At 38.4% G+C, this 113,785-nt stretch overlaps 3 protein-coding genes and 1 pseudogene across 3 annotated transcripts; all 4 read right to left on the bottom strand.

Moving 5' to 3' along the window:
• Window positions 1-15,961: 15,961 nt before the first annotated feature.
• LOC141491174 (collagen alpha-1(XX) chain-like) lies at window positions 15,962-36,707 on the bottom strand. Its single transcript, XM_074191882.1, has 15 exons — window positions 36,464-36,707; window positions 36,219-36,296; window positions 35,555-35,641; window positions 32,253-32,306; window positions 29,113-29,208; window positions 28,898-28,951; window positions 28,663-28,716; window positions 28,374-28,427; window positions 25,363-25,434; window positions 22,735-22,770; window positions 22,052-22,118; window positions 21,015-21,287; window positions 18,356-18,433; window positions 17,725-17,880; window positions 15,962-16,388 (listed from the first exon to the last, which is right to left on the bottom strand). The coding sequence occupies exons 1-15, from the start codon at window positions 36,512-36,514 to the stop codon at window positions 16,369-16,371; spliced, it is 1,230 nt and encodes a 409-aa protein (XP_074047983.1). The 5' UTR covers window positions 36,515-36,707; the 3' UTR covers window positions 15,962-16,368.
• Window positions 36,708-39,386: 2,679 nt separating this feature from the next.
• COL20A1 (collagen type XX alpha 1 chain) lies at window positions 39,387-75,174 on the bottom strand. Its single transcript, XM_074191767.1, has 17 exons — window positions 75,171-75,174; window positions 73,165-73,329; window positions 67,466-67,630; window positions 67,029-67,186; window positions 66,233-66,362; window positions 65,385-65,551; window positions 64,947-65,070; window positions 64,075-64,214; window positions 62,471-62,600; window positions 61,448-61,590; window positions 60,851-60,983; window positions 56,064-56,206; window positions 55,455-55,584; window positions 42,758-42,796; window positions 40,980-41,118; window positions 40,338-40,480; window positions 39,387-39,544 (listed from the first exon to the last, which is right to left on the bottom strand). The coding sequence occupies exons 1-17, from the start codon at window positions 75,172-75,174 to the stop codon at window positions 39,387-39,389; spliced, it is 2,211 nt and encodes a 736-aa protein (XP_074047868.1).
• A 145-nt stretch (window positions 75,175-75,319) lies between these two features.
• LOC141505006 (collagen alpha-1(XX) chain-like) lies at window positions 75,320-95,318 on the bottom strand. Its single transcript, XM_074210464.1, has 7 exons — window positions 95,188-95,318; window positions 93,351-93,438; window positions 80,969-81,079; window positions 79,646-79,789; window positions 78,646-78,804; window positions 76,468-76,647; window positions 75,320-75,538 (listed from the first exon to the last, which is right to left on the bottom strand). Exons 2-7 carry the CDS (start codon window positions 93,424-93,426, stop codon window positions 75,384-75,386), a joined length of 825 nt encoding a protein of 274 aa, XP_074066565.1. The 5' UTR covers window positions 93,427-93,438; window positions 95,188-95,318; the 3' UTR covers window positions 75,320-75,383.
• On the bottom strand, window positions 88,104-88,685 carry LOC141516244 (large ribosomal subunit protein mL54 pseudogene; annotated as a pseudogene).
• Window positions 95,319-113,785: the final 18,467 nt, after the last annotated feature.

Genomic DNA, 113,785 nt, shown 5'->3' with positions numbered 1-113,785 from the left:
ACTATTACCTGAGATTTTATAGCTGTGCAGTAGTTCGTGTGAAAAAGATATGGGGTTTTTAATGAATGGAAGTTCAATGTGAGCCATAAAATGGCATGGAAGCCAACAAAGTTATGTGATCTCTTTGTTGTTGCTCAGTCTTTTTTAAATCATCTCTGACTTTTTATGAGCCCATTTTGAGGATTTCTTGGCAAAGATACTAGAGTGGTTTGCCATTTCCTTCTGCAACTCATTTTATAGATGAGGAAACTGAAGTAAAGAGGATTAAGTGAGTTGCTGGGATCAGACAGCCAGTAAATATCTGAGGCTAGATTTGAAATCAGGAAGATTAATCTTCCTGATTCCAGACCTGGCACTCTATATACTGTGCCACCTAACTAAAGTGACCCACTATATAGAGTTCCAGGCCTGGAGTCAGGAAGACTTAATTTCCTAAGTTCAAATCTGACTTTAAGCATTTATTGACTTTGTAACTCTGGGTAAGTCATTTAAACCTGTTTGCCTCCATTTTTTCATCTGTAAAATGAACTGGAGTGACAGACCACTCCATCATCTTTATCAAGAAAACTCAAACTGGGATCACAAAGTGTTAACAAATGACAGAAACTATACAACTGCGAGTTTCATTAATAGAAATATAGAATACAAAAAGAAGACAGTAATGATGTATCACTGTTGTCTTCCACTATAGTCGGATCATATCTTGAGTTGGTTCAGTTGCTCAGTTTTGGGTACCATGAATGCACACTTGTAGTTCACTCCAAGATAAAGAATCTTGGTTGATTATAAAACTGGAAATCATGCCACATGAAAAATGGTAGAAGGAGCTTGTGATATTTATATTTAATCAATAAGCACTTATTAGGCACCTACTCTGTGCCAGAAACTTGTGATAAAGTTTTAAGATATTAAGAAAGGCAAAAGACAGTCTCTTCCCTGGGGAAGATCACAAACTAATCATATTCTGGAGAAGGAAAAAACTTAGCAGGGGTGTGTGTGTGTGTGTGTGTGTGTGTGTGTGTGTGTGTGTGTGTGTGTGTGTGTGTGTGTTGGGAAATATGGAATCAAAATTAACTTCAAATATTTAAATGCTTGTCATAAGAAATAGGAATTAAAATTATCTTTTTTGGAGGGCAGCTAGGTGGCGCAGTGGACAGAGCACTGGCCCTGGAGTCAGGAGTACCTGAGTTCAAATCTGGCCTCAGACACTTACTAATTACCTAGCTGTGTGGCCTTGGGCAACCCACTTAACCCCATTTGCCTTGCAAAACCCTAAAATATATATATATATATATATATATATATATATATATATATATATATATATATATAGAGAGAGAGAGAGAGAGAGAGAGAGAGAGAGAGAGGAAGTGGCTCAGAGAGTAAATAACATATAGACTCAATTGGGTATAGAAAATTATCTTTTTTTTTCATTCCAGAGAGCAAAACTAGGAATAATGGGGCTTGTTACAGAAAAACAGGTTTCAGTTCAATATTGAGTTTAATAATAAGTGGAATGGGTTGTCTTAGAAGGCAATAAGTTCTCCATCACTGAAGGTCTTCAAATAGAAGCTGGATAACCTACTCTTATGAGAATGCCAAAGAAAGGATTCTTATTCAGGTATGAGTTATTCTAGATTTCTTCTGAGGCCTCTTCCAACCCTGAAAAAAATGTTTTTTCTATGATTTATTAGTGACAATAGTAGTAGACTGAGAGATAGCAAGAAAATTGAGATCAGAATAGATTAAAGTTAATCAAATAAACATTCATTAAACATAGTATATTCAACTATCTATAGGGAGTGAGGAAACTGAGTAAGGATAAAAAGAAGAAAAAATGCCCTACCCAGTTCCTGCCTTCAAGGAGTCTATTAAGTAATATAGGGCTGTCTTATCTTACTTTTAAAATTTTTTTATTGAAACAATAGACAATATACTTTGATTTGCCATTTTAGTGAGAGTTCTGTGGTAAGTCAGTTTTGTTTACTAAAGCATTTAGTAAACCCACAGGGGGATGCATAAAATCATACTTCAGGGCTGCATTTTGGAGAGCCCTGATCTAATAGAAGATAAAGTCATATACCTTACTAAATAAGATACCAGGCAGAATGTGGTAGGAGAAAGACAGACCGATAGACAGACACATAGAGAAAGAGAGACAGAGGGAGAATGTATAGAGTAAAAGGCAAAAGTGTTTAAAGGGAGAGAGGCCAAGGATAATGAAGATTGGGAATAAGTCATTAGATTTAGCAGCTTGGACATCATAGGGGATCTTGGAGAGTGATTTTAGTAGGGCGCTGAGTATGGAAGGGCAACTAGGTAGTACATTGAGTAGAACTCTGAACCTAGAGTCAGGAAGACTTTTCTTCCTAAGTTCAAATCTGGCCCCAACATTTAACTAGCTGTGACTGTGGGCAAGACACTTGACCTGGTTTGTCTCAGTTTCTCATCTGTAAATTGAGTTGGAAAAGAAAATGGCAAACCACTCCAGTATCTTGGCCAAGAAAACCTCAAATGGGGCCAATGAAGTATTAGACATGACTGAACAAAATGATTTAATGACAACGATAGCAAGAGTGTAGAAGAAATTCTGGAAGGCTTTGGAGAATTATGGATTATTATCATTAGATTTCTGATAACTTTTCATAATTCCTGGTTCTCTTTTTATTCTGGGGGTGCTAGGGCTATGGGAGAAAGGAATATATTATTAAGAAGATGGGGTGGGAGAAAGTTGAGAGAAATCACAACTTCAAGGTCTTCCAATTTCCTGAGGACTTTCAACCAAATCTTTCTTGTATATGAAACAAATGATAATTATTCTTAAAGATAATGAAATAAAACATCTCCAATTTTCCTGTGTCTTGTCCTTCTTAACAATGATGCTGGAATCATATGGGGAAAAGGGAGAAAATTCAAAGGCCTTCCTACCTCCGGAAGCCAATCCTCAAATGCTTAATGTGAAAACTTATCCACACTGATTCCAAGCATGCCTAGTCTGACTATTATTTCTTGCCTTATGAATCTTTTTTTTTTTGCAAGGCAATGGAGTTAAGTGGCTTGCCGAAGGCCACACATCTAGGTAATTATTAAGTGTCTGACACCGGATTTGAACCCAGGTACTCCTGACTCCAGGGCCGGTGCTCTATCCACTGCACCACCTAACCACCCCTGCCTTATGAATCTTAAGAACCAACAGGGACATGTTAAGGACATGGAACATGCCCCCAAGCACTCTCAACAATCCCTATTCTTCCCTTAAGGACACAAAAATCATCCTTACTATATATCCCTCCCAAATGACCTGACATAGTCCCATCATTAGAGTCCTGAGGCATTAGATCAATGGGGGCAAAAGAACTGTCACCAGATCATTGCCAAAATGCTCAGATATTGATTTGAAAGGGGTATTCTTCCATTTGAGCTGGATCAAATTAACTCTTTACCTTGCAAGGGGTTAAACTATCTAGTAGTAGGAGAGAACACAATGGGAATACTTGTGGAATAGGAGTGAATGGGTAAGGTAGTTGTGTTCATAAATGGTGGTAGTATCACAAAAGGAAGGGTGAATGGAATATTTCTTGACTAAAGCAAAAGATTCCTCTCCATGGAATTCCCACATTCTGTCACACATAAGATAGACATAAAGGAGTATAAATCAACACTATCATTATCATAGATTACTTAGTATTTTAGTGGATACAGCCCTGTGGGTGAATTTTTCTTAAACTAAACCTGATACAAGAGAACTCAGACTCACAAATGAAGAAAAAATGCCAAGGTTAGGAAAAGGGCAAATTCTTGGAATTTTACATCAAAAGTTTTTAACTTGTAGTCCATGTCCTACCAAGTGATTCCATGAAAAGATTTCAGTGTCTCTGAACTTAGAAAAATACTACATCTTCATTTTCATTAATCTCTCATTGAAATCTCGCATTTCCTTTAATTATGAATATAGTATTAAAACCCTACTTTTAAAAAAGAGAACATAGACTTTACTAGACTGCCAAAGGGGTTTAAAGAGGTTCAAAAACAAAATTGATTAATTTCTGCCATAAATAATTAATTCCCCAAGTGTATTTAAAATAGTTTGATTTGTTATTATTCCATCTACACTCATGTTTTCATTTTCATATCTAGCTGTTAGTTGAGGACCACTTATTCCCATCATTTTAGGAAAGTGAGAAGAATCACTGACCTCACAAGCTTTACAAATTCAACTAGAGGATAAGATATACTGATGAATATGGAAGAGGAGGTATGGGAATGAATGACAGGGATCCACTACACAAAGCCTGGAGTCACTTATGCAATCTGGAAATGAGAGAAGATAAGAGGCTAGATTTCAGAGATTTAAGCCTCACAATTCTGATTCTATAATGCCATCAACTTTGCCAGATATATGCAGCAGCTGAGAGTTTCCTAAAGAGACCCCTGTACTCCTTTAAGATTGTTCCTTTGGGAAGCAGAAAAAAGTTTTCAACTGAGCTAATGTTACTGCCTCTGACTGACAGCTCTTACTCACCTGTATAGTTCCCTGATTATATTGGAAACTGAGAGAAAGGGCAAGGGAGTGTTCTCATTTGATTGAAACTATTCCTGTTCCAGGAATATTGAAATATCATTCTATGTTTGATATCTAATGTGTCCTTTGCAATAACTAATTTTTTCACAGGTTAATTGCTTCCAAGAATGGAAGAAGAATGAAATTATATCTTCACCATCTCCTTTGCCCTGGCTTCATTTCCAACTGAAATCTTGAAAGATAGTCTTGGCATGGTGCTGTCATCCTCCATTAGGAGTTGGCTTGGAGTTTGGGCTGTTAAGCCCAGGATGGTCAGTGCTGCCATTAGCTTTGATTTCAACTCTTCAAGGTCAGATTTCTCCCTCTCACAGGCTCATAGCAAATTCTTCTTGGATGAAAGGGGTCAGAATGCCATATTTGTAGTAAGATTATCAATAACCTAGAGAATTGTTAAGGGGGCAGGACTGTGATAGTGATAAACATAAAGATCATTCTATACGAGTGGAAATGACTGGAAATGTTTATCCCAAAGAAGAGAAGACTTTTCACAGGACATGAAAGCTTTCTCTAAGCATTTGGATAGCTGTCATTTGGAAGAGAAATCAGACTTATTTTGCTTAACCCTAGTAAAGCATAAAAGCATAAGGTAGAAGCTGTAGAGAGGCAATATATCTAAAAGCAGAAGGACTTGTTTTCAAGTTGAGTCACTTAGTGAATAAACATTTATTAAATACCTAACTACATGTACTTGCAAGCAGTCTGAAAAGCTCTAGGGTACAAATTCAAATGAGAAGGACAATCCTTGCCCTCAAAGAGTTTAACTTCTAATGAAAGGAGAGACAATACTCAAAAGAAAGAAAGCTGAAATGGGAAAGGATAGGTGCCCATGTAAGGGGTATGATGAAGAAATCCAAAGGAATACAGTCTGTATCTAAGTAGAAAATGAAGAAATGACTGGTATGGATCCCCTCTTAAATGGAGTTTTGGGGATGAGTTTCTTTATTCTGCTCTCCATTCAGAGAGGCAGAGGGTCCAGAGGGTGCTCATGAGGTTTGAGTACCAAAGCTGATGCAATGTGGCAGGATGATAAAATTTAGTGATGAAGATAAGGTTTGAAGGCCACAGAGTGTGATGAAGAAATCTATAGAAAGGCAATTTGCAGTCAGGTAGGAAGTGAGTGGAGACTAGATAGTCAATTGTTGGAGATTCGATTCAATTCATTTCCACAAATAAATATCTGCAAAGTGTATGTTATGTTCTAACACTGCATAAGGAAAAAATCTCTGCTTTCACTGAACTTAATTCTACTTGTATGCAGATGTGTATACAAATAAATATGATACAAGGTAATTAGAGGAGAGATCAAACATTCACACTTGGTAGCTTCATCAAAGACTCATATTTAGGAGACATTTGGGCCTTGAGCAAAGACAGAGATACTGAGAGTCAAAGCTGGGGAAATTCTTGCTCAGTGTGGTCAGGATTAGATTGGACTAGATTACCCTTCCAATTCTGAGACTTGTGTGGTTCTGAGGGACAGATACTCCTCTAAAATGGAGTTTGAATTATAGAAAAAAAATTAAGAATTTAGAACTCTGATCAACTTCATGACAAGCTATGAACCCAAATAATTATGATGATGATAATAATAATAATATTTGTCCTTGTCTTGAATAAGACTGTGACATCAGAGAAATGATACCATGACAAGCACTTGATTTGGATTTGAGTTGAGGGGGGATGCTGTCACCAGCTTCACTTTCTACTTCAGAGTCATCTGAGTCCAATGGACAGAAATGAATTAGGTTGACTGGAGATGACCCTGGATGCAAGGCAATCAGGGCTAAATGACTTGCCCAAGGTCACACAGCTAGTTAGTGTCAAGTATCTGAGACTGAATTTGAACTCCTGCCCTCCTGCCTCCAAGGGCTCAATTCACTGTGCTCCCTAGCTACCCTTATAAAAGAATCTAAAAGAATGAAGATGAAAAACCCCACTAGTCTCTTGACAGAGATAAAGAACTTAAAATGCAGAAAGGTAAAGGTAGATAGATAGATTTTTGGATGTGGCTAATGGGGGAATTTGTTTTGGGAATCAGTAGAATTAATTTTGTCCAATAAGTTCCTGTAAGAAGGCAGACTTTTATATATTCATTTATATATCCATTTAACAAACATTTTTGAAGAGCTATACTGAATGTTTATGATATAAAGGTAGAATAGACCCTGTCTTCAAGGAACTTTGATCATGTTTTCAATAGCAAAAGAGTAGTCCTGGTAGAGAGGTAGTTCAGAGGATCTGGGAGAGAGAAATGGTGTTGAAGTCATGGTGTTAGGGACTACACTTTGCCTTCTCCCTTCAATTGTCCTGGAAAAGGACAAGATCACACAGCAAGTTCATAAGATAACCAGGACTGAAATTCAGTTCTCTAGTCTAGTTGATAAGAAAAAAATATTCCTGACAATAGAGCTCCCTGTTGTTTCTACTATTCCACACTCTATTGTCTGGAATATTTTATTCTAATCAACTAAACAGTTATGGGATTGATTAGCTGAAACAAATTACCTAGTATTTCTGTAGGTTGTCTGTTTTTTTTTATTTTCTCATTGATTCATGAGTGAGAATCTTGGCTTCAAGTATTGAATATGAGACTGCCAAGAGGAGGGATTGTGTCTTATTCATCCTTCTCTCTCCCACAGTACCTAACACAAGATCTTGCTCATATTGGGTGTTTGATAAATGCTCATTGATTGCCTTTTCACTTACCACAGACAAATCTTCCAACACCAGGGACACAGCCTAGACAGCGTTAAAAAATGAAGGAGAGAGGGCATAGTGAGTTGAAAGAGTACTGGATTTTGTTTCAGAACACCATTTTGTTACTTGATCTCCCTCCTTATCCATCTGTGAAATGGAAATAACCAGAGCCACCAACTTCACAAAAACTGACTAAGGGATTAGGAACATGAATGGATTGAGAAAAAGTTCTTTGACAGATTCTAATAGAAGCAGGTTAAGTCAGAGGAATGTGGCCAGGATGGTGAGGAGCCTTGGAATTATTTCAAGTTGAGGAATGGACAGAACTAAGAATTTTTAGTTAAAGTCTATGTATCATGATCATTGACTTCAAGTATATGAAGAGTTGTCATAAAATAAAGAAAAGAAATTGATTCTGCTTGGCCCCAGATGACAGAATTCTGGACAATGAATAGAACTCAAAATTTCCCTAACAATTAGGACTTTCAAAAGTGGAATGACCTACTCTAGGAAGGAAGAAATTTCTATTATAGGAGCTTCTCCTTAACTCACATAGGTTAAAAGTATAGCAGCTCCTCACCGCTCCCAATATTTAATTTTTACCTGCTCCATTTTTCTGACTTAGACTGGTAAGGCTGGTGGCCCTCTACTCCAGGGGTTCACCATATTGGTGTTGAACTTAATGCCAACACCTGAGGCTTTAGCCCTACTTCAGCTTAAAGTTTCTAAACAAATGCCATTCACCCGGTCAGCCTCTCTAGGAGCAGGGGCTATAGGAATGCACCATTTCTTGGTTTGTTGTTATTTTTGGTTTGAGTTATTTCACCTATACATAAATTGGATTTAAATTAGAAAGTTGCCTCACTCTCCTTTCCAGAGTCATTGCAATCCAGTGGCAGGAAAGAGTCAAAACAACTGGTGATGGTTCATGATGTAGTAGATGACCTTGGCATCTTTGCTGTCTAACCAAGGTCTAAGCACTTCAAAATGTCCACTTCAGGTGTCTTCATGGCTGATAGAACAAATTGTTCTTATTCACCCATTCCAGCAGGGGAAGTCTTCACATGCTTGGTGTAGACACCTGATGTCACTGTGGGGTTTGAGGACCCCCTCAATCTCATTTAGCTTGTCTACTGAAACAGTTCACTGGGGGTGTGGGCATTTTGCATGCTATAGCTTCTGTAGTTATAGGTGAGAGTTAGGTGGCTCAAGTAGACATCAAAAATGAAAAGGGTCGGGGCAGCTAGGTGGCATAGTGGATAAAGCACTGGCCTTGGAGTCAGGAGTACCTGGGTTCAAATCCGGTCTCAGACACTTAATAATTACCTAGCTGTGTGGCCTTGGGCAAGCCACTTAACCCCATTTGCCTTGCAAAAACCTAAAAAAATGAAAAGGGTCCTCACATCAGGGGTACTTGTCTTCTCTGAACATACCTTGCACCCTTATCTGTGGGGCAAGCTGCATTTTCTTGATTTGTAAAACAAGAAGATTGAACTAGATGTCTCAGATCCTTTCTAGTTTTAATTTATTAAATTGCAGGGTCTTCAAGGATGCATGAACACGACTCAAGGATGTCTTAGGGAGGATTCCTGCTCAGGTATGCATTGTACTTCTGATGGCAATTATCATTCCATAATTATGTAAAGCTTAATTCATCTTCAGAAATGGCCAGAAGTGCAAGTCAATGGGAATGAATGGGAGTCTCCTGATCAATCTTAGTTCTGTGACAAATGCTACAGGAGCAAACAGAATTGGAGCTGTTCCTATGTTGCTGCCAACAGCTCATCAGCAAACCCAGACTGCATTGCTGTTCCATCTCTTTTGCATTTCAAATGAATTGATGAAATATTCATAGCAGAGGGATGGGATTCCATTTTGTGGTGGGGTGATTGGAGGGGAAGGGGGGAAGAGTCTGTTAGCCAAGCCAGTACCTCCCAGCATTATCTTTCCAGCTAGGAAATATATTCACTTGGTATTCAAGGCAGCTAGATTCCTGAATCATGACTAGAGTAGACATTGTGTGAAGTTGTGCAGAGCCTTGCTCTGAATACAGCTCTGGCTCACTCTCCATTCCTATCCCTCTTCATCTTAAGCCTCATCCCTGATCACCCTCTCAGCCCCCAACAGCTCCTCCTTCATTATGAAAAGTTGCTGCCTGTTCATTGGGCAACTTTGAGAAAAAGTTAAATATTATAAGAAGAGCTTAAATGTCTTCAGTCTAGTGAGGCTTAAAAACACTCTTTCCACAAAATCCTTATCCCCATTTAAAAGAAGAGAAAATTTAAGCTTAGAGATCTTATGGGATTTTTCCTAAGGTCATAATAAATGACTAACCAATAATGTGGTCTTCTGACATTAAGTTCCATGGCCTTTCCATTATATTGTCAATTCCATAGAGACTCATCTAGAGAAGTTCTCACTTCTTTACTCATATTAATAAGTTTGCAAAGCACTTTTAATCTCATTTTATTTTCACAAGAACTCTGTAAGAAGGTGCTAGTCATATTCCCATTTTATAGATGAGACTGATTCAGACAGAAGTTATATGTTTGAGGAAGCATGTGAACTGGAAAATTCCTGATGATTCCAAGTTCAACAATTCATCCACTGCACTATACAGTTTCCCCCTCTGATGGCTTTCAAAGAATGAGTTTAGACTGGTTTCCCAAAGGTGCATTCATTTCAAAATCTTTCCAAAGCAGGAAAAACATAGAAAGTGGGAGAATGTTCAAAACTGAAGTTAAGGTGTCACATTCTTGAGAAAAATGACCAGAAATAAGGCAAGAAAGAAATTAATAACTGCTATAAAATAGAATTTTAGACCTAAAGTCAGCTGGGATCTTGGAGGTCATCTTGGAGTCCCCCATTTTACAGGCACGAAAGCTGGCCTGATGAATTTAAGAGAATTAATGCCATAGGAATTAAAATCCAGGTTTATTCATCTTTACAATGTAGACAACTAGTTCTGAGGCCAAGGATCAGGTCACATTCCTCTGACTTCAAATCCAAATTCATGGGATTGTGTCTCTAAAGTTGGGAGAGGTTGAGGAAACTATTTAGTCCAAGTTCCTTATTTTCCAGATGAGGAAATTAAGGCCCAGAGAAGGTAAGGAACTTACCTGACTTTTCATAAGTAGCAAGCATTAGAGATGGAATTTGAACCCAGGACTTCTGTCTTTACATTCAATGCTCTTTCTGTTATTCCAGGTTATATTCATTCAATAATAAACATTTATTAAAAACCCACTATGTGCTAGACCTTGTATTGAGAGATCTATAAAAATAGAGGCAAAGTCTCTGCCCTCAAGGAACTTTAAAAATCTAATGGGGGAGACAACATGCAAATATACACAAAACAAACTATATTCAGATAAATGGGAAATAATTAATGGAAGAAAGACTCTAAAATGAATAGGGGTTAGGGAAGGTGCCCTGTGGAGAAGGTGAGATTGTAATTGAGGTTTAAAGGAATTCAAGGAGGTCAGTATTCAAAGAAGTAGAGGGAGAACATCTAGGTATAGGGAAAAGCAAGAGAAAATAACCAAGAGATGGAACAGGCAATGAGACCAGTATCAACAGATCAGACAGTATTTGTCAGAAAGTAAAAAGACTAGAAATGTTGGAGGGATCTGGGGGCTTTGAAGGCCAGAAAGAACATTTTGATTTGATCCTAGAGGCAATTGGGTGTGTTTAATGAGTAGCGGTGTAAAACGATCAGAGCCCTACTTTAGGAAAATCATTTTAGTGACTGACTGGAGGATGGAGTAGAATGGGAGGCAGACTCATCAGCAGAGTTTTGTAATAATCCATATATGAATTGATGAAGACCTGTGTTGCTATAACCACTATCACCACTACCACTACCACCATTTATATAGCATTTAGTATGGGCCAGGTTCTGTATTAAACACTATAAATTTTTGTTTGATCCTCACAACAACCCTGAGAGATACGTGTTATTATGATATGGTATATGATTGTGATGAAACACTATTATGCTATAAGAAAAAATAAAATGAATAGTTTCAGAATTACCTGGAAAGATTTATGTAATTATGCAAAGTAATGTGAACAGAACTAGGAAAACATTTTACACAGTAACAGCAATGTTGTAATGATAATCAACTGTGGAATACCTAGCTACTCTTAATTAATACAGTGATCCACAAAAATTCTAAAGGACTCATGAAGAAAAATACGAAAGAGAACTGATGAACTCAATTCAGTACAGATTGAAACATCTTTCACATTTTTCCTTTCATAACATGGCTACTGGGGAAATTTGTTTTGTAGGACTTCACATATATAATTTGCATCATATTTCTTGCCTTCTGTGGGTAGGGAATGAGCAGGAGGAAGAGAAGTAGAACTGAAAATAATTTTTTTAATGTCAAAACCTGAAGAAAGATCAAAGAGAATGAAAAATTTTAAAAAGGCCATTGGATTTGACAATGAAGGGATCATTAGTAACTTTAGAAAGAGAGGAGTTTTGAAGGAATGATAAGGTTGGAAGCCAGATTTTAAGGGGTTAAGAGGGAGAGAAGGGGCAGCTAGGTGGTGAAGTGGCTAGAGCACTGGCCCTGGAGTCAGGAATACTGGAGTTCTAATCCTGCCTCAGACACTTAATGGTTACCTAGCTGTGTGGCCTTGGGCAAGCCACTTAACCCCATTTGCCGTTCAAAAACCTAAAAAAAAAAAAAAAAGTGAGAGGAGAGAGAATGGAAGCATCTCTTGACAGCTTTTTTTTGAAAAAAGACAAACTATATAGAATGATAGTAGGGATGGAAGGACCAAGGGAGGTTTTAGCAAGAGAGGACCTTAAGGGATTTTTGTGGCTGTTATCAAAGAAGAAGATAGACTTGAGATTCCTCCAAAGATCCTTAGGCTTTCCTTGGCTGTCAGAGACAGAACCTATTCATAGAAGGACCTTGGTGCTGTTTTACAGGGTGACTCTGGATGGTTTTTGTCTTATATACTTCATTTTTCTTTGGTTCACTCTTCTGCTTATGCTCATACTAAGTGCCTTGTTCCCCTAAGGATGACTACTTTGAGGAATCTTAGATGAGTGACTGGCTGATATTTCTTGTTCAGCCTGAGGCAGGATCCTGCTCTGGTCTGCTCCAGCTCCACATATGTATCCTCCTCCTCACTCTCCCTACCTTTTCAATTCCACATTGTCTTCTCCTATTAGAATGTAAGCACCTTGAGAAGAGGACCTGAATTATCTATCTTCTTGGTTTTGTATTCTCAGTGCTTAGAACAGCAACTATATTTGGTATATAGTAAATGTTTAATTACTTCTCTATCCTCTATCTTAATAAGATTGAGGAAGGGTGGGAAAAGGGAACAAAGAAAGAAGCCTTTTCCTCCAAGGGAAGGGGGACAATGGACAGAACTACTGGCCTTTCAGACCCTGGCCTGGACTCTAGGAGATATTTTCTCCTTCCTTTCCCTTACCCCAGTTGCTCCTGAAATCATTCTGCTCCCTAGATCTCTCCTTCTGGAGCCACAGGTCTTTGGAAAGGGAGCTCATTAGTGCCAGGTGCCTGCATGAGGGAGAGCGGCTTCCCACACACCATCAAACATGTCATGACAACTCATTGAGGCCCAGCATCCTCAATTACTCTACTTGAGCACTGTTCCTTCAAGCATGGAGGAGCTCTGAGAAGTCAGTGTGTTATCTGGGAAATGGAAGCCTTCACATATGGCTGCTGGCTCCAACCTCCCGCTCATTCTTTGAGAGGCAGTCCCTGAGTTGCAGCATTCCTACTGGATACTTAACTGGTTATTTAACCAACTTGTGAGAAGGGGGGGTGCAGTCACAACTCTGGGCAAATTGAGGGAGAACCCCAACACTCTGGTGAATCTGCTGCAGAGGGTGGACTTGCAACTGCAGTCAGAGCTGCCCCCGGCTGGGAGGAGGGGGTGGCAGAAAACCTGGCAGACTGGATGAGTAGGGCTTGCTCTTGATTTAACAAGGCCACCAAGAAGCAGATGCACACAGCTTCTCTGCTGATCCCGACCTGGGCTTGTATAATAACCCAGAAATCTGTGCCTGCCTTCACATCCCTCTAAAAAATGATTTTTTTTCTCCTCCCTGTCCTCATTTTGCCTGCTGAGCCTCCCTTCTCCTGGAAGCTAGTTTATCTTCCAGGACATGAAGAGAATAACAATAGATTTTTTTTTTTACATTGCTGGGTGTTGCTCCTTTATCAAAGAGTTTTAGTGGGAAAACTGAGCCTTCCTTCCAAGTCACTGCAGCCTCTCTCCCTTTGGACACTACCCTGGGGAAGAGAGGGAGAGTGTAGTGAGAGATCACTACACAAGCATGAATTAAAATCCAAATTATTTGACTTTCTACAATGTAAAGAGTCTAGGGAAAGAGAGAATAGAAGGGCAGTACCTAAGACAGGACCTGCCACAAAGTAAACACCCACTGAATACTTGCTGATGATTGGTTAAAAGAGGAAACTAAGGAGAAACAGACACTTGTTGAAAGCATGAATGACTATGCATGTGAGGCAATTTGGTAACCTTATAGATAAACACTATCAAATCCAAAAACCCTGAATTTAAATCTAGCCTCAGACACTTACAAGTTGTGTGACCCTGGGCAAGTCACTTAACTGTATCCCAGTTTTCTGAATGGTAAAAAGGAGATCACAAGAGTACCTCCCTCCCAGGGTTGTTTTGAGGATCAAAAATCATTTTTGTAAAGTTGAACATAGTATCTTGTTCCCCAAACCCATGTCTATAAATACTTATTAAGCTCCTACTCTGTGCACCTTAAGGGCATGTAACATTTATTCTGTCATCTCCATAGCACTAAAATGGGGAATGTAAGACAGGGATTTTTCCCATATTAAAAAGAGAATTTTCTCTTCATACCTCTGGATAAGAAAGTTTAGAACTAGAAGGAACCTTAGAAGTCATCCAGTTCAGTCTCTCTACTTTACAGATGAGGAAACTGAAGTTCAGAGAGGTTGTAACTTGTCCAGGGTCACACTGTTATAGGAATAAGAGATTGGATTTGAATCGAGGTCTTCTAAACTTCAAAGTCCAAAACTGTATCCGCTACGCCACACAGACTCTAATGTTGTTGATAATGATGATGATGGTGTTTGTTCTTTGTTCTCCAGGATGAGAAAGAACTGGTGAACCTCTTAAACTTTTAACCCCTTAAAATCTCCAATTTTATCATTCCTCTATCTTGCTTCTCCATGTGTCTGGGGTCACATTTGAACTCAGGTCCTCCTAACTCCAGTGCCGGTGCTCTATCCATTGAGTCAGCTGCCCTGTCCTTTGTTCTCAAGACATAACATGACATATGGGAGATGATGCCATGACAAACGCATGAATGGGATTTGAGTGAGATGGGGGCTGTCTTAAGTCACCAGCCTCACTTTCTCCTCCAGAGCCATCTGAGTCCAGCAACCAGATATGAGTCAGGACAACTGGAAATAGCCCTGGATGTGGGGCAATCAGGTTAAGTGACTTGCCAAGTATCAAGTGTCTGAGGCACACACACACAAACACACTGCATTTTCCCAAGACCTGACAACTGGCCTTGAAGCTTCACATTGGAGGTTATAGAATCATGGGGTTTTTAGAACTGGAATTACTTTTAATGTTTATTTAGAGCATAGTTGTCAAACACACATCTGCTCCCTGCAGTACTCCTGAACTAGGATAAACTCCCTGCTATCTGAATCAGAATAAATTGTAATTGGAAAATATTTACATAACTAAATGAAAATACAATAGAGCATAGATAATGTGAATGTGTGATTTTTGAAGTCCATATGCAGTCCACGTGTATCCTTATGTGTGATGTGTGAGATCTTTATGGATATAAGCAGATATTAGAAATTCTTATATACATTTTGACTTGAGTATGGATACCACACATTTAGGATACTTGCCCTTCATGTTAGAGGTGAAGAAAATGAGGCCCTCTGAGAAAGAATGGTTCACCTGAGACCACATAGCATATTAGTAGAAGAGTTAATATTAAAATCTTACAGCTCTCTTCCTAGATCAATGCCCTCTCTGTTAGATCAGAGCCATCTCTCCATTAAAATCATTTATGTGAGGACTAAAGTACCAGGTAGACCTGGGTCAGGCTGAAGGTCCATTTCAAAGATTGATCCTTATAAGAGAGAGAAGAGAGGAAAGGAGTTTACAGATAAAAGCAACTGTGGAAAAGAGATGGAACCATCAGAGGTCACATAGTGGTTCAGTTAGGGGTCAAATATAAAGGTATTTTCTTGCTGACTTGAAACCATATAGTTTTTAATATATAATTCTTCATACATAGAATATTCCTTAAGTTCCTACATAACAATGAATCCAAATAAACCAATTACACATGTTGAGGTGCTTGACCTGCTAACCTTACCCAAACATCCCAGTAAAGTGTCCCACACTCCCCGTATCCTGACTCCTTCCTTTTCTCTATGGTCATTCAATCATTTCAATGGAGCCCAGTCATGTTACTGGTGATAAGATGTGTAATACAAGGCAGTGAAGCTTTTTAAAGAAAATAACTGAAACTAAACTTAATTAAGTAACAGAGGCCCAGCCCCAGAGCCAACAGAAGCTAAGGACAGACTTCAGCAGACAGTCTCTGAGAGCAAGGGATGCTGATCCTATATTAGACAGAAGTAGGATATAATTGCCAGGTAAGTTGTAAGGCTGTCATAGAAGGTTAACTTGGGGCAGGCTCTCTCCACTCCAATTCCTTCTCCTTTTCAATAATTAGTACTAGGAACCCTACTTAAAGTTTCAGGGCTTAGGAGAGGGAAAATTTTTTTTCTGGTTGACTGTGTAACCTTCTATCCATCCCTTCATCTTCAGGTTCCTCATGACTTATTCTCCCAACCTCTCCAGATTCCCCCACAACAACTATCATCAAACCATCAAATACCCCATTCATATCTACATTCATCAAACAGCTGTGGAGAAAAATGTACAGTGTGGCATAGCCTGCATAGCTGAGAAGGGACAAAGGTAGATGGATCAAGCAGGTCAAGTAGGAGTCAAATTGTGGGTCACTGAGAACCTGCTCAGGGTCTAGCCTTCTTCCAGAATCAGGGAATCAAGTCAACATCTGGAAACAAGAAGAAGCAGGATTATTATTGGCAGATGTATTAATTCTGAGCAGTAGATCTGAGCATTATTCTACCTCCCTACAATATCTTTTCCTACTAATTCCTGAAAATCTTCATTAATGTTTTATTCTTATATTAACTACATTCCCCTATCTTTTTCTAATAAGCCACCCTTTATTAAAAAAAAAGAATATAAAAGAAGAGGGAAAGGTCAATACAAGTAACCAACATATGAACCAAGTGCAATATTGTATGCAGTAGTAAGGAAAGAGGAACTAAATTTTATTGTTCTTTTTTACTCATGCCCAACTCTTCCTGATCCTACTTAGATCTTTTTTGGAGTTCCCATGATAAAGACTGGAATGATTTGACATTTCCTTTTCCTGTTAATTTCACAGATGAGGAAACTGAGGCAAACATGGATAAATGATTTGCCCAGTGTCACACAGTTCATACTGTCTAAGGCCAGATTTGAACTCAAGAAGATGAGTCTTCCTGACTCCAAGTCTGGAACTCTATCCACAGCACCACCTAGCTGCTCATATTCCCATGAATGAATTAAGGGACTTTCAGTTTTTATTATAAGTGAAGAGAATAGAACTGAGAAATTTATAGCAGAAAGTAGATAGCAATAATGATAATGACAATCATAATAGCTTAAATTTCTAAAGGAATCATGCATGTAGAACTGGAAAGGACCTTAGAAGTAATCCAGTCCAACCCCCTAATTTTCAGATAACACCAAGAAAGATTTAATAACCTGACTAAACTCACTTAGATAGTGACAGAGCCAGGATTTGAATCCAAGGAACCTGTCACTTCATTCCTTCCAGTATACAAAATATTTTCTTTACAGTAGTCCTAAGAGGTAAGCAGTATAAATTTTATCTCTCTTTTTCAGAAGAGAAAACCAAAGCCTAGAGGGGTAAAATAACTTGTTTGAGGTCACACAGCTATAAAGTTAAAAAAAAAAGTTTAAGTGTCTCCATCACACTTTTTTCCACTATTCCTTTTCTTCAAGTTTGATCACTCTTCAAAATTACAAGGACTCCCTTTAATCTCTCCCAAGAGCTTTCTTCCTTGAAAGTCAGATATCTACTTTCTCAATAGTCTTTGTTAGTAGAAGGGAAGTTAGGTGGATTGCAGGTGCCCAAAGGCTAGAAGGCCTGACAGTTCAGCTCAATTCCCCAGCCAGGGATTCTCCTGGGACCACCAAGCTGAAAGCTTATACAGATGGGGATGTTGGATAAAAGGCTGAATTTAGGATTCTCTGAGATAAAAGTCAGAAGTTAAACTGTTCAGTCTCCACTCCTCTAAGCAGATGATTAAACTCACCTCTTGTCCTCTCTGGGAGACATCCTGAGGGTTCACAGTCACCTGAGGAGCCAGACTTTCCAGCTTGACCCACAACTCCTGAAAACCTCGAGAATTCACCTGGTCCTGAAGAACCCTGAGATCCCATTTTTTCCAGTAAATTTTCTCCTGATTGATCTAGAATAAGGTAGTATCAGAAAGTTCAGAAATCCATTGGTTTCTTCATTCATCAATAGACTAAGCCCTTTTATTTGCTAAGTGTCCAGGAGATATCTGGCACTCAAGAGAAAAAAAATAACAGAAACAAGGGAAGAGGCAGTTTATAGTCCCATATTGATGAATTGATTGCAGAAATAATTAGGCCTACCAGATTGAATCCTCTTGCATTTATATGTATATCTGAACTAAGGAAGAATAATTTAAAACCTTTTCCAGATCAACTTAGGAAAGATTTTTGTAGGAGGATGAGATCAAAAACCTAGCTTAAAGGATGAAGTCAAGGTTGGTGAGACAGACAACTTCTGGATTAGGAGAGAGAGAGAACAGAAGACCTGGCAATTGCAGTATAAGTGAGCCAGTCAGAGCTGTTCATTCCTCTTGTCTTTTGAAGGAATCTACCATAATAATTGTCCCAGGGAAGAAGCATTTTCACCTGTGATTCCATGGAGTCCAAGAGGTCCTTGTACTGATAGATCTGCACTGTTCTTCTGCCATTTGACTCCCAGTCCAACTTTTAGGAAAGAATCAATTGGAAACAAATGGGAATTTTGTTCTGAATGCATGGAGATACCTAGGCTGGGATTTTCTACCCACCTGTCTCTCCTCCTCCCCCCTAACACACACACACACACACACACACACACACACACACACACACACACATACAGTCTCTAAGGATTTCAGGTTCTGATGGGGGAGTCATGGCTCATATCCTCAATGAACTTTGAGGATGAAGAGAGCCTTGTTATTGAGAGTGTTTTGGACTTAAGTGGAGGTGAGGAGACATAGTCACTTTTTTCTGAGACCTTTTAATAAAAGAAGTCACAGACTATGATATTAGGAAACTTATGGTCTAACTAGTGTGATAAGAAGTTGGATAGTGGGTTACGATTGAGACCAGAGAGCATCAAGGTGCCCCAGGGTCCCTATCTACATTAAAACTGACTTTAATTAAAACTACTGGTTGGCAAGGGGTGGGTGCTCAGAAATCTCTGTAGCTTATGCTCCCCTTGTATCTCAACAGAGAGAAAGGAACAGACCCCAGTGCTAAGAATCACTCCTATCAGATAAAGTTTGAGAAAACTGGATTTTGGACCCCTTGACTAAAAATACTATCTATGGCCCTTAGCCCTGTCATATAACTGGACTCCAATTCACAGGAAGGTCTTGAAAAGCATAGATATGGAGGTTCATGGGAATCTTGGGGAGAGATTCAGGTATCAAAATACATGTCACCCTGAACTCATAGATTTGCCAATTCGCTATTTAAAAGCTGTGGAAATCTAATTTGCGTAATTAAATCCTATTTTATATATACCAAGGGAATTCTGGAGTGAATAATTTTATAAATCTAATGATTATTTTCTTGCTGAGCTGTTTTATTTCAGAATATGAGCCACTGAGTTTGCTTAAAGTGAGGGGCACCTTATCCTGAACTAGCTAGCCTAGCCTCCTGTCGCTTCTTAATGGTACAAGCTAGTGACAGGGATGAAAATCCCCTGGGGTCTATAGTCATCTCAGCTCTTGATCAAATACTCTTCACTGCATTGATTTCTATCTGATGCCAGGCCTTCTCTCCCCACCCCCAGACTCCTGTCAAGCACCAAGACTGAGGGGGTTGCTGCTTTCTCCCACCTTCGTATAGGCAGAGACCTAATGCCTCCCCCCTCCAGGTGTTTTCTTCAAGAACAGGTGAGAACAGCTGGAAGAAGTGGAGGTGGGGGCAGGAGAGAGGCCATCAGTGATAATGCAAGTAGCAAAAGGCAGGGATGCTTTAACAGTGTTTTTCCCCAGGGAAGATGACAGATCTTAGTTGCCCTGTGATGTCTAAGCTGAATCCTGCCAATTAAACTACAGAACTGGACTCCTGCATAAGACAGAGGGAGAGAAAAAAATAACAGCTTTCCCTGAAAATTGTCATATAGAAAGAGATTCAGATTCAAAGTCTGTCCTTGGCTAGCTTTATACCTTTTTTTCTCATCTTCTTTGTTTTCCCTTTCCCCACCCCCTCCAAATTTTCCAGCCCTAATCTCATTGCTTGTGTCTCTTGGAATCGGCATCTCTATCCATCTCGGCATCTGATCTCCGACCCTCCGTCTGCATTGAAAGCTGGCTGCCGTGGCCACCAGCCAATCAGGAGGACGGACACCTGCCAAGGTCATTTCCACCAAACCTCCTTGGTGGGGCTCCCTCTTTCCTCCCTCCTCCTAGAAATGCAGCTGCCTCCAAGGTCTGGCCCAGAGTCAGAAAGGAACTTGGCTCTCTAAGGGACTGTATAGCAATCTGAATGAAGAGGCAGCAGCCAGATGTGACAATTTCTGCATTATTCCAAGGCAGGGGAAGCCCTGTTTGTCAATGGTACTAGTTGGAGGATTGGTGAAGATTTACTGAGGGGATTAGTGGCAGGCAAGTTCAGATTTGCCAATAATTTGTTTTTCCTCATCAATTCCCCATTCTCCCCCCTCTAATTCTTCAATCAGGACTGAATAAAAGGTACTATGGCATGAAATTGTAGAGTGAGTGCACCAAACTGGTATTAAAAGATGCTTAATCTCTGCTACCATTTAGTTGTGCGGCCTGGGGTAAACAAGTTCCTTCTCTGGGCTTCAATTTCTTCAGCTAGGTTTGTTGGTCTCTAAGGTCCCTTTCTACCCTAATATGTCATGATTTTTTATTTCCTTTTGCATGCTCCCAGGGAAAGAAACCCTACCATGTCCCATTCCAATTCTGATATCAACCCTGATAGAAGCACACTGGGGGCAGGAATTAAATCCTGAAGATCCTGATGTGCAGTGTGTCACTAACTCACAGAATGCCAGAATTGAAGGGATGCCCAGGATAACATAATCGAACTGGCATAATTAGTAATCTCCAATCTTTGCTCAAAGACCTCTAGTAAAGTATAATCCACTATCTACAGAGATGACCCATTACAATTCATGGTCCATTCTAACTGATAAGGAAGTTTTTCTACTCATAAGCAGATTTAACTTCTATAATTTCTACCCAAATCAACTCCTTAATCCTCTGAGCAGATGTATAACCCATAAACTCTCTGACCTCTTCCATAAAAAATATACAAGCCAAAATACCTGGGTGGCCTTCTCTCCCAGGTTCTCTGGAAAATCCATCTTCTCCTTTGTCTCTTTTCTGGCCAAGAAGACTAGAAAAATCAGGTAAGCCTGGCTCTCCTGATTTCACCTCCTCCTCCCAGACAGGCACTGGGGGCCTGGTGTTCTCTTGAAGGAAAGGATCAAATTTTAACACATGGGCTAGGGAAGGAGAAGAGAAAGGCACTTGGTCACCTTCATTTTTAAGAGAAGACTGGAATAAAGAGAGCCTATAGACAGGGATCCCAGACAAAGCTGTTGGGGAATAAGGTTATAGAATACGGATATCTAGGAATGAGATAGGAGGGATGGGAATGAGGATCTCTGGGTTCCAATTCTACCACTATAAGCAAATCATTCAAATTCTTCTGAGTCTCAGTTTCCATATATTATATATATATATATATATATATATATATATATATATATATATATATATAGAGAGAGAGAGAGAGAGAGAGAGAGAGAGAGAGAGAGAGAGAGAGGGAACAATTTTCTCTGAATCCCTTTTGTTTTCTCATTAGATAGGAGAATCTTTTTATTCATTTGTAGAGAGGTGATACCTAAAGGCAAAATGTGTTGAGAATTGGATAAAAGTATGACTCTTTGGCTTGGGTGATTATGGGGTAGAATGCTATGAGGCAAGGAGATTAAGGACACAGATCAGGAAAAAGAGGAGTATCATAGGGTTTCATTTCATTCTTTGGTCATCCTCCAACCTTGGGTAGGAGAAAGCTTTAGGCCCCACTTGTTCAAAGAATGTGATTTCACCAAGGAAGTAGCCCTGACCCAGCCAGCCCCAAAACATTTGGGACTTTGAGAAGAAGATCAAATTACTTGATATGTGATCCCTGGGCAAATCATAAGGTGTTTCTATCTCAGTTTCCCAAACTATAAAATGTGGATAACATCTTCTTCATAGGGTGGATGTAAGAATCAAATAATATTACCTAAGAGCTTTGCAAAACTTAAAGCAGGATATGTATGTGATTTGTAGTTGTTTTGTTATTACTACTCACTCTGAATCAACTGCTCACAAGCCTGGCTGACCAACTGGTAAATGGTGGCAAGGGACTGAGGTTCTCCCTAAGAAGCAAACATCATTATTTTTGTTCAGCACAACAATGTGATAAGAATTTAATCTGCAGAGAATTTGAAAGTTAGGCTAAATTAGTGAGCCACAAAAATTTAAAATGGGCAGTGCTACAAGCTGTGTTAGGAATAGCAGAAACAGCCAGATAGTAACTACCTCTCTATTATTGCAAGCTGTACATTACACATGAATATCTAAGGTGAGTGACAGAAAAGTCTAGGAACACTGGACATGAAGTCAAAAGGCTAGTTTTTATTCTTATTATCATATGACTCTTATCAAATCACTAGTCCCTTCTAGACTTTAGTTTCTTCATTCATAAAATGGGCAAAAGGATACTATCACTGCCTGTCTCATAGGCCTCTGGTACCTTCTGTCTGGTAGATATGAACAAGATGATGTATGTAAAGTGCTTTGCAAATTGTAACGTGTTTTTGAACTGCTCTGTAAATTAAACAGTGCTTTATTATTGTTGTTATGATTACTACTACTACTAATGATAATAATAATAACTGACATTACATAACTCAGCATCTGGATTACAAGAAAAGGCAAAACTTGTGCAGGATTGCTGTTCCAGAAATGGAACAAGAGAGTGATAGACCTCACCTTCTCTCCTCGCTCTCCTTTGGGTCCAGGAAGTCCCTAATTAGGAAGAAGGAAAGAAAGATATATATCATTATCAAAATTCTCAGGAATCTGAAAGAAAAAAAAGGAAAACTCAACTGAGAGTGTCTGGGGGTCTCAATCTCAATCAAGGTAACTCCAGCTATGACCCCATGGCCTGGTTAGCCCTGAGACATTCTAGATGCACCCCAACTTCCACTCTTTGGAAGATGTGAAAGTCCCCTACCAAGGACCCCTTATCCTGGCATCTTTAATCCAGTCCTTTTTCTGTCTGAAGTTCAATCTAATGATTCCTTGGGTGGGAATGGGGAGAAACAGACAGACAGACAGAAACAGATAGAATGAGAATGAGAATGTAAGGAAGCACAAAGTAAAAGGCTTGGAGAATATGAGCTTTGCTCATAACCATCCTGTGTTTGCTCTTGTGAGTATACAAACAGAGAGATACTCAGAATGTGCCTTATGTTTGGATATGGGCTTTATAGATATATATGAGGATATGACCACAGGTTTATAGCTTTCAAGTAAGGGGACAGCTGGGTGGTTTTATATTTGAGCACAGATATACAGAGAGAGGTTTAGAGTTCTGCAATACAGTACACTCTTTCTGGAAATTGTCCCTGCCTTATAGTCTGAATAAGCCACTCTTCTGGTCTAAATGAAGATTTTAGAAAATTTTTGGTAGAAGATAGTTGAATTTTCTTTGGGGGGTGTGACAGGTAAAGAGAATCTTGAAAGATAAGACCTTATTCAGGGTGGAAAGAGAGAGGCTGAGTGAAGATATGGAAGGGTGATCATAGCCCTGTGCCTTCAATTCCATAGAGCAAAATGAAGGGGCCTCAAAGGACAATAAAAATGTGCATACCCTTTGATCCAGCAATACCTCTACTGGGTCTACCCTGAAGAGATCATGGAAAAAAGGGTAAAAATATCACTTATACAAAAATATTCATAGCAATTCTGTTTGTGGTGGCAAAGAATTGGAAATTGAGTGACTGTCCATCAATTGGGGAATGGCTGAACAAATTGTGGTATATGTATGTTATAAAACACTATTGTTCTATTAGAAACCAGGAGGGATGTGAATACAGAGAAGCCTGGAGGGATTTGCATGAACTGATGCTGAGTGAGATGAGCAGAACCAGAACATTGTACACCCTAACAACAACATGGGGTTGATGATCAATCTTAATGGACTTGCTCATTACATCAGGGCAACAATCTGGGACAATTTGGTGGTATCTGTGATAGAGAATACCATCTGTATTCAGAAAAAGAATTGTGGAGTTCAAACAAAGACCAAAGACTATTACCTTTAATTTAAAAAAATCCCTGTTATCTTATTATGCAATTTTGCTATCTCTTATATTTTATTTTTTTTCCTGAAGGATATGATTTCTTTCTCAACAATTCAATTTAAATTAATGTATAGCATGGAAACAATGTAAAGGTTATCAGACTGGCTTCTGTGGGAGTGGGGGACAGGAAGCGAGATTGGGGGGAAATTTTTTAAATGAGGAGCCTTTTTTGAATTTGAAAGAAAACGACTTAGGACAAATAAAAGGCAGACCTACTTCAAGTCATTGGGAATCAACTTAGGGACTCAAGGCTTCTTCATTGTACAGGTCGGAAATACAAACAACTTCAAATATAATTTACAAACATTCATGCCTGTCTTACATCTCCCAAAGACCTATACACAAAACATTTAAAATACATTTATTGAGTGAATGGACTGGTTATGAAGGGTGGTCAGGAGTATTTATTGACATTGCTAACTTTCAGAAAGAACAGTGAGGATAGCACAACCTCCTCAGATTATTTGGCCTCCTCCCTCAGTTATAAATCAAAGTTTTAGAGGTCTTAGGGGCCAGCTGATATTCTGACATTTGCTGTTTTTTTCATTGGGTCTTCAATGTCAGAGTTTTCCCATGGGCACAAGACAGTGGTTCTTGTAAACCCTTGACCCAAGAGTTCATATCTGTGCAAACTACCCTCTGCCTCATCTGGGACATTCAGAGAGAAGCCAGGCTCCTTGGGAAGAAGAGCACTTTGCCAGTATTGGAAAAGCTATTGATTCCAGACAAAATCTCCCCTCCCTGCTGGGCATTTACTCCACAAGCTAGGGGTCTCTGGTGCCAGCACAGCCTGGGTAACTGGAGACTGCTATAGGATACTAGGAGCTATAATTCCAGTCTAAGAGACAAAGCCAAAGATCCCATTTCTCTGAGTCCTGTGTCTGACCATGAGATACAGAACATATCATTGCTGACATATCATTTCCCTCTAAACCCAAGAACCAAGCTCAATCTATCCAGATCTGTTCCTCTTTAAATAAATTTAGTATATACAATTTCAAGCTTTTGTTAACAGCTACATTGGGGATGGGGTGCTGATGTTTTTCATTATCAAAAAAATTCTTTTAAAGAGTAATAGCCTAGGATCATAAAATTAGGATTGTTTTTCCAAAAATGGCTTTACATATCTTTTTTCTGCAATTCACAAAAGGAGACAAATCTATGAAATTTCAGCAACATCAACATCATTCTACTCTCTCAAACCCCAGCTTCCTGCCTCAGAAGCCTGGTGGTTCATCAGATGTATACTCACCGTGGGTCCAACATCTCCAGGAGGGCCTTTCTCCCCATTGATGCCTCTGGTGCCAGCTATTCCCTGAAAGCCCTGCAAATAGCAACAGACATCACAACCTCTCACCCCACACTTCCAGCAAACACAGGAATCAGTCAAGTTGACTTCAAGTCTAACACTCTAAACTACTGTGCCCTTAGGGGGATTATTACTGTCTAAGGCAACTTTCTAGAGCTTCAGTCTTGTATGGGGTTCCCCTTCCTAGCTTACAAATATAAGAATTCCCTACAGTCTACAGCATGAAGTCTGGGTTTTGTAGCTTGATATTCAAGGCTCTCTATCATCTCACCCTACCCTGTCTATGTACTGCTCTCTTACACGAACCTTTTGTTCCATCCAGGTTTACTGTCACTGGGATATAAACTTCAGTTTCCTTATCTGTAATTTGGACAGGGAGGTATGGTAGGTGGATGCTCTCTTCTGATCCCTGCAGGTTCTAACATGGGAAACCAGTACCATGCCCTTTCTTAAACTGCTTTTCCAACCTGTGATGCTTTCCTCTCCTCTTCAAATTGACCCATTATTCAAGACCTATCTCAATTGTGGCCTCCTGCATGAAAGTTTATTCATCTGGAGAACTCATTCTTTATGTCACAGTATCACTAAATCAAGATATATATGCTTGGGAAAAAAGAATGTGGAGAGATTGTGTAGTGGGAATAGAAGATGGCAGATGAGCAGCTCAACTCTTAAGGGAAGTTGAGTTCTATAATAGACAAAGCACTGGACCAGAGTCAGAAAGACCTGCGTTCATATCTTGTCTCAGACACTCATTAGCTCTCTGATCTTTGGCAAATCACTCAGTTGTAAAATGGGGATAATAATGGCACTTACCTCCCAGTGTTGTTGTGAAAATCAAATGAATTACCATACATAAAGTGTATTGCAAACTTTAAAAGACAAGAATGGCTAGCTCTGAACTACCAATTTACCCCTCAGATAGTAAAAGGATAAGAGGAAAAACTCCAGATCATTAAGCTGACTATCCACATGGAATTCATGGGACCATGGATGGACAAGAATTATGCAAAATGAAAAAGCATTGTTGTTCAATTGTTTTTCAGTCATTTCTGATTTTCTAGGATCCCACTTGGGGTTTTCTTGGCAGAGATACTGGTAGAACATATTCTTTGACATTTCAAGATGAAGAAATTGAGACAAACAGGGATAAGTGAGTTGCTCAGGGTCACATAGTTAGTAAGTATCTGAAGTCACAATCGAACTCAGGACTCCAGAGCTAGCACTCTATCCAGTGGCTCCTAAATGTCCAAAAAAAGCATGAAGGGGGCTTCCTTTTTCTCCAGCAAAGGAAATACTCATATTGTTGTAAAGTCTATTAAAGCAATGAAGTGAGTTTTTTGCTAATTAGAGAAACAGCATAGTGTAATAGAAAGGGTATTGGCTCTAGGTAATTAAAGTCCTGAGTTCAAATCCTACCTCTGATGTTTATTCTTACTCCCTGTATGGTCTTGGATATATCACTTGACCTCACTTGACCTCAGTTTCTTTATCTGTGAAATGAGAGTGGTTCCACAGTGGTGCAACTGTGAGCCTATTCCATGTTGAAGAATCTTGCATTTGCAGGCATACTGAGAGACCTGAAAGCAGGGTTTGCCTGGGTCTTCTCTTCCTTAGTGTCCTCTAAATGAGAGAGTTTATGAGCTCCATAAGGCCAAGATCCTTATTAGCTCCACTCACCCACAGTATAGCCAAGCTCAAAACTGGTGCATGGCAGGCATCAAAAAAGCCTGGTTGGGTTGATTCTTAGGGCCTTATATGAAGATTGTTCCCTCCTCTTCCTATCTTCCTCTGTTCTTTCTCCCATCCCTCCCCTTCATCTCTTCCCTTTCCCTCATGGCCCCTTGGACTGGTGAAATATCTACAATTACTTCAATGCTAGTAAATTGCCTAATAATGAACAGCAACAAAAATTCTGATTAGATTTTTAAAGGTCCCAAATTACTTAGATTGCTAAAGGAAATTAAAAGTGAAGATGTCATCAAGTTACCTTTCTTTTCCTGAAATCCTCTGCCACATCCCCCTTTCCTCCTAAAAAAGGCTAGATCCTGGCCTGGAGGAGCTATGGGGATAAGGGATTCAGTGGGAAGAAGCGAGATTTTGTTATGTTCCAATGTTCTATTCTTCTGTTCTTGTTTCAAAGTTCCCTACGTTCTGCCTCCAGCATCCCGGAGGCAAGGAGCCAGAGAAATCCAATAGAGGGGAAAAAAATATGGAAGGTGTGGTGCTTGGGGCAGGAGGAGGGGAAGGGGGAAGAAGAAAGGGGAAAGGGCATATGCAAAAACCAATAGTCTGTCCACCAAAGTTCTCCAAAATGAGGAGTGACAGACTGCAAATTCACTGAGCAGGGTTTTATCTCCACCTTCCCCCAGTGCTGTGATCTTTATGACAGGAGCATGGAAAGTATTTGGTTCAAGTACCCTGGGGAGTTGGGTCTCAATCTTTATTTTTTTTCCTCTGCTTGCTCACCACCACACTCTGCTTCCCATCTCAATTACATTATACATACAACGAGGGAAGGGATATGGAAAGATTCAGAGGAAGAAGTGAGAGGGAAAGGGGAAAGAAAGAGAGAGAGAGAAGGGGAACAGACAGAGGAAGGGAAGGGCAATGGAAAGGGGGAAGAAGGGATGGAGAGAATAGGAAAAGGAAGAGAAGAGAAATAAAGATGTGAGGGAAAAGGAAGTAGGGGAAAACAGGAAGGTCAGGAGAATGGTGAGGAGGAGATGGAAAAAGGAAAAGGGAAGATAGGAAGAAGAGCAGCAGGGGAAAAGGAGGGGGAGGGGGAGGGGGAGGAGGAGGAGGAGGAGGAGAGAGGAGAGGAGAGGAGAGGAGAGGAGAGGAGAGGAGAGGAGAGGAGAGGAGAGGAGAGGAGAGGAGAGGAGAGGAGAGGAGAGGAGAGGAGAGGAGAGGAGAGGAGAGGAGAGGAGAGGAGAGGAGAGGATTTTTCTTACCCTCGGGCCAGGAGGTCCTGGAAAGCCAGCTGTACCTTCAAATCCCCTCATTCCCTAGAAATAAAAATCAGAGTTTAAGGATGGCCTGATTGAGTAGATAAACTGTGAAAAAGAGCCAGGTCAAGGTCCTTGTACACACACACACACACACACACACACACACACACACACACACACACATATTCACCCATTCAGATACACATGCACTTACATAATACATTCGTTGACACTTATGTTTCTGGTCTTGGGGGACCATTTGGGAATCATTCTGTGTCAAAAGCATTTTTACCTTTGGACCTTGGAGGCCGTGTCTCCCAGGTGGTCCTTGGTGGCCAGGGTGGCCCTGTAGGAGATAACACTCAGAATGTGAGTACAGAGGAAGAAAGGTCAGGGCCTCTGGACTCTTTAAGGGTCAAATGCTCTGAAAGTTTTAACTTTCTGAGCAATTATTTAATAGGAATAAGAAAGGTTCCCATTTTCCCTAGTCTAGTGCCCAGACTAAGCATCCATTCTGCATATAGTACCTGTAAACCTGGATGTCCAATGTCACCTTTCTCACCTTTGATCCCTGGTGGACCCTGTATATGAGGGGGAAAAAATTGGTCTCCTTACTACAATTGCTGTAACATTCATTTTGTATACATTTAAAAAAATGTCAATAGGTTGGGAAAAAGGAAGAGACCACATAGGTAGTTTTGTAAAAGAGTTGAAGAGGAAGGGAAAAAGAAGGATTACCTACCACAGGTCCCTGAACAGTGAGACCCCGAGTCCCTGGTGATCCTTGCTGGCCTCCAGGGCCCTTTGGTCCAGTCTGTCCAGGTGGACCTGGATCTCCCTAAGGACAGAAAGGAGATAAAAAATGATACCACACCTTTTTTTCATTGATTCTGCCATTGAGTCTCAAATGCCTCCACCCTGTGATCCAAACAAAGTCAAACTCTTTAGTTAAGTGCTTCAAAACTAATATGTCCATAATAGTCTGACTTTATATTCTACCGCAATCCAAAGTGAAACTTTACTAGAAACTTTCCTAGTTAAGTGATGCAATGGATAGAGTGCCAGACCTGGAGTCAAGAATTCCTAAGTTCAGATATAACCTCAGATATTTGCACTAGCGGTGTGACCCAGAGCAAGTCACCCTGTTTGCTTCAGTTTTCTCATCTGAAAATGGATGTAAACCCTGTCTTAAAGTTCATTTCTATCTGTCTCTTTCCTTATTAATGAAGATAAAGAGCCCTACATGAGAGGAAGAACAGAGGTTTGGTTTTTTTTGTTTGTTTGGTTGGTTTTTTAGGTTTTTGCAAGGCAATGGGGTTAAGTGGCTTGCCCAAGGCCACACAGCTAGGTAATTATTAAGTGTCTGAAGCCGGATTTGAACTCAGGTACTCCTGACTCCAGGGCTGGTGCTCTATCCACTGCACCACAGCCGTCCAGGACAGAGTTTTTAAGAGAAGAAAATATCTCTTCTTTAGGTGGTCCCTCTTGGGGACTCATCCTCCAGGTGCTCCTTGCTTCCAGCTTCAGTAAAGAAGGTGGAAGAGGCCAACCCCACTTCAGTTTGCCAAAGAAAAAGACTCTGGGGAGACATGAGAGCAACTGACAGTCTTCATCATGTCCTTATTCTCATCTCACTACTCTTTGGGGAATTTCCCCTTGAGTGAGATCAAGGACACTCTTGGTTGAGCTGAGTTGTCTCATTTCCAATGGGAGGGTTCCTTCATCTTTTATTGTTTTGCTATGAACTTTGGGACAGAGATTACATGGGAGTGATAATAATTGTACCCATTTTGCAAGATAATCCAGCACCTACCATGTTGTAAGGATAAAATGAGATAATAATTATAAAGCTCCAACACATGGGGAGTGCTATGTAAATCTTTTTCCTCCTTCTCCTCATCATCACCCTCTCATCCTCATCACCATTATTTATACCCCTCACTAGACACAACTAAATGATGCAATGAATAGAGTGCTGGGTCTAAACTCAGGAAGAACTGAATTTAAATTCTTTCCACACTTACCAGCTGTGTGACTCCATACCAGTCACTGATTCTGTCAGCCTCAGCTTTCCCAACTGTTAAATGGGGGTAATAATAGTCCCTCCCTCATTTGGTGGTTGTGAAGATCAGTCTTTAGCCCAGTGTCTGACATGCTTAATAAATTAATAAGTAATTAATAAATGCTTATTTTCTTTTTCATAATTTTAAACAAAAAGATTAGGCTCTGGGGGTCCTAGATGACTTAGGGTTCCATTGTTTTACAAGTAAGGACAAAAGGCAGAAAAAGCTTTGACTGCCACTTGCCACCTATGTGACCTTGAGTGAGTCACTGAACTTCTCTATGTTTCAGCATTCTCATCTCTAAAACTAGGAGGTTAGAATATAGTCTATAAACTCCTTTCCAGCTCTACATCTATGATCATTTAAACCTATAAGCCTAGGCAGCCATAGTCTACTGAGCTCCAGGGAGCCAGCTGAAGCTGCTAGGGCTCCTTAACCCTCACTGTCATTTTTCTACTTCACTCTCAACAAGGAATTGACAGGAAATGGAATTGGTTCTGAAGAGTACAACCGGGGGGGCGGGGGAAGGAGAATTGGCATTTTGCAGCAAGAGCTTATTTTCTAGAGGGAGGAGCAGGGCCTGGCAAGAGACCAGAGCATGAGGAACTTACCCATTTTTCACAGTAAACTCACTGGACACTTAGTAGATGCTAAATGGGTGTTGGCTTCAATTTACAAAAGTTCTCAAGCTTTGGTTGACCTAGGAAAACTTAATGGATAAGAAATATTGTCCCACCCCAGGGATGTTTGTGTAGGCAGGGACAATTCCTGAAGAGGTCTTAGGATTATAATGGAAAGCCATCTTAGGGATCATGGTCATATTAGAGGGAACAAAGATTTCACACTGGAATATTATTTAAAAGTCTCATATCACAAATGAAGAAACTAAGAACAGAGAAGGCAAATTCCTGACATCCATAATAAAAGATTCAGGATTGGAATTTTACCTCTTTTCTCATTGAACAATGAGTTACAAGGTATCTTATGGGATGGGAGCTGTTCCCTGAGGGATGCAGAGCCCTGGGGAAAATCAATCACTCCTTGTCATGCCCTCTCCCCTTCCCTGTCTTTACAGACAGAGATGGTTTCTGTCACAATGACCATAAAAGGAAACCTTAGAGCAAGGGATTCTTCATATTTTTTTGGCAATCTGATAAAATTCAATAGACCTCCTATCAGGAGAATAACATGGAATCAGGGCATTATTGCCAGCAACTAACCCCAGTATCTCAGTAGCCCTTTTTTCCTCCTCTCCTTGCCTTCTTCCTTCCTGAAGCTGCTATTTCTAAACTCCTTGTCCTCCCATACGTGAGCTATTTTCCTTTCTGGTATATCAGAGTGGGTGGGGGAATCACCCCATTCACCATTAGGAGGGGGTTTGAGGATGGAGGAATTTACTCTGGCACTGTGTCTGCCCTAGCCATGAAAATTAGTATTCATGGAAGCTTTGAAGTTTGGATTGGTTTTCTACAGACTTGAGAATTCACTAGAGGGGAGGGCATGATCATGAGGTGAGGAGCACAGCATTTCCCCAACAGACAGATTGATCTTTCTTTAATTCCTTATCCCTTAAGCTCGGCTGTCTTGCATCCCTGGGTGTTGGGAGTAATGTTATCGTCAAAGTTAATTAGTGCAATGGAACTGTGTCTCCTTCCCCTCCCCTCCCTCCTTCTCCCAAGAGAGGCTTCCCCACCCCCATCCCAGCCCCTGCAGCAGCACATTCTGCTGACTGCTGCTTCCCTGATGGTCTGGCACTAGGTAGAAGCTCTACAAGAAGGTTCTGGGGATCCCAGCAGCCAGAATTTAATGACTTACTTACTCTAGGTCCTGGAGTCCCTTGTTCCCCTTGGATGCCTCTCCTCCCTGGGGTGCCCTGGAGAAGTACAAAAATCAACTTTGCCAGCAAATATAGAACCCATGTGTGTTACCCATTCTTCCTTGGGGACCAAGATAAATCATATCTCATCCTCTTTCTTTTCTGTATAATCAACCCCTCCAGCATAAATCACCCCTTCTGATAAAAACCACCCAAGTCCCAACAGACCCCAACTAGAAGTCTGGAGGGAGTGGGGCAGGCCAGGGCAAGGCAAGCAAAGGCTTCTCATTTCTGGAATGGGAGAGTACGGAAGGGATAGTAATATATATTTATCATGTTTGGCCCAGTCAGTCCATTAATTGGAGTTAAATATTCCAAGACAAGAGGAAGCAAAGGGAAGGAGAAAGAGTCCTGGCCTGAATTCAAAAGAGCTGCGTTCTAGTTGTAGTCCTGTCAAAGCCTCGCTTGTGCAACCTTGGACAAGTCCTCTTACAAGTCCTGTTTTTATTCTCTGTAAAAGGCAGGTGGTTGGAGTTGTTGATCTCCAAGGGAAGATCTGCCATTCTATGCATTTTATAGGTATGTCAGGCTTCATAAATTATTTCTGTATCATGATTCTTGGAAACATGTATTTCAGTTAAAGAACAATGCCTAAAAGGAACCTAGATTCTAGAGGGTTCTAGGTCAGAGTGGTATTGGATTTCAGATGAGATCAATTTCATCAGAACCATCTCCCAACAATCTCCCAGGCAAGGCAAGATGGGATATATAGTCCATTAATCTGAGCTCTGGCCAGGAGAATCCAATCTAAGAATGGAAGCTCACCCTTGTCCAAGTACTACAGAAATCCTTAAGATTTTATTCTGTGGGTTATTACAAAACAGAGGTTGGTCCTAGGATTTGAATTGAGGGGCACTCTCCTCATTAGACATGAGGTCAATTCTAGCCAAGGAGTTGCCCTGATCACTAGAGTCATTTTTTTTTTTAGGCTTTTGCAAGGCAGACAGGGTTAAGTGGCTTGCCCAAGGCCACACAGCTAGGTAATTATCAAGTGTCTGAGGTCACATTTGAACTCAGGTATTCCTGACTCTAGGGCCAGTGCTCTATCCACTACACCACCTAGCCATCCAGCCGCTCCCACTAGAGTCACTTCTACCTAGCTCCTTCATTTTCTTTCTCTCCTAGCAGCCTTTCCTTTTTTTCCCTTGAGGTTAACAAAAAATCTCTGGTGACTTTTCACTAGACAGGTTAAGTGGGATTGAATCTAGAGAAGTATAGTTGGCTGTCATTGTTAATTTACCCACAAATCTAGAATTTTTCTTTCATTTTCTATGTCCCTGAGAGATGATTAAGGATAGAGATGGCTTTAAAGTGAGGATGACCCAGATTCAAGTACTGACTTTGAGACCTTAGTCAAGTCACTTATCTCTGTACTTTAGGTGGCTCTCTAAGTCAATAAACTGTATAGGTGATGGAAATTTCCTTACCTTATAAGTAAGGTAATCCTTATAGTGAATTCTCAATAACAATGAATTCCCAGACCTAATCTCCATCCCTACCCCTTATCTGCATTCCAATTATCCACAGAGCCAGGCCTAGAGAGGGAATCCCAGAATCTGCTGGAATAGAGAGAGAAGGAAAAACTAAGGAAGGGTTTTAATTTCCCCTAATATGAACCTTTATATGAAGGAAGCTTAGGGAAAACAGTGCCTTGGCAACGCTGCCCAGTCCCCCCCCCCCCGCCCCAGGCTTCTAGGTAATAAATATTATACTACTAAAAATAATCTTCCACTTCCCTTACTCCAAGCCCACTAAATGCCCAATTCCAAGGCCTTGATCTGTGCAAAGACAATCAGATAATACACGTTTTTCCGCTGTGACCAGTGTGGGAATTTGTTTTGCTTGATTATGTGTATGTGTTACAGGGGGGGTTGTTTTTCTTTTCTTTTTTCAATTTGGAAAGGGAGATGTGAGAGAAAGAAAACAAAAGTTATTAATTTAAAAAATTAATCAAAAAATGAATAAAAAATAAATCAAAACTTTAAAAAATCTACAGATAGAAGTGAATCTGGAGAATAATATTCTCAAAGAAGTCAGGGCAGGCAAGCGTCTTAGCATGTGGTAGATATTGCTAATGGGGTCACTACAAAGCCATTATGTAGCAGAACATGCTTTCAGAGATTGAGCTGTTTGGTCACAAGGTAGGTATTTCAGTCTGGCAAATAGATGGGTCTTGTATTAAAACCTGACCTGGGTCCATTTTAAAGGCTGAAATATTGAAACTTTGGAATAAATGTGATTTTATACCTGATAAGGGGTCAAAGTAGCTCCACAATAAAAATTCTTCCTGGTTAAATCTCAGCATGATGAAGTGTCCAGGATTCTTTGTTGTATCAGCAGTTATTTGACTGTCCCATATCATAGAATTGAAGACTATTAGAACTGGGATGGGTCCTCAGAGGTGATGGTGTTCAACTTCTTCATGTAACAGTTGAGTATACTGAGACCCAGTAGACTAAAATGACATTTTCTGTCATTGGCAGATTCTATGCCAGAATCTAGGTTTCTGACTCCCAATTCTGTGCTCTTTCCTCTGGTGGGTCATTGGACAAGGGTTTGGAAATTTCAAATCTCATTGAACTAATTTTGCAAGTTTTTACCATGACAGAACAGACTCATATTTCTAAGCTTTATAGGAAGGATAGAATCACTCTTTTGCCCTTGATTTGAAATCCTCAGTGATCACAAGCCCATATGACCTGAGAGAGCAGAGAGATAGGGGAGAGGGTCTAATAACTACTAGATGGTCAAACCTATCTCTGGGATCAGGGTCATGTTCTGGAAAAGCAGCCAGATGCTTATAGGGTTAAAGGGAATCCTTTCTAAATGTTCTCATTGCTTGGCAAAGAGTATGGTTTCCCCCATAATTATCCTTTTAGTCACTCAGATGGTTGGATAATAAAGAAGTCAGCTAGATGGCATAGTAGAGCATTGACCTTTGATTCAGGAGGATGGGAGTTTGAATCCAGACTCAGACACTTGCCACTTACTATCTGTGTGACCTTGGGCAAGTCACTTAACCCTGATTGCCTCATATCCAGGGCCACCTCTAGTCATCCTGATTCATATCTGGCCACTGGATCCAGATGGCTCTAGAGCAGAAAATGAGGCTTGTGACTTAGCATAGCACCCCCTCACTCAAATCCAGTTTCTGTGCTTGTCATGGCATCACTTCCCTGATGCCATGGTCTTCTTTTAAAATGAAGGACAAAGATTATTAATAAGGAAGAAAAAGGTGAGCTTACAGGAGGCCCTGGAGGCCCTGGAGGCCCAGGCTGATCTGAAGAGCAAGTGCAGGCAGAAATCAGGGCAGGGCAGGTTTCTGCATCTCTCTGAAAAGAAAAAAAAAGGAAATATATTTGTCCATTTAAACATATTTGCCTAGAAACTTACATTTTAAAGCCATCATATATGCAAGCAGGTAAATTGAGGGATGCAAAAGAACTCTTTCAAGGCCAGCACCTTGTTCCATTAGTGCTAGTTGGGTGCCTGCTTGTATTGGAGCAATCATCCTGACAAATGTAGGAGATTGTAAGTGAATATGTAAATATGTATTCTCAAGATCTATTATTCTCAAACACAATCTTATTCCTTCTTTAGCTCAAATGCAACTTCCTTTTTAAAGCCTTCTCTTGATTCCTACCATTCCACTCAACTGGATATGACCTCTTTTATCTGTGAGTTCCTATAACATTTTATTTGTACCTTTCTTATGGTCTTTACCAAATTTTGTTATTTTTGCATTTGACTTTTTTTTGTAGTTGACTATAAAGACTTCTTGGGGAAAGGTATCTTGGCTTATTTATTGTTTACATATTATATTATGTTAAATGACTAAACAATTGGAGAGATGAATAAATGAATGTGTCAATGAATGGAGCAGTTAATGAAGGCATGTTATCATCTTACCAATGCAGGGATCTCACAGCATCTGTCCTCTTCTGCCCAGGTATCACTGCAAACAATCTGCAGGGCCTGGAGTTGAAACTGGAAATATAGCAAAAATGACAGTGTGATCTGTACAACACGGGACAGATGGTCAACCTACACTTAACCTGGATGAGCTTTTAGGCAAAAACATAAAGTTTTAGGCAAAGCCATGGAGTCAGCCACTGATCAAACCCCAACTAGAAAGGGAATGCCCCTGAGCTTACAGTTGCTGAGCCACTCCTAGGGCCTCTGATCTTGGTTAGTTTCCCCAGCATAACAAATCCTGCAGTTGATGGGCTCCCTGCCTCATTGATCAGCCTCTCTGTCACCTTCCGACAATCAACATAGAGCTTCACCTTGGTGCGACTGACTGCCACGTGTACCTGCCAAGGAGAGAATCAAGGAACATTGGCCCTTGAGTTTTGCAAGGAGCAGAAAAAGTGAATATAAAAATGGAAACTGATTGGCAAAGACCACGCACCAGGTGCAAAGGATGAAGCCCTTTACCTTGAAGCATAAGGGAAAGTGCTACGCCTGAGAAGAACCCCAGCTAACAATAATGCCAGGCTGGCAGTAATAATCATAAAGTCATTCCCTCAATATCATCATAGATCACCCCTTCTTTTTACTGACAAACTCATAGAAAGAAGCATCTATCCCTGTTGCCTTCACTTCTTCACAACCCACTCACTTCTCAGCCCTTCACAATCTGTCTTTTTCAAGTCATCATTCCACTGAAATTGCTCTCTCCAAGGTTACCAGCTGTCTTTAAATTATGAAATCAGGTTCCCACTGATTAAGAAATGATTGAAAAAACCCATAAACTTTTACAATAGTATTGTTATGAATATAATGTTGAGATTATTGTGGAGAAAGAAATGACAAATACAAGGAATTCAGAGAAGCAAGGGAAGATTTGTATGAACCAAATGTGGAGCAAAAAAAAAGAAGATTGGAGACCATTAGGACTGAATGATCAATATACAGCTACACACATTTATTGTATAGTATTCATTTGCATAATTGTTTTTCTTGCAAGGCAGGATTAACTCTACAGTGAGATGGGTTGCATCACTTCTACCTCCTAGATTTCTTTTTGGATAATTTGCAGGTGTCTTAAATGTGACTAAATTAAATGTGTCTAAAATTACATCTCTGCCAAACTTCCCTTTTTTCTGTTAATGCCACCATCCCCCTCCTTGTCATCCTTTGGTTCATAACTTTGGAATCAACCCCAATTCATCCCTCTCTCTCACTGCATCCTCCCAGTCTGCTATCCAATCAGTACCCAATTCTTGTCAATCCAGTCTCCTGCACTCATTGCTTCTTCTCCCTACTCATAGAGTCACAACTTTCTTTCAAGTTCTCCCCTCATGAGCTTTCTTCGGCACTACTGTATTAACTTTAGAATAGTTCACTTTGCTGCCAGTCTTCCCTCTAGAATTCATCTTTTGTACAATTCCCAAAACCATCTTCCTAAAGCACAGAGCTAAGTATGTCACCTCATAGCTCAAAAACCTTCAATTGCTTCTCTTTCTCCCCAGGATAGAATGCCAACTACTAATCCTGGCCTTTCAGACCTTTCATGATCTGGCTTCCACTACCTTTTGTTTTTATGAACTCTGCTCTTGCCCAGTTGAACTACTAGCTATATTAAAATTTTTATTTTCAGTCACTCTCATTTGTCACATCATCCCCACACAGAGAGTCCACTCTCCTCATCTTGACTTCAGAATTCCAACAATGTCCAGCCTTGTTCAGGGCTCATCTTGGGTGCCACCATCTCTTGAAGCCTTCTCTCTGATCCTCCCAATTGTTAGTGCTTTTTCTGTCTTGTTTTCATCATGTTTATGTGTCATATCATCCGACAGTCTATAAGCTCTTTAAGGGGAGAATCTATTTTAATTTTTATCATTATACTTAATTTTGTGTTATCTTGTATCACTAATATCTAGAACAATGCCTTACACATAAACAATGTAATTGAATCAAAAAATAGAACTCTGAGAAAATTTAATCCAGAGGTTCTTAACCTGGGTTCCACAAATCCAGGGTCATGAATAGATTTCAGAGTGTCTTTCAGACTAGATGAAAAAAAATTGCACCTGTATTTTCACTAACCTTTAACAGAAACTTTCAAACTCCTCAAAAGAGAATACAACTCTGATGGATTGACCATGTTGTACAAATGCTAAATAGATACTTGCCAAAAAGACTATTTTATGGAGAATTCACACAGGGCAAGTGCTCATCTAGTAGTCAGAAAAAAATGATACTAAAAAACTCTCAGGATCTCTTTTAAGAACTTTAGAATTGATTGTACTACAAGGGAGACAGTGGCACAGGACTGGTCAGTATGGTGTGCCCTCATCAGAGGAGGTCCTATATGCTATGTACGAAGCAGAATTGAAGAAGCTCAAAAGAAACATGAGATGAACACATTTAGTGGATTCACTTAAAATGTGCACATGGCCTATGTGTGCCCAACCTATGGTAGAGCATTCTGAACTCATATTGGTCTGATCAGCCACTGTGGGATATACTTGATTCATTTAACATAGTGATGTCATTTTGATCCCCTTCAAGAATGAAGCATAAAAATCCAAATGGTCAAACAAATAGCCAATCTCAACTTAGCATGTTCTTTCATTTAAAAAAAAATTCCTCTGAGAAGGAGTCCAGAGGCATCATCAGACCGCTCAAAGAATCCATGACACAAAAAAGATTAAACCCTAATGTAAGCTAAATTGGTCATTGTACAGAGAGGAAATAGACCCAGACTGGGAAGCAGCTTTTTGCAAATCCCACTACCAATGAATGACAGAGCCAGAACAAGAGCCCTGTCCAAAATTTGAGACCAGTGCTCTTTCTTCTCAGGAGTCCAGAATCCTAGCCCTAGACTTGCAAATCATAAACTATATCATTTTATGTATGTCATCCTCACATCCTTCACCAAATCCCACTCAATAGAGAATTTAACAAATGAAGACAGAAGATTTACATGAAATGTACAGAGATGTGAACAAAAAGTGAAAAGTTTTCTAGAAATGCAGTATGGGAAATGTTTCAGGCAAGACAAAGACAGAAATAATTGGGCCCCTAACAAGGGGACAGGATGATAGTGAACCAAGAACCAAGTGACCTGTGCTAAAAACCCTGGTCAGTACAAGCTGTGACACTCTTTAAAGTTAGGACCTTGTGGAAACTCCCATAAAATATTTTCTTCACTTCCTGCAAATCAAATGTGACTTCTTGCAACTCAGCCTTGTGGTCACGATTGAAATAGGTCAGGGACTTTCTGCCAGCTGTAGGAGGAAAAAAAAACAGATGATGACAGAGGACCCAAATTGGACATACCTCTCACCCAGAGTCTATGACCAGATATGGAATTCAAGGGTCACGAGTCACTCCCGAACTAATTTCTCAAAATGGATTGTAATGGTGGAGAAGGTGTTCACAATTGTTACAATGTATAGATCAAGGAACAAGAAGAGAGCTGGGAGGAGATTTGGGGAGAGAGGCAAACAGTAGGTTTGCAGGCTTCTCTCATTTATCTGTTCAAATGGGTAATATTGCAAAATAATGACTAATTCAAAAATTTTTAAATGTTAATATTAAAATTAAAAATTAACATTAATTTTATTAATTAAAATTAATATTAAATTAAGAAATTAACATTAAAAGTATTAACACTAAAGAAATAATGGTTTCATCTCCCTAATTATGTTTGTCATAGAGGGTAAAATTTAAAATGATCTATTTGACTCCTAATTAACAATAGATGGATAGTGGTTGAAAGAGGTGGATTGGGGGAAGGTTATTGGAATGAAGAAAAAGGTAGCTCAGATGTCAGCCTAAAGTATGGGAGGATGAGGAAAGATTAGCCTGATATTAAAAACCTTCAGTGGATATGCACATGCACATAATTAAAAGCTGACTGCAGATATCATTTGGTGGACCCTTAAAGTGTGAAATTACTACCTGCCCCAGCTTTCCATAGCCATTCAAATTAATTACTTAGAGTGATTAAGGGAATGTTATTTAGGGTAATTGCCTATAGCCTGGGCCCCTGTCCCTCCAGGAACCCCAAAATGATACCATCAAGGGTGACTCCAAGAAGGGGATCAAAGGTCTCATCAGTGATCTGCCACAGTGCAAAGGGCTCCCTAGGAGTCTCTGGGAGCACACGGAGGAGAAAGCTGATGGTGTGCTCAGGGGGGAGGGCAGCCGGATGGATTTCACTAGATTAACACAAAGAGAGACACCCCCACCCCAGGAGAGGTATTAGGGACAGCTCCTATCAGGGTACTGGCAACCCAGGAGTGGGAAGGACAGAGTAGCTTGACCATCTTTGTTCCAACTTCACTAATTGGTGGCAAAAGATCATGATTGATTTCAAGGGGGTGAGGTGGGGGAGGCAATGGTCTTTCTGAATTTCAGGAGTCACTGTGGGAAGTTTACTAATCTCAACCTTCCACATTTGTACTCTGCCCATAGAGAATCCCCTTGAAGAAAGATCATGGGATCATAGAATCATATATAAAGAAGAAAGTTGATCTCAGAATGTCATCTAGTCCAACCCCCTCACTTTACACTTGAAAAAAATTGAGGCTTATTGAGATTAATTGACTTGTCCAAGATCACAGGTAGTAAGCAGCAGAAACAAGGTTAAAACCCAGGTCCTCTAACAAACTCCAAATCCAACCCACTATCCACTGTATCATTCTGCCTAGGTTCTACCTTGCTCGACGCATCAGCTGGACATCCCTGAAGAGTGTATAGGTCCAGGTTCCACCAAAAATGGAGGGCTCCATGGAGACCCCTTTGATGGATGCATATTCCTTTTCCACAAGACCAAAAGCCTCCATCATGTCAAACCCTGGAAAGTAATGAGTAAGAAGGGAAAAAATAAAGAGGATGGGGGGGGGAGAGAAGGGAGGGAGGAGGAATGGGAGGGGGAGGGAGAGAGAGTGTGAGTGTAAAGGGAGAAGGGAATGGGAAGAGAAATGGAAGATAGGCAGCAGGGCAAAGAACAAAGAGAAGGAAAAGACATAGAAAGAAAGGAGAAAAGAACAGAAAAAAAGTGAGAGACAGGGAGAAGAGAAAGACAGATTGAGAATTCCCTTGAAGAAGGGGTTTAAGATTTCCCATTAGTTTGTTTATTCTTTGCTGTTAGTTTTTTAATTTATTCCCTGACTCAGGTGCTATAATATGCATTGTATAAATGTGCATGGTTTGTCCAGGTAGCAGACATATCCTGGAGATTCCCTGTTCTCTTCTATCTTCTTGCTTACTACAAGTTGTCACTCTCCAAGAGGTTGTGTTCTTAAGTACTATGCCAACTTCATTACCCTGTGAACATGAGCAGGTCCTATGGAACTGCCTATTCAGAACTTGGGCCCACTCAGTACCTGTTGCCAAGTCTTTGTTCTCCCCTGACATCACCCTAAATATTGAAAGGGTCTAGAGCCACTTCACAGAGAATCATCTTAGCTCCTTCATCTCTCCACCTAGGCAAACTCAAGGGATAGAATTACCATTTTGAGATTCCCCCAATGGGAAAAACACATTATCTATTTCTCTTCCCTAGCATAAGTTTAATAAGCTGGTGTGGGTGGGTGGGTGTGGGTTTTAAAAAGAGATCAGTAATAAGTTTTTCCTTCCTAACATGGCACCAAATGCACTGTCAGACAGGAGGAATATCTGCAGACTCTGTAAGGCTTGGAAGGAAAGTCATTTTTACCTGTTTGTCCCACCTTATGTTTCATATATGAAAGAAATTTCTAATGCATCAAAATTGTGCTTCCATTCTTTATGTCACTGATTTTCTCACTCTCTAGAGTCTTATCAGGACTTTCAGAGGTTTCTTCATTCACCATGAGCCAATCATATCATCCAGACTTATTTTCCTCTATTTTAGCTGGCTATCAAAGCACTCTGACTCATTGCTTATTTAAGATATTAATTGGTATAAAGTAGATGGTTGAAAGCTGAATTCATGTTTCTGGCTTATCAGAGCCTTCCAGAAGACAAGAGGTAAAGCCAGTTATCTCCAAGTCTAGAAAAGGAGTGTTTGTTTTAAAAGATCCTTTTCCAAATATTCCTACACCCACCCACCATTCTATTGATTCTAATAGCCACTATATAGTTGACATCTTTAATATGAGGAAGATTGGGTATAAAATTCCACTCTGGATAGGGTGTGTGTATGTGTATGTGTAAGAGAAAAGCAGAGACAAATAAAGAGAGGGACACAAAAAGGGAAGAGAAGCAGGGAATGAGAAAGAAAGAGGAAAGGGGAAAAAGAGAGAAGAAGTAGAGAAGGAGAAAGAAATTATATGGAATAGAAGATATGGGGAAGACAGAGACAGATAAAGAGAGGAGAAAGAGAAGAGGAAAATGAATTAGAAATACTAGGATTGTACTGGGTATATAGGGGAACAAGAATAGGAAGATGAGTCTGAGAGATCAGAATTATTAAGGCATTATTGGAAACAGGACATACACACATTCCATACCTGTCAGAGACCTGTTGGCATGGAGAGCTGGGCAAGCCGCTAAGAGACAAACAAAAAAAGTATTTAGAGAAGCGAGTTTAGTCATCAAGTAACCAGGTGTTTCAGCCCCAGAATTGTCATGAGGAAGTCCTGGGACAGTATTTTAGAACTCATATTCTTAGAGTTTAGCAAATATCAATCTTGGTAAATGTAACATCATTATTTTTATTAGAGGAGAAACTGAAGATCAGAGAAGTTTAATAGTTTTCTGATAGTCACACACAAATATTAGAGCTAGAATATAAGTCTAGCAGTCCCTTAAAGATGTTAGGATTTTTTCAGAAATAAAACTCATTCACTATATATATATAGAGAGAGAGCATTTCTAATTCTCAGCAAAAGAGAGATTGTCTAGAATGAGGCTTCTAGATACCAGTATCTACAGTTGGTCTTAGGCTTTTGACCCCAGTACTAATCTGATCAGTTGAGAACCTGAGTAAATATGTCCAGAAGAGTATTTTGTCCTGAACCTGTCTCTAAATTCTAAAATGAAATGTTAGTCATTTGGAGATTATTCCCAGTCCTGATCCTCTTTTTCACACATATGAGAGCTGTCAACTTTTTTAGACTTCATCCAATGAATGAGTCTTCCACATCTACTCATCCTGAGTAGGCAAAATTCATTGTTCTGTAAACAAAGAGGGCTCCTTTAGATGGGATTGCAGAGAAACTGAAAAAAGACTACTTTGGTGAAAATGAAAATCTTCTACTTGTTTGCAATCAAAAAAGATAGGAAATGATGCCCATACATAATTAAATCTTGGTCTCAAGATATGACTATAGAGATAACAGAATGATAGAATGTACCTTAAAGATGACCTGATCCAACCCCCTCACTTTAATAACTGAGGACAAGGTCCCTCAAATATTAAATACCTTCTCCACCTTCCTTTTGCATTCTTCCACAACATCCTCCTTATGTGCATATCCAGCCTCTACTCAAACACTTTGAGTGATGGCAAGATCACTTCCTCATAAGACAGACCAATTAATTATTAGACATCTCTGGAATTTAAAACCCACTCTTGAACCTGCTATCAATCTCAATCACATATATTAATGAACTTAACTCAGAGTTCACTCCCTTTCCACATTCTAAGCCTCATTTCTCATTTTGGAAAGTTAGGTCTGTTAAAGCAATTTTAAGGGAGATAGAACTTCTTTGTAAAGGTGAGAACATATTAAAACTCTTAAATCAGATCTCATAGCAAAGCTGTTCTATATACAAGGTTGCTCCTAGCTATACCACTTTGCTTGGTAGAAATGGTACAATTGGAAGGGGAAGCGCAGTGAATAGTGTGCCAGCCCTTGAATCATGAGGACCCAAGTTCAAATCCACCTTCAGACAATCTTGATTAGCTGTGTGATTCTGGGAGAGTTGTTTAACCACAATTACATCACCAAAAAAAATCAAAATCTAGATTTGGAATAAAATAAACCAAAAAATATTTCCCCTCATCTTCCTAGTCAGACCAAATCTGGCATATTGGGTTCAGTTCTAGATACTATATTTTAAGAGGATCACTGACAAATTAGAGAATGTCTGAAAAAGAGCAATAGGAGTGGAGAGGGAACTGGATGCTACATCTTATAAGAAATGGGATTTAGACTAAAGAAGAGAAGACTTCAGGGAGTGGTCACTATCTCCAAATATGGAAATGACTGGCAAATAAAAGTGGGACATGATCTGTTTGGTTTCAGAAGAAAGAGTAAAGGTTATAGGGAGATGGGATTTGGCTTAATATAAAAAAGAACGTCCCTTCAAGCAGAGCTAAGTAATGTAGGGGTAGTATTCTTAAGCAAAAAATGGTGATCAAACTGAGCCTGAAGGTTCGTTTGTCAGAGATGCTATTGAGGCAAACCTTGTATGAGATAGGAAAGTGGACTATGTTGACAACTGAGCAATATGAAGGAGGGCAAAAAGAATCAATCAGTCCTGCTGGTAATTTGAGCACAGCAAATAGCTACTTCTATAGAATGAGGCTTCTAGATACCAGTATCTGGCTTCCAGAAAATGTTTTTTGAACAAAACAAATGACCATTGATTAGGAAATGGCTAAAAAATATCTATAGTATATGAATGTAAAAGAAATTTTTTTACATTAAGATTAAGAAGTAGAAAATAGGGGGTGGCTAGGTGGTGGAGTGGATAGAGCACCAGCCCTGGAGTCAGGAGTACCTGAGTTCAAATCCAGCATCAGACACTTAGCTGTGTGGCCTTGGACAAGCCACTTAACCCCATTTGCCTTGCAAAAACCTTAAAAAAAGAAGTGGAAAATATTACAAACTTGGAGAAATAGGAGAATAGTTTCATGATCTGAGACAAAGAGTAAAATGTAGAGAACCAAGAGAACAATCTAAATGATAGCAATTTAAATGAAAAGATCACTAGAAGGTTGGGTTGAGTGATCAAAAACTTAGTGAAGATACTACAGAATAGATAATAAAATATACCTATCTGCTCCTGCTAGGTGACCATTAGTACTGAATACTATATACACAGACAATTTATAATCACATGAGGTTTATTTTTGCTTTTTTTAAAAAAGATAAGGAGACTCTAGACAAGGTTTTTCTTTGAAGGCAGCTAGATGACCCAGTGGATAGAGCAGTGGGCCTGGAGTTAGGAAGACTTAAATTCAAATCCAGTCTCAACTACTTACTAGTTGCATGATGCTGGGCAAGTCAATTAACTTCTTTTTGCTTTAATTCATTGGAGAAGGAAATGACAAATCACACCATTATCTCTGCCAAGACAGTCCCATTGACATCCTATGGTCCATAATGAGGTCACAAAGAGTCTGACATAACTGAACTACTGAACAATAAAAGCAAGTCAACAGAGTGTGGGGAAAAGTTGTAATAATTGTAATGGAAAGAAAAAAGAAGAAAGCTTTGTTTGTTGTTGGTTTGTTTATTTTTAAGGAAAACAATGTATAGATGAGAAAGCCATGCTAAGGAAATGAAGAAATCAGTTTCCAGAACTATAGTTCAGAATGAGAGAGTGATGATTCTTTTATCCCATGCCCTGGTCATTGTGTTTATATTTCATTTTAAAATATTTGTATTACTTAGGACTTATGATGAAAAATACTATCCATTCCTAGACAAAGAATTGATGGTATCTGAATTCAGATTGAAACACACCTATTTTAAAATTTTTATTTTTCTTGAGGCTGGTTTTTTTGTCTATTTTCTTTCACAACATGACTAAGATGAAAATATATTTTATATGACCATACTTGTATAACCTATATCAAATTCTTTGCCTTCTCAGTTGGGGGGAGGAAGGGAGAGACTCAAAAGTTTTGTTAAAATTGTTAAAATTGCTTTTACATGTAATTGGGTAAAAATAAAATACTAAATCAAAAAATAAAAAAGTGACTTCCGGCCAAGATGGCGGAGAGAAGACAGGCACAGTTCTAAAGATCTCTTCCCCATCTATCACATGAAACAAACCTCTTAAAAGAAATCCAAACCAGGAAACCCAGAAAGAAAAGCCAGGAGAAGAAAATCTAGCTCAGGATTTGTCTCCCGAAGCAGCCTTGGCTGAGTACCAGCAGGTGAGTGTGAGCCCCGAGGGAAGATCAGCCCAGGATCAGCCAGATCAACAGCTGAATTGGAACCAGGAGTCTGAGGTCCCGAGAGCCGGACCTGCTGGATCAGCGGTGGGGCTGGACGAAAGGGGCTTGGGTCCGCAGGGAAGCAGAGGTGCTGGTGTTGGTGCTGTCCCCCTGGAGCTTGGGGAAGGGGCTGCAGGGAGAGGTCTGGTGCAGGAGAGCTGCAGACACCATCCCTGGGCTCCTCAGGTCTGAGCAACTCTAAGCCCGGGCCTCCATTGCACTGAGGCCTCTTCTCAAACAAATGCAAATTATTTCTGCCTCAGGCCCAGGTGTGTGAGCAAAAGAACCAGCCCAGCTGAGGAATGACCTCAGGCCAGGGTAAAGCCCACCATTGATTGAAGGCAAAAGAATTCAATAGCTCCAATTCCCTCCCTCAAGCAAAGGGAAAAGGCCTCTCAACCAAGGCCACAGACACTCCAGAGAAAGCAACCAGCACCTCCTACTGGCCAGCCATAGAAACTGCACTCAGTAAAGCCTTTAGTGATCCCAAGCCCAGGTGAACCAGCCCCGCCCAACTCAAGATCTTAGCATAATGAAGAAGGGTCAGCGGAAAGGTGGATCCCTAGAAAAATTCCTGGAAGGGAAAGACCCCAACCCAGAGAGACCTGGAACATCTGAGGAGAATACAATCTGGTCTCCAGCACAGAAAGACTTCCTTGAAGAAATAAGGAAGGAGTTTAAAAATCAACTGGAAAATTTGGGGGACACAATTAATACCTTGCAACAAGAAAACAAAACAAGTAGAATTGGACAATTACAAAATGAGAATAATTCTCTCAGATCCTCAAATGAGCAAATGCAAAAAGAAATTACTTCTCTCAAAACCTCAATTGGTCAAATGAAAAGCTCTTTCAAAAGTAGAATTGACCAATTGGAAAAGGTTAATGAAGAAAATTCCTCCCCCAAAAAAATAATGGAGTCTACAGAAACTAATGACTCCACGAGACAGCAAGAGTCAGTTAAACAAAATCAAAAGATAGAAAAAAATAGAAGCAAATGTGAAATACCTCATCAACAAAACCACTGACCTCAAGAATAGATCGAGGAGGGGAAACCTGAAAATTATAGGACTTCCTGAAAACATCGAAGAGAAAAAAAAGCCTGGACTTAATATTACAGGATCTAGTGATGGAAAATTGCCCTGACATCATGGAATCGGAGGGCAAAGTAGTTATTGAAAGAGTACATCGATCCCCACCAGAAAAAGATCCTAAAATGAAAACACCAAGGAATGTTGTGGCCAAACTCCAGAACTATCAGATAAAAGAGAAAATCCTGCAAGCAGCCAGAAAGAAACAATTTAAATATCAAGGAGCCACAGTAAGGATCACACAGGACCTGGCTGAATCAACTTTCAGGGATCGAAGGGCCTGGAATGAGATATTTCGAAGAGCATGGGAGCTTGGAATGCAGCCAAGAATTTACTTTCCTGCAAAGGTGAGCCTTCTCTTCCAGGGAAAAAGATGGACATTTAACAAAAATGGAAGAATTCCAAAAATTTCTGATGAAAAAACCAGAGCTAAACAGAAAATTTGGATATCAAACAGGAGGTTCAAGAGACACATGAAAAGGTAAAAAAAAGGGGGGGCAGTAAAAGGAAAAAAATGCAATCCAGTAAGTTGAAACTGGCTATATCCCAGCATGGGGGGGTGGGGGGGGAGAGACTCTCATAAATCCTGAGAAATGTAACTCTAACAGAGAGAATATACCTAGCCAGAAATGATGGACATCCATGACCTATCCATGAGACTTATATCTAATGGGATGGAACTGGCTTTAACTCCACTGGGGAGAAAGACTCTAATAACTCTCAGGAATTTTGACTCTATTCAACAGAATATACTGAACTAGAAGGGACAGACACTCAGAATTTTCTATGATTTAGATAGAATGATCTAAAAAAACTACACTACCTCCCTAAAAAGGGGGACAGGAAAGAGACGGGAGGAGGGAGGGGATTGAATGGGACAAATATCATTACACTAAGAGGTACAAAAAACCTATGGTAATAGAGGGGAAGAAGGGAGTAGAGGAGAAACACCTGAATCTTCTTCTCATCAGACTTGGCTTAAAGTCAACCCACACATACTCAGTTAACTTATAAAACATCTAACCTTTCAAGGAGTAAAAGGGGAAAAGGGGAGGGGGTGGAGAAAGGGAAGGGGAGTGGGGGAAATAAGGGGAAATAACAAAAGGAAGGGAAGGGAAAAGGGGAAAAGGGAAAGAAAGGGGAGGGTGTGATATAGGAGGGCAAACACACTGAAGGGGGTGGTATTCGAAAACAAAATACTGGGGACTATGGATAAAAGGGGGGGAAAGGTGGAAAAATAAAAACAGAGGGAAGATAGCGAGGGCAATAAAGAATTAGTAATCATAACCTTGAATGTGAATGGGATGAACTCTCCCTTAAAACGTAAGCAAATAGCAGAGTGGATTAAAAACCAGAATCCTACAATATGCTGCTTACAAGAAACTCATTTGAAGCAGAGAGATACATATAGAGTAGAGGTAAAAGGTTGGAGCAAAATATATTTTGCTTCAGCTGAAGTAAAAAAGCAGGGGTAGCAATCCTTATCTCAGACAAAGCAGCAGCAAAAATAGATAGCATTAAAAGAGATAAGGAAGGAAACTTTATCCTCCTAAAAGGTACCATAGACAATAAAGTTATTTCAATATTGAATATATATGCACCCAGTGGGACAGCACCCAAATTCTTAGAGGAGAAGCTGAAAGAATTACAGGAAGACATAGACAGCAAAACTCTACTAGTAGGAGACCTCAACCTTCCGCTATCAGATCTAGATAAATCAAATCATAAAACAAACAAGAAAGAAATTAGGGAGGTAAATAGATTGTTAGAAAAATTAGATATGGTAGACTTATGGAGGAAAGTGAATGGGGATAGAAAGGAATATACCTTTTCCTCTGCAGTACATGGAACTTATAGAAAAATTGACCATGTACTAGGACAAAACAACCTAATGATCAACTGCAGAAAGACAGAAATAGTGAATACATCTTTCTCAGATCACAATGCAATAAAAGTCATATGCAATACTGGGTCAAGGAGATATAGACCCAGAACAAATTGGAAACCGAACAACCTCATTTTAAAAAATGAGTGAACCAAACAACAAATTATAGAAAGAATTAGCCATTTTATCCTAGATGATGATAATAATGATAAAACATACCCAAACCTATGGGATTCAATCAAAGCAACTCTCAGGGGATATATTATAGCTCTAAATGCTTACATGAATAAATTGGAGAAAGAGGAAATCAATGAACTAAACATGCAACTAAAAAAATTAGAGAATGAACAAATCAAAAATCCCCAATTAAATACCAAATCAGAAATTCTAAAAATTAAAGGAGATATTAATAAAATTGAAAGCAAAAAACCATTGAATTAATAAATAAAACCAAAAGTTGGTATTATGAAAAAAAACCCATAAAATTGATAAATCTCTGGTCAATTTGATTAAAAAAAGAAAGAAGAAAACCAAATTGCTAGTATTGTAAATGAAAAAGGTGAACTCACCACCAATGAGGAGGAAATTAAAGTAATAATTCAAAATTATTTTGCCCAACTTTATGCCAATAAATTTGATAATCTAAGTGAAATGGATGAATATTTACAAAAATATAAGTTGCCCAGGTTAAATGAAGAAGAGATTAAATACCTGAACAACCCTATCTCAGAAAAAGAAATTCAATAAGCCATTATTGAACTCCCTAAAAAAATCTCCAGGGCCTGATGGATTCACAAGCGAATTCTACCAAACATTTAAGGAACAATTGGTTACAATCCTATATAAACTCTTTGGAAAAATAGGGAAAGATTGAACTCTGCCTAACTCTTTCTATGAGACCAACATGGTACTGTTACCTAAACCAGGAAGAGTTAAAACAGAGAAAGAAAATTATAGACCTATTTCCCTGATGAATATAGATGCAAAAATCCTAAATAAAATCTTAGCAAAATGACTACAACAAGTCATCACTAGGATAATACATTATGATCAAGTAGGATTTATTCCAGGAATGCAGGGTTGGTTCATTATTAGGAAAACTGTTAGTATACTCAATTATATCAATAACAAACCTATCAGAAACTATGTGATCATATCAATAGATGCTGAAAAAGCTTTTGACAAAATACAGCATCCATTCCTATTAAAAACACTAGAGAGTGTAGGAATAAATGGACTGTTCCTTAAAATAATTAGCAGTATCTATCTGAAACCATCAACAAGCATTATATTCAATGGGGAGAGGCTAGAGGCATTCCCAATAAGATCAGTGGTTAAACAAAGGTGCCCATTATCACCACTACTATTCAATATTGTATTAGAAATGTTAGCATCAGCAATTAGAGAAGAAAAAGAAATTAAAGGAATTAGAATTGGGAAGGAAGAGACAAAACTCTCACTATTCGCAGATGACATGATGGTCTACCTAGAGAATCCCAAGAAATCATCTAAAAAACTACTGGAAACAATTAGCAATTTTAGCAAAGTTGCAGGTTATAAAATAAACCCCCCATAAATCCTCAGCTTTCCTATATATGTCTAGCAAGAAACAGCAGGAAGAGCTAGAAAGAGAAATTCCATTCAAAGTAACCTCAGACAGTGTAAAATACTTTAGAGTCTATTTGCCAAGAGAGACTCAGCATCTTTTTGAAAACAATTATAAAACACTTCTCACACAAATTAAACCAGATTTAAATAACTGGGCAAATATCAACAGCTCATGGATAGGGAGAGCTAATATAATAAAAATGACAATTCTACCAAAACTAAACTATCTGTTTAGTGCCCTACCAATCAAAATTCCAAAAAATTACTTTAATGAGTTAGAAAAAATTGTAAGTAAATTCATATGGAGAAATAAAAAGTCAAGAATTGCCAGGAGCTTAATGAAAAAAAAAATGCAAACGAAGATGGCTTAGCACTACCCGATCTAAAATTATATTATAAAGCATCAGTCATCAAAACTGTTTGGTATTGGCTAAGAAATAGAGTGGTGGACCAGTGGAATGGACTAGATGTAAAAGCAGGAGAGGATTATAGTAATCTGCTGTTTGATAAACCCAAAGAGTCAGGCCACTGGGATAAAAACTCCCTCTTTGATAAAAACGGCTGGGATAATTGGAAGTTAGTATGGAAGAAACTTAGATTAGACCAACACCTCACACCCTTTACCAAGATAAGATCCAAATGGTTATAGGACATAGACATAAAAAACAATACTATAAGCAAATTAGAAGATCAAGGACTAGTCTACCTGTCAGATCTATGGAAAGGGGAACAGTTTATGACTAAGGAAGAGTTGGAGAACATCACTAAAAACCAATTAGATGATTTCAATTACATTAAATTAAAAGGCTTTTGCACAGATAAAACCAATGTAATCAAGATCAAAAGGAAAGTAGTAAATTGGGAAACAATCTTTACAACTAATGATTCTGACAAAGGACTCATTTCTAAAATATACAGAGAACTGAGTCATATTTTTAAAACAAAAAGCCATTCCCCAATTGACAAATGGTCAAAGGATATGGCAAAGGCAATTTACAGATGAGGAGATCAAAGCAATCCATAGCCATATGGAAAAAATGCTCTAAATCATTAATTATTAGAGAAATGCAAATTAAAGCTTCGCTGAGGTACCACCTCACACCTCTCGGATTGGCCAGTATGACCAGGAAAAATAATGATCATTGTTGGAAGGGATGTGGGAAATCTGGGACACTTACACTGTTGATGGAGCTGTGAACTCATCCAACCCTTCTAGAGAGCTATTTGGAATTATGCCCAAAGGGCAACAGGAATGTGCATACCCTTTGACCCAGCAATACCACTACTGAGTCTATGCCCTGAAGAGATGAGGAAAAAGGGTAAAAACATTACTTGTACAAAAATATTTATAGCAGCCCTGTTTGTGGTGGTAAAGAATTGGAAATCCAGTAAATGTCCTTCAATTGGGGAATGGTTTAGCAAACTGTGGTATATGTATGTCATGGAACACTATTGTTCTATTAGAAACCAGGAGGGACAGGATTTCAGGGAAACCTGGAGGGATTTGCATGACCTGATGCTGAGTGAGATGAGCAGAACCAGAAAAACACTGTACACCCTAACAGCAACATGGGAGTGATGTTCAACCCTGAAGGACTTGCTCATTCCATCAGCACAACAATTAGGAACAATTTTTGGCTGTCTGCAAAGGAGAGTACTATCTGTATCCAGATAAGGAGCTGTGGAGTTTGAACAAAGTACAAGGACTATTCCCTTTAATTCGGAAAAAAAAAGCCCAGATGTCTTATTGTTTGATCTGGTTACCTCTGAGAATTCTGTTCTCTTTAAGGATATGATTTCTCTCTCATCACACCCAATTTGGATCAAGGTACAACATGGAAACAAAGTAAAGACTGATGGAGTGCTATCTGTGGGGTGGGGGTGGGGGAAAAAATTTAAAAAATTAAAAAAAAAAAGAAATAGTCTGTCAATTATATGGAGAAGGGAGAAGTTAATGACCAAACAAGAGATAGAGAACATCATACTACATTAAATTAAAGTTTTGCACAAACAAAACCAATGCAGCAATGATTAGAAGAAATGTAGAAAACTAGGAAATAATTTTCACAACTAGTATTTCTAATAAAGGACTTATTTCTAAAATATATAGATAATTGAGCCAAATTTATAAGAGTATAAGTTATTCTCTAGTTGATAAAATGGTCAATGGATATGTATAGGCAATTTTCAGTTGAAGAAATTAAAGTTATCTCTAGTTAAATAAAAAATAAAAATAAAAATAAAAAAAAGCAAAGAAACTTGCCCCCCCTTAAAAATGTCCATTTTTAGTGACAGATAGCAAAGTTAGTATCTTTTATAATAAAAAAGAAATGATATTTGTATTGATAGCTTTTTTTGCCACTTTCATTTCTAAAGGGACCCTTCCCTTATATTTATCCATCAAGACACTCTTAAAACAAAAATTAAAAAAGAAAGATTTTTTTAAAAAGCTATTTAGCAAAACTATTCAACAACATTACTCAATTTGAGAGTATATGGAATGTTATATACGTATATTTCTCTGCTTCTGAAAAGAAGAAAAAGAAGCTATGTTTTTCCCATCTTCTCTTAAGACCAAGCTTGGTCAATATAATTATACTGCTCTTCACATTTAAATGGGACATTGATAGGCTGGAGTTCATCCAAAATAGATTATCAGATGAAGGGAGGAGATAATCAGATAACACAGAGAGCTGGCTCATGATCTGCTCCAGTAAAGATGAGAGACTGGCTAGCTCAGATATAGTTTGACTGGGTGACTACCTATATACAGTAATACAGCCCCTTTCTCCCTCTAACACTGCCATTACCCAAATCTGATCACCTTGCCTCAAGTCTCTCTCCACTTTAATCTGTCCTCTATTTAACTACAAAGTGATGTTTCTAAAGTACAGGTCTGATCATATCACCCCTTGATTCAGTAATCTCTAGGACTCTTTATTACCACCAGGATCAAATATTAGAATCCTCTGTTTAGCTTTTAAAGTCTTTCATTACCTTGGTCTCTTTCTACCTAGTATTCTTATTCCTTACTCCTCTACAAGTTCTCTGCAATTCATTGACACTGGTCTCTTTGCTATTCTTCCCACAAGCCTCTCAATTTCCAGGCTTTGTACATTTTCCTGATTGTCTTCCATGCTTGTAATGCTTTTCCCTTCTTACCTCTGTTTTCTAGTTTCCCTGGTTTTCTTGATTTCTCTGCTAAAAATCTGTTTCTGCAAGATTTTTCTCCTCCTCCCTCCCCACCTGTCATGCTAGTGTTGTTTCTCTGAGATTATCTCCAATGTATCCTGTCTACATTTTATTTGGACCTAGTTGTTTACATGTTATCTCTTTCATTTGACTGTCAGTTCCTTGAGAGAGAGGAAACTAAGAGGAAAAGATCTGGGGTTGTAGCAGAAAATATCATACCCAGTAAAGTTAAGTTATGCTTAACTTAATAAAAAAACACACTTTCAATGAATTTCCAGACTTTCAGGATTTTGTTTCAAAAGAATTTGAACTTAAAAGAAAATTTTACATACAAGATCAAATATAAGGCAAACATCAAAGACAAATTACAAGGTACTCAATAAGTATAAATTGTTTACTATTTATATGTGGAAATGTAAATTATACATCTAGAATTTCAAAAGAAAGATTAGGGTAGAACTGAGCATGATATGATTTCATTTATTATTTATTTGTTTGTTTGTTTGTTTGTTTTATTTAGTATATTTTTCCCAGTTGCATGTAAAAACAATTTTAGTGTTAATTTTTAATATTTTGAATTTCAAATTCTCTCCCTTCCTGCCCCCCCAAATGAGAAAGCAAACAATTTGATATAGTTTATAAATGTGTAGTCAGAACAAACATTTACCTAACGGCCATGTTATGAAAGAAAATATAGACCCCCTACAAAAAATAATCCTCAAGAAAAATAAAGTTTAAAAAATGTATGCTTTAATCTTCATTCAAATACCAGTATGATGTGATTTTTAAAAAGTAAAAGCTGTAGAGAGAAAATTATTTTTGTCTTTCTTTGTTAGAACAGTGATTGGAAAATAAGAACATGCTTAATGAATATTTGCTGACTTGAATTAATATGGGAGATAGCAGTAAGAACAACTAGGTGGCTCAAAGAATAGAACACTGAGTCTGTACTCAAGAAGACCTGAGTTCAAAATCTGGCCTCTGACACTTCTTTCCTTGTGTGATCCTGGGCAAGTCACTTAACCAGTTTTTGTCTGTTTCCTTATCTGTAAAATGAGCTGGAGAAGGAAATGGCAAACCACTCATGTATCTTTACCAAGAAAACTCCAAATAGGGTAACAAAGACTTAGTCACAATCCAAAAGATTCCACAGAAGCAAACAGAAGGGCCCTCTCTCCTACACACAATGCAATGCCAGGATCAATCACAACTTATCAGTCACTGAACTCTGTGCCTGGAAATAGATGTTGGGGTACTCACCAGTCCTTCCTATGGCAGATACAACATTGCTCTCCCCCAGGCTATAGACAGCTGAAACCATAACCTTGTACTTGGTCCCAGGGTGCAAGAGAGGAAGTGTCACATGGTTCTCTGGACCAGGAACTATGATCTACCGGGAACAACAGAAAGAATTTTTGTCCTCAAATTAAGGACATGTCCATCTCCATTCAGTTCATAATTACTAATTGATATATTGCTTTGAAAGTGTTCTTTTATTCAATTATGCAATTTCTACCTCAGATTGCTGTTGTTTATCCTTCACTCTCAAAAAGGACCATGAAGGACTCTCTAAAGGTAGCACCATAGTTTCTTCCTCAGACTAATCTCTAGCATTGTCTCCCCCACCCCACAGAACTTTTTTCCTTAGCTTTTTCCTTCCACAGACTAGCTCTACCAACCCTTAAGGGCAGAACAGTATCTCTGTTTCTCACATTTCTTCCCCACCTTTCTTCCCCAACTCATACTAGATCTCATCTACCTTCTATCCTAGGACTCAGTATACAGGTAGCCTTCATAAAGTAGAATGAACTGGCCCCTTTCATAGTACCTCAGTGGAGGGATTCTTCCCCAATTCAACCTTGCACTTACTGTTTTCTCAGGGCCAGAGCCAGAGGCCAAGGTATAGGTGAGTCTGTAGTGGAGAACGTTGTCATTAGGGGGTGTCCAGAGGATTCGAAGGCTGCTGGGAGTCTCTGAGGCTAGCACAAGGTTCAAGGGTGGATTCCTGCTCACTGTATGCAAAGAACACAGAACCTTGGAAAAGGAGGATGGGGCTTCCTAGGGGTGGCAAAAATCATCAAGGGATTTGGATTTATTTTACCAATCTTCTGAAAAGAGCAAGGGCCAGTGAGATGTGGATTACACTGAAAGTAGTACAGTGGGTTGGGGGGGGGGGTGAGTGTTGGTCCTAGGGACCAAGCTGGTGTACCTTGATTTAAGGAAATCTGTTAGGCAACCCTTTGAACTGTTTGTTTCTGCCTCCGCACCTTTTTGTTCAAGTAGTTCCATCCATCTAGAATGCTTTTCTGCATGTCTATTGCCATCCTACAAACTAAAGTTTAACTCAAGTCACCTCTCCATGATTCCTCCTACTCATTATGATCACCTCTTTACTTGATCATATATGGTTGTGACATATTCTGATTCAGTCAAATCCCATGAACTTTTATTAAACACTTACTATGGTCAGGGAGAGCATTGTACTAAACACCTGGGAATCAGACAAAAATAAAATAGCTCCCACCCTCAAGGAGCTCATCTTTTATTGAGAGATAAAAGAGAGAAGATAAAAATGGTGTGAGGACTGAATTTATTATTTCTTTGGTACATTGCTCCCAGATGATAGTGTTCCTTCTATTCAGTCTGTTCTTCCAATGCAATTTACATTCTGCTTAGAGTTTCCCACAGTAGAGAGATTGTCTTTCCCAGTGGAAGCCAGTATGTGTCAGAGGCAAACCTAGAACCCTAGTTTTCCCAGTTTGAGGCCAGCTCTGTAATCACGACATTATGCTGCCAGATAAATATTTTCATGATGAATAAAAGAAGGGGAGGGAGGGAGAAGAAAAGAGTATTAACAAATATGAGATTCAAGAAAGGCTTCCTATAATGATGACATATGAGCTGAGTATTGAAGGTAGCTAAAGATTCCCAGGAGAGAAAAAAGGAGTCCATTCCAGGCAAGGAAATTGGAGATGGAATGTTGAAGTAAGGAGATAAGGTGATCTGGCTGTAATGAAGAGTGCATGAAGGATTCTTAATAAGGCTTATATTCATTCATTTTCATTATTTCCCTCTTCTACCTCCTATTTTTCATTCCAAACGTCCCTGAAAGAGATCTCACACTTGATCCAAACTGTTTGGTGAATGAGTTTATCCAAGGGGTGGGCAATATTGAGCAATTCTGCCTAATTCTAACTTTAACCCTAACCTTGATTCTAACTGTGAAGGGGCAAAAAGAGGAATAAATATTTGATCCAAGATACAATAGGGATCCATCAAAGCTTTTTGATCAGCGCTTTAGCAACATAATTTCAACAAATACCTGGAGAATGGATTAGAGAAGGTGGAAACTAGGAATCTGATTAGGTAGTTGTCCTTCATGCTAGAAGATCAATTGTGTCTATTGTGGTTGATGAGATCAAGGCTCTAGTACAAGCTGGATACAAACAGTTCTGATGAACTTTTAGAATGAAGATGACACTAAATTTGTGCATCTAATGTTTTCTTTTGAGCTATTGCAATTCTGCTTTGTTCATAGAGTACAATAACTTCCTTCTTTGATGACATATCATATGGGTGGTCCCATGTCTCAATCAATTCACAGCTGTTCAGAGAGTGTCCTTGTATTGCTTCTTCAAACCATGTGAATGTGTGTCTCATGTGCTTTCTCCATGAAACTGAGTTTTAGGCAAATGCAAGTTTGATATTTGAGCAACATGACCAACCCATCAGAGTTGCAGCCTCTACAATAGAGTTTGAATGCATATCAGTTCAGCTTGAGAAGACCTCAGTGTCCAGTACTTTATCTTGACACATGATCTTCAGAATCTTCCTAAGACAATCCAGGTAGAAGTGATTCAGTTTCCAGGAATGGCACTGGTATATCATCCAAGTTTCACAGGCATAAAACAATGAAGTCAGTACAGTGACTCTGTATACCTTCAATATCGTAGGCAATCTAATGTCTCTTGTTACCTTCAGAGTCTCCCAAACACTGCACTAGTTCTGGCAATATGTGCATCAATCTCATCATCTAGGTGTACATTTTTGGAAAGTATATCATCAAGGAAAATGAACTTATCCACAGTATTCAAAATTTCTCCTTTTACTGTAATTAATGGTTCCACATATGGATGATGCAGTGTTGGTTATCGGAGAACCTGATTTTTTTTTTTGCAGTGTGGGGGGTTTAATTGTCTGTTCAAAATTAACAAAAGCAGCAGAAAAATCAATCCATACTCTGTTGAATCTGAGAAATCTAATTAGGGAAGCTATTATACAAGCAGGAGGTGATGAGAGACTGAATTAGGTGACAGTCATTTGAGTAGGGTATAGATGCTGTGGAGGTAGAATCTCCAATATTTGCAATATTTGATTAGATATGGAAAGTTAGGGGTAGTGAAGAGTGCAGCATGGCAATGAAGTTTTGAAGCTGGATAACTGGAAGTAAATTAGTTTAACTCTCGTGTGTATATCCTGTCCCCATTACTATACTCATAGATTCATAAAATGTTAGAGAAAATAATTTCACAGATAGAAAAAAGGAGGTTGAGAAACAACTTAAGTCACACATAAAATTAGTGGCAAAGTTAGACCTAGGTGTGAAAAACTCTGGGTAGTCTAATATAGACTACAAATTCCCAGAAGATTAGGATTATGTCTTTTCTCTCTGTGTTTCTTTTCTTGATTCTTAGTTCAGAGTTTTGTATAGTAAGTATTTGTTGAACAAATACATAAACCTAGCCCTTAAAGGGTCCCCCTGACAACATAAGAGATTTCATCACAAGATCCTAAACTCCCAGCAGTGGATGTAGAAATCTCCAACTATCCCAGGGCAGCATCTGGAGATAGTCTTCTACCATTATTGGCTGCCTGGTCTACACACCTTAGCTTACACAATTTAAAGTGTCTTAACCCCTACAGTTGAAAGACAACCCTGTGGGTCACAGACTGGAATCAGGGTTCTAAATTTCCAATATTAGCAGTAACTTCAGGTTCTTAAACACAGGAACTTTCCTGAAAAGCCAGTGCAATTTTTCCTCCAGGGACCAAGAGAGAAAGGGGATAGATGGAAGATTACAAATATGCCACATCTATTCCATGGTCAATGAAGCCATTAGACAGAGAATATTAAGTAAGAGAAACTTTGGGGGAGAAGGTCTTTAAACATCTCCAGTGAATAAGAACCAATCTTCAGACGAGAGTGGTTTCTCTTATTTTCCTAAGTGCCTTCTGTGAGTAAACACTTACATGCTCAGAGAAAGCTTCACCTACTGTTCAGGTTAAGTGGAAAATCTGACCATAGACCAATCATATTCATTAAACATAGTCTATGTTGTAAATTAAGTGCCCTGGAGCAAATTAGCCTTTTGGCCTCCTAAACTGTACAAGATCCTTTTGGAAAACATTGAACTTTAGGGCAGGAGGAGACTCTAGAGATCACCTAAATGAACCCACTCATTTCACAGAGGAACAAACTGAAGCCCAGAGAAAAAAAGGACTTTCTCAAGGTCAAGCAGTGAATAATTAACAAAACTTTCAGCCAAAATGCAATCAAAGCTTTATTATTTGTGTACAGTATTTTATTAGTGGATAAGCTAGGCATAATTTTAACTTCATGTTGGTTTTCCCATCACATCTAGAAAATACCAGTACCCTCTTTTCCAAATGTCTGCCTATGTGGGGAATACACCCAATTTGATATCCAAATCACTGGGAATTAAGGTGGGTTTGAGATATGAGCAGTGGAGGTCAAATTGTCCATCCCAAAATCCAATAGAATGAATTATTATACTCAAAGGAATCCTGAAACCAGTTCAAATCAGCTTTGGAAGTTTAATTTTCTGGGGGAGCATTTATACCTCAAAAGTAAACAAACTATAAATTAAGGCTAAATTTATTGTTCTATTGATTATAAATTATGCAGATTGTACTTAAAAGTATATCAGGAGTACATTTTTTCAGAGTTGATTGTTAAATATTTACCAATATACCTTGGTTTACATTACTATACAATCATCAAAAGAGAGTGTGTGATGGAGATTACATTCTCAAAGACATTGTATTATCCATGTCCCTACTCTCTTTCTACTTGTACGTATAATAGAGTGCAGAACAGAATGATAATCATCATACCATGATCATGGTGTGGATGGTATATTTTGGATGTATATTTCAGGGGAATGCTGGTAAGTGTTTAACAACCAACTCTCTGAAAATATGCATTCTTGATGTATTTTTTTAGGGTTTTTTGCAAGCCAAATGGGGTTAACTGGTTTGCCCAAGGCCACATGGCTAGGTAATCATTAAGTGTCTGAGGTTGGATTGAACTCAGGTGCTCCTGACTCCAGGGCTGGTGCTCTATCCACTGAGCCACTTAACCGCCCCCATGATGTATTTTTTAACTTTAATCTTCATAATAATGAATAACATTTTCTCTTTCACTTTCTTAAGATGACAATTAACAAACCAATAAATCAAGTCCTGATTTATAGCATTTGCCCATTTTGGAAGTATAGATGCTCACAAGGAAAATTTAACAATTGACCTTTATGTCTTTGGTTATATTTTATATACAAGTATGTATATATCATGAACTCTAAGGACTTATTTGGGCAGTTTCTCTTCAATGATCAAAAGGGGAATATATCACTTACTTGGAGTATATCGGAGGGACACTGTGTCACTGCGAGTCCCATCTTTATAATAGGCTAAGATGGAGATCTCATATTCTGCATGTTTCCCTAGACCAGGCAAAGTGGCAGTGCCTAGGTTCCCTGGGACAGAAATCTGCAATAAGAGAGAAAAAAGAGGGAATAAGGGTTAGAGATTACATTTTCCCAGATACTGGAGCTAATTTAGCCTGTAGTATCTGTAGTATCTACAGAGGAGATCTGTCCAAGTAAGAGATGTAGGTTCTGTAGATTCTTGATTTTTAGGACTGAATTCCTTCTGTGCAGGGCAGGGAGGCCTGTGTAATAAGAGAACCAGGTGTAGTAGGTCTAGGTCAGGGAAAGATGATGACTCTATTGACTCTTTCTCTGAGGAAGGAGCATCAGTAGTCTAAACTCAGACTTGCCTTGAAGGAGGGGGCTAGCCAGCTTCAGAGAGTTCCCTGCTTTGTCATTGGGTCCTCCTGCCTCAAGACAGTTTGGGGAGGGAAGAGGAAACTCTCATGTCTCCTTTGTTAGACAAAACTTTCAAACTATTTCCCAGAATACTCTCTTCCTGGACCCTATATCTTATACTTGTACCTCATAAGCTTTTCCTTCTCCCAAGGGCATCCATTTGATCTGATAGACCACCACACCAGAAGCTGCAACAGCAGCCCACTCCAGTCGGACATCATCCCCTGGCAATTCAGTTACTTTTAGGTGGCTTGGGGCTGGAACTTTTCCTAAAGGACAGAAAAAGAAGGAAAACTCTTGACCTTGAATTTTGCCATTCCCATGCCCACTGGCCCTGCCCCCTCTTTGCTGTTCCCAGCTGCTTGTGAATAGGTACAGAGCAGATGGCTGGGGAGATCAACAGTATTCTGACATCTGGCCCCAACTCATACTACAGCTCTCAAATGACAGTAGCCTGGGAATCTAGGGATTAGAAGAAATCTTTATAATTCACTGATTTCATGATCATTATTAGACTCCTGGAATAATAGGAGAACGTGGTGGGCAGAGTAGGAGTCAATAGAGGAATAAGAGACAGAAATAACAGCCATCTCTTAAGGGTTAAATAGAATTGTTAAACTCCAAATTTTCCAACTAAATCCTTCATGTCATCATTTTCCTCTGTCTTTACCTAAGTTTCAGGAGACTTCATCCTAATTGGGATAAAGGGACCTCATTTTCCTAGGAATTATCTTTCTTTTTCTAGAATCTTCTCCCATGATCTTAATGTTCTGTTTCTGATTTTCTACATTTTAATTGAATTCAGGAAATATTTATTAAGCATCTATGAATCTGGATCTTTGCAATTCTATCCTCAAAAGATTTTCTCTCCTTAGGGTCACTTGTAATAATAGTTTACATTTAGATAGGGGTTTAAGAATAATAATCTATTATCCCCATTTTAAAGACAAGGAAACTGAGGCCCAGAGAAATTAAATTACTTACCTATGATCATACAACTGTTTAGTGACAGATAAATCCAGTTGATCTGATTCCAAGTTCAATGTTCTTTTTCTTGCACTATGTTAGCTATCTATGAGGTTGTATCAGAAAGATAGTTCATCATTTAGCCTGGAAAGCTCTCATTACCATAACTTTCTATTTACTCACGTGTGGTCACTCGTCCAGTAAGTGTGGAAGAATCGCCCTCTTTGTAGATTGCTGTGACACTGACAATATATGAGGTGGAAGAGGATAGTGGATTCAGCTTGACAGAAGAGGCATTTCTGGAGACATCTATCTGTAAGGTAAAGGTAAACTCTAGGCTTCTATAACAGTCTAGACTACAGATAGCTATTCCCACCCCCAGGGAGAATGGGGCATCCACCTCACCTGAAGACCATGCCATTTATTTTCCCTTCCAAACTCAGTCAGGTCATTCCCAGGAGTCTAGGTCATAGGATGTGCTCTGAGGTTCATACACATCATTTCCTCAGAAAAGAATCCACAGAGCATGGTGTATTATAGATGAAGGCACATCTCTATAATTTTGGGGATGTATTTTCCTCTATGTAAAAAGTCCATAGGATAGAATTTGTAGTTGTTATGGTATGTTTCTATTACTCTTTGGGTAATAGTTTTTGGTAGGCTATCTGAAGCCCTTGCCTATATTTAACCGTTGCAATTATACCTGCATATATAATGATTCAGTCCTTGACCCCTCTCCCAGTGGCTAGTAGGAGGTTGTAACTAGCTTAAAACTCTACTGGTAGGGGCTAGGTGGTACAGTGGATAGAGCATGGGCCCTGGAGTCAGGAGTGCCTGAGTTCAAATCCAGCCTCAGACATTTAATAATTACCTAGCTGTGTGGCCTTGGGCAAACCACTTAACCCCATTGCATTGCAAAAACTAAAAAAAAAAAAAGAGACAAAAAAAAAAAACTACTGGTCAAGATTATGGCTAAAATCAAGCAAGAGTGGTGATTCCTGATTGGTTATGTGTTTGGTATGAATTGTAAAAATCTACAATAGGATAAACAAATAAAACCAAAAATTAAGTGGAGCCAGGCCATGGCAAAGACAGTCCTAGGAATAGAGCAGAGTAATGAAATGGACAAGTCACATGAAGGTCTCTTTCTGAGAAGATAGTCAACAGGGACTGAACCTCAGACAGTCTTGAAAGAACCTAGACATTAGATAGCACTCTAAAGCTTAGAAGCTATCTGGACATTTAAGTAGATTTCTTTCATGTACTTTGATCACAAGTAACCTCATGGTGATACTTCTGAATATATTCCATTTCCTTGTAAATAACCCTGAAAATAGCTTGCAATCTGCTGTGAGAGTATGTCACAGAGGGAAAAGGGGAATGAGGGGTGGAAGCTTTGAATGATTAAAAAAAAATGATCATAAGAGAAACTGGAAGCCAGGGAGCTTAGAACAAGTAAGTCATATTTCTAGGGCACAACTACATTTAGGTTAAAAAAAATTTCCCAATTTCCAAGGTAGCTACCAGTAGCATGTCAATCCTTCCCTTCCCCTGTTATAGTTTCTTACTGTTTTCCTTCCCATCCCACTACTCCAAGCTTCTCATTCCACCATCCCAAGGTGACCTAATAAGTTGTCATTCTATGTCACTCATCTAAATTAAAGAAAGCACCATTCATTACAGAAGAGTGGAGAGCTAAGGAAAGAAATCCAAGGAGGCTTTCAGGTTGTATACTCTGGGACTTGCCCTACCACAATTAAGGCCATATTCTCCTCTTAGACACTCACCTCCCCAGCTTGGTTTCCTTCCAATGAAACATAGGATACATGGTACATCTGCACCCCCCGGGATGATGCCTCCCAGTGAACTCGAACAGAATTATGGCTGACCTCAGAGAAGCTCAGGTATTTGGGAAGATCCAAGGACACTACAAATTCAACATCATTACACTTAGGGACTATGAGGATTTGAGTTCTTTAACATATATCCTTGAATATGTCTCCTTTTTCATATTTAGTATTTTATATTCCCCGTTACATGCAAAAACAATTTTTAAATTCATTTTTAGTACTTTGAGTTCCAAATTTTCTCCCTTCCTCTCTCTCTCCCCATCCCCCCATTGAGAAAGCAAGCAATTTGATAGAGATTATACATATATAGTCATGCAAAATATTTCAATATTAGTCATATTGGGAAAGAAAACAGACCCAAAAAAACCCTCAAGAAAACTAAAGAAAGCAAAAAAAAGTATTCTTCAAAATGTTTTCAGATCTTAGTTCTTTCTCTAGGGGTGAATAGCATTTTTTTCATCATAAGTCCTTCAGAGTTGAATTGGATTATTATATAGCTGAGAATAGCTAAATCAGTTAATATATCTTCTAAGTAAACATATTAGAGTTATATTAGATTGGGGGGGATTATTTGACTAAGAAGGAGACAAATCTGAAAGGAAATATCTTATTTTGATGCCTTCCTGATCTCCTATGAAAGACTCCTTGACAGCTCCCCTTTTGTAAGAGGATAATGCCTATTAAGGAGAAGAAGAAGGAAAGACAGGGAGCTGTCCAAAATTTGGAGAAGGGCGGTGGAGGGAAGAGGGACAAATAAAAAGGGAGAAACAGAGAATTCATGAAAGAGGAGTCATCAGGGTGTCACTCACAGGTCTTGACTCGGATGCTCTGGGGCTCACTGACTTCCTCCCCAAAGAGAGCATATACAGCAATGCTATATTCTCTGCCAGGAACCAGATCTTCCAGCAGAACCTCAGGATCCCCCACTCTCACCTGGATCACAAGACCTCAGTGTGCTATTGTGTTGAAAGTTTGATCAGTCTGAGCTTTCATCACCCTCACCCCAGGACTCCACTTTCCCCTACTACCGTCTTCCTCATAATTTGGTACTAACTTTCTGTATAACTTTGGGCAAGGCAATTTCCTCAGTTTCCTTATCTGTAAAATGAGGGGGTTAAACTAGACCAAACTCTTATAAAAAGAAGGAAAAGTCAACTTCTCCTTCCCACCATCATTCCCACAATATGCTTACAAGAAAAAATCATTTATCTCTAGTGAAGGTTCCTGGGGAACAAACTTGAGCATACCTCTTTCCCACCTTCCTCTTCCTCTTCCAACTCCTGCTCTCTAGGGGAAACTGATGAGATGCAGTGAACCAGGTATTGAGTAGCTTTATTTGTGGGCTGCCAGGTCAAGTGGATACTACTGTGGGTCACGCTGAAAATGGTCAGCGAACTTGGTGGAGGCAGTGGTACTGTCCGAGGAGAGAGCACAGTGTCAGAAAGAGGTAAGTCAGGTGGGTCCCACATCAAGAAAACTCAAAATGGGAATCAGTCTTATAAAGGAAATGAATGGGGGTAGAGGGTAGGGAGATAGAGATGAACTTTATTTGCTTACAGTAATAACTCACATTTCTGTGATATTTTAAGTTTTATAAACCCTTTCCAAATAACCTCCCTGTGAGGGAAATGATACAAATAGTATCCCCATTTCAGAAATGAGGAAACAGGTTGAATCCCATTACTTGTTCATAGTCACACAGATAACTAGCACAGCATCCAATATTTGAACCCAGGTTTACTGACTCTTGAGTCTAGTGATCTTTGAATTATACGATGACGTGTGTAAAGTGAGGTCCACCTACATAATTATGTTTCAAGTGGGGAAACTGAAGTTCAGAAACATGCCATGTCTTGTCTGGGGTCACAGAGCAAGTCAGCAGCAGCCCCTCACTTCTCAGACCTAGGTCCTTCCCCCTGTAGGACACTTCTATATGACTTCTAGAATAGGGTTAGATCCTCATGAGATCTGGCATTATAATTAATCTCCCAAAGCCTGGAAAACAAACTTAGAGTTTCTTAACATTCAAAGATTCCTGGGTCCACTTCATTAAAGTTAAGGATAAGGCCTAGCCATAGAGCTAGTCCTGACCTACATGTAGTCACAATGTCCTGGAGCCCCTCTCCAACACCATCCTTATAGATAGGAAACACTGTAATCAAGTACTCTGTGTTGGAGGTCAAATTCATCAGCTGGGCAGATGAGGTGGCCCCCTCCACTGTAACCTAAAGAGAGACAGAGGTGAGGACAGAGCAACCTTACTCCAGTGCAACAGTGGTATTGATGAGAGCCTTACATATAGAATGGTGAAGTTGAAAAGTATTGAATGGGTGGCCAAGGCACTTGAGTTCCAATTCTGGCTCATTAATATCTCTGGACCTCAACTTATAAATTTGTTAAATGAGGAATTGGAATTAAGATGATCTCTAGTCCCCTATGATATTTTCAAAGGCTATATTACAAATTTCAATTAATCAGAACTCAAAACTCATGAGAATCCAACTTTTGGGAAGCTAATCTCTGCTCAAGATTAGGACTCAGAGGCCATGTTTTAGAAGTTATCCTTTTCTTAGAGATATGAGGCCCCCAGTTTAGGGCCAGGATTGGGTTAGTCAAATGAAACCCAATTAACTCTAGCAAAATTAAATGCATAAAAGCAAAGAGCCAATGAACTAGGGATGCTTGTCCAGTTATTTAAATATCTTAATTCCTGGTTTCCCCTACTAACCACTGTCTTCTTTGCCCAGAGACCTCCATCCCAGTGATGAAGAGGATATAAAAGACAGCAAAATGCACATTTGACCTATGCCATTAGCAAATGGTTCTAACCAGAGGCATAGATGACTTATTTGCAGATTTTGATTATCCATACTCTTCTTGGATTCTCTTACCTCCCTAGATTTACCACCTCTGGAGGGATGATACACAATCCTGTACTTCCTAGTAGGCTCCGAGGGAGGGGTCCAGGCTAGGTGGAGCCCTGTAGCTGTTACCTCTGATACAATCAAATTCGTGATGCTTGGGTGGGGCCATCTATTAGCTGGGACACCTGTGGGTGAGTGTGGGGGAGATGAAGTAGGTGGATTAACTTCCTTCAATTTATTCCTTCCTCAGACACAGTAAGAAAAAAAAGTTTCCAGGATGTTTTTCCATTAACAATTCCTTCAGCTCCCTCTGGAGGTCATTTCTAGAACTGAGAGCTGGATATGGAGAGGAAAAGGATAGAAAAAGAGGTTCCCTCCTCCCACCTGGAACAATCTTTCTAATGGATAACATATCTCCACAGTGAGGTCACTACTGGCAAAGGTCAACAAATATATCCCCTCACCTAGATACCTGCTCCGACTTCTCTCTTGGATCTTCCAACAAAGGAGTTGAATGAGCCTGTTGGTAAGGTTGCCAAGGAGAGGGAAATCCTGGACATTGTGAACTGTGACATCCAAGGGTTGGGAGGCCAGGTGTGTCAGCTCAGATTCATCAGCATTCTTCACTCCTGCACAAAGAGTAAATCTTGGGGTAGTGTTGCTGGCTGTATGCTATTGAGTCATTTTCAGTCATTTCCCACCAAACATTTGGATATTTTGCCATTTATTTTTCTAACTCATTTTACAGATGAGGAAACTGAGACAAACAGGGTTAAGTGACTAGCCCAGGGTCACACAATGAATAAGTGAATGGGGCCATAATTGAACTCAAGTCTTCCTGACTCCAGGTCCAGTACTCTATGCACTGAGCCACCTAACTGCCTTGGGTACTTTCTTGGGTTTTTTTTTTTCACCCAAGTTCTCTCCTCCCCTGTAACACCCAGAGAGAGCATCGTGTTCCACTCTGATAACTTTCCTTTTACATTGCATACCTCACATAACTAATTGTCTGTCATTTTAAATTAAGTATTGATATTTTTTGAAGAAGTAAATGGCGCACTACTCCAGTATCTTCACCAAGAAAATTCCAAACGGGGTCATAAAGAGTAAGACATGACTGAAATAGGGGCGGCTAGGTAGTGTAGTGGATAAAGCACCAGCCCTGGAGTCAGGAGTACCTGGGTTCAAATCCGGTCTCAGACACCTAATAATTACCTAGTTGTGTGGCCTTGGGCAAGCCATTTAACCCCATTGCCTAGCAAAAACCTAAAAAAAAGACATGACTGAAATAACTGACCAACAAACTGTCATTTCTACATTCATGACATCTCTTGAATATGTCCCCTTCCCCTTACTTACACCATCTACTTTATCCTTTTTTAAACCTTATTGCAGGTAATTATCCTTTCATACCTGGTCTATTGCAATAGATTTCTTATTCCTCTCCCTGACTTCAATCCATCCACCCTCTAATCCATTCTAGACTTTGCTGAGAAAAGTGATTTTCTTAAAGTGAGGGTCTGATCATTTCTATATCTATTAGCTCCTTATTAGATCAAGGATCATATACATAAAATGCTGTTTGGTATTTAAATACCTTTCCAACATCAGCCCTTTTTACTTTTCCATTCCTACACTTTACTCCCCTCTGTCATCCAGCTATGCTGGCCTCCTAACTATTGCTCTCACATATGTAGTACTCCATTTTTGTGATTACTTATTCCCCATGCTAGAACACTTCCTCTCTTCATCTTTGTTTCCTGAAGTTCCCTATCCCATTTAAAATCCAGCTGAAATTCCACCTTTTGCAAAAAAATTGGGGAGCCCTTCTCTCCCCTTCCAAGAATCTTCCCCCCAACATTGCCTTTGATTGACACTGTATAGATGTTGGAGGGACAGAGTTCTTCACATGTTGTCTCCTGGATTAAAATGGAAGCTCCTTGTCAATAGAAAAAAGGGAAATTTAATTGGGAGAAAGAAAAAGGAGAGGGGGAATAGGCCAAGATATTTCATATAATAAAATTTTTCTTTATTACAATGAGCTATTGCAATGATATGGAAGGGGGGAAGACAAGGGGGAATGAGGGAATCTTCGCTCTCATCAGAGGTGGCTAGGAGAGGAAACAGCATATATACTCAATGGGGTATAGACATCTGGAGTAAGAAGGAGAGGGGGGGACAGGGGGAAGTGGGGGGTGATGTGAATGATGGAGGAGAGGATGGACCATGGGGGGAGAGTGGTCAGATTTAACACATTTTCTTTTTTACTTCTTGCAAGGGTCTGCGATTGTATGGCCTGTCCAGGACCATAGGGCCAGGTGGATGCTGGGCCTAAGGGGTGGTATGGGGGCTCGAGGCCTCTTGGCCCCAGGACCAGGGATCTGTCTGCTGCGCCACTCAGCTACCCTACAGCACAGTCAGAGTGAAAGGAGAGAGAAAATATAGTACATAGTAGTGGAGAAATACAAAAGGAAGGAGTTGCAATCAGCAATGGCAACGGTGGAAAAATATGGAAGTAACTTTTGCAATGGACTTATAAAGAATATGATCCACCCACGACAGAGTTGTTGGTGTTGGAACAAAGACTGAAGCACATTTTTATTATTATTATTCGGGGGGGGGGTGCAGGGCAAATGGGGCTGGGTGGCCTTCCTGGGGCTGCATAGCAGGATGATCTTTGGGTATCTGAGGCCGGATTTGGACCTGGGAGCTCCTGGCTCAAGGGCCAATGCTCTATCCACCACCCAGCCACCCCTACTATTATTACTATTTTATTTTATTTTGGGTAGTGGGGTTGGGGTGGCTTGCATGTCACACGGCTGGGTGATTGTTGAGTGTATAGGGCCGGACATTGGCTCAGGTGCTCCTGGCTCCAGGGCTGGTGCTCCATCCATTGTGCCACCTGGCCATACCTACAATTATTACTATTATTTTTTGTATTTTAATTTTTTCTCTCCCCTTTACTTTATCACTCAAGTGAGTCTATATTTTTTGGGTATTTTTTGGGGGGAGGGGGTATTTTGTTTACTCTTAAACAAGAATATTTTATTAATGTATAAAAAACATTATTTGTAAAAAAATGTGCATACACTTTGATGCAGCATACCACTCCTTGGTCTATACCCTGAAGAGATGATGAAAAAGGATAAAAACATCACTTGTACAAAAATATTCATAGCAGCCCTGTTTGTGGTGGCAAAGAATTGGAAATCAAGTAAATGTCCTTCAATTGGGGAATGGCTTAGCAAACTGTGGTATATGTATGAAACACTATTGTTCTATTAGAAACCAGGAGGGATGGGAATTCAGGGAAGCCTGGAGGGATTTGCATGAACTGATGCAGAGGGAGATGAGCAGAACCAGAAAAAACACTGTACACCCTGACAGCAACATGGGGGTGATGATCAACCTTGACAGACTCGCTCATTCCATAAGTGCAACAATCAGGGACAATTTGGGGCTGTCTGCAATGGAGAATACCATCTGTATCAGAGAAATAACTGTGGAGTTTGAACAAAGACTAAGGACTAGTACCTTAAATTTAGAGAAAAAAAAAACAACCCTGATATCTTATTGTCTGATCTTGTTATCTCTTATACTTTATGTTTCTTCCTTAAGGATATCATTTCTCTCTCATCACACTCAATTTGGATCAATGTTTACCATGGAAACAATGTAAAGACTGACAAACTGCCTTCTGTGGGGGTGGGGGGTGGGGGTGGGGGAGGGAAGTAAGATTAGGGGAATAATTGTAAAACTCAAAATAAATAAAATCTTTAATAAAAAAATGGAAGCTCCTTGAGAGAGGAGTCATGCTTTCTTTGTATTCCCAGTGCTTAACAAAGTCCCTTGCTCATGGCAGGTCCTCGATAATTGTTCCCTAACTCATTGACTGACCTTATCCCATAGAGTCACGGAATATTCAAGCTGAGAGGTGACTCAGAAAAAAGCAAATTCAATCCCCTCATTTGACTGATGAAGAAGCAGATGGAGACCCCAAAAGGTAAAGTACACTTATTCAAAGTCACAGAGTAAATGTCAAAACAAGAATTAAGCCCAGGTGTTCTGGCTTAAATTCCAATGCCCTTTCTACTCTTCCACACTTGCCTCCCCTTTTGCTTACAATGTAATTCCATGGATTTTACTCAAATTGTTATTAATTTTAATAAAAGCAATGATAATCACTAGCATTTATAATTCCACTTAGCCATTGTGCTTAGTGCTTTACAAATATTATCTCATTTGATAAGTTGATCTCATTTGATCCTCACCACAAACTTGAAATGTAGTTGCTCTTATTATCCCCATTTCACCAATTAGCAGAAATTAAATAACTTGCCCAAGGTCACAGTTAGTAAGTGTCTAAACTCTGGATTTGATCTCAGGTCTTCTAACTACAGCCCTAGAAATCTATCAAATGAACCACCTTGCTACCTCCAACTTCGTGCCTGTCCCTCTAGCAGTGCCACCTCTATCTTTCTGCAACTGCCAGAGAAGAGGAAATGGTGGTGTCTGGGACTTCAACTAGAGGGACAGGATTGTCAACAGAAGAGTGATAGAAACTCGCTGCATGCTGAATTGAACCTTATTCTTTTGTATATGCCCTAAACCTTAAATATCTGAGGATCAGAGATCTAAATCTGGAAGATATTTCAAAGGTTATCTAGAACAACATAGAATTCTAATTTTACAGATGAGGAAACAGAGTTCCAATAAAGACTTTCCTAACATTACATATAAAAAGTCAGAGGCAGGATTTGAATTCCCATCCTCTGATTGTGTGTTGACTAAAAGAAGCAGCACTCTTTCCACTACACCAGTGGGCAAGAACAGAATTTCCAGAGGTTCCATTGACCCTCTCTCCATGTGTGCAAAGATCAAGCTAGAACTAGAATTCTGATCTCTTGGGACTCCTAGATCAGAGCATGTTATACCATACCTTCATCTCCAAAAGCTCAAAGCATTCTCTGGTTTTGCTTTTGGGGAGAGAAAACAGGAATCTTTATTCTCAAAGAGTATGCATGCAAGTTTGTGAAAAGGGAAAGATGCTCAGAGAGGGTGAAAGACAGACAGAGAGAGACAGACAGACACAGATAGATAAAACTACAGAAATAGACTCTGAGATAAAGTCAGTGAAACATGGACAGAGCCAAATGTTCCTTTAAAAATAACATTTCCTTATTCCCTACTCTTTGGAGGCTGCAACTACTCCCCCACACCCACGTCATACTAATAGGATGTCACACTAAGAGGCCAAATTGTGCCACAACTGATAACTATAATCACCTTCATTTGATTTAAACTGTGTACAGAAATGCCTGGGGAGAGGTTGCTGTGTCTCTGTTTGTCTTATTAAGATAATTGCTGATCAGTGTCTTCTCAAAACAACACTCAGATCAGTCTAAGCAGGAGTGCCAAGCATCACCAGAGCACCACTGATAAATGCATACCTTGGAGTTAGATGGGCCTTAAAAAGAGGTAAAGAAGAAAGGCACACCTTCAAAGTGTGATCTCAGAGACAAGAAACCACCCTTCCCCCATTTTTCTTTGTATGCCTAAAACTTGGTATAGCTCTTAGCCCAAATGTTTGTTGACAGAATAACTGACTGATAGACTAACTGGATGATTGATTGACTTTATCCCACACAGTAACAGTATGTTTGAGTTAGAAGGCAGCTCAGAGAAAATCAAGTCTTCCCTTCCATTTGCTTGACAAATCCCTGTGATACTACAACCAAAGAAAAGGAAATACCCCTTGAAAGGATACAATGACTGTCAATAACTCATCACTGAGGTGTACAAAGACAGACACTTTCCTGGGATTAGATCTTGATGATAGTGATGGTGAAGGCTAGAGAGAATGGGCTCCTGAATGGGGCAGAGGATGCCATGAAATTGGAATAGAAAGGAGATGCTGAAGAAAGCCTTCACCCACTTCCCTATGTTGGTGCCAATTGGTCAGACTTCTAAAACAATCCTGGGATTTGGACTTTAATAGAAAATAAAGAACATAAATACTCTGCACTTTGCATTCCCTAGAAGTGGAAGTTTATCATAGAATATTCAGAAATCTTTATCCAACTTTCTTCTCTCACAATGTGGTTGATGGATGATGTCTTTAAAAAAAAGAGGATAAAGTGCAAGGTTCTAATGTGTATCTTACCAATGGCAAAGATTTCTATGCCTAGATCTTTCAGAACTTGAGCAGCAAGCTGAGCATCATCCTGGGACTTGCCATCAGTCAGAAGAATCACCATTTTAACTGCCTCGGAGCGACACCCAGCTTCAAGCTTCAGATTCTGTTCTAGTACATGAGTTAGTGCAAGACCTTAAGGGAAGATAGCACAGAGTCACAAACCAATATATATATATATATATATATATATATATATATATATATATATATATATATATATGTATATATATATATATATGTATATATATATGTATATATATACATATATATATATACCACCTCTTTCATGAAGTTAACCCTGAATGCTCCTGCCCACAATGATCTTTTCCTTCTCTAAACTCCTATAATACTTAGAATCAAAATCTTCAAGTTTTTCTCTGAGGGATATAGGAGATAGAGTTGGAAGGGAAACTTCTACATTTTACTGGTGAGAAAACAGTCTCAGGGAAGTAAAAATTGCTTGCCAAGAGTCACACAATTAATACATTCTGTTGTTCCTCTTTTTGTTCTTAGATGGAATTTGTATCCAGAAAAATATTTGCTAAAGGGCAGAAATAGAAACTACTAAATATTGCTGTTTCTTGTAGTAATGAGAAGACTTTGACTATACTCTTCCTCCTATATATTTTCCCCTTCCTTAGTTCTCAAGATACTAACTCCTGGTTCTCCTTCCAGTTATCTGAATAATCAATCTTATACTTCTATGAAAGTTCACAGTCCATCTCATAACCCCTAAATCCAAGGCTTTTCCAAGACTTTGTCCTGAACCATCATCTCTTTCCTCTGTATTCTCATCCTTGGCATTCTTAGCTACTCTGATGGGTTAAACTATCCTTTCTATTCAAATAACTACCAAATCTATATATTCAGTTCTAATCAATCACCACAAACCTGAACTTGTACCACTAAGTGACTTCTAGATGTCCTCTCAGCATCTCAAATTCAAAAGGTAAAAAACAAATCTTTCCTCTTTCCCCTTAAATCTGTCCTTATTTCAAGGTTCCCCTTTAAACTGTAGCATTCTCTGACTTTTTCTCCTCCCTCCATATCCAATCAGATGCCAAATCTTGTCAATTATTCTTCAACAATAATTTTTCACATTAAATTCCTCTTCTCCACAAACATAATCCCTAATCTGATGCAGGTCTTTATTATTTCTTGCCTGACCTACTGCTATAGCCTTCTAATTGATTTCCCATCTTTTCCCTTTCCAAGCCATCCTTCATACAGTTACCACCAAAATCATCTTCCTAAGACACTGGTCTTATGATTTCCCTTCTCCACTTAGCAAAAACAACATCAGAAGTAGCTGCAATAACAGCAATAGCAACCTTTAGTGTCTTCCTATTGCCTCAGAGACAAAATACAAACTTCTCAGCCTGGCATTTAAGGTCTTTTATAACCTGTTTCCAACTGACTTCTTCAGCTTTAACTCAAGTATACTGGCCTCTAACCCTGGAATTCACTCTCTCCTTATCCATGCTTTTTAAAAACATTCTCTTCCTTCAAGGTTCAGATTAGGTACCACTTTTTCCATGAACTTTCCCACATTCCTACAGCCAAAAGTGATCCTTCTTTTCTCACATCTTTCAAGAGCATTATTGCATTCTACCTTATATAATTTATTTTTATGTGCACCTTAATTTATCCCTCCCTACTGTAAATTCTTTAAGAGCACAGGTTCTGTCATTTTTCATCCTTATAGCCCTGTGGTCCAAGGATAGTGGTTTACACATAGTAAGCATTTAATGCATCTCGTTGAACTGAAGTCACACATTTATTTTATTTTGGGGACCCCTTAGGAAGTGCTCCAGGGAGAGAACAGTGGAAAAGTTGTGGTCTCTGACATAAGTATGCATACCGAATGGGCTAGTTGTGCCTTGGTGGGTCAACATACCTGGTTCTCTTCTGTGCACACTTAAGCCCCAGTTGGGCAGTTCAATCTAGTAAGTGAGATAAGGACATACACATACGCATAGCTTAAAAGTACTTTTGAACATATGCAAACCAATGTGTGATTGAATATATATAGATACATCATATTCTATTAAATAAACAACCTGTCTGATAGGAAAAGAAGGTCCTTTTGGAGTGCCAAGATTTGCAGATGATAAAAGCCTAGGTTAAGGAATGTTTAGGAAAGGATATTTAAAAGAATTCAAGGAAGAAGGGGAATGAAATAGCCCTTATTGAGAATGATAAAGAAATATTGCTAAGGTACCTGTGAAAGTGTTACCACCCTTGTAACGGAGATTTCGCACAGCTTCTAGAAGTTCTTCCTTGGTGCTGAATGAATTCAGGTCCCATTCAGTCCGAGGATCTCCACTGTATTGAGACAAACCTGAGAGAAGGTGAAGGGAGCCATAGCTGTGGCAATCGGGCTGCATAATGAAAGGGGGATGTGCTTCTAAACAGAATTGCTTCCCTTTGGTACTACTTTATTCCTTAAATAGTTTCTCCTGCCATTGTACATATTTGGTTATATCCTAATTTTTTTGCTCCTGATATTTCTTGAAGGTGATAAATTCCAATTTCTCCTGAAGTAAACGTACTAAATTCCCTCCCAGATGGAAGATCCTATTACAGTACAATATATTGATGGATTGACCATATCTCCAATTTGTAATCCATTTTTTTCTGGAAATTTTCCACTTCCCTAAATTCAGAGCTGGACCCTTGTCAAAAGAATATTCCTATAGAGGATTTTTAACCTTTTATATCATAAATCCCCTTGGCATTCTGTGGTTCCCTTCAAAGAAAAATGTTTTTAAATGTATAAAATATATTTAATTTTAAAAGGAAATCAATCATATTGAAATAGTTAAAAATATTTTAGGGGAAAAACTAGTTCACATATAACAGGTTAAGAATACCAGATATTTTGTTTGCAGCTTGGATGTTCCATGAGGAGGAATATAAAGTCTTCAGCATTTGCCATGTGATTGATTGACCAGTCTAATGCAAAAAATGCAACCTCTGCTTCTTCTTGCTAATGAAGAAATTGAAGGAGTTCCCCCAGGGAAAGCTAAAAGGGAAGGGTGCTACTGATTGAAGTTTCCATATTTGATGTCACTCTAAAGCATTAAGTTGTTGTCTCTACTTATCAGTTCTAGCCACTGGAGTCTCCATTATATTTTTTAATTTCAAAATCTGGAAGAATCAAGCTTTTCTAGAATGAACCCCCAACTTCTAGTTATGACTTTTGAAGAATTACAACATCTATCAACAAGGACATGTGAAGGTCCAAGAGGAGAACAACCTTTTACTTACCAATTTGGACTTTATCCTGAGCAATGTGAAAAGGAATGATGATGTTGGCCAGGAATTCTCTGATGAGCCTGAAGTTACTTCGGCCAATACTCCAGGACCCATCCACTAGGAAAACTATATCCACAGGAATAGAGGTATTACAGTGGAACTGGGGACCTTGGATGATGGAGGCAGAGACAGCTAAGAAGAAGCAGAGAGATCAAACAATTCTTTATCTAGAGTTGAAAGAAATTTTATGGTTTACCTACTCCAGCCTCTTGATTTTACTGGTGACAAAACCAAGGAGTTGAAGGATAAGTGATTTGTCCAAGGCCACACAAGGAATGAGTAGCAGAGCTGGGACTCAAACTCACCAAGTCATTTGGATTCAAATCTAGTTGGTTTTCCATTATGCCCATGTAGCCTGTGAGAGTGAGCTTGAGTAGAGTCTGCTCAGAACCATGGACAGCTCCTAATGTTCTGTAGGCTGGTTTTCTATGCCTCTTTTAACTTTTCCTGTGCAGGTTACCCTTTCAAGAATCTCAGACTGCTTATGTTAGAAGGGTCCTGAACTGATTAGAGTAGTCGCCTCCACAAAAGGCTTATACTTTATCCAACTACTTTCTATCCTGATATATAGCAAAAATACATATCTTTCATCTTGAAGAACTGCAGATCTCCTGGAGAAAAATATAGTCCCAGATCTTAGGAAACTTCTCATTTCATGAGATGTATGCATGCATTCATATGTGTTGTGTATGTATATGCATTAATTATGTATACTGTTGTGCATAGTTGTTTCATTTTATCTGCTCCATCAGACTAAGTTCCTTGAGAACAGTTATTTTAACTTTTTTTGCATCCCTAAAATTTAGAACAGTGCTTGCCAGTTATTTTACAATAAATACTAGTTAACTATCAGAAATATATAGATATATCTATGAAACATGTTATTCTGTTTGTTATTCAGTATGTTATGCAGTATGTATATATATACACATACAACGCAATGAGTTTATAGTTTGTGTGAACATGTATGTCTTTATGTTTGTGTTGTGTATGCATACATTTGCATGTGCATAGCTCTAATAGCATTCTGTGTGTGTCTGTGTGTTTCTCTCTCCCCTGCCCTTCCTCCCTCCATCCCTCTCCCTCTCCCTTCTTTTCTCTCCCTCTCCCATCTGACATTAGGTAGTTCTTTAATATTATGGGAGAAGTGCAACCCCACCCAACAAATCCAAGTAGTGATTTAGGACCAGGACATTAAGAAATATCAAGTATCTTTTCTCTACTTTCTTCCTTACTATTTCCATTTTACATCATCCAACCACTTTCTGTCCTGATTTATAGTAAAATATTGCTCTTTATCCTTGGGGAGCTGGTGGTTTGCTCAAGAAAATATAGGCCTGGACCTCTAAGAGGATGAGTCCCAATTTCTCTGCCCTGGAGTTCTTAGATGTGTTTTATAAACTTTGTCATCATGGGAACAATTTCCCATATGTCAACTGGAATAGGAACTGGCTTTGAAGAATGTTTCCTTTGGGAGACTTCAATAGCTTCCTCTTTGACTTTTTCTGCTTCACATGGGATAGCAATAGAAAAGGGAAGATCCATAATTCAGTAGTGTGCTTCAGAGAATCTGAGGACTAGCAAGTGGGATTAAGAATTGGGACTGGGGTTTGGGACCTTCTGGGTCTTATATATGACTTGCTAATACTTTTATTCTACCACCACTCTCTCCCTTCTCTGAATTCCTACAGTTAAGTAGCATATAATTGGTATTTGTTTTGAGTGTAAACCAATTCAAAACCATTCATGATCCATGAATGTAGGGAACATGTATTTCCATCTTTTTAACCTTCAACTTCCCTAACATGTGAACAGTCACATAGAAATGTTCAATAAATTGATTGAATTATATAATCTATATAATGCATTACATAAATGTAAACTAATGATGATAACAATGGAAATAGCAACAATGACAATTGCAAAATATTGATGATGGTGATAATAATGATGATGGTATCATAGCACAGATGACTTGCAATTTAGGTGTGGACTGGATTCAGTCAATGAAATTATAGTTAAGCAATGTTGAGATCCAAGAAATAACTAGGCAACCTCCAAACTGAGTGACTTCATATTCCTCTTTTGTAAATCAATATCTCCAAACTCTCTCACTGGTTCTATACCTACCTAATGTGGGAGAAACGCCACTCCAAGTTGATGAAGTTGCTTCAATTTCAGGAAGCTGCTCAAATTCATGATTTCCCAGTGAAGAGGGGATGGACTCCAAGTTTTCCCCTGATGGTTTCCGGTTATTCCTGCCCATGGAGATGCTCTTCAAATCTTCAACTAGAATTAAAATGAAACATTATCCAGGGCCAAATGCCAATGACAGGAATATAAGGAAAACTTCTGTCATATTCATTGTTTCTTCTTAGACAATGTCTTTTCTGGGAAGGATGCTTATTGTTATTCTCATCTTACTGATGAGGAATCTGAAGCTTACAGGGATGGAATTACTCACCCAATGTCACACACCTCTCCCAAGAGGTAGAGAATTAAGGAAAACTGTGGATGCTGATTTCTTCTACCCAAATTTACTTCATGACTTTGGTTTTGAGCCAATTACCTAATTTCTCTGCTCCTCAGTTTTCTCATCCATAGAATGGTGATAATAGTATCAATTATTGTTAGAAGCAATAAGTCTATTGTATGGGATTCTGCCACCTTTCCCCAATACTCACTTCATCCTTCTGCTTCCCCTCTCATGAGGGCCTACTTATGACAAATATACTCAAGAGTCCTAAGAAAACCTCCCCTAGGAAAAGAAGGTTTTAATGGGTACTACAAGACTTTAGAGGTAGAAGAGACCTTAGAGATCATCTAGTCTTAGTCCATCATTAATGAGATGAGGCTCACAGAAAGGAAATAATATCTAAAGTCACACAGCAATCCACAGGTCCAGAGCTAGACCTAGAAGTGAGGTCTATAAATTTTCAGTTCAAGGTTCTTTTCCATTAGATCCTTTTACATGCCAACTTTCATAGTATAGACTGTCTCACTAGATTCATTCTGGTTTTTGATCCATTGCCAGAGTTTTTTGGTGTATATCTAATTTTTGAGGCTGAATTAGTTAAGAGAAAGTCTCAGAGGAGAACCTTAGCAGTATTACCCAGCAGGAACAACTTACTCACAAATCTCCTCCTGGCCAGCAGAGTGTCACGAGAGCCACTGAGTGCAAATATTTGGAGTGTGTATTCCTTGGTGGGGCTCAGTCCAACCACAGTGACTTTAGGTGTCTTAGTAGTCAGCATTACTTCCTGTTCTGAGTCCCCTTAGGGAGAAAGAATAATTATGGTTAAAAAGCTTTATCTTGGTAGGGGGTGGGAACACATCACTCAATTATCTGAGGGTGGGTGTTCACACTTAAAGAACATTCAGGTCTTTAATTTTCCTGATTTACTTCATTTCCCTCCTTCCAAATAGGACCAGAGAGAAAGAACAAACACTCAGAGGTCTTCCCTATCTCTGAACATACTTCTGAATGGTTAGGTGAGGAATGTAGAGAAGTTATCACATACATTGTAGGCTTTGGATTAGGTGTGAATTGCCCAAACACTTACTGTCATGTATCCTATGCTCTAGCCAAATCAGACTGTTTTCCATTCTCTGAACATAACCCTGCTTTTCTGACTTTGTCTCTTATTCATACTGTTCCCAAGTCTTAAATGTCTTCTTCCAACAGCTTTATCTATTTAAACCCTACCCATAATTCAAGTGTGTAGATGCCTCATCCTCTATGAAGTCCTTTTTGATACCCCTTTCCTGAAGGGAGAATTCATGCACTAGATCTGAACTAGACTAGATGACTTCTGAGGTCTTTTCCAGCACTGAGATTATAGATTCTTCTGAAGCCTTGTTTGATAGATATTTATTAAGCATTTACTATCTGCAAATGTTATTAAACATCTTTGTCATATCATATCTAGAATGTGACTTCTATCATATTTGAAACTATGAGATACTTGAGGACAAAAACTGCCTTAGGCAGGGGCAGCTGGGTGGCACAATGGATAGAGAACCAACCCTGGAGTCAAGAGGACCTGAGTTCAAATCAGCTTCATATATTTATAATTACCAATTGTGTGACCTTAAGCAAGTCACTTAACCACATTGCCTTGCAAAAACCAAATTAAAAAAAAAAGACTGCCTTAGCCATCTTTGTATCTACCTCAGCACCAAGCCCAGGGTTTTGCTAAAACAACTGAAAACAAATTTGTTAAATAAAAATGAAGGAATGAATTGAATCCAAATACTTGAGTAAAAAACAAATGCCACTTGAAAAATTAGGTCCCAATTTCTCAGCCTTGAGGATAATAGATATTTGCACAATAGATTCCCACATCCAAGAAGGGCATAGAGGAAGACCTATGTGTATCTCAGCCTAACCCATTCCCTTGCCTAGCCTTATATCCCCATATAAATTCTCCCTATCCCACTATGCCTTTAGTACCTGCCATGGGCTTTACTTGAACTTTATAGCCATTGGTATTTCCTTCTGATTCCTTCCACTTCATCTGGAGCCGGTCTTCAGACAACACAGTCAGCCTCAGTCGACTGGTCCCTGTATGAGAAGTTAGACTCCCTGAGCTCATGGAGAAAAGATGAGGATTTGTATTCAAGTATACCAAACTGAGAAACTTCTAAATCTTAAGGAGGTGGTGCAGGAATACAGAAGCAATGACCAAATTATTCTATATTTTTAATATAGTTCCTTATGTAAAAACTTCTATTTTTTTTAATGAAAACAAAGTTCAAATCAAAATCAACAAGACTGAAACTGACTTTGACAATGAAAGTAATGTAGCAATTATGTTATAATCTCCTTCTTGACAGGGAATGTATTTTGCCTTTCTTTATTTCTCTATAGCACCTGGCACAGTGACTGGCACATGAAGGTGCTTAATAAATAGTTACTAATTGACTGAATGTCAGTTACTATGGTTTAAGTAGATGAGGTCAAATCTGAAATAGGTATGAGATTTGAGATCTCAAGAAAGTCACCATCAGCTACCATCATTTGAGCAGTTCATGGCACAGATAAATTATACTGTTCTGGTGCTTGCTACATATGAAAATAAAATGAAGAAATTTCAAATTAAATAATCTTTTTGTAGAGGTTAAAAGTAGTTTAATACTTGTTAAATTTCCTAATGTCATTCATTTTGTTTGATAAGCACAATGTAAACCAATTTTCCCTCCAATTCTGAAATGCAATGAAATTAAAATTGTAATTACTTAAGAAGTTATAGCTAATAGGAATTTTCAACAAATTTAAATTTTATAGTCTTAGATTTTCTTGTTTTTAATTCTTTTAATATGAAATATATCTTTTAAGGATTGATGAGTATATAATTGGTTCAAAAAGAAAATCCTATGGAGTATCTGAGACTAATAAAAACAAAGACTAGAGGGGTAGCTAGGTGGCACAGTGGATAGAGCACAGCCCTAGAATCAGGAGTACCTGAGTTCAAATCTGGCCTCAGACACTTAATAAATACCTAGCTATGTGGCCTTGGGCAAGCCACTTAACCCCATTGCCTTGCAAAAACCTAAAAAAAAAAAAAAAAAAAACAAAGACTAAAGTTTAAATAATGAAAATACAGAAAAATGTAAAAAGCCTCAAATCCAGAAAAATATTACTCATTATATTTATCATTTTACCCCAGCCCTATAATTGTCACCTATCTTACCATTGCAATACCTTTGTACAGTTGGATCTCTGGAGACCTAGGTGACTTATTCTCTTCAATTTAAGTTTCCACTAGGACCTCATCCACTACCCTTACTAGTGAATAAACTCACATGGTCCATCCCAACTAATCCCAGACATGCTTCACATTTCACCAAAAACATATTCTGTGTCATAACTTACCCCAGCTTCTGGCCATTGCTGCTAGAACTGGTAAATTAATCAACTCCCTTTTGACTCTGCTCACCATCCCTGTGAATTCTCCTATACAAACACCTGTCTCTAGTCATCATACCCCTGTTTGTGTTGTCTCTTATTTTAGGTTCCCTAATAGAATCTACAATCCTAGATAGTAGAGATGATGACACTTTTATATTTCTATCCCCTGGTCTTGATATAGTCCTTTGCACAGTGCAGGCACTTAATAAATTATTTTTCATTATTTTTATTCATTCTTTCATTGACATTCACATTTAATGCTATTGCTCAAGTAGAGAGATTGCTGTGTTTGTGTTGTATAAATATTTCAGCTGCAGAAAGCATGTAATCTAATCATTGAAAGTCTCTTGACAGTGTACATGCAGGGGGCGGCTAGGTGGTGCAGTGGATAAAGCACCAGCCCTGGAGTCAGGAGTACCTGGGTTCAAATCTAGTCTCAGACACTTAATAATTACCTAGCTGTGTGGCCTTGGGCAAGCCACTTAACCCCATTTGCCTTGCAAAAAAAAACTAAAAAAAGTGTACATGCAGAATATATTGGCAAGATAAGATAAATTTTTTTCTAAAAGAAAATTTCAAGCTTTTAATAACAAAAAACAAAATTTAAACTATCTGTAGCATCAAAAGGATTTCTTGCATCTTATAAAATTGTTTACAGTATCACTAAATCTGAAAAGCCTGAATTGGTAAGAGAAATGTTAACACTACATAAAATTATTGATATATTAGGGAAGATGCTTGGTCAATCATTTTCAAAGCAGCTTTGAATAACTATTCAAACACTGATAATAGGGTAAGTAAGAGAATTATTCATATGTAACTGAACAATTGACAGACCCAAATCTTCCTATTTTGTATTATAAATTGATAAAAAAAAAAAAAGCAGATTTAAAGATATTCTTTTTTCAATTCATTAACCTTAAGAACGACTTTGCGCTAGACACTGTGCTAAATACTGGGGAAACAAATAAGAAAAAGAAATATATACCTGACATCAAAAAGCTTACAGCCTATTGGGGAAGGCAATATAGAAAAGGAAGCAGAAAAATAGGATATGGGGAGGATGAAGGGATATATAGCAAGTTCCATGGAGTTGAAATCCAGGAAGAGAAGCAGATGCAAAATGGAATGAGCTGAAACTTATTTCTTCCATTTAAAAAGAAAGACTCTGGAAGGAGCTTGGTATTCTACCCTCTAGTTAGATGGGAGAGGAAGTTGAGGGAGATGGTGTTCAGGCTTGAGTGAGCAGTGTGATGATGACATTAGAAGTCTTTAGCCCACTGACAGAGTGCTGTCTGGGGGGGGGGGGGTTGGGGGAGGGAAGCAGGATTGGGGGAAAATTGTAAAACTCAAATAATATCTTTAATAAAAAATAAATTTAAAAAAAAGAAAAAAGAGAAGGAGCACATCTAACACTTTAGCTCCTCTCTGACCGTTCAGGGATACTTATTTAATCTTAAAGGACTTACAAGAAAGGGAAGGAGTTTTAGAAAAGGGATCCTTGGACCACTCAAAGTGCTTTTTATGTTTTCTTATCATACTTATTCCATCTCCTAAACAGAATTTATCTTTCCCTCTACACCAGTTCTGAACTTAGGAGTCTATCATGGATAGATTTCAAGAGATCTGTGAACTTGGATGGCAAAAAAAAAAAATTACATTTTTGTTTTCACTTACCTTTGGTTTTCTTTGTAATTCTATGTGTATTATGCATTAAAAAATTTTTTCTGAGGGAAAAAAAGTCTTTAGCCTATCCTGGAAAAAGCATCTTGTTTCTTGGAATTGAAATTAGGCAGAGCAGCAGGGACAAAGTGGAATGTATAATCATTTGATTACACATGTATATGCTATGTTGTTGAGTTGATGCTAATAGCAATTAGTCACTTTCCAAACTGATTGACAACAATGTCATATCAAGGGAAAATTCTAACACAATCAATGGAATTTTTAATGAAATTTTAATGAAAATTATATAACGTGTGAGGATTGTATTAGACTCAATATTGAGGGAGCTCATTAATTATCAGGACAAACACAAATCTATAAGTATTCCTTTAAAAATTGATACTTTATGAAATTTGGACATATTGAATGTTTCACAGATACTGGTACATCTTAAGAAATATGATTTAAGAGCTACTTTTTTTGAGAAGGACCGAAGATTTCACTGGTGCATAAAGCTTCCAATGATGAAACTCCTATTAGTAATGAATATGAACATTTCCTCTGAAATTTATTGTTTTACAGAGTTTATTGGGAAAATGAGAGGTCAAGTGACTTATCCAAGACCATACAACCAATATGTGTAAAGGCAGGACTTGAACCCATGACTGATGTCTGCTTTTTATCTACTATGAAACAAGATAGCTTTCTCAAGTTACAGTACTTTGAAGCATGTTTAATCAAAAGGGGAAGTTATGCTTTATAATAATAATAATAATAATTAAGGTGAAGCAAACTAATTTTTGGACAGAAATTTCCTTCTCAAACTGCATATTTAGTAAATATTTTTGAATAATTCTAAATAAATAGAAATTCATGATCTGAAAGAAAGATCATGATCAGAAAGATAGTGATTGCATTTACAAATGCATCTAAAAATTAATCATTTTGTTTTCCAATGTTAAAAATCTCTGATTGTCAAATGAAATAAAAGCAAATAAAGATCTGATTTTTAATCACTTAGCCTGCCAACAGAAAAAGTTTTTATTGTATGTTCAACACATATTTCTAAATATTATATGTAAGGAATTAGTTTACCAAGAATGATTTTGATACATTCAGTCTTGTTACACCTGAATAAGAATTGTTAATAGACTTTTCTTGTGATAGTTGAAATAAGCTTTTGAATCAGAAAAAGTTATGTTTGTACTGTGAGTGAATATAGGGCTCTTAGGTTTGTTAAATTAAATGACATATGTACACTATTTGCAATAGTTTATTAATATTAAATGAGTTTTTCCTATTCTGGGTATTATAAAGACAAATAATGTTCTAGATAAGTGGATGAAAAAGAAGTAACAATATCATTAATGACACTATGGTTTTAGAAACTTTGGACTGAAAAACAATCACATCCATCACAATATTATGATTATGGGTTTTTATTAGAAATATGAGCATTAATAAATTATCAATAAATAAAACTGCATATATATCTATATTGTTATTTATTATGTTAAAGATTTGTTAGTTATAATATATATAATTACAAATAAAATTATAAATAAATAAAATAAAAATTCCTAATTTTATTTAAATAAAATATCTAAGAAAATTATTTGAAAAAAATTTTTGAAGAGATAGGGAATAATAATTTTTGTAGGAGTTAAAAAAACAAGTGATGTTATGCAGTGCTTAAAAACCATAACTCTGGAGTAGCTAGTTTAATAGATAGAGCATCCACCCTGGAGTCAGGAGGACTCGAATTCAAATACAGCCTCAGACACTTAATAATTACCTAGTGTGTGACCTTGAGCAAGTCACTTAACCTTATTGTCTTACAAAATTAAAAACAAAACCATACCTCTTAAGGGGGAAATAGTTCTTCCCTCAAAATCTCTATGGATGTGTTTGTGTGTCTGTGTGTGTGTGTGTGAAGCATGAGAGTGAGTGGGAGGATAGGATGGGAGCAGGATAGATGCTCAAACCTTATTATCACAGAAGACTGACATACCAAAAATGATCTGCAAAGCAACATATAAATCTAAAACTTCATCTATGTTGAAAATGGTTCTTGTATGTGAGAAATGAAATGGGAAACCTGGGTATGGATATCCTAAGGGGAACCACTTTCAAGTAAATTTTCCCCCAAGGAAACTGGTTCAGGCCAGCTGCAAAAAGAAGACTCTATGCCTGGAAGAGCATGAGAAATTACTTACGACAGAAAGAGCTGAGGCAGCAGCTGGCAGCTTGTCCCCATCTGAGGGCCCTAGGGCAGGACACAGATGTGGATTTCCTAGCCCAGGCATACAGACACAACCCAGGGGCAAGAAACTGCTGATGGAGACATTGAGGTGCAATAGAAGTGGTGTAGTGAGAAGAGTACTAACTTTATACTTAAGAGGTCTGGTTTTGAATCCCATCTCTGATACTTATTTCCTAGGGGACCTATTTTGGACCTCAATTTCTTCATCTGCAAAATGAAAAGGTTAGGCTAGATGATCTTTAAGAACTCTTACAGCTCTAAAACTTCCAGTCTTTTTAATGACCAATCAAGCTTCCCCTCAGATTATTTTTTTTTTGGCAAGGCAATGTGGTTAAGTGACTTACCCAAGGTTGAACAACTAGGTAATTATTAAGTGTCTGAGGTCATATTTGAACTCAGGTTCTCCTGACTCTAGTGCCAATGCTGTATCCACTGCACTACCTAGTTGCCCCTGGGTTCACTTTTAGGGCAGACACAGTGCCCTAACTCATAGGAGGTACTAACAAAAAAACAAGTTTGTTGAACTGAATTAGATTCTATTAAGACTAACCTAGAACTCTCCATTACTTCTGTGTTAATGAGGAAAAAAGAAAAAATTATAAGAATAGCAAATAGACCTACCTTAAAGTCTTATTGGCCCTGACTATGTCGGAGGTAATGAAGCAGCAGGATAGAATACGGATTTGCCTCTAATTCTCTCTGATTTATAGATTGTAAAATTTCACATGCCTATACTTCTCCACTCTTACATTCTAACATAAAATATTGGCTTAAGGGCAGCCACCACCACCACCACCACCCCACCTCACCTTCATCCATTCCTCTGATCAATCAAGCAATAAGCATTTATTAAGCATCTATTATATACCACACTCTTCCAAGTGCTAGGGTTGGAGCAATCTGTAACATCAATCAGCTCACATTCTATTAGGGGAGAAAATATGCACATAAATAAGCTTACACAGAATAAAGTTTACCCAAATAATCCCCAGGAAATTTGAAAAGGGAAGACAATTAGTCATTAGGAGGATCAGAAAAAGATTCATGTAGAAGGGTTTAGTTCTGAAGGAAGTCAAGGACAGATCTCATGGATATAGCACTGGCTTGAAAGTGTTAAGAGTGGGTAACATTGCACAAGTTTCATAACTTCTCTGGACCTCAGCTTCCTCCTGTGGAGGAACAGAGACTTGGTATTCTCTTAAATTCCTCTCAGATCTAAATCCCTTTATTCTATTCCTATATTATCCTCACCACTGTGCCTTTGCTCAAATTGTTCCTATATCTGGATTACCTTTTCTCTTCTCCTGGATTTATTCAATTTCCACTCATCCTTCAAAGCCCAACTCATTCCCAGCTCTGCTTCTCAGTACTTATAGCCCTTCTCTTATTCCTATAGTATTTTTAGTCTACACTGTGTGATGTGAACATTTAGTTATAAACCTCAGCATTTTGATGAATCTATTGAACTAACAGTGTTGGCATTCACTCCAAGGATGCATATTGTCTTCCCACATGCTTCTTTTCTCTCTTCTATGAATCTCCATGGAGTTTTTTTTTTCATTCTACTCCCAAAGAATCTCCTGGGAGGGTTTTATTCAACTGCCTTTGGGCTCAGCTCCTCTCAGACAGCCTCACAGCACAGGGGTTATCTCAGAAGGGAAGATGAGAGGTGGACATGAAGAATCATGGTCCAAGAATAGAAGGCAAAGAGCTATCTCTTCCATTTCTTGCTTCCCACCCCCCCCCCAGAAAAATATAGGTTTTGGAAGAAAACCCTTTTGTCTGTAGCCTCCTCCCTTCTCCCCTGCTGCCCAAAGTTTTGTCCTGGGGAGAGACCTAGGTTAGTGAGGGCCAGTGAGAGAGTCCCTAGGGGAAGTCCTATCATAGCATGTCTGGGAACAGGGACACCAAAGTCCTAGTTGTCCTCTGTCACAATTTCTTGTTCTTTTTCAACTTGTTGTTCCTCCAGATGTTCTGTTTCCGTAGGAGCCACCAGTACTCCCGGCTTTCAGGGTCCAGCTCCTCCAGTGTCTTGGGTGGCCCCAGGTTCATCTCAAAAAGCCAATCTGGATACTCTGAGTCTGGCTTCAGGGACACATCCTGGCCCTCTTTGTAGATGTTCACCCCCATGGCATGTGTAGTAAGCAGGACGGGGTCCTTGCATACATCTGGGTCCTTCAGAGCCTCTGCGGGTAAAGCTTTACCTCTGCCTCCTTTTATGACCAGCTTCTTAGCGTACCCCCGAAAAGCGAAGCCCCAGGGGGCGGCGGGACCCCGCGGCGAGGATATCCACAAGCTCCGGGGGAGCCTGAAGGCAAACCGCGCGGCCATAGCACCCTCAGGTCGCCCGCACTTCCATAGAGTTTTAATCTATAAGATGGATGTCTTTCAATATTCCATAGTTACTACTATGACCAACATAACAAAATAAAAAATAACCACTTAATAAGCTAGCCAAAATTGTTTTCTAATTCTATCTAAATATCATTTCCTCTCTTAGATTTTGAATTCCTTGAAGAAAAGGATGTTGCTCCTTTTAAATCACCCTTAGGTCAACCATGGAATTTAGCACATATTATAATCTCAATGAATAGTTACTTATTATAATTGGCTTCCTGACTATAATGGAAATAATATAGGATTTGAAATCAGCTTCCAGAAATCAGGGTTTGAATCTTTTCTGTATCACTAACTACCTTGGGATTTCAAGGCCTTAGTCCCCTCATTAGTCAAATTAGGTTTTACAAGATGATCTCAAAAGTTACTTTCAACTCTAAATTCTACAATCTCTTGGACTTCTATTACCTCGAGTGTGGGAAAGATAAGAATGGGATGTTCAGGGAGGAATACTACCTTATAGTTAGAAATTCTTCAGTTAGGGGTAGGTGTGAATTCTTAAAAATCAGATGAGGCAATAGCTAAACATAAAATAGATAATTTTGATCATTTAACATTGAAATGTTAAATGCACAAACATGAGATGGGAAGGATGAGAAGGGAAGCAATTAAGTGGAAAGAAAAAGTTTTGTATCAAAAATCTATGACAAGGTCTAAGATATATAGATAACTGATAGAAATATATAAATCTAAGAGCTATCTCCCAACAGAGGAGTAAAGAGATATGAATTAATAATTTTCAAAATAAGAATTGGAAACAATCAAAATCATTTTTATTGATCATAAGATTAATGCAAATCAAAACAACTCTGAGGTTTTACTTTATACCTGGAAAATTAGCAAAGATGACAAAAGATGGAAATAGTCATTCCATTCTGGAAAGCAATTAGAAGTTATGCAAATAGGGAGACTGAAACATTCTTATCTTTACCCAGAGATTCCACTTCTAGACATATACATTAAAGAAGACAATGACAAAAAAGAAATTCTCTATATAATCCAAAATGAATATAGGAGCACTTTTGGAGTAGTAAAGACAAGAAAACTAGATTGCCATTGAAAATTATAAGCATGAAGAATTAGAAAGGATGGAAAGACATATGAAACTGATGTAAAGTGAAATAAATAATACAAGGGAAATATACACAATGATTTTAACAATGTAAATGAAAAAGAACAATCACAAAATTATCAAAATTTAATATTATAAAATTACAATAAGCAGTCTGAAAGACAAGATATGAGAAAACAATTCTCCTTGCTTCTTTTCGTAGGTGTGTGTGTCTCCAAATGTGGAACATTGCATAGAATGTCAGACTTTTTACGGTGTTTTGTTTTACTGACTTATTTTTCTTCATTTAAAAAATTCTTTATTATAAAGGGTGGTCTTCTCAGGAGAGGAAGAGAAAAAAGGATTCAATGGAAAGTGTAGGTGAAATAAAAACTAAAGGTATCAATAAAAATTTTGAAAAGGAAAATGTTAAAGAAATAACTAACCAGATAAATAATCCACAAATAGTGAATAATTGAGACTATGGATTCAGGGGAACATAAATGGAGTATAGAGTCCAAAAGGAAAGCTATTTCTCCTTGTCTACTCTCCTCATATAGATATGGTTTAGGTCCTCATGACAGGGAAAACAAAGATGATATACATGTATCCTTAGCATGAATTAGGGAAAACTACCCTGTGATTCTTGCCATAGAGAAGAGAAAATAGCATTGCTTAAAGACCCTGATATTTAGTTTCAGAATCTGTCCTCTTGGGGACAGAATCAGTTTTAGACAACTATCCTTGAAAGGAAAAGTTAAGGACATGTCAACATCCTTGCTTTTAGCAGGAACTCCTTGAAGTCTTGTGTTATATGGTTAGCTGTTTGGAAAAACAAGGATGAAATTCATTAGCTCCCTGGACTACCCAGACCTAGGAACAGAGCTTGGCTTCTTCTCACTGCTTTGAAAATAAATATGTAAGGGAGGGTGTTCAAGGGGACAGTTATAAAGGGAAGAGAGGCAGTAGAAAGAGACAATGGAGGGATTCACAGCTGGAAGAATCTAAGAACTCCCTCTCTCTCTTCAGGATATGATCATCTCCCTGGGAGCCCCCAAATTAAAAGGCAAGAATTTCCTCAATCAGAGAATTTGAGGTGGAGACTTTGAAAAGGCCAGTTGTATACTCAGAGCACTTGGGTTTCATCTCTTTAAAAAGCCTTCTGTTCTTTGTCCCATGCCTTCCCCAGAGCCTGGTGACACCATCTAAAAGAGGATCCAATATGACCTTCTGAGCTTAGAGTCAAAGCCTGCCTCTTGTCCAGAAGGTTGAAGAATAAATATGGAATAAGGAACAATTTATTGAACCTCAAATCAGGAAGACTCTATTTGATTCTCCATTTTGCTACTTACAAACTGTGTGAATTTCACCAAAGTATTTAATCTCCAAGTTACTGGGTTTCCCCCCTATAAACTGAAGTTAAAGATCCTTTCTCCATTGCTAGGGGATTACATTATATTTTTGTCAACATTTTCTCACTTAGGGGTTTCTTTGTACTAAAGAAAAGAGAATAATATTAATGTCAAAATTGTGATATGTGAATGAAATAGAATATTATTTTGCCATAAAAATGACAAGCATGATGATTCAAAGAAATTTGGGAAGACTTGTATGAACTGATGTCAAATGAAATGAACAGCGCCAAGAGAACTTGACACAATAATGCAAAGGAAAGTAACTTGGAAAGACTAACCAGAGGCAGCTAGGTGGATAGAGCACCAGCCCTGGAGTCAGGAGTACCTGAGTTCAAATCTGGCCTCAGACACTTAATAATTACCTAGCTATGTGGCCTTGGGCAAGCCATTTAACCCCATTGCCTTGCAAAAAAGAAAAAAGAAAGACTGACCAATTCAGTGATCAATCATGACTTCAGAATCCTGATGATGAATCATGGTTTCCATCTCTTGTTAGATAGATGGTGAACTAGAGGTGCTGAATGAGATATACACTATCAAACATGGTCAGCATATTGATTTGTTTTATTTATATATGTTATGAGAAAGCTTTGATATTGGGGAGAGTGGGTATGAATAGCAGTAGAGATGCAATAAAGAAAGAAAACAGAAGAAAGGGGAAGAGAGAAAAATGGAGAGAGTGAGAGAGGGGAAAGAGAAACATATATAAAATATTTAAAATACACAGACTGAAACAAAAAATCATGGAAGGCATTAAAAAGGGCAATTTGTTAATAAGTGGTTAAATCTCATATATATTCTATTAAAGACAAATTGTATGTCACAGAAATTTTCCATTTCCTATGCAATCCTCTTTCTGTACTTATTTGCATTGAAATGTTCACTGATATTTAAATTCATAACAAAAAACTAAAATCAAATCAAATAAAGATAATATACATCATACAGCTCTTCTAAACTATGTCTCACATAGAGTTAGGTTTATGGCAACTGTTTAATAAATGCAGCTTGCATGGGATTGAATTCTCCTTGAATTCTCCTCCTCCCAGGCAATACTACATTCACCAGCAGTGTTAGCACTGATTTTAATCATCCTTCTTCACTCTCAGCTTAAATTTCCATTTTGAAGCTTGCAGCTGGAAAATCCAATCCTGACTTTTTGATGTTGGATAAAATTAAACTTTACATCAAATTTAACTAGCACTGTTGTGTAGACAGGCTGAAGTCAGCATCCAACCCCAGTGCTGTTCCTAGGCAGACAAACAGAACCCTGGCTTGTGAGTAGGCAGTCAAGTCCAGCTCATAAAGCAAACATTATGCATGAATTCATCCATGCACTACCTACCTCTGGAGACAACAACTTCAGTGAAAACTCAATTCACTCATTCCCATTCCAATTGCATTGAAGGCTGTCCATGAAAATGAGACTTCCCTGGTTATTTGACATTTATCACAGAATCCAATCCTGAACCTGTATCTACTCCACTGGCCCTGAAAATGTATAGTCAACACTGTCTTGGATCAGGGATAAGTACAACTGAGTCTTTTTTGCTAATTCCCTATTGAACTGAATACCAGGGATGATGAGGCAGTGAAAAGAGAATTGAATTTAGAGTCCTAGGTTTGATATACCACTTCTGATAGGTGTGACTTTGGGGCAAGCGATTTCACCCACTCTATTCTATCTCCCTCAGTTTTGCCATCTGTAAATTGAAGGAATTAGTTTAAAATTAGTCTAAGGTCCCTTCCACACCTAATAATCCAGAGGCTTACAATTTACACTTTTATAATCTAAGCTCAGAGAAAAAAGTCATATCTTCTAAAGTAGGGAAAAATAATTTGTCTCATTTGGCTTTGAAAGGCAACACTAAGGCTGATGGGTGGAAATTAAAAGAAGGCAAATTTTGGCTTAATATGAAGAAGAATTTTGTTAACAAAAGCTAATAGTCAGGTATCTAACATAGAGGTTTTAGAATGTACTGAGCTCCCTATACTGGAAGTTTTCAAGGATAGACTATATAACCAGTTGCCTAGTAGAGCACACAAAAGATTCCCAGTGGAAAGGAAAATTAATCTAGGTGATTTCTCAGGTTCCTTCTAGGATGGTTCTGAGTCTATGGTTCTATTGCTTACCAGTTCCTTGTCCATGGATGAGGTCCAACACTGAGGCCCAGACCAACCAGATGTAGATGCATACTTGGGCTGTCATGGCACTCTGGGCCTGGGAAAAGAGCAGGAGATTTCATCTGTACATCTGTTTTGTGTCATAAATCAGCCATAGATCCTACTGCAAGTATGTGAAGCCAACATCTCCTTCAAATGTCATGCCTTGGAGGGACCTTGACCAATAGTCCTTGGTTTAAAAGGAATGAATCAGAAAGCAGTTTGACACTGAAATCTCTTCTCCTGGAGGAAGCATATCCAATTGAGAAGAGAGTTGCTTCAGTCTGCTTCCAACCGCTCTCAAAAGACACCAATGTTTTGGGATACATTTATCTTTCTGGAGGCGACAGTTGTAAAAACTAGACTGTCAGGGTCATCTAGATATCAACTGGTTTCCCTTTCTATCTCTAGACAGGATGAAAAACAATTCATTTTCTTCTTCTCTTCCTCTCACCCTCTAATTACTAGCATTTTTATCTGCCTATCTCCAGGTCAAAACACAGAGAGATAGATACCGAGATAACCAGCTATCAGGATGCAATTTCCCAGAGAGACCATTTTATTTTCTGCCTTTGGGGGAGAATAGTATAAATGGTGAGTTTTCTAATTAGCACTAAGTCCTATTTATGGTCATCTATCTCTTGTTGCTAGAGAGGTTTCAGTGGATAAGGTGAGAATTTTCCATTGATATTCTTATATCTAGGATAAAGAAACTTCAGACATTGCTTGGGAGCAGAGATGTGCAAAGAAAAGCACAAATCCTGAAGTTTTTGAGTGATATATAGTAAGGGAAGAAGATTTGGAAGTTAGAAGCAAACAGGATAATGCACTGAAACATTCAACAAAAGCACTATAGCTTTCAATAGTACCTATTTCAAGTGAGTCAACATCTATAGAGTCCATGCTTATGAATATCCTTGGAATTTCTTCCTCCATTTTTGAAGGGAATTTGAGTTAGTGACTTCTTGATTACATGTGTGAAAGAACCCCACAATGAGTTACTGTTATAACTGTGAGAGAAGGGAACTCAATCCTAAAGGTAACAGTTACTCCATGCCCTAACAATTTAATTATGAGAATTCAGGACCCTCCACAGCTTTATTCAGTTTCCCTGGATTCAATATGCCCAGGGATCTCTTAGGCTAATCTCAGTCGGTTCCCAAAGTCATCACCCTCATTTTATCCCATCCAAATGCCCTCAGACCCTTGATATTTGAAATGCACAGCAGTGTAATATTGAATTGAATGAGTCTTTGCTAATAGGGAGTTATAATCCTCAATGGCAAGCCCCAAGCCTACTCACATGTAGATTCCCATTCCGTTGTGAAGCCCTAAACATTTAGTTTTGTCTTTAAATACACTTTCACATCTATGATATCAATTTACCCTTACTAAGTATCATTTTTCTATTGTACAACTTCAGAAATATTATGACACAAAGATCATATTGAGTTGAAATTAATACCCTGAAGTCCTGGGTTCAATGCTTTTCTTATTTTTTTCAATGGTCTTCAACAAGCAGTCAGACTTGCTAGCTAGCATCAGCTTCCTTTTGGGACATCTTTTCTAAAATTTTACTCCTAAGAGTTCCAAAACTCATAAAATTTAAATTTTATTCCTAACTTGCTAGACATTTTTTGGTCTCTGTGTCAATCTTAGTTGGAATATATATACCCAAAGCTACACACTCTCATTCTGCCCATAACAGCCTCTCAGAAGTTAACCTCCTCCTCCTCTCCTTCTCCCTGCACCTCTTACCCCGAGAAAAGTGCCCTAAAGTACATGGGAATTAGGTTCCATCACAAACCTTCTCCTTCAAAGAAACTTCGTTGCAGACTGGTCCAAAAGGGAAGAAAGGGAAGACGTGTCCATTTACATTCCAGAACTCTGAGAAAGGAGGCAAGTTCCTAGCTGCATAGGATCTTGTCCTAGGGGACGTTATGAAAGTCCAGTGGAGGTTATGATGTCATTGCTGAAGCAGGAAAGTATGCCCATCCCTCTCCCTTCTCATTTTCCCCACCCCTTTTTTTAATTTCCCAGACCTTTCTCTTTCCTTCTCCTCACTTCTCTCCTCACTTCTTTTTCTCTTCATTTTTTCTTCTCCACATCTTTTCTTCTCTCCCTACTTCATTCTTTCTATTTTCCTTCCTCATCCTCTTCTCACCCCTTCTTTTTTTCCTCTTTTCTTCTCTCCCTTTCCCCCCCTCCTCTCTTCCCTAATTCAATCATGTCAAAAGGATAGCAGACTGTTTCTCTGAAAGTCACTAAAATAGAAGTTTTCTAAGATGGAAGTAGAAGCTGAACAATATCCAATTTGAGAATGGAGAAAAAGATTCCAATTGTTTTTCATTTTTTAATATTTTTCCAATTACATGTAAAAACAATTTTGAACATTCATTTTGTTTTTGAGGCACTGAGAGTTGTTCAGTGTCACATTGCCAGTAAATATCTGAAGCCAGATTCCAACTCAGATCCTTCTTATTTCAGGACTGGTACTCCATCCACTGTGCCACCTAGCTGCCTCTGAATATTCTTTTTTTTTTAATTTTCATTCCAAATATTCTCCCTTACTCCCTCTCTTCCCATCTTATTGAGAAAGCAAGCAATTTGATATATATTATACATGTGCAGTGGGTAGCTAGATGGCACAGTGGTTGGAACATCAGGCCTGGAATTAGGAAATTCAAATCTGACCTCAGATACATAGTAAACTGGGCAAGTCACTTAACCCCGTTCATCTCAGTTTCATCTTCTGTAAAATAAACTGAAAAATAACAGCAAAGCACTCCAGTATCTTTGTCAAGAAAACTGAAAATAGAGTCATGAAAAGGCAGACATGATTGAAATGATTGAATATACAATTACAGTCATGCAAATATTTCCATATTAGCCATGTTGTCAAAGAAAACAAAACAAAACAAGAAAAATAAAGTTTAAAAAAAAGGAGTATGTTTTAATCTGCATTCAGATTCTTTCAGTTCTTTTTCTGATGGTAGATAATATTTTTCATCATAAGTCCTTCAGAATTGACTTGGATCATTATATTGCTGGGTTAGGACATTCACAGTTGATCTTTATTCAATATTGTTGCCACTATTTTCCTGGTTCTACTCATTTCACTTTCCACCAGTTCATATAAATCTTTCCAGGTTCTCATGAAAGAATTCTATTAATCATTTCTTATAATACAATAGTATCCCATCACAATCATATACTACAACTTGTTTGGTCAATTGATGGGCATCCCCTAATTTCTAATTCCTTACCACAACAAAAAAAAGAGCTGCTAAATTTTTGTACAAGTAGGTTCATTTATTTACTTTTGTTTGTTTGGTTTTTTATTTCTTTGTGCAATAGCAATTTCAAGAGGTTGGCACTCCAAGTCTTGGAAGCAGAAGTTCTTTATTAATCACATTATTAAACAGGATGGATTCTTCAGAAGCATCTTGCTCTCATGGAGCTCTCAAACTAAGAGAGAGATACAGGTACAAAAAGATAATAAAGACAGTAGAATAAAAACCTCAACCTAAACTCCAAACATTTGTACACAGAAAAAAAAAACTGTAAAATATGTCAAGTTTTTGTCCCTCCTCTTACAGGAGGTCTTTCTTGATATTAAAATTGCATCCCTTTTTCTTGAATTCCTACTATTTGGATTTAGAATTAGGACATCTGAATTCTAACTCAAGCTTTGACACTTCTACCTGAGTTGGGACAATACTTTGGGGCTTCCTATTTCTGAGCTACATGTAAAATGAGAGCGTGAAGCTGGATGACTTCTGAGGTTCCTTAAAATTCTATATCTATGAGCCTTCACCTCTGTTTCACTAACATAGCATGACTTGGATCTCCATTATTTGACTTTCCAGATATGTAAGGATCTTTTCTCAATGAGCACTCATTCATTCAATAAATATTTTTAAATGGTTAAGTGCCAGGCATTTAAGACACAAAACAAAAAAATGAAACAGTCCCACTCTCAAAGAATTTACATTCCATTGGAGGACAACAACATGAAACAGTTTAGGAAATGTAAAATAAGGTGAAAATAGCTTTATGTATTCTTTGTATACGATGTATAAAAATTAGTTTGGGGGCCAGCTAGGTGGCACAGTGGATAGAGCACATCTTAGAGTTCAGAGGACCTGAGTTCAAAGCTGGTCTCAGACACTTAACAATTACCTAGCTGTTTGGCCTTCAGCAAGTCATTTAATCCCATTGCCTTGCAAAAAAATTTAGTTTGGGGAAAGGGTATAAGCAATGAGAGTGGGGAAATCAGTATAGCAAATGAATTCTGAAGGAAACGGGTGACAACCTGAGCAAAGACATGGAGACAGGAATGAAAGTAGTCTATGAATTCCTCTAAGGCAGAAAGTATAACTTCTCCCCTTTGTTTTATCCCTACAGCACTGAGCAAAGTACTGGACATGTGTTTAATTAGTCTTTGTTATCAAAGACCAAAGACACCGCAGTGCTGGGTATGGTGTATTTGACTGTGATTCTTCAAATCAATATAAGCTCAGAAGGTATGATTGGGCATAAGTGGTCTATTAGAACATTTAGAGTGAAAGTAGCTCTGAATTTATGCAGCTCATGTTTCCTTTGTGCTTTTATGATTCTGTTTTGCTCATGGAGTATAGCACCTCCTTTGATGTGGGTACACCATGCTGAGTGGTCCTGTGCCAGCATTTCCCATATTTCCCAGTCAATATTAAAGATATTCAAAGATAACTTGAGAGTGTCCTCTTCTGACCACCATGTGAATGCTTACCTTGTGTTGAGATCTTTGTCTTTTGGATAATTATGCATTTGGTATTCAAACTATGATATAATTCATTGGAATTGTGCTCTCTATAATATACTTTGAATGTTTGGCAGTTCATCTTGAGAAAGTACCTCAATATCTAGTACCTTTTCTTACCAGGTGATCTTCAGGTTCTTCCTGAGACGATTCAGATGGATGCAGTTTAGGTTTTTTGGCATAGAACTGAAACTGTCCAGGTTTCACAAGAATACAAAACTAGTCAGCTCAACAGCACAGTAAAACTTCAGTTTGGTATGCAGCCTGATACCTCTTCTCTCCCCCCCACTTTCTTTCAAAGTCTCCTAAACACTGAGCTAACTGACAATGTGTACATCAATAACATTATCTATGCGGACATGTTTAAATAACATACTACCAAGGTAAGTGAAATTAACTGTAGCATTAAAATTTTCCCATTTACTATGACCAATGGTTTTACAATTGGATGGTGTGGAGTTGGCTGGTGAGGACCTCTCTTAATGTTGCTTGTCAGACAAAAATTAACCCAGGTAGAAGAAAAGTGCATCCATTCATCTCAGTCTCAGAGGCTACCTTGAAGTGTAGTCTTACTGTAGAATATACTAGTTGTTTGGGGTGATATCATTTTCCAAAGCAAGCACTGTGGAAAACTTACTAAATCAATCAATTGTTATTCTGGGGATTCCTTGGAAAATTAGCAAGTTAGCAAAGTTTGATTCTGAGCTCTCAGGCTCTGTTTATCTTCTTTCCCCTTCTACTTCCCTTACTTTCACCAATCTTGATATTTTGTCTTCTCGGGCATCTTGATTCCTCTTGATTTGCTCTGAGGTCCCCCATGCCCTCATCCTTATTATGAAGAAAGGGTATACTTAGACCTCAATGTAAATGTTACATAACAGCAATTACCACAACCTGACCATTATAGAGAAGCAGCATAATATAGTAGATGGGGAGATAGGGAGCCAATATCAAAACCAAGACAAACTGAGTTCCAGGTCTTTTTTTGACACACTGATCACATGACTTTAGACAAATCATTTAACTTCTCAGTCAATGACCTAGACATCTAAGGCTATAAATTACATAATTCTGACCAGAATTAGAAGAGAAACTTTTCTCACCTGGGTGTCTCCTATATCAATGAAAGCATAGGTCTTATCCTTTTGCTGATCATTTCTATGGAAAAATATTTCCCCCTCTTAAGACAGTACTAGGTGTCAGTCAGAAGGTGAAGTAGACACTTAGGGACAAAAGTCCTTCCTTTCCTGATTTCTGAAATCACACAAGGCAGATAATCAGCTACATACTCCAGGCAGTTCTGCTTCTCAATTATTTCTGAGATCATCAATCATCACCATCACCATTATCATCATCATCATCACCAACACCAACATCATCATCATCATCATCATCATCATCACTACCACTACAATAACAATAATAGCTAGCATTTATATACCTTGGCACTTACCATGTCCCAAAGGACTGTATCAAGCCCTTACAAATATCATATCATTTTATCTTCATAACAATATAAGTGCTATTATTATCTTCATTTTATATTTGAAGAGGATGACTTCTGAGGCAGAGCCAAGATAACAGCATGAAGCTAGCAAGCTCCTGGAGGTTTTCCCTACATAATGTTAAAAGAAGCCTCTATACAGATATTAAAGGACAGATCCCACCAAAAATAAGATCAAAGTAAGTTTTCAAATATAGATATCATGGAGGATCTTCAGTAAAGGTCTGTCTCTTTGGATGGGGGAAAGGGAAAGTAAAGCCCAGATAGCAGAAGGCTTTTAGTCACAATACAATCCAGGTCCCAGAAGCTATAAAATAAGCCATCCCCAGACAAAGTTTGAATCTTGGCAATACTGGGGCAAAAGGTAGGGCTGGGCTGGGAACAAATCACTATTTAGGCAGAGCCTGGACATAAAGGAGAAAACAAACCTCTGCATAACCAATACCTGAGTTGCATAGCCAACATCTTGACCAACAATAAGCCAGGGATCAGACCCTAGCCCTGCACAAAACACTCAGGACAATACTCCTATACTCCAGGAGCAAAACTCAACAATTAAAATGTGCAAAAAAACTTAAAGAACAATAACAATATAACTTTCTCAGAAGAAGAAAACAGTGACAAATTACCTACATGAGAAGTCTCAAAGGAGTTTATGAATTGGACTGAAATCCAAAACCCAATAGAAGAGCTTAAAAAAGAATTTAAACACCAAAGAAGAGAGGAAAAACAAAAATGGAAAAAAGAATTGAGAGCCAAGCAGGAAAATCATGAAAAATTTACCAAAGAAATAAACTCCTTCAAAAGTAAAAAGAACCAATGGAAAAGGAAAGTAACTCTTCAAAAAATAAAATTGACCACCCGAAAAAGGAATGCAACTCATCTAAAATTCAAATTAACTAACCGGAAAGGAAATGCAACTCAGCAAAAGAACAAAATTAACCAATTGGAAAAGGAAACACAAACGCTAACAAGAAAATAAAACCCTAAAAATAAGAATTGAACAAATAGAAACTAATGAATCTATGAGACACCAAGATTTCACCAAACAAAATCAAAAAGCTGAAAAAATTGAAGAAATACCTTTTAGAAAAAAAAACATATAAGCTGGAAAATAGATCCAGGAGAGATAATTTATGAATTATTGGTCTACTTAAGAAAGCCTAGAACAAAAAAAAAAGCTTGGAAAATATCTTTCAGAAAGTTATCAGGGAAAACTGTCCCAGTGTACTTGATCAAGAAGACAAAATAGTCCTTAAAATAATATACACCAGGGCTGCTAGGTGGTGTAGTGGATAAAGCACCGGCCCTGGAGTCAGGAGTACCTGGGTTCAAATCCAGTCTCAGACACTTAATAATTACCTAGCTGTGTGGCCTTGAGCAAGCCACTTAACCCCATTTGCCTTGCAAAAAACCCTAAAAAAATAAAATAAAAAAATGCACACCTCCAGAAAGACCCCAGGATAAAAACCCCAAGTATCAGAGACAAATTCCAGAATTCTCAAATAAAAGAGAAAATACTTCAAGTAGTCAAAAAAAGAAGCAATTTAAATACAAAGGAAGCACAATCAGAATTACACAGGACTTATCAGCTTCAACATTAAAGGATCAAAGGGCTAGAATATGATACTTGGGAGGGCAAAGGACCTTGGATTACAACCAAGAATTTGCTACCCTGAAAAATTCAGCATATTTTATCAGAGGAAAAGATGGATATTCAATGAAATAGAGGACTTCCAAATTTTCCTGATAAAAAGACTAGAATTGAACAGAAAATTTGATTTTCAATTATATTACTCAAGAGATGCATAAAAAGGTAAAAGAAAATGGGGTTGGGGGGACCAAATGTTAGTCAAGAACGTTGAATTGTAAACCACCCTACAAGGGAAGATAACATCTGTAACAATTGTGAATCGTGTTTCTCTTAGGTTCTTTGCAAGGCAATGGGGTTAAGTGATTTGTCCAAGGTCACACAGTTAGATGTCTGAGGCCAGATTTGAGGTCAGGTTCCCCTGACTCCAGAGCCAGTGCTCTATTCACTGTGCTATCTAGCTGCCCCTTATCCTTCATTTTTGAAGAACAAAATGACATCACTAAGTTTGAGACAAATTACATTGTGCCTGACTGACTGTGGCTGATCAGATCATACAGCTCAGAATACTCTACCAGAGAGGTCAGGCACAAATAATCCAGGTGAATACCCAGGGTGCTTCCTCTAAACTTATGTATCTCAAGATTCCTTTGAGCTAATTTAATTCTGCCTTGCTCATGGAACTTCACTCTTTCTTTGATAAGAGTACTTTATGCTGGGTGGTCCTGTACCAGTGTTTCTCTTGCCTTACAATCCATGCTAAAGTTCCTAAGAGAGACCTTCTCTCCTGAAGAGAACTTCAGTCCCAGAACACAGAGTACTTAGAGTCTCTTTACGTAATTAAATCAGAAGTGACTTTATTTAAAAATATACATAGAGATTTGTAGTAGAATAGGGGCAGTGGGAATCTACTTAGAAGAGTTGGACATAAAGAAACTAAGAAGTGATCTTATCTTAATCCATACTGTAGTTAACCAAGGTTTAAGTACCATGTTTGGGGTGTAGAAGTGACAGTTGAAGAAAGTGTACCCCCCATATTTGGGTTGGGGAAGGTTGTGGGGCTGTAGTTGGAGTACTATAGAGTTGGAGAGAGATAGAGAGAGTATAATTAGAAGGACTGGACCTGAAAACATTATGAAGATATTTTGCTTTACTTGACATTTTGGCTGCAGTTGGAGCAAGTATGCTTGGGCAGGGAAGGGTGGGCACAATGATAATAAATGGTTCTTGAAATGATTTGACTTTGCATTATCTCATGAGGATTATGTGACCATGGAGGGGGGGAATAATTGAAAAGGAGATAAAGTATAAAGTGATTATAATTTGATGTGATTCATGACTCTGGAGAAGAATATCTCTAAAGAGACAGAAGAGGAGAGGATACTTAGTAAATATGAATAGATGATGCTTATAAATCAATCAAGTAATCAATCAATAAACTCTTGAAAATAGCACTTCTATCAGGTCAGATAAAAGGAGTATTTTTTCACAAAAGGGATATAAGTACAAGACAGGGTTCAAATGAGAGAAAAGAAGGAACTGATAACAGGGAAGGCAAAGGTATAAATGAAAGTAAACAAAGTTAAAATTTAGAAGGGGAAATGAAAGAAAACATTAGTGAGGAGGAATAAGAGGAAAGGAAAAAGATTAAATGGGAAAGATAGCATGGAGTGAAATAAAGAATTAATAATCTTAACTGTAAAAGTAAGTATATGAATTCCCCCATAAAAGAGAAGCAGATATCAGAATGGATTAAAAACTAGAATCCTGGGGACTTCTGGCCAAGATGGCAGAGAGAAGACAGACACTGTGCTAAGGTCTCCTGGTTTTCCCTCAAAAATAACATGAAATAAACCTCTTAACAGAAATTCGATCAACAAAACCCAGAAAAAGAAGCTAGGAAAAGAACATCTACCTCAAGGTCTGTCTCAAGGGACCATGGGTGAATTGGAATTGGAAAGCTGGAGGGGTTAGGATGAAGGCAGAGGAACAGCCTTAACCACAGAGGATTTGGGGAGTGACAGGTCCAAAGGAATAACTTTAGCCATTGTTTAGGCTGGGGGAACAGAGGTCTGGTAAGCCCCATATAGCCTGGAGGGCGAGTTCCAGCACAGAGAGTTGCAGAGCATGGCTAGACATCAGGCTGGGGGCCTGAGCTCCATACTTTCAGCAGAGCCCTCTTCCCAGAACAAACAGTAACCATCCCTCCACCTCCTCAGGCTCAGGTGTGGGCAGCAGAGCTCTCTCAGCTGAAAGGGAGATTAACTACCTCCCTCAGGACCCATCCTATTGTTAAAGGACAACTCAGACCCTGCTGCTGCTACCAATCCTCACTCCCTCCAGGCCCAGAGAGAGGGCCTCAAACACTCTAGAGAAAGCAACTAGCACCCCCTACCTGCCTACCCACTTGGAGTTACTAAGCCAAATGAATAAAGCCTCTAGAGTTTTCAAAAGTAAACCTCTGAGAGTCAGCCCCGTCTTCAACACAAGAGCCTAGGAAAATGAAGAAAGGCCAGAAAAATGGGGGGCCCATTGAGAAATATTTAGAGGAAACAAATCCTAACCCAGAGATATCTAGAACTTCCGAGAAGAAGATTAACTGGTCTCCAGCAATCAGCAAGGACTTTAAAAATTAATTGGAAATATTGGAAAAAGAAACTCAAGAGAAAATTAACACCTTGCAAGAGAAAATTAACAGCTTGCAACAAGAAAACAAATCCTTGGAAAATAAAATTGGAGAAATACAAAATGAGAATAATTATCTCAGATCCTCAATTAGGCAAATGCAAAAAGAAAATAATTCTCTCAAAACTACACTTGGGGGGGCAGCTAGGTGGCACAGTGGATAGAGCACCAATTCTGGAGTCAAGAGTATCTGAGTTCAAATCTGGCCTCAGACACTTAATAATTACCTAGCCATGTGGCCTTGGGCAAGCCACTTAACCCCACTGCCTTGAAAAAACCTAAAAAAAATACACTTGGGTAAATGGAAAACTCCTTCAAAAATAGAATTGACCAATTGGAAAAGGGGTTGCAAAATGTAAATGAAGAAAATGCTTCTCTTAAAAAAAGGAATGTAATCTATGGAAACTAATGACTTCATGAAACAACAGATTCTGTTAAACAAAGCCCAAAGATCCAAAAAAAAAAATAGAAGAAAATGTAAAACACCTCATCAGTGAAACTATTGACCTTGAGAATAGATCAAGAAAGGACAACCTAAGAATTATTGATCTTCCTGAAAACATTGAAGAACAAAAAGCCTGAACTTAATAGTAAAGGATTTGCTGATGGAAAACCATCCTGATATCATGGAACCAGAGGGCAAAATAGCTATTTAAAGAATACATCGATCCCCTCCAGAAAGGGATCCTAAAATGAAAACACCTAGGAATGTTGTGGCAAAATTCTAGAACTACCAGATAAAAGAGAAAATCCTGCAAGCAGCCAGAAAGAAACAATAAAAATACCAAGGAGCCACAGTAAGGATTACACAGGACCTGACTGCATTAACATTAAGGGATCAAAGGGCCTGGAATGAGATATTCCAAAGAGCAGGGGCACTTGGAATGCAGCCAAAAATATACTATCTGGCAAAGCTGATCCTTCTCCTCCAGGGGAAAAGATGGACATTTAACAAAATGAGAGACTTCCAACATTTCTGATGAAAAGACCAGGGCTAAATAGAAAATTTGGTCATCAAACAGGAGGCTCAAGAGACACATGAAAAGGTTAAAAAGGGGGTGGGGGTAAAGGGAAAAAAGTGTTATCCAATAAAATTAAATTGGCTATATCCTCACCTAGGAGAAAGATTTTCATAACTCTAGAAAATTGTAATTCTATCAGAGAGAATATACTTAGCCAGAAGTGATGGACACTCATGATATAGTCATAAAACAGCTATCCAAGATGAGACTGGCTATGGCTCTACCTGAAAGAAATAATGCATGAGAATTGTAACTCTATTAGAGAGAATATACTTAGCCAGAAGTGAAGGACACTCATGACTTTGCTGTGACTCAGATAGAATGATTTAACTCCTTAAAAGGGGGAACAGTAAGAAGACAGGAGGAGGGAGGAGAATGAATGGGGCAAATCTTATTACATTAAGAGGTACAAAGGACCTATTGCAATAGAAGTGAAGAAGGTATGAGGTGAGAACCACCTGAATCTTACTCTCATCAGATTTGGCTTAAAATTAACATATACATACTCAGTCAAGTTAAGAAACTTATCTTACCTTTCAAGTATTAAAAGAGGAAAAAGGGGAGGGTGGAGAAAAAGGGGAACTAACAGAAGGAAAGGAAGGAAGGGGCAAAAGGAAAGGGGGTAAGAAAGTGGAGGGAGACTGGATATAGGAAGGCAAACACACTGAAGGTGGTGGTATTCAGAAACAAAATACTGGGGAATATGAATAAAGTGAAAAGGGGGGAAATAACAAACAGAAGGAAGATAGCATGGAGGGCAATAAAGAGTTAGTAATTATAACTTTGAATGTGAATGGAATGAACTCCCCCTTAAAACATAAGCACATAGTAGAGTGGATTAAAAACCAGAATCCTACAATATGCTGCTTACAAGAAGCTCATTTGGAGCAGACAGATACATATAGAGTAAATGTAAAAGGTTGGAGCAAAATATATTTTGCTATAGCTGAAGTGAAAAAAGCAGGGGTAGCAATCCTTATCTCAGACAAAGCAGCTGCAAAAATAGGCATAGTTAAAAGAGATAAGGAAGAAAACTATATCCTCCCAAAAGGTATCATAGACAATAAAGTAATTTCAATACTAAATATGTATGCACCCAATAGTATAGCATTCAAATTCTTAGAGGAGAAGTTGAAGGAGTTACAGGAAGACATAGACAGCAAAACTCTACTAGTGGGAGACCTCAACCTCCCACTCTCTCATTTAGGTAAATCTAATCATAAAATGAACAATAAGGAAATTAAGGAGGTAAATAGATTGTTAGAAAACCTAGATGTGATAGCCTTATGAAGGAAATTGAATGGGGATAGAAAGGAATATACTTTATTTCTGCAGTACAAGGTACGTACACAAAAACTGACTATGTAGTAGGGCATAAAAACTTAATGATCAACTGCAGAAATGCAGATATAGTGAATACATCTTTCTCAGATCATAATGCAATAAAAATCATATGCAATATTGGGCCAGGGAGATATAGACTCAAAACTAATTGGAAACTAAATAACCTCATTTTAAAGAATGAGTGGATCAAACAACAAATTATAGAAAGAATTAATTATTTCATCCTAGATAATATCAATAATTAAACAACATACCAAAACCTATGGGATTCATGTCAGGAGATATATTATATCTTTAAATGCCTACATGAATAAATTAGAGAAAGAGGAAATCAATATGCAACTAAAAAATTAGAGAAAGAACAAATTAAAAACCCCAATTATATACCAAATTAGAAATTCTAAAACTTAAAGGAGAAATTAATAAAATCAAAAGCAAGAAAACTATTGAATTAATAAATAAACCAAGAGTTGGTTTTATGAAAAAAATCAATAAAATTAATAAACCTCTGGTCAATTTGATTTAAAAAAAGAAGAAAAACAAATTGCTAGTATCATAAATGAAAAAGGTGAATTCACCACCAATGAAGAGGAAATTAAAGTAACAATTCAGAATAATTTTCCCCAACTCTATGCCAATAAATTTGATATTCTAAGAGAAATGGATGAATATTTACAAAAATATAAGTTATCTAGGTTAAATGAAGAGGAAATTAAATACCCAAATAAATACCTATCTCAGAAAAAGAAATTCAGCAAGTCATTATTGAATTCCCTAAGAAAAAAATCTCCAGGGCCAGATGGATTCACAAGTGAATTCTATCAAACATTTAAGGAATAATTGGTTCCAATTCTATATAAACTCTTTGGAAAAATAGGTAAAGATGGAACTCTGCCTAACTCTTTCTATGACACCAAAATAGTGCTGATACCTAAACCAGGAAGAGTTAAAACAGAGAAAGAAAATTATAGACCTACCTCCCTGATCAATATAGATGCAAAATTTTTAAATAAAATCTTAGCAAAATGATTATAAGTTATCACTAGGATAATACATTATAACCAAGTAGGATTTATCCCAGAAATGCAGGATTGGTTCACTATTAGGAAAACTGTTAGTAAAATTAATTATATGAATAACAAAGCTAGCAGAAATCATATGATTATATCAATAGATGTTGGAAAAGCTTTTGACAAAATACAGAACCTATACCTACTAAAAACACTAGAGAATGTAGGAATAAATGGATTGTTCCTTAGAATAATAAGCAGTATCTATCTGAAACCATCAATAAGCATTCTATGCAATGGCTAGAAGCATTCCCAATAAGATCAGGGGTAAAACAAGGATGCCCATTATCACTACTACTATTCAATATTGTATTATAAATGTTAGCTTCAGCAATAAGAGAAGAAAAAGAAATTGAAGGAATTCAAACTGGGAAAGAAGAGACAAAACTCTTACTCTTTTCAGATGACATGATGGTATACCTAGAGAATCCAAAAAAATCATCTATAAAACTACTAAAAATAATTAGCAACTTTAGCAAAGTTGAAGGATATAAAATAAACCCTCATAAATCATCAACATTTCTATATATGACTAGCAAGATGCAGCAGAAAGAGCTAGAAAGAAAATTCCCATTCAAAGTAATCTCAGACAATATAAAATACCTGGGAGTCTATCTACCAAGGCAGACTCAGAAACTTTTTGAAAACAATTACAAAACACTTCTCACACAAATAAAATCAGATTTAAATAACTAGGCAAATATCAACTGCTCATGGATAGGTTAAGCTAATATAAAAAAATGACAATTCTACCAAAATTAAACTGTTTGGTGCTCTACCAATCAATATTCCAAGGAATTACTTTAATGAGTTAAAAAAATTGTAAGTAAATTCACATAGAGAAAAAAGAAGTCAAAGATTTCCAGGGATTCAATGGGGAAAAATGCAAAATAAGGTGGTTTAGCCTTACCAAATCTAAAATTATATTATAAAGCATCAGTCATCAAAACTGTCTGGTATTGGCTAAGAAATAGAGTGGTGGATCAGTGGAATAGACTGGGGCAGTAGCAGGAAATGATTATAGTAATCTGCTGTTTGATAAGCCCAAAGAGTCCAGCTATTGGGATAAAAACTCTCTCTTCAATAAAAACTGTTGGGAAAATTAGAAGCTAGTATGGAAGAAAGTTGGATTAGAACAACACCTCACACCCTATACCAAGATAAGATCAAAATGGATACAGGATTTAGACATAGAAAACAATATTATAAGCAAACTAGGAGATGAAGGAATAGTTTACCTGTCAGATCTATGGAAAGGGAAGCAGTTTATGACCAAGGTAGACATGGAAAACATCATTAAGAATAAACTAGACAGTTTTGATTACATTAAACTAAAAACCTTTTGCACAGACAAAAACACTGTAACCAAGATCAAAAGAAATGTAGTAAATTGGAAAACAATTTTTACAACTAGTGTGTCTGACAAAGGACCCATTTCTAAAATATACAGAGAACTGAGTCAAATTTTCAAAAACAAAAAACCAAGCCATTCCCCAATTGACAAATAGTCAAAGGATATGCAAAGGCAATTTACAGATGAAGAAATCAAAGCAATCCATACTCATATGAAAAATTGCTCTAAATCACTACTTATTAGAGAAATGCAAATTAAAGCATCTCTGAGGTAGCACCTCAGACCTCTCAGACTGGCCAATATGATCAGAAAGGTCAATGATCAGTGTTGGAAGGATGTGGGAAATCTGGGATACTAATACATAGTTGATGGAGCTGTAAACTCATCCAAACTTTCTGGACAGCAGTTTGGAATAACACCCAAAAGGCAACAAAAATGTGCATACCCTTTGATCTAGCAATACTACTACTGGGTCTGTACCTTAAGAGATGATGAAAAAGGGTAAAAACATCACTTGTACAAAAATATTCATAGCAGCCCTGTTTGTGGTGGCAAAGAATTGGAAATTAAGTGAATGTCCTTCAATTGGGGAATGGCTTAACAAACTGTAGTATATTATGTGATGAAACACTATTGTTCTATTAGAAACCAGGAGGGATGGGAATTCAGGAAGCCTAGAAGGATTTGCATGAACTGATGCTGAGTGAGAAGAGCAGAACCAGAAAAATATTGTATACCCTAACTTCCACATGGGGGTGATGATGAACCTCCATGACTTGTTCATTCCCTCAGTACAATGATCAGAAACAATTTTGGGGTACCTGCAATGGAGAATACCATCTGTATCCAGGGAAAGAATTGTGGAGTTTGAACAAAGACCAAAGACTATTACCTTTAATTTTTAAAAATGTTATCTTATTATTTAATTTTGCTATCTCTCATACTTTATTTTTCTTCCTTAAGGACATGATTTCTCTCTCATCACATTCAACTTAGTTCAATGTCTACCACGGAAACAATGCAAAGACTAACAGACTGTCTTCTGTGGGGGTGGAGGGAGGGAAGCAAGAATAGGAGAAAAATTGTAAAACTCAAAATAAATAAAATCTTTCTTTTATTTAAAAAATAAATAAAATTTTAAAAAACTAGAATCCTTCAATGTGTCATTTACAAAAAAACACATTTGAAACAGAGAGATATACATAGGGTAAAGGCAAAAGACTGGAGCAAAATATATTATGCTTCAGCAGACGTAAAATAATCAGGGATAGTGATCTTGATCTCAGACAAGACAAAAGCAAAAATAAATCTCATTAAACAGGAGAGGGAAGGAAACTAGCTCTTCTTTAAAAGTACCATAGGTGATGAAGTCATATCATTAGTAAACATATACGCATCTAGTGACATAATGTCCAAATTCTTAAGAGGAGAAACTGAGTGAATTATAAGGATGTTAGGGACTGCTGTGTGAGGGAGCATTGTAAACTGTCATCACCTGGTTTCCTTGAGCACCAGAGACTTGTTTTACTAAGTGCCACAGGAATGGGAGTGGTTTAAGGGTCTGGGAAGGATACTTAAGCACTGGTATTTGGTTCAATAAACAGAGACCTTGGTGTACAAAGGTATAATGTGTTTCTCCTTGTCTCCCGCCCCTTTAATGATAGTCTGGGGAAAGACTGAGGGAGTCTAGAAAGGGACTCAACATATGACATCCGAACAGGGACTTAACACAAGGAGATATAGACAGTTAAACTATAATAGTGGAGGAAGGGGAAGCTATGTGGTGCAGTGGATAGAGCACTGGAGGCAGAAGGCAGGAGTTCTAATCCAGCTTCAGACCCTTGATACTTACTAGTTGTGTGCTTGGGCAAGAAAGTTAACCTAGATTGCCTTGCATCTAGGTCATCTCCAGTTGTCTTAATTCATTTCTGGCCACTGGACCTAGATGGCTCCAGAGAAGAAAGTGAGGCTGGTGACTTGGCACAGTACCCTCTCACTCAACTCAAATCATGTACTTGTCATAGCATCATCTCCCTGATGGCATCATCTTCTTGGAGAAAATAGGAGAAACATCATCAATTGTGGGGAAGCTCTACTTCCTTCTCTCAGAACTAAATAAATCTAACCACAAAATAAACAAGAAGGAAGTTAAAGTGAATAAAAATCTTTAAAAACTTAGATATGATAGACCACTGGAGAAAACTGAATGGGGATAGAAAAGATATACATTTTTCTTTGCAGTATGTGGTACCTATACCAAAACTGACCATGTAGTAGGGCATAAAAACCTTACAATCAAATGCAGAAAGGAATAAATAATAAATGCATAATTTTCAGATCATGGTGCAATAAAAATTACATTTAATAAAGGGACATGGAAAGCTAAAGCAAAAGTTAATTGGAAATTAAACAACTTAATTTTAAAGAATCAATGGATCAAACAATAAATCAAAGAAATAATCATTTCATCCAAGAAAATGGTATCAATGAGACATCATACTAAAATGTATGAAATGCAACCAAAGCAGTTTTTAGGGAAAATTTTATATCTCTAAATACTTATGTGAACAAAATAGAAAAAAAAAAGAGAGATCAATGAATTGGGATGAAACTATAAAAGCTAGAAAAAGAACAAATGAAAGATCCCAATTAAATACCAAAATAGAAATTTTGAAAATCAAATTAATTAATAAAATTGAAAGCAATAAAACCATTGATCTAATTAATAAAACTTAGAGTTGGTTTTAAAAAATTAAAACAGATAAACCTTTGGTTAATATTATTTTTTAAAAAAAAGAAATACCATGTTACCAATATCAAAAATTTAGGGTGAATTCACCACCAATGAGGAGGAAATTAAAGAGATAATCCGGTTATTCTGCCCAACTGTATGCCAGCAAATCTGACAACCTGATTGAAATGGATGAATATTAACAAAAATACAAACCACCCATATTAAAAGAATAGGAAAAAACAGTATCTAAATAACCCCATTTCGAAAAGAAACTGAAGAAACCATCAATAAATTTCTAAGAAAAAAGTCTCCAGGTTCACATGGATTTACAAGTGAATTCAACCATTTAAGGAACAATTCCAATTCTACAATAAACTATTTAAAAAATTAGGAGTTCTACCAAATACCTTTTATGATACCAATATTGTGCTGATACCTAAACCAGGAAGAGTCAAAACAAAGAAAATTGCAAACAAATCTCCCTAATGAACATTGATACAAAAATCTTTAACAAAATTTTAGCAAAGAGATTATAGCAAGTTATTACTAGGCTAATATACCATGATCAGGTAGGCAGGGATGGTTCAATATTAGTTCAATATTAGTTCAATATTAGGCAAGTCACTTAACCCAATTGCCCCTCCAAACCACAGCAGAGAGATTAGAAATAAATGGAGTTTTCCTTAAAATAACAAGTAGTATCTATCTAAAACTATCAATAGAGGGTTAGGGGGCAGCCCACCAGAGTGAAGGAACTTCAGCCTCCTGGAAGCAGCCCCAGGGCACCCGGGAGCCACGGCTCAAGGCAGCAGTTTCCTGACCTACACCCCAGGGAGCACCATGCACAACTTGGAAGATTGGGGGGGGGGGGGGCTCTACCAGAGTGAGCACCTGAAGCCCAGGCCTCAGGGTACTCAGTGAGCGGCATGGCCATGGCAGCCCAGATCCAGGAACCAGAAACAGTCAGAGCTGGTAAGCAGAAGCCCCCAGGCAAAGAAGCCTTGATTGCTCAGCCTAGGTAGGAGAGTAGAGACTTCCAAGGTCTTTCCTTTGTACTTGGAACAGGAGTCTGGGGCTCTGACCACATTCAGATCCTGATCACAGTCTAGGCCCCCCAGAGAACAGCAGGCCCCCCCACCTCAGCCCCGAGGCAGAAGGGTGCACTTGTGGTCATTCACAGACCAGGAGGGAAGACAGAGCTTCACACACTGAGATCCTTGTGGGGGGGGGGTCCCAATAATGCTCAAAAGCTCAGGAAGCACCCCAAAACCAGGCACAGGCTGGAGAAATGAGTAAACAGAGAAAAAAGAGGAACACCATTGAGAAATACATTGACTATGATCCCAAGAAGGATCAAAATACTCAATCTGAAGATGAGGAAGTACAAGCTTCTGCATCTAAAGACTGCAAGAAAAATGCAAATTAGGCTCAGACTATGACAGAGCTCAAAAAAGATTTTGAAAATCAAGTGAGGAAGATAGAAGAAAAATTGGGAAAATGAAAGAGACACAGAAAACATGAAAAAGAAGTCAGCAGCTTAGTCAAGGAGATCCAAAAAATTCTGAAGAAAATAACATGTTGGGGTGGCTAGGTGGCATAGTGGATAAAGCACCGGCCTTGGAGTCAGGAGTACCTGGGTTCAAATCCAGTCTCAGACACTTAATAATTACCTAGCTGTGTGGCCTTGGGCAAGCCACTCAACCCCATTTGCCTTGCAAAAAAGAAAAAAGAAAAGAAAATAACATGTTAAAAACCAGCATAGGTCAAATGGATAAAACAGTTCAAAAAGTTATTGAGGAGAAGAATGCTTGAAAAAGCAAAAATGGCCAGATGGAAAAAGAGATAAGAAAGCTCTCTGAGGAAAACAAATCCTTCAGAAGTGGAATGGAACTGAAGGAAGCTGCTGACTTTATGAGAAATCAAGACACAATACTTCAAAACCAAAGAATGAAAAATTAGAAGAAAATGTGAAACATCTCATTGAAAAAACAACTGATCTGGAAAACAGATTCAGGAAAGATAATTTAAAAATTATTAGGATACCTGAAAGTCATGATCAGAAAAAGAGCCTTGACATCATTTTTAAAGAATTCCTATAGGAAAATTGCCCAGATATCCTAGAAGCAGAGGGCAAAACAGAAATTGAAAGAATCCACCGATCTCCCCTGGAAAGAGATCCAAAAAAAAACAACCCCCAAGAATATTATAGCCAAGTTCCAGAACTCCCAAGTCAAAGAGAAAATATTACAAGCAACCAGAAGGACACAATTCAAATATTGTGGAGCTGCAGTCAGGATCAT

Source organism: Macrotis lagotis, chromosome 1 (assembly GCF_037893015.1).
Source record: "Macrotis lagotis isolate mMagLag1 chromosome 1, bilby.v1.9.chrom.fasta, whole genome shotgun sequence".
In the NCBI taxonomy this organism is placed as follows: domain Eukaryota; kingdom Metazoa; phylum Chordata; class Mammalia; order Peramelemorphia; family Peramelidae; genus Macrotis; species Macrotis lagotis.
The sequence above is the reverse complement of the archived record's forward strand: the minus strand, read 5'-3'. Positions and strand labels throughout refer to the sequence as shown.

What these genes read in the sequence shown, in the direction of transcription:
- LOC141491174 (XM_074191882.1), bottom strand. Translation starts at nt 36,514, where the DNA reads ATGCTGGGGAAACTAACCAAGATCAGAGGCCCTAGGAGTGGCTCAGCA. An exon ending in CAGGGCCTCCAGGGCCTCCT is followed by an intron (nt 32,307 to 35,554) that starts GTAAGCTCACCT and finishes GTACTTCTCCAG; the next exon opens with GGCACCCCAGGGAGGAGAGG. An exon ending in TGGGAGAGAAGGCCACCCAG is followed by an intron (nt 18,434 to 21,014) that starts GTATTTTGGCTT and finishes CTTTCCTAAAAG; the next exon opens with TTGGACTGGGAGTCAAATGG.
- LOC141505006 (XM_074210464.1), bottom strand. Translation starts at nt 93,426, where the DNA reads ATGACAGCCCAAGTATGCATCTACATCTGGTTGGTCTGGGCCTCAGTG. An exon ending in GGCCAGGAGGAGATTTGTGA is followed by an intron (nt 78,805 to 79,645) that starts GTAAGTTGTTCC and finishes TTTTAATTCTAG; the next exon opens with TTGAAGATTTGAAGAGCATC. An exon ending in TGGCGTTTCTCCCACATTAG is followed by an intron (nt 76,648 to 78,645) that starts GTAGGTATAGAA and finishes GCTTCTTCTTAG; the next exon opens with CTGTCTCTGCCTCCATCATC.
- COL20A1 (XM_074191767.1), bottom strand. An exon ending in CATAGAAATCTTTGCCATTG is followed by an intron (nt 67,631 to 73,164) that starts GTAAGATACACA and finishes CTCTTTGTGCAG; the next exon opens with GAGTGAAGAATGCTGATGAA. An exon ending in CAGCTGATGCGTCGAGCAAG is followed by an intron (nt 40,481 to 40,979) that starts GTAGAACCTAGG and finishes GTGTTAATCTAG; the next exon opens with TGAAATCCATCCGGCTGCCC.